Source organism: Ascaphus truei, chromosome 13 (assembly GCF_040206685.1).
Source record: "Ascaphus truei isolate aAscTru1 chromosome 13, aAscTru1.hap1, whole genome shotgun sequence".
NCBI classification, from domain to species: Eukaryota; Metazoa; Chordata; class Amphibia; order Anura; family Ascaphidae; genus Ascaphus; species Ascaphus truei.
This window is the reverse complement of record NC_134495.1, coordinates 34230698-34374555: the sequence shown is the minus strand read 5'-3', so window position 1 is coordinate 34374555 and position 143858 is coordinate 34230698. Positions and strand designations below refer to the sequence as shown.

Here is a 143858-nt window from a genome sequence, read left to right as displayed (position 1 = left end):
ATGGAACTTTTTCCTTGTCAGTTCTGTGCTGCTAATGTCAGTCATATCTACGTCTGCACTAGAACTAGGAATAAAAGACGCCCCTTGAGTATCTTTTTTCTTTTTGTCTTTACCAGCAGCGCATGCAAATTTGATATTGGATGTTTCAATTTGTTTTTCTAACTCATGTATGCGTTTATGTAAAATGTTACAATTTGAACATTGATCAGTTTTTACAACTTCAATTTTATGCGAATTCTCATCATTGAAAACCATCAAATTAAACACTTTGATCATTTTCATGACATTTCTTAATTTTTTCTTATCTTTATGCATAGTTAGTATTTTCTTATCTATTCTCTCATTTTCTATTTGCACCTGATTCCACAGAGAATTCCATAATTCAGTGTCAGTAGATGTATGAGGTAACACATTTAACATCATATTACTGTCATTTGCATATGAATTAATAAATTCCATTACTTACGTTTTGTTAAGTATTTTCTTTCACCGAAAACTTGTGCTGAAAAAACTCGAATTGTTCCCCCACAAACGTCGCAACGTTTCTTTGAAGAAATTCCACGCTATTCCATTCAGCGCATACAAATGCTCCAGACAATGCTCCCTGCACGTCCCGCAAATGTACCTTCTTCCTTGGGAAACTTGACCAGACAAAGGCAACCCCCGAACAGTCCGTCTCCCTCTAGGAGATTCGTGAAACGTGGTTCTCTGTCTCTGATCTGTTAATCAACTGTAGTCAAATCTACCAAAAACTTGACACTTCTTTTTTTCTTCGGTTCGTTTCAATTTTTTCTCAAATCTTGGATCCAGGATGTATCGACAACACCCCCTCTAATCCAAATGTGACGAAAAAACTGAATGAAGGCTGGCTCGCCAATGTTAAATGTCCTTAAATTCGCTTTTTCTGTAGATTCACATCAGTATAACAGAATTCAGCATTCTTGTCGTTTGCACACAAAAACAAAACGTTTATTTTGAAAATAATTACTTACATACAAAAATAGTAAGAATGACGATGGTGATGTTTCAAATAGATTGATATTCTTAAGAATAGTTGCACATAGTAACCTTCTTTCTGTTAATATTCTCTTCAGGTATTAACATGTCCTTTTCTCCTCTTCATGGTATTATCAATCTGGCCTGGTCTTTCTGCGTCTGGCCTATCTTCTCTCCATCCTTCCTTCCTAAACTCACTAAGCTCACTGCTGTATTTATCCATAAAGACCCACCCAGTCAGCCATTTTAACCTTTAAGATGTTATATCCCAACATGGTATTTACCCACATTACTGATGTCATATGAACTACTTCTGAACATATAAGTAGTTTCAAACTTACTGAATTGAAAAGTCTTATGCAGCATTTTTCCCAGTTAGGACTTGCAGCTGTTCAACAACTTGAGGCCACGAATTGACCTTTTGGGTCAATTCTGTCTGTCAGAATAGATCTGACCTTTCACTTAGAATACTGCACATGTAACAATAACTGAATATACAATCAGATAATATATAGATATGAAGGAAAGTCCAGACTATTATACTGTATACTTTAACATTCTGCCTTTGATAACAGATTCATTCATTACAATATAATTATTGCTAAATTGGATTTCTTACACTGCCATTTCCACCTGTGTCTCCTCCTGCCTTACTGCCATTTCCACCTGTATCTCCTCCTGCCTTACTGCCATTTCCACCTGTATCTCCTCCTGCCTTACTGCTATTTCCACCTGGATCTCCTCCTGCCTTACTGCCATTTCCACCTGTATCTCCTCCTGCCTTACTGCCATTTCCACCTGTATCTCCTCCTGCCTTACTGCCATTTCCACCTGTGTCGCCTCCTGCCTTACTGCCATTTCCACCTGTGTCTCCTCCTGCCTTACTGCCATTTCCACCTGTATCTCCTCCTGCCTTACTGCCATTTCCACCTGTGTCTCCTCCTGCCTTACTGCCATTTCCACCTCTATCTCCTCCTGCCTTACTGCCATTTCCACCTGGATGTCCTCCTGCCTTACTGCCATTTCCACCTGTATCTCCTCCTGCCTTACTGCCATTTCCACCTGTGTCTCCTCCTGCCTTACTGCCATTTCCACCTGTATCTCCTCCTGCCTTACTGCCATTTCCACCTGGATGTCCTCCTGCCTTACTGCCATTTCCACCTGTGTCTCCTCCTGCCTTACTGCCATTTCCACCTGTATCTCCTCCTGCCTTACTGCCATTTCCACCTGTATCTCCTCCTGCCTTACTGCCATTTCCACCTGTGTCTCCTCCTGCCTTACTGCCATTTCCACCTGTGTCTCCTCCTGCCTTACTGCCATTTCCACCTGTATCTCCTCCTGCCTTACTGCCATTTCCACCTGGATCTCCTCCTGCCTTACTGCCATTTCCACCTGGATCTCCTCCTGCCTTACTGCCATTTCCACCTGGATGTCCTCCTGCCTTACTGCCATTTCCACCTGTATCTCCTCCTGCCTTACTGCCATTTCCACCTGTATCTCCTCCTGCCTTACTGCCATTTCCACCTGTATCTCCTCCTGCCTTACTGCCATTTCCACCTGTATCTCCTCCTGCCTTACTGCCATTTCCACCTGTATCTCCTCCTGCCTTACTGCCATTTCCACCTGTATCTCCTCCTGCCTTACTGCCATTTCCACCTGTATCTCCTCCTGCCTTACTGCCATTTCCACCTGTATCTCCTCCTGCCTTACTGCCATTTCCACCTGTATCTCCTCCTGCCTTACTGCCATTTCCACCTGTATCTCCTCCTGCCTTACTGCCATTTCCACCTGTATCTCCTCCTGCCTTACTGCCATTTCCACCTGTATCTCCTCCTGCCTTACTGCCATTTCCACCTGTATCTCCTCCTGCCTTACTGCCATTTCCACCTGTATCTCCTCCTGCCTTACTGCCATTTCCACCTGTATCTCCTCCTGCCTTACTGCCATTTCCACCTGTGTCTCCTCCTGCCTTACTGCCATTTCCACCTGTATCTCCTCCTGCCTTACTGCCATTTCCACCTGTATCTCCTCCTGCCTTACTGCCATTTCCACCTGTATCTCCTCCTGCCTTACTGCCATTTCCACCTGTGTCTCCTCCTGCCTTACTGCCATTTCCACCTGTATCTCCTGCTGCCTTACTGCCATTTCCACCTGTATCTCCTCCTGCCTTACTGCCATTTCCACCTGTATCTCCTCCTGCCTTACTGCCATTTCCACCTGTATCTCCTCCTGCCTTACTGCTATTTCCACCTGGATCTCCTCCTGCCTTACTGCCATTTCCACCTGTATCTCCTCCTGCCTTACTGCCATTTCCACCTGTATCTCCTCCTGCCTTACTGCCATTTCCACCTGTATCTCCTCCTGCCTTACTGCCATTTCCACCTGTATCTCCTCCTGCCTTACTGCCATTTCCACCTGGGTCTCCTCCTGCCTTACTGCCATTCCCACCTGGGTCTCCTCCTGCCTTACTGCCATTTCCACCTGTATCTCCTCCTGCCTTACTGCCATTTCCACCTGTATCTCCTCCTGCCTTACTGCCATTTCCACCTGTATCTCCTCCTGCCTTACTGCCATTTCCACCTGTATCTCCTCCTGCCTTACTGCCATTTCCACCTGGATGTCCTCCTGCCTTACTGCCATTTCCACCTGTATCTCCTCCTGCCTTACTGCCATTTCCACCTGTATCTCCTCCTGCCTTACTGCCATTTCCACCTGTATCTCCTCCTGCCTTACTGCCATTTCCACCTGTATCTCCTCCTGCCTTACTGCCATTTCCACCTGTATCTCCTCCTGCCTTACTGCAATTTCCACCTGTATCTCCTCCTGCCTTACTGCCATTTCCACCTGTATCTCCTCCTGCCTTACTGCCATTTCCACCTGTATCTCCTCCTGCCTTACTGCCATTTCCACCTGTATCTCCTCCTGCCTTACTGCCATTTCCACCTGTATCTCCTCCTGCCTTACTGCCATTTCCACCTGTGTCTCCTCCTGCCTTACTGCCATTTCCACCTGTATCTCCTCCTGCCTTACTGCCATTTCCACCTGTATCTCCTCCTGCCTTACTGCCATTTCCACCTGTATCTCCTCCTGCCTTACTGCCATTTCCACCTGTATCTCCTCCTGCCTTACTGCCATTTCCACCTGTATCTCCTCCTGCCTTTCTGCCATTTCCTCCTGTATCTCCTCCTGCCTTACTGCCATTTCCACCTGGATGTCCTCCTGCCTTTCTGCCATTTCCACATGTATCTCCTCCTGCCTTACTGCCATTTCCACCTGGATGTACTCCTGCCTTACTGCCATTTCCACCTGTATCTCCTCCTGCCTTACTGCCATTTCCACCTGGATGTCCTCCTGCCTTACTGCCATTTCCACCTGTATCTCCTCCTGCCTTACTGCCATTTCCACCTGTATCTCCTCCTGCCTTTCTGCCATTTCCTCCTGTATCTCCTCCTGCCTTACTGCCATTTCCACCTGGATGTCCTCCTGCCTTTCTGCCATTTCCACATGTATCTCCTCCTGCCTTACTGCCATTTCCACCTGTATCTCCTCCTGCCTTACTGCCATTTCCACCTGTATCTCCTCCTGCCTTACTGCCATTTCCACCTGTATCTCCTCCTGCCTTACTGCCATTTCCACCTGTATCTCCTCCTGCCTTACTGCCATTTCCACCTGGATGTCCTCCTGCCTTACTGCCATTTCCACCTGTATCTCCTCCTGCCTTACTGCCATTTCCACCTGGATGTCCTCCTGCCTTACTGCCATTTCCACCTGGATGTCCTCCTGCCTTACTGCCATTTCCACCTGGATGTCCTCCTGCCTTACTGCCATTTCCACCTGTATCTCCTCCTGCCTTACTGCCATTTCCACCTGGATGTCCTCCTGCCTTACTGCCATTTCCACCTGGATCTCCTCCTGCCTTACTGCCATTTCCACCTGTATCTCCTCCTGCCTTACTGCCATTTCCACCTGTATCTCCTCCTGCCTTACTGCCATTTCCACCTGGATGTCCTCCTGCCTTACTGCCATTTCCACCTGGATCTCCTCCTGCCTTACTGCCATTTCCACCTGTATCTCCTCCTGCCTTACTGCCATTTCCACCTGTATCTCCTCCTGCCTTACTGCCATTTCCACCTGTATCTCCTCCTGCCTTACTGCCATTTCCACCTGTATCTCCTCCTGCCTTACTGCCATTTCCACCTGTATCTCCTCCTGCCTTACTGCCATTTCCACCTGTATCTCCTCCTGCCTTACTGCCATTTCCACCTGTATCTCCTCCTGCCTTACTGCCATTTCCACCTGTATCTCCTCCTGCCTTACTGCCATTTCCACCTGTATCTCCTCCTGCCTTACTGCCATTTCCACCTGTATCTCCTCCTGCCTTACTGCCATTTCCACCTGTATCTCCTCCTGCCTTACTGCCATTTCCACCTGAATGTCCTCCCACTTCCTACAAATTAACCCAGATAAGACTGAAGTTACCTACTTTCATGCTTCCTTCTCCCTCCCATCCTCCCCAATCCTCACCTTCCCCCCCCCCCCCCTCACCATGTTCCCCCCCTCACCATGTTCCCCTCCTCTTCTGCTTGGAACAGGTGGAGTCTCCTTTGATTCTTCCCTCCTCTTTGCCCAATACATCACCTTAATCACAACCATCTGTCGCTACCACCTATATAACGTAAGAGACATTTGTCCACTCATTTCTCTCTCCTGGGCCAAACTTCTCATCCTCTCCCTCGTCTTCACCCATCTCGACTATTCTAACTCCCTTCTCCTCGGTCTCCCCCTCTACTCCTCGGTACCCCTTCAACAAATCCAAACCGCTGCAGCCCATACACTCCTCAATCAAAGCTCACTACCCTGAGGAAGGTCCCTGACAGAGGACCGAAACGTTGGTTATTGTGTCCTGCGTATCTTTAAATACAATTGTTTTTTTTAACTTCTGTGTGCTGTCTCTGTCGTCGGACTGGTTCTGGTAACTATATACAGCTCAACCCCCTTATAACGCTTTGGAGTCCAAAGAATCGCACCGCGTTATAAGCGGATCGCGTTAGAAATAATGTGCAATTGTATGCATTGTACAGTAAAGTATTTACGATGTCAATAATCGTGTTGTAAAGTATTCATAAATACGAAAATTGGGAGTGTGAAAGTTGTAAAATAATATGTCAATAAACCGTAGGGTTCGCAGAATAATCAAAGTGAGTTTTATTGTAAATGCAAGTGCACAAGGAGGCAGCTTTGAAAAAATCTCCCTGACAGGTTTATGGCCTACAAGATATATTTATACCCTAATACTAGAGCTCACGCCCCCTTTTTGGGGTGGGGTGTACGTCATGACATATGCGTATAAGATAAACAAAATGAATATGAGAACATTGGTTTGTCAGCTAAAAAAAATCATTATGCAAGCTCGTATCTTTATAATATATACGCAACTTTTCAGGGTCTCCTGTGTTTATGTATTTGTTACCGGGGTACATTTGACTGTGAGACCCGTCCTCTGTATTTCTACCACTTTAAATGTGAGAAGCGACTGTAATCTTTATTCCAGTTTTCACAACGGCTTATCTCCGCCTCAAGGTTGTGAGAGAGAGAGAGAAAAATATTTATTTCAAACTCAAACTTCCATGGCTCTGTGCGACACCCTTTATTCACTCAGGGAGGAGACACGGAATATAATATTAGTATTCATCCTATACCTGTGTATACTTATATCTACTCCCACCTTACTCCCCTCTCCGACTCTGAGCTTACCAGGAGGGTTCACTTCATGAACTATATATGACACTAATATAGCATTTAGTCTCCTGCTATCACCCACACCTTGTGTTTTAATGGTTTTTATGTGTATTGATTATGCGTCGTTATGTTACACTAATTAGAATAAATTCTTTATTGTTTCGCCTATTAGGCTTTTATTGGTAATTGTTTATCCATAGAACTTGGTGCGATTACATTTGATTTCCCCTACAGCTTTTGCAAACACATATCAGGGAGCATTATACCCCTATTAACACTTTATTAGCCTGTCTGTGCAGTGTTAAAAGGGATCTGTGGGAGACTGCTCTTGTCTTCTTGTATACTCGCTATTAAGGTAGGGGGTAGCGTTAGTTTTAGGGGTTAACATTAGGGGGTTTTGGGGTCAGGGGTAAGCTTAGTCACGTGCCGTACCGGCGACGTGGCCGGCGGAGAGGCGAGTCGCGACGAAGTGCCAGCGGAACGGCTGCGGCAGTCTCCTAAACCGTGGGGAGTAATCTCACTCCTCGTGAGCGCAGTGTGTGTGGTCACACGGCAGTCCGGCAACGTCCGCCAGTGCACAGCGTGCGCGGTTCTGGAGTCCGACTCGCTTCGTCAAGAGATCTTCCCATCCATTGTTATTCGCCGGCCGAGGTACAGTAGACATCGTATTCCACTTCTTCTGGTTCCAATTTATTTCGATCTTCGCAGAGGTGTCACATTTGTAGAACATCACTTTGGTGTCGCTGAGCGTCACGCGGAGGCCACTTTCTTACTCGCTCCGGCGACTTCTCTGTTATTTTTGCCGCAAGCCCAGAAGATCTCCAGCAACAATCAATGTCCTCTGCAGGTCGGAGGCGACTCAAATATTCTCCGTTGATTTATAATTCATTTTTCTTCCCAACTCAATATCTTGAACAATTTTTTGTGTTGCAGTGACGAGCTGTGGTGACACAGTGTCTCCCTGCCGCACTCCCTTACTGATCCTGGTGACACGGTGTCTCCCTGCCGCGCTCCCTTACTGATCCTGGTGACACAGTGTCTCCCTGCCGCACTCCCTTACTGATCCTGGTGACACGGTGTCTCCCTGCCGCGCTCCCTTACTGATCCTGGTGACACGGTGTCTCCCTGCCGCACTCCCTTACTGATCCTGGTGACACCATGTCTCCCTGCCGCGCTCCCTTACTGATCCTGGTGACATGATTCTTCCTGCCGCACTCCCTTACTGATCCTGGTGACATGGTGTCTCCCTGCCGCACTCCCTTACTGATCCTGGTGACACGGTGCCTCCCTCCCGCACTCCCTTACTGATCCTGGAGACACGGTGTCTCCCTGCCGCACTCCCTTACTGATCCTGGTGACACCGTGTCTCCCTGCCGCACTCCCTTACTGATCCTGGTGACACAGTGTCTCCCTGCCGCACTCCCTTACTGATCCTGGTGACACCGTGTCTCCATGCCGCACTCCCTTACTGATCCTGGTGACACCGTGTCTCCCTGCCGCACTCCCTTACTGATCCTGGTGACACAGTGTCTCCCTGCCGCACTCCCTTACTGATCCTGGTGACACCGTGTCTCCATGCCGCACTCCCTTACTGATCCTGGTGACACAGTGTCTCCCTGCCGCACTCCCTTACTGATCCTGGTGACACGGTGTCTCCCTGCCGCACTCCCTTACTGATCCTGGTGACACAGTGTCTCCCTGCCGCACTCCCTTACTGATCCTGGTGACACGGTGTCTCCCTGCCGCGCTCCCTTACTGATCCTGGTGACACAGTGTCTCCCTGCCGCACTCCCTTACTGATCCTGGTGACACGGTGTCTCCCTGCCGCGCTCCCTTACTGATCCTGGTGACACGGTGTCTCCCTGCCGCACTCCCTTACTGATCCTGGTGACACCATGTCTCCCTGCCGCGCTCCCTTACTGATCCTGGTGACATGATTCTTCCTGCCGCACTCCCTTACTGATCCTGGTGACATGGTGTCTCCCTGCCGCACTCCCTTACTGATCCTGGTGACACGGTGCCTCCCTCCCGCACTCCCTTACTGATCCTGGTGACACGGTGTCTCCCTGCCGCACTCCCTTACTGATCCTGGTGACACCGTGTCTCCCTGCCGCACTCCCTTACTGATCCTGGTGACACAGTGTCTCCCTGCCGCACTCCCTTACTGATCCTGGTGACACCGTGTCTCCATGCCGCACTCCCTTACTGATCCTGGTGACACCGTGTCTCCCTGCCGCACTCCCTTACTGATCCTGGTGACACAGTGTCTCCCTGCCGCACTCCCTTACTGATCCTGGTGACACCGTGTCTCCATGCCGCACTCCCTTACTGATCCTGGTGACACAGTGTCTCCCTGCCGCACTCCCTTACTGATCCTGGTGACACGGTGTCTCCATGCCGCACTCCCTTACTGATCCTGGTGACACGGGGTCTCCCTGCCGCACTCCCTTACTGATCCTGGTGACACGGTGCCTCCCTCCCGCACTCCCTTACTGATCCTGGTGACACGGTGTCTCCCTGCTGCACTCCCTTACTGATCCTGGTGACACAGTGTCTCCCTGCCGCACTCCCTTACTGATCCTGGTGACATGGTGTCTCCCTGCCGCACTCCCTTACTGATCCTGGTGACACGGTGTCTCCCTGCCGCACTCCCTTACTGATCCTGGTGACACAGTATCTCCCTGCCGCACTCCCTTACTGATCCTGGTGACACCGTGTCTCCCTGCCGCACTCCCTTACTGATCCTGGTGACACAGTGTCTCCCTGCCGCACTCCCTTACTGATCCTGGTGACACGGTGTCTCCCTGCCGCACTCCCTTACTGATCCTGGTGACACGGTGTCTCCATGCCGCACTCCCTTACTGATCCTGATGACACCGTGTCTCCCTGCCGCACTCCCTTACTGATCCTGGTGACACGGTGTCTCCCTGCCGCACTCCCTTACTGATCCTGGTGACACGGTGCCTCCCTCCCGCACTCCCTTACTGATCCTGGTGACACGGTGTCTCCCTGCCGCACTCCCTTACTGATCCTGGTGACACGGTGTCTCCCTGCCGCACTCCCTTACTGATCCTGGTGACACCGTGTCTCCCTGCCGCACTCACTGATCCTGGTGACACGGTGTCTCCCTGCCGCGCTCCCTTACTGATCCTGGTGACACGGTGTCTCCCTGCCGCACTCCCTTACTGATCCTGGTGACACCGTGTCTCCCTGCCGCACTCCCTTACTGATCCTGGTGACACCGTGTCTCCCTGCCGCACTCACTGATCCTGGTGACACGGTGTCTCCCTGCCGCGCTCCCTTACTGATCCTGGTGACACGGCGTCTCCCTGCCGCACTCCCTTACTGATCCTGGTGACAAGGTGCCTCCCTGCCGCACTCCCTTACTGATCCTGGTGACACCGTGTCTCCCTGCCGCACTCCCTTACTGATCCTGATGACACCGTGTCTCCCTGCCGCACTCCCTTACTGATCCTGGTGACACGGTGCCTCCCAGCCGCACTCCCTTACTGATCCTGATGACACAGTGTCTCCCTGCCCGCACTCACTTACTGATCCTCGTGATATAGTGTCTCCCTGCCGCACTCCCTTACTGATCCTGGTGATACAGTGTCTCCCTGCCGCACTCCCTTACTGATCCTGATGACACAGTGTCTCCCTGCCGCACTCCCTTACTGATCCTGGTGACACGGTGTCTCCCTGCCGCACTCCCTTACTGATCCTGGTGACACGGTCTCCCTGCCGCACTCCCTTACTGATCCTGGTGACACGGTGTCTCCCTGCCGCACTCCCTTACTGATCCTGGTGACACGGTGTCTCCCTGCCGCACTCCCTTACTGATCCTGATGACACCGTGTCTCCCTGCCGCACTCCCTTACTGATCCTGGTGACACGGTGTCTCCCTGCCGCGCTCCCTTACTGATCCTGGTGACACGGTGTCTCCCTGCCGCGCTCCCTTACTGATCCTGGTGACACCGTGTCTCCCTGCCGCAGTCCCTCACTGATCCTGGTGACACGGTGTCTCCCTGCCGCACTCCCTTACTGATCCTGGTGACATGGTGTCTCCTTGCCGCACTCCCTTACTGATCCTGGTGAGACGGTGTCTCCCTGCTGCACTCCCTTACTGATCCTGGTGACACGGTGTCTCCCTGCCGCACTCCCTTACTGATCCTGATGACACGGTGTCTCCCTGCCGCGCTCCCTTACTGATCCTGGTGACACGGCGTCTCCCTGCCGCACTCCCTTACTGACCCTGGTAACACGGTGTCTCCCTGCCGCACTCCCTTACTGATCCTGGTAACACGGTGTCTCCCTGCCGCACTCCCTTACTGATCCTGATGACACGGTGTCTCCCTGCCGCACTCCCTTACTGATCCTGGTGATACGGTGTCTCCCTGCCGCACTCCCTTACTGATCCTGGTGACACGGTGCCTCCCTGCCGCACTCCCTTACTGATCCTGGTGACACGGTGCCTCCCTGCCGCACTCCCTTACTGATCCTGGTGACACGGTGTCTCCCTGCTGCACTCCCTTACTGATCCTGGTGACACGGTGTCTCCCTGCCGCACTCCCTTACTGATCCTGTTGACATGGCGTTTCCCTGCCGCACTCCCTTACTGATCCTGGTGACACGGTGTCTCCCTGCCGCACTCCCTTACTGATCCTGGTGACACGGTGTCTCCCTGCCGCACTCCCTTACTGATCCTGGTGACACCGTGTCTCCCTGCCGCACTCCCTTACTGATCCTGGTGACACCGTGTCTCCCTGCCGCACTCCCTTACTGATCCTGTTGACATGGCGTTTCCCTGCCGCACTCCCTTACTGATCCTGGTGACACGGTGTCTCCCTGCCGCACTCCCTTACTGATCCTGGTGACACGGTGTCTCCCTGCCGCACTCCCTTACTGATCCTGGTGACACGGTGTCTCCCTGCCGCACTCCCTTACTGATCCTGGTGACACCGTGTCTCCCTGCCGCACTCACTGATCCTGGTGACACGGTGTCTCCCTGCCGCGCTCCCTTACTGATCCTGGTGACACCGTGTCTCCCTGCCGCACTCACTGATCCTGATGACACCGTGTCTCCCTGCCGCGCTCCCTTACTGATCCTGGTGACACGGCGTCTCCCTGCCGCACTCCCTTACTGATCCTGGTGACACCGTGTCTCCCTGCCGCGCTCCCTTACTGATCCTGGTGACACAGTGTCTCCATGCCGCACTCCCTTACTGATCCTGGTGACACAGTCTCCCTGCCACACTCCCTTACTGATCCTGGTGACACGGTGTCTCCCTGCCGCACTCCCTTACTGACCCTGGTGACACCATGTCTCCCTGCCACACTCCCTTACTGATCCTTGTGACATGGTGCCTCCCTGCCGCACTCCCTTACTGATCCTGGTGACACAGTGTCTCCCTGCCGCACTCCCTTACTGATTCTGGTGACACGGTGTCTCCCTGCCGCACTCCCTTACTGACCCTGGTGACACCATGTCTCCCTGCCGCACTCCCTTACTGATCCTGATGACACCGTGTCTCCCTGTCGCACTCCCTTACTGATCCTGGTGACACCGTGTCTCCCTGCCGCACTCCCTTACTGATCCTGGTGACACCGTGTCTCCCTGCCGCACTCCCTTACTGATCCTGATGACACGGTGTCTCCCTGCTGCACTCCCTTACTGATCCTGGTGACACGGTGTCTCCCTGCTGCACTCCCTTACTGATCCTGATGACACCGTGTCTCCCTGCCGCACTCCCTTACTGATCCTGGTGACACCGTGTCTCCCTGCCGCACTCCCTTACTGATCCTGGTGACACGGTGTCTCCCTGCCGCACTCACTGATCCTGGTGACACGGTGTCTCCCTGCCGCACTCACTGATCCTGGTGACATGGCGTTTCCCTGCCGCACTCCCTTACTGATCCTGGTGACACGGTGTCTCCCTGCCGCACTCCCTTACTGATCCTGGTGACACGGTGTCTCCCTGCCGTACTCCCTTACTGATCCTGGTGACACGGTGTCTCCCTGCCGCACTCCCTTACTGATCCTGGTGACACCGTGTCTCCCTGCCGCGCTCCGTTACTGATCCTGGTGACACAGTGTCTCCCTGCCGCACTCCCTTACTGATCCTGGTGACACCGTGCCTCCCTGCCGCGCTCCCTTACTGATCCTGGTGACACCGTGCCTCCCTGCCGCGCTCCCTTACTGATCCTGGTGACACCGTGCCTCCCTGCCGCGCTCCCTTACTGATCCTGGTGACACAGTGTCTCCCTGCCGCACTCCCTTACTGATCCTGGTGACACCGTGCCTCCCTGCCGCGCTCCCTTACTGATCCTGGTGACACAGTGTCTCCCTGCCGCACTCCCTTACTGATCCTGGTGACACGGTGTCTCCCTGCCGCACTCCCTTACTGATCCTGGTGACAGTGTCTCCCTGCCGTACTCCCTTACTGATCCTGGTGACACGGTGTCTCCCTGCCGCACTCCCTTACTGATCCTGGTGACACGGTGTCTCCCTGCCGCACTCCCTTACTGATCCTGGTGACACGGTGTCTCCCTGCCGCACTCCCTTACTGATCCTGGTGACACGGTGTCTCCCTGCCGCACTCCCTTACCGATCCTGGTGACACGGTGTCTCCCTGCCGCACTCCCTTACTGACCCTGGTGACACAGTGTCTCCCTGCCGCACTCCCTTACTGATCCTGGTGACACGGTGTCTCCCTGCCGCACTCCCTTACTGATCCTGGTGACACGGCGTCTCCCTGCCGCACTCCCTTACTGATCCTGGTGACACGGTGTCTCCCTGCCGCGCTCCCTTACTGATCCTGGTGACACGGTGCCTCCCTGCCGCACTCCCTTACTGATCCTGGTGACACGGTGCCTCCCTGCCACACTCCCTTACTGATCCTGGTGACATTGTCTCTCCCTGCTGCACTCCCTTACTGATCCTGGTGACACGGTGTCTCCCTGCCGCACGCCCTTACTGATCCTGGTGACACGGTGTCTCCCTGCCGCACTCCCTTACTGATCCTGGTGACATGGAGTCTCCCTGCTGCACTCCCTTACTGATCCTGGTGACACGGTGTCTCCCTGCCGCACTCCCTTACTGATCCTGGTGACACGGTGTCTCCCTGCCGCACTCCCTTACTGATCCTGGTGACACCGTGTCTCCCTGCCGCGCTCCCTTACTGATCCTGGTGACACAGTGTCTCCCTGCCGCACTCCCTTACTGATCCTGGTGACACGGTGTCTCCCTGCCGCACTCCCTTACTGATCCTGGTGACAAGGCGTCTCCCTGCCGCACTCCCTTACTGATCCTGGTGACACAGTGTCTCCCTGCCGCACTCCCTTACTGACCCTGGTGACACGGTGTCTCCCTGCCGCACTCCCTTACTGATCCTGGTGACACGGTGTCTCCCTGCCGCGCTCCCTTACTGATCCTGGTGACACAGTGTCTCCCTGCCGCATTCCCTTACTGATCCTGGTGACATGGTGTCTCCCTGCCGCACTCCCTTACTGATCCTGATGACACGGTGTCTCCCTGCCGCACTCCCTTACTGATCCTGGTGACACGGTGTCTCCCTGCCGCGCTCCCTTACTGATCCTGGTGACATGATTCTTCCTGCCGCACTCCCTTACTGATCCTGGTGACATGGTGTCTCCCTGCCGCACTCCCTTACTGATCCTGGTGACACGGTGCCTCCCTCCCGCACTCCCTTACTGATCCTGGAGACACGGTGTCTCCCTGCCGCACTCCCTTACTGATCCTGGTGACACCGTGTCTCCCTGCCGCACTCCCTTACTGATCCTGGTGACACAGTGTCTCCCTGCCGCACTCCCTTACTGATCCTGGTGACACCGTGTCTCCATGCCGCACTCCCTTACTGATCCTGGTGACACCGTGTCTCCCTGCCGCACTCCCTTACTGATCCTGGTGACACAGTGTCTCCCTGCCACACACCCGTACTGATCCTGGTGACACGGTGTCTCCCTGCCACACACCCTTACTGATCCTGGTGACACGGTGTCTCCCTGCCGCACTCCCTTACTGATCCTGGTGACACGGTGTCTCCCTGCCACACACCCTTACTGATCCTGGTTACACGGTGTCTCCCTGCCGCACTCCCTGACTGATCCTGGTGACACGGTGTCTCCCTGCCACACACCCGTACTGATCCTGGTTACACGGTGTCTCCCTGCCGCACTCCCTGACTGATCCTGGTGACACGGGGTCTCCCGGCCGCACTCCCTTACTTATCTTTAATAGCATCTTCATGTAATCTAATGGTTCTTAATGCCTTTAAAACTTCTGAGGTATAGAGAGCATTGAATGCTTTTTTGTAATCTTTGAATCCCTGGTACAGTAGATCGTATTCATTACTTTGGAAAAAAATTATTGTGCAACATTGTGTTCTCCAGGCTGGGAAACTCCCGGGACTGCTGCAGCCGATTAGTGAGTATCTCCGTATAAACCCTGTAAGTGATTGGGAAGTAGGCTGATTGGTCTGTAGTTCTTGAGGTCTCTGTCTCCTCTCCTGGGGATGAGGATAACTGTGACATTACTCCATTGTTCTGGGATGTTCCTGTTCCACAAGCCGCATGGAAAGAGTTGTGCGAGGATTTTCTCTACTTCTCCAGCTTCTTCCCAGATTTCAGTTGTTATTCCCTCTTCCCCGGGAGCCGTCCCATTCTTTATGGATATTATTGCCTTTGCCACTTCTTCTGGAAGGACACGTGGTACATCCTTGGTGGTTTCTTCTCGCGTGTCCTCTGCTGGGTCACACCCTGTATTATCTGTGTTCCTGTACAATTTAATGTAGAAATCCTAAACTCTCTTTATGATAAGTGCACGGCCCTTTATTGTTGATCCATCGTCTTGTTTGAGTGTGATGACTTCTTCCCAATCACAAGTCGCTGCGTCGTCTTCTTTAAGCTTTTGTCTTCCATCGTCTTCCTCACATATCACAGTTACATCCTCTTACATCCTCAGTTATACGTTTGGGGATCGCACAGCTCTGTATATTCAGTTATACGTTTGGGGATCGCCTCCCACAGCTCTGTATATTCAGCTATTCGTTTGGGGATCGCACAGCTCTGTATATTCAGTTATACGTTTGGGGATCGCACAGCTCTGTATATTCAGTTATACGTTTGGGGATCGCACAGCTCTGTATATTCAGTTATACGTTTGGGGATCGCACAGCTCTGTATATTCAGTTATACGTTTGGGGATCGCACAGCTCTGTATATTCAGTTATACGTTTGGGGATCGCACAGCTCTGTATATTCAGTTATACGTTTGGGGATCGCACAGCTCTGTATATTCAGGTATACGTTTGGGGATCGCACAGCTCTGTATATTCAGGTATACGTTTGGGGATCGCACAGCTCTGTATATTCAGGTGTGTGTGTGTGTGTAATATAACGCTTCCGTGTGTTTCTCTGCTTTCAGTTCACCTCTGTAGCATTTACGGAGACATGGAGACGCACACAGCTCTGGATCTCAGGTACTGCTGGGATATTAAAGTGATGAACGAGGGGTCCCCCGGGGCTTCACCTCCTCAATTACAGCTCTGGGACTCCCCGAGACTTTGTACTTACAAGGGGAAGACAAGAAGGCCATGTCACCCAATCAGAAACTGCCATGTCACGGCTTTCTATTGGCTGCCAGAGGGAGGACTTTAGCTTTGAGTGTCATGGATCAGCTTCACGTATTGTCATATACAGTATATACACACTCACACTCTCTCTCACACTTGCAGAAGAATTCACCCCCTACCAACAATGTCACAAGTTGTTGAATTACAAATAATGTATGCACAGTTTGTATTGATTTGAACATGGTAAGTGGGTACAGAAAAGAAAAAAAGGGGGGTGGGGTAATAGGGTGACACACCCGACGACATCTGTATTGCATCTTTCAGAAATTCGGAGTGTGAATACGTTAACATATACATGTTTGGCTCAATTACACGACTATTAAAAACCCATACGCCTTCTACACATCCGTGTTTAGCATCTGTTCCTAACACTAATCGGCCCACCCACCTTACCGACGGATCCAGGGCCCGAGGTCTTGGAGAAGGCCTGTGTGTCTCACCTCTCCATCTCCATCACCTCATCTTTGTTCCGCCTTTTTCTCGAGCCAAGGGGATTCTCCACCGTGCCGCGGTTAGAATGTGGGAAACTAGTTTCCTTCTGACCGAGTTGGGTTTTCCGATTGGGCTTGGCAAGGATGACTACCAACGGATGGAGGGGGTATTGGGATTTCCACAAGTTCTCCCATTTCATTTTGGATCTTTATCCCGAATCTTTGTGTCTTGGGATAAAACCAGCAGATGTGATTTAACGATCTCCTGTGTGGACGCATTTCCTCCAACGGAGGTTTGAAGTGCCCCGGAAGATTATACTCGGCCTCCTAGGTGTTAATACCATCAAAACATTATGTTGTATATCTTTTCCTTGACAATTGAGCAGATTGATACGCAGAATTTGTTTTGATTCAAAGCTACTGGTTGCATAAGTATTCAACCCCTTCCCTAGGGGTAGCTGGCACCCCCTACAGGTCTGTATTTCCAGAAGTAGGGGGTCCTCGGAGTTGAAATAAATGGGGTTCACCTCCGGAGACCTCCCTGCTTCAATACAGTAAATAAAGCTAATGAAACATTGGTTCACTGTAATAGCGGCTCAGGAAGACAGACAGAGAGACGGCTTCTCTCCGAGACCCATCCGCGTAGCGATTACAGACGCATGGCTGGCCAGGTAACTCGGCGATGGTCCCATTCAGAAGTAAGGACCACCTCTGAGTTAATCCTTCCCGGGCAGCTTACTACTTCCTTGGTCGCGATCGACCTCAGCCCAGCCGCGCCCACGGAGGCAGGATGTCCTGCTACTTCTGTAGCTTTGCACATGAATTCTCTTTTTGTCCGCCCCCCTCCCCCCCCCCTGTGGCTTTGACTTTATGCTTCGGGCCATTGTCCTGCGGAAATGTGAATTTCCTCCCTCCGTGTCAGACTGGCTGTACTCAAACAGGTTTTGCTCAAGGATTCGCCGGTACATTGCACCATCCATTCTCCCCTCTATCCTGACGAGCTTCCCAGTCCCTGCTGAAGAGAAGCTTCCCCAGAACATGATGTTGCCATCACCATGCCTGACAGTTGGGGTGGTGGTGACTGGGTGATGTGCAGTGTTGAGCTTGCGCCACATGTAACGCTGGGAATTTAGACCAAAAAGTTACATTTTTGTCTCGTCTGACCACACAACCTTTTTCCACATGTCTTCTTGAGTAATGGCTCCTTTCTTGCCACCCGTCCATACAGCCCAGCTTTGTGTAGGGACCGTCTTAATGTTGATGTGTGAACACTGCACATCACCCAGTCGGCACCATCCCAGCTGTTTAGCATGGTGGTGGCAACATCATGTTCTGGGGACGCTTCTCTTCAGCAGCGACTGGGAAGCTGGTCAGGGTAGAGGGGAGAATGGATGGTGCAAAGTATCAGCGAATCCTTGAGGAAAACCCAGGCTCTGGGGAGGAAATTCACATTTCCGTAGGACAATGACCCAAAGCCACACGGGGGGTGGGACAAGAAGAGAATTAATGTTCTTGAGTGGCCCAGTCAAAGTCCTGACTTGAATCCAATCGAACATTTATGGTGAGACTTGAAGATTGCCGTCCATCGACGATCCCCGACAAACCTATCGGAACTGGATCAATGTTCCAGTGAAGAATGGGCAGAAATGTCCCCATCCTACTGTGCAAAGCTAGGAGAAACCTATCCAAAAAGACTCGTAGCAGTAATAACTGCAAAAGGGGCTTCTACCAAGTTCTGACTTAAGGGGCTGGATACTGCAACCAGTACATTTTCTTTGCTGACATTTAACCTTCTCATATAACAGGGCCCTACAGCTTTGTAGCTTTGAATAAAAATAGTTTGAAAAACTGTGCACACATTATCTGCAATTCAATAACGTGACATTATTGGTAGGGGGTGAATACTTCTGCAAAGGTGTGTGTGTCTAAATCTCCAATATAACTAAATATAGAAGAGCACACAGAGATATCTCTCATAGTGTATACAGGTTATACCACAGAAGGATAGAATAAAGAACACATACCATACACACACACACAAAACCCCATCATATATATAGTGATTTGTCCTCTGTGTATATCTGTATGTTCTCCATGTTGATTTATTATTTGTTTTAATATAATTCACCCCACATGTTTCAAACACTGCATCATATCTCCCATTGTAATCTTAAATTGAGTGCAAATCGGAAATTAGGGAAAATGTGTGGGTGTGTATATGTGTATGTATATCTATATACATACAGTTGTGTGAAAAAGAAAGTACACCCTCTTTGAATTCTATGGTTTTACATATCAGGACATAATAACAATCATCTGTTCCTTAGCAGGTCTTAAAATTAGGTAAATACAACCTCAGATGAACAACAACACATGACATATTACACGTGTCATGATTTATTTAACAAAAATAAAGACAAAATGGAGAAGCCATGTGTGAAAAACTAAGTATACCTTATGATTCAATAGCTTGTAGAACCACCTTTAGCAGCAATAACTTGAAGTAATCGTTTTCTGTAGGACTTTATCAGTCTCTCACATCGTTGTGGTGGAATTTTGGCCCACTCTTCTTTACAACGTTGCTTCCGTTCATTGTTGTTTGTGGGCATTTGTTGTTGTACAGCTCTCTTAAGGTCCCGCCACAGCATTTCAATCGGCTTGAGGTCTGGACTTTGACTGGGCCATTGCAACACCTTGATTCTTTTCTTTTTCAGCCATTCTGTTGTAGATTTGCTGGGGTGCTTGGGATCATTGTCCTGTTGCATGACCCAATTTCAGCCAAGATTTAGCTGTTGGACAGATGGCCTAACATTTGATTCTAGAATACTTTGGTATACAGAGGAGTTCATGGTCGACTCAATGACTGCAAGGTTCCCAGGTCCTGTGGCTGCAAAAACAAGCCCAAATCATCACCCCTCCAACACCGTGCTTGACAGTTGGTATGAGGTGTTTGTGCTGATATGCTGTGTTTGGTTTTCGCCAAACGTTGGCGCTGTGCATTATGGCCAAACATCTCCACTTTGGTCTCGTCTGTCCAAAGGACATTGTTCCAGAAGTCTTGTGGTTTGTTCAGATGCAACTTTGCATCTTAATTCCTATGGAAGCAGTAAGGGTGTACTTAGTTTTTCACACGTGGCTTCTCCATTTTGGCTTTAAATAAATCATGACACGGTGTAATATGTCATGTGTTGTTGTTCATCTGAGGTTGTATTTACCTCATTTTAAGATGTGCTAAGGAACAGATGATTGTTATTATGTCCTGATATGTAAAACCATAGAATTCAAAGAGGGCGTACTTTCTTTTTCAAACGTGTGTGTGTGTGTGTGTGTGTGTGTGTGTGTGTATCTATCTATCTATCTCCAATCCCTACAAAACACAGTTAGTAATGATTACTCTGTATCCACTTCTGCGTGTGGTAATACTGGTCTTTCTGCCCACTATAAGCAATAGGGCCTCTAACTCTCTCTCCTCCTCTCTATCCTTCCCTCTATTGCCCTCTCTCTAACTCTCCTCCACCTCCGTCCTTCCCTCTAACTCACCCCTCTCTCTTACTCTCCCCCCACCTCCGTCCATCCCTCTGACTCACCCCTCTCTTAATTTCCCCCCGTCTCCGTCCTTCCCTCTAACTCACCCCTCTCTCTAACTCTCCCTCCCCCCCCCACTTCTGTCCTCCGCTCTCTTCCCCTCTCTCCCTCCTTTTTGTCAGTCTCTCTCCCCCTCCTCCCCGCAGCCCCTCACAGCGCCGTTTTGCAGTTTTCTCTATTGCCGTTTCGTCTGACGGTCGGGAGGTGCTGGGCGGGTAAGTAAATGGGGTACACGAGGTCATGTTGGATGTATATAGGTGGGTGTGTTCGTGGGTTGGGGTATGGGTATATGTGCTGAGCGCTCCTCTCTTGCAGAGCCAACGATGGATGTGTATACGTGTGCGACCGGGAGCAGAACCGCAGGATACTGAAGGTGTGAAGACCTCCCCTATATTCTCTCCTCCCCCTCTATTCTGTCATCCTCCCACCGTTCTATCTTTCCTCCCCCCTTGTTTCCCCTCTCCTCCCCCTTGTTTCCTCTCTCCTCACCCCCCTGTTTCCTCTCTCCTCCCCCCCGTTTCCTCTCTCCTCCCCCCGTTTCCTCTCTCCTCCCTGTGAAGGTATGGGTAGCTGGGGACCTAATAAAGAGAAATCCTTGCTATTTACCCCTAAAAAACATGTAACTTGGCTGTCCTAGTAAAGTTTCATCCAACCAAATGTCATTTAATATCTGGGGGAGAACATATTTTCCTTATGTCTGTATTTATGCCTGTGTTAGCAATTCCCCCCAGCTGGATATAGTAGTTGGTATTGTGTGGTGATAGATTTAACATGCAAGAAAGTAAATTAGATACTCCACTGCTACTGTCATTTCTATTGAGAAAGACTAAGTAATTCACTCTGTTGAAGCTCTCCATAGAAATAGATCAGAACAAAGGTAGGGGCTTAGTTAATTGAATCAGTTATAAGGTCTGAGCCCCAGGCACTGTTTCTCTTGGCTGGCTGCCTTGCTCAATGTTAAAGGATAGCCACCAAGAGGTATATAAGGAACGCTGCTGATCAGTTCATCTGAAGTCCATCTCTGGTAAGGAGTGTGGAGACCATCTGAGAGACACTCTGGGAGGGAGTGTGGCGTTGGACTGTGACCAGCTGGAGGTTCATGTCAGAGTGGCTGCTGTGTGCAGCACTCTGATATCCTGAAGCAGAGAAGCGGACAGGTTAAACCCATTTGAAGTGGGTCCCTGCTCCTAGGAAAGGTAGATCTCATTCCCCAGACCCCCGTAAGTGTGTATATTTTTGTATTTTGTATTCTGGTGTGTTTCCGAGGATTTATCCAAAATAAACCTCATCTTATTTATCACTGTCTTGTTTTGCCCTGTGATTGATCCCTTAAAATATAAATGGTGTTAAAAGACCTGGTCTCCCCCCCCCCCCCTCCCCATTTTCTCTCCTCCTTTTCCTCTCCTCCATTCCTCTCCCCTCCCCCGTTTTCTCTCTCCTCCCCCCGTGTGCTCTCTCCTCCCCCCATGTGCTCTCTCCTCCCCCCCCGTGCTCTCTCCTCCTCCCCCTTATCCTGTCCTTCTCCCCCTTAGATATCGTCTCACGAAGATGATGTGAACGCAGTCTCGTTTGCTGATGAGAGCTGTCACATCCTGTTCTCTGGCGGAGACGACGCTCTGTGTAAGGTGTGGGACCGCCGCACTATGCGAGAAGATGACCCCAAACCTGTGGGTGTGTTAGCCGGACATCACGATGGGGTCACCTTCATAGACAGCAAGGTGAGTGCCCACCTTCTCTATCTCTGTCTCACATCTCTCTCTCATATCTCTATCTCTCTCTCTCTCTGTATATGTATATGTATATATATATAATGTGTATATACTGTAAATATATGTATATCTCTCTCTCTCTCTGTATTAGGGGGACGGCCGATATCTGCTTTCTAATTCCAAAGATCAGAGTATTAAGCTCTGGGATATCCGAAGACTGTCCGGGCCCGAGGGACTCGAGGCGTCCCGCAGGGCAGTGACCCAACAGAACTGGGACTATCGCTGGCAGCAAGTGCCCAAGAGAGGTGAGACCCCGCCCCCTTCTATACAGGGAGAGGGACCCCGCCCCCTTCTATACAGGGAGAGGGACCCCCGCCCCCTCTATACAGGGAGAGGGACCCCGCCCCCTTTTATACAGAGAGAGGGACCCCGCCCCCTTTTATACAGGGAGAGGGACCCCCGCCCCCTTCTATACAGGGAGAGGGACCCCCGCCCCCTTCTATACAGAGAGAGGGACCCCCGCCCCCTCTATACAGGGAGAGGGACCCCCGCCCCCTTCTATACAGGGAGAGGGACCCCCGCCCCCTTCTATACAGGGAGAGGGACCCCCGCCCCCTTATAAACAGGGAGAGGGCCCCCCCGCCCCCTTCTATACAGGGAGAGGGACCCCCGCCCCCTTCTATACAGGGAGAGGGACCCCCCGCCCCCTTTTATACAGGGAGAGGGACCCCGCCCTCTTCTATACAGGAAGAGGAACCCCCGCCCCCTTCTATACAGGGAGAGGGACCCCCGCCCCCTTCTATACAGGGAGAGGGACCCCCGCCCCCTTCTATACAGGGAGAGGGACCCCCGCCCCCTTCTATACAGGGAGAGGGACCCCCGCCCCCTTCTATACAGGGAGAGGGACCCCCGCCCCCTTCTATACAGGGAGAGGGACCCCCCGCCCCCTTCTATACAGGGAGAGGGACCCCGCCCCCTTCTATACAGGGAGAGGAACCCCCGCCCCCTTCTATACAGGGAGAGGGACCCCCGCCCCCTTCTATACAGGGAGAGGGACCCCCGCCCCCTTCTATACAGGGAGAGGGACCCCCGCCCCCTTCTATACAGGGAGAGGGACCCCCGCCCCCTTCTATACAGGGAGAGGGACCCCCGCCCCCTTCTATACAGGGAGAGGGACCCCCGCCCCCTTATATACAGGGAGAGGGACCCCCGCCCCCTTATATACAGGGAGAGGGACCCCCGCCCCCTTATATACAGGGAGAGGGACCCCCCGCCCCCCTTATATACAGGGAGAGGGACCCCCGCCCCCTTATATACAGGGAGAGGGACCCCCCGCCCCCTTCTATACAGGGAGAGGGACCCCCGCCCCCTTCTATACAGGGAGAGGGACCCCCGCCCCCTTCTATACAGGGAGAGGGACCCCCGCCCCCTTCTATACAGGGAGAGGGACCCCCCGCCCCCTTCTATACAGGGAGAGGGACCCCCCGCCCCCTTCTATACAGGGAGAGGGACCCCCGCCCCCTTATATACAGGGAGAGGGACCCCCGCCCCCTTATATACAGGGAGAGGGACCCCCGCCCCCTTATATTCAAGGAGAGGGACCCCCGCCCCCTTCTATACAGGGAGAGGGACCCCCGCCCCCTTCTATACAGGGAGAGGGACCCCCGCCCCCTTCTATACAGGGAGAGGGACCCCCGCCCCCTTCTATACAGGGAGAGGGACCCCCGCCCCCTTCTATACAGGGAGAGGGACCCCCGCCCCCTTCTATACAGGGAGAGGGACCCCCGCCCCCTTCTATACAGGGAGAGGGACCCCCGCCCCCTTATATACAGGGAGAGGGACCCCCGCCCCCTTATATACAGGGAGAGGGACCCCCGCCCCCTTATATTCAAGGAGAGGGACCCCCCGCCCCCTTCTATACAGGGAGAGGGACCCCCGCCCCCTTCTATACAGGGAGAGGGACCCCGCCCCCTTTTATACAGGGAGAGGGACCCCGCCCCCTTTTATACAGGGAGAGGGACCCCCGCCCCCTTTTATACAGGTAGAGGGACCCGCCCCCTTTTATACAGGGAGAGGGACCCCGCCCCCTTATATACAGGGAGAGGGACCCCCGCCCCTTTCTATACAGGGAGAGGGAACCCTGCCCCCTTTTATACAGGGAGAGGGAGCGACCCCCGCCCCTTTCTATACAGGGAGAGGGAACCCTGCCCCCTTTTATACAGGGAGAGGGAGCCTGCCCCCTTTTATACAGGGCTCCCCCCCCGTGTCCCTGTGCGGGCTCCCCCCCCGTGTCCCTGTGCGGGCTCCCCCCCCGTGTCCCCTGTGCGGGCTCCCCCCCCCCCCCGTGTCCCCTGTGCGGGCTCCCCCCCCCCCCGTGTCCCCTGTGCGGGCTCCCACCCCCCCCCGTGTCCCCTGTGCGGGCTCCCCCCCCCCGTGTGCCCTGTGCGGGCTCCCCCCCCGTGTCCCCTGTGCGGGCTCCCCCCCCCCCCCATGTCCCCTGTGTGGGCTCCCCCCCCCCCCCCGTGTCCCCTGTGCGGGCTCCCCCCCGTGTCCCCTGTGCGGGCTCCCCCCCCCGTGTCCCCTGTGCGGGCTCCCACCCCCCCCGTGTCCCCTGTGCGGGCTCCCCCCCCCCCATGTCCCCTGTGCGGGATCCCCCCCCCCATGTCCCTGTGCGGGATCCCCCCCCCGTGTCCCCTGTGCGGGCTCCCCCCCCCGTGTCCCCTGTGCGGGCTCCCCCCCCCCCCCGTGTCCCCTGTGCGGGCTCCCCCCCCCCCCCCGTGTCCCCTGTGCGGGCTCCCCCCCCCCCCCCCGTGTCCCTGTGCGGGCTCCCCCCCCCCGTGTCCTCTGTGCGGGCTCCCCCCCCGCGTCCCCTGTGCGGGCTCCCCCCATGTTCCGTGTGCGGGCTCCCCCCCCCCGTGTCCCTGTGCGTGCTCCCCCCGTGTCCCTGTGCGTGCTCCCCCCGTGTCCCTGTGCGGGCTCCCCCCGTGTCCCTGTGCGGGCTCCCCCCGTGTCCCTGTGCGGGCTCCCCCCGTGTCCCTGTGCGTGCTCCCCCCGTGTCCCTGTGCGGGCTCCCCCCGTGTCCCTGTGCGGGCTCCCCCCGTGTCCCTGTGCGGGCTCCCCCCGTGTCCCTGTGCGGGCTCCCCCCGTGTCCCTGTGCGGGCTCCCCCCGTGTCCCTGTGCGGGCTCCCCCCGTGCCCCTGTGCGGGCTCCCCCCGTGTCCCTGTGCGTGCTCCCCCCGTGTCCCTGTGCGTGCTCCCCCCGTGTCCCTGTGCGGGCTCCCCCCGTGTCCCTGTGCGGGCTCCCCCCGTGTCCCTTGTGCGGGCTCCCCCCGTGTCCCTGTGCGGGCTCCCCTGTGCGTGCTCCCCCCGTGTCCCCTGTGCGTGCTCCCCCCGTGTCCCCTGTGCGTGCTCCCCCCGTTCCCCTGTGCGGGCTCCCCCCGTGTCCCTGTGCGGGCTCCCCCCGTGTCCCTGTGCGGGCTCCCCCCGTGCCCCTGTGCGTGCTCCCCCCGTGTCCCCTGTGCGTGCTCCCCCCGTGCCCCTGTGCGTGCTCCCCCCGTGCCCCTGTGCGTGCTCCCCCCGTGACCCCTGTGCGTGCTCCCCCCGTGCCCCTGTGCGTGCTCCCCCCGTGTCCCCTGTGCGTGCTCCCCCCGTGTCCCTGTGCGTGCTCCCCCCGTGTCCCTGTGCGTGCTCCCCCCGTGTCTCCCTGTGCGGGCTCCCCCCGTGTCCCTGTGCGTGCTCCCCCTGTGTCCCCTGTGCGTGCTCCCCCCGTGTCCCCTGTGCGTGCTCCCCCCGTGTCCCCTGTGCGTGCTCCCCCCGTGTCTCCCTGTGCGTGCTCCCCCCGTGTCTCCCTGTGCGGGCTCCCCCCCGTGTCTCCCTGTGCGGGCTCCCCCCCGTGTCCCTGTGCGTGCTCCCCCCCGTGTCCCTGTGCGTGCTCCCCTTGTGTCCCTGTGCGTGCTCCCCCTCCGTGTCCCTGTGCGTGCTCCCCCCGTGTCCCTGTGCGTGCTCCCCCTCCGTGTCCCTGTGCGTGCTCCCCCCGTGTCCCTGTGTGGGCTCCCCCCGTGTCCCTGTGTGGGCTCCCCCCGTGTCCCTGTGCGTGCTCCCCCCGTGTCCCTGTGTGGGCTCCCCCCGTGTCCCTGTGTGGGCTCCCCCCGTGTCCCTGTGTGGGCTCCCCCCGTGTCCCTGTGCGGGCTCCCCCCGTGTCCCCTGTGCGTGCTCCCCCCGTGTCCCTGTGCGTGCTCCCCCCGTGTCTCCCTGTGCGGGCTCCCCCCCCGTGTCTCCCTGTGCGGGCTCCCCCCCGTGTCCCTGTGCGTGCTCCCCCCGTGCCCCTGTGCGTGCTCCCCCTGTGTCCCTGTGCGTGCTCCCCCCGTGTCCCTGTGTGGGCTCCCCCCATGTCCCTGTGCGTGCTCCCCCCGTGTCCCCTGTGCGTGCTCCCCCCGTGTCCCTGTGTGGGCTCCCCCCGTGTCCCTGTGTGGGCTCCCCCCGTGTCCCCTGTGCGTGCTCCCCCCGTGTCCCTGTGCGTGCTCCCCCCGTGTCCCTGTGCGTGCTCCCCCCGTGTCCCCTGTGCGTGCTCCCCCCGTGTCCCTGTGCGTGCTCCCCCCGTGTCCCTGTGCGTGCTCCCCCCGTGCCCCTGTCCGGCGCTTAAATGAAGATCTCCCGCTCTCAGCTCTCAGGAAGAAGCGGCTCCCCGGGGACACGTCCCTAATGACATATCGCGGCCACGGCGTCCTGCGCACGCTGATCCGATGTCGCTTCTCCCCGGCGTACAGCACCGGGCAGCAGTATGTGTACAGCGGCTGCTCCACCGGCAGGGTGGTGGGTGAGTACCCGCGGGGGCGCTGCAGGGGGGGTGCCGCTCCCCTCACCCCCCCCCACCCCCTTACTCTCCCCTCACACCCCCCACCCCCTGCCGCTTCCCTCACCCCCCCCTGCCGCTCCCCTCACCCCCCGCACCCCCTGCCGCTCCCCTCACCCCCCCCCTGCCGCTCCCCTCACACCCCCCACCCCCTTACTCTCCCCTCACACCCCCCACCCCCTGCCGCTCCCCTCACCCCCCCCCTGCCGCTCCCCTCACCCCCCGCACCCCCTGCCGCTCCCCTCACCCCTCCCCTCACCCCCCCCTGCCGCTCCCCTCACCCCCCCCTGCCACTCCCCTCACCCCCCGCACCCCCTGCCTCTCCCCTCACACCCCGCACCCCCTGCCTCTCCCCTCACACCCTGCCTGTCCCCTCACACCCTGCCTCTCCCCTCACACCCTGCCTCTCCCCTCACACCCTGCCTCTCCCCTCACCCCCCGCAACCCCTGCCGCTCCCCTCACCCCCCCCCTGCCGCTCCCCTCACCCCCCCCTGCCGCTTCCCTCACCCCCGCACCCCCTGCCTCTCCCCTCACACCCCGCACCCCCTGCCTCTCCCCTCACACCCCCTGCCTCTCCCCTCACACCCCGCACCCCCTGCCTCTCCCCTCACACCCGCACCCCCTGCCTCTCCCCTCACACCCCGCACCCCCTGCCTCTCCCCTCACACCCCGCACCCCCTGCCTCTCCCCTCACACCCCCTGCCTCTCCCCTCACACCCCCTGCCTCTCCCCTCACACCCCGCACCCCCTGCCTCTCCCCTCACACCCCGCACCCCCTTCCTCTCCACTCACACCCGCACCCCCTGCCTCTCCCCTCACACCCCGCACCCCCTGCCTCTCCCCTCACACCCCGCACCCCCTGCCTCTCCCCTCACACCCCGCACCCCCTGCCTCTCCCCTCACACCCCCACCCCCTGCCTCTCCCCTCACACCCCCTGCCTCTCCCCCCCCACCACACCCACCCCTGCCTCTCCCCCCCCACCACACCCACCCCTGCCTCTCCCCCCCCTCCACACCCACCCCTGCCTCACCCACCCCTGCCTCTCCCCCCCCTCCACACCCACCCCTGCCTCTCCCCCCCCTCCACACCCACCCCTGCCTCTCCCCCCCTCCACACCCACCCCTGCCTCTCCCCCCCCTCCACACCCACCCCTGCCTCTCCCCCCCCTCCACACCCACCCCTGCCTCTCCCCCCCCCCCTCCACACCCACCCCTGCCTCTCCCCCCCCCTCCACACCCACCCCTGCCTCTCCCCCCCCCTCCACACCCACCCCTGCCTCTCCCCCCCCCTCCACACCCACCCCTGCCTCTCCCCCCTCCACACCCCCGCCTCTCCCCTCACACACCCCCGCCCCTCCCCTCACACCCCCGCCCCTCCCCTCACACCCCGCCCCTCCCCTCACACCCCCCCTGCATCTCCCCCCTCCACACCCACCCCTGCCTCTCCCCCCCCTCCACACCCACCCCTGCCTCTCCCCCCCCTCCACACCCACCCCTGCCTCTCCCCCCCCTCCACACCCACCCCTGCCTCTCCCCCCCCCTCCACACCCACCCCTGCCTCTCCCCCCCCTCCACACCCACCCCTGCCTCTCCCCCCCCTCCACACCCACCCCTGCCTCTCCCCCCCCTCCACACCCACCCCTGCCTCTCCCCCCCCTCCACACCCACCCCTGCCTCTCCCCCCCCTCCACACCCACCCCTGCCTCTCCCCCCCCTCCACACCCACCCCTGCCTCTCCCCCCCCCTCCACACCCACCCCTGCCTCTCCCCCCCTCCACACCCACCCCTGCCTCTCCCCCCCTCCACACCCACCCCTGCCTCTCCCCCCCCTCCACACCCACCCCTGCCTCTCCCCCCCTCCACACCCACCCCTGCCTCTCCCCCCCTCCACACCCACCCCTGCCTCTCCCCCCCTCCACACCCACCCCTGCCTCTCCCCCCCTCCACACCCACCCCTGCCTCTCCCCCCCTCCACACCCACCCCTGCCTCTCCCCCCCCCCTCCACACCCACCCCTGCCTCTCCCCCCCCCCTCCACACCCACCCCTGCCTCTCCCCCCCCCCTCCACACCCACCCCTGCCTCTCCCCCCCCCCTCCACACCCACCCCTGCCTCTCCCCTCACACACCCCCTGCCTCTCCCCTCACACCCCGACTGCCTCTCCCCCCCTCCACACCCACCCCTGCCTCTCCCCCCCTCCACACCCACCCCTGCCTCTCCCCCCCTCCACACCCACCCCTGCCTCTCCCCCCCTCCACACCCACCCCTGCCTCTCCCCCCCTCCACACCCACCCCTGCCTCTCCCCCCCTCCACACCCACCCCTGCCTCTCCCCTTCTCCACACCCACCCCTGCCTCTCCCCCCCTCCACACCCACCCCTGCCTCTACCCCCCCGTAACATCCACCCCTCCTCACTTCTCAGTGTCGCCCTCTCTTGCTCTCCTCAGTTTACGACTTGTTAACGGGCCAGGTAGTGAAGAAACTGACCAATCACAAAGCCTGTGTGCGAGATGTGAGCTGGCACCCATGTGATAACAACCTTGTGAGCAGCTCGGTGAGTGGAGAGGAGGGAGCGAGACTGCCCGGGGGTTGGGTTGCTGTGGAGTGAGGGGGTGAGGGGGTGAGATGGGACATTGCACAGAAGCTCTAATCTCTGTCTCATTACTCTGCTTCCTTCATGTCTCTCTCCCTCCACCCTCTTTAATGTCTCTCTCCCTCCACCCTCTTTCATGTCTCTCTCCCTTCCCCCCCCTCAGTGGGACTGCAGTCTGCGCGTCTGGGAGCACCGCCAGGCTGAGTTTTACCCCGAGGACCTGCGCACACCCCCCCTGGAGTCCGAATTCAGCCCTGCCAGCTCCTCCTCTTCTTGGTAGCCCCTGGTAATTGTGAGGGGAGGAGGAGATACTGACCGCTGGCTCTTATCACAAGTGTGGGGGGAGGGACAGGACAGTGTGGGTGTGAGTGTGTGAGTGTGTATGAAGGAGAGTGTAGGATGTGTGTGTATATGAGGGTTGTGTGAGGGATGTTGTGTGTGTGTGTGTGTGTGTGTGTGTGGGTGGTGTGTGTGTATGAGGTGTAAATGGGGAGGGGGATGTCTTGGGGTGTCAGCTTGTGATCTGAGGGCAGCGTCTGAACTTGAGAGGGGGCCCTATGTTGGTGGGTGGGGTCAGTTTTCTGAGTATCTGACCTCTGACCTCTCTGCTCCTGTCTCTGTAATAAACCTGTCCCAATCTTCGTGTCGTCTGCTTTTTTGGGAAGGTGTGTGTCGGTTGCCACTGGGAGCCCAGAACTTAATACGGGTTCACGGTACTAGGCCGGACAAAGCAGTTCAATAAAGAGTATTTATTCTGACCGGAGCCGGCACACAACGCAGAAGACAATCAGCGCGTGCAGTCACCTACACAGGGAGTACAGGGGCGAGCGTAGCACAGAAGCACTTTTGATCTCCCGCTTGATTAGGCTCCCAACCTCGTTCTCCGTGATCTCCGGCACAGCCTCGTTCTCCGTGATCTCCGGCACAGCCTCGTTCTCCGTGATCTCCGGCACAGCCTCGTTCTCCGTGATCTCCGGCACAGCCTCGTTCTCCGTGATCTCCGGCACAGTCGCGTTCTCCGTGATCTCCGGCACAGCCGCGTTCTCCGTGATCTCCGGCACAGCCTCGTTCTCGGGGGTCTCCGGCACAGCCTCGTTCTCCATGATCTCCGGCACAGCCTCGTTCTCGGGGGTCTCCGGCACAGCCTCGTTCTCCATGATCTCCGGCACAGCCTCGTTCTCCGTGATCTCCGGCACAGCCTCGTTCTCCATGATCTCCGGCACAGCCTCGTTCTAGGGGGTCTCCGGCACAGCCTCGTTCTCGGGGGTCTCCGGCACAGCCTCGTTCTCGGGGGTCTCCGGCACAGCCTCGTTCTCGGGGGTCTCCGGCACAGCCTCGTTCTCGGGGGTCTCCGGCACAGCCTCGTTCTCGGGGGTCTCCGGCACAGCCTCGTTCTCGGGGGTCTCCGGCACAGCCTCGTTCTCGGGGGTCTCCGGCACAGCCTCGTTCTCCGTGATCTCCGGCACAGCCACGTTCTCCGTGATCTCCGGCACAGCCTCGTTCTCGGGGGTCTCCGGCACAGCCTCGTTCTCGGGGGTCTCCGGCACAGCCTCGTTCTCGGGGGTCTCCGGCACAGCCTCGTTCTCGGGGTTCTCCGGCACAGCCTCGTTCTCGGGGGTCTCCGGCACAGCCTCGTTCTCGGGGGTCTCCGGCACAGCCTCGTTCTCGGTGTTCTCCGGCACAGCCTCGTTCTCGGTGATCTCCGGCACAGCCTCGTTCTCGGGGGTCTCCGGCACAGCCTCGTTCTCGGGGGTCTCCGGCACAGCCTCGTTCTCGGGGGTCTCCGGCACAGCCTCGGAGCGCACCGCTTAGTTCACCCCCACGTCAGGATCAGACTGAGACCCGCAGCGCTGATCGGGTTCCCCTTATATAGAGTCCCCGCTGCCATACGGGCTGGCGACCAATCACAGCGCGGCTGCTGCATGGAAACCAATCAGGATGCGAGGCCTCGCCTGCAATGGACAATCGTGGCTGGAGGAGAATTTTAGGACTTGGAGTGAAATAAGATAGGGCCAATGGGAGCAGCGCCAACCAGCAAGAGCTCAGCTACGGCTTCCACAGCCGGCAGGATACACAGCCACCCCTCTGCTGGGCCACATGCTGCCCGGCCCAATCTCCACCCCCTCGTCACTCTCCCTTTGGCCTCTGCACCTCTTCTCCCCCTTCAGCCCCAGTGTAATAAAAATGGCGGGGAATAATAACTATTTTAATCAGATATCCAAAGGAACCGTCTGTCCACTCAAGGTTGACCCCCACAGCTGGTAGCCAAATAAGATATAAGTGCAGAGCAGGAAAAAAGACCTTTTGAAGATGCGGGGTGAGGGCCACTTGCAGACCCGCTTCCCATGTGGGGCCAGCGGCCGCAATTGCAGCAGCCCACGGATGGAGCTCACACAGCTCATGAGAGTCCGTCCCCTCTGTGTCTCCTGGTCTTGTGATACCTGAAAGGGTAATGACGCACTTCCTGCGCGAACACGATCCAGAAGTAACAAAGAAAAAATGATCGATATCAGCGCTGCTCCTTGGGATGACAGACTCACCAGGTAGGTAATAAAATCACTTTATTACATCTACATAAAACAGATACTAGAACATAACACATTTTTTTGTTATGTTCTAGTATCTGTTTTATGTCGATTTAATAAATTGATTTTATTACCTACCTGGTGAGTCTGTCATCCCAAGGAGCAGCGCTGATATCGATCATTTTTTTCTTTCTTAACTATTTTAATCAGTCTGGTGCTTCAGATGTTAATGTGGTTGCAGTTAGTCTTAAACCCAATAGCTTGTATTTTTAGGACAGGTCAAAGACCCTTCCTGTGTCTGTGCTGATCTATAAATAGGGCTTAATTGGGGGGAGGGGGCGGGGTTGGGGGCGTGTATCACTGCCCACTAAAAGTGACATATATATATATATATATATATATATATATATATATATATATATATATATACACACATGAAATTCAGTCAGCACACTGTAATTGAAGATGTAGTAATAGCAGATGCTAGTCCCATAGAGAGTAAATATGATACGAACCAATCCAAAGACCAGTAAAGAGACAGCAGACCGCTCGGGGTTAATCCAAAAGTCTATATTCACAACATGAAATACACGTAAGCCAACGTTTCGGTCCCACAGAAAGACCTTCCTCAGGGCCGTGCAACCCACAAGTGTAAGTGACCAAACATATATACCCTCACCCATAGTGCAATGCAAACAAAGGGAACCAATCACCAACAAGCAATCAGACATAATATGCAACATAGCTGTGCTCCATGCCCCCTCCCCTATTACCTGAATAACTAATTGATTCATCATGACATCAGAGTAAACACTTAAACTATTAGGAGAGAGACACCCTGAGACACTGGTCCCAGAGTCTACTGCCCGTGCGGGGGAACGTCGCGCGCCGCGCATGCGCAGTGGGCCAAAACACATTGTCTGCCGGGACGCCAGCAAGGAGAGTGCGCCGCGCATCACAGCTGTGCGCAGATGCCTCATTAACTCTCCCAGGCAACCAGAGATACCGGCAGCGCAAATCTCGCATGCGCAGTCTGTAAAACCGCCTCGGTGCACAGTAACCCACACACTGACAGCAAAAAAAAGGGGCTAAGCAGAGTAGTAAAACACAGAGCGTTGAGGTAAACCACAGGGGGACAGATAGAGGTATAGATCACAGGAGCGCATAGCATCACCATAGTATATAAGGACAAAGGAAGTGCAAAAGTGCAGAGGGAGTGATGCAACAGAGAATGAGTGACAAACATATACAAGGCATAATGTAAAACTAAGTCAAAGCAAAAAGACAACTACAGAAAGCAGCTAAGTGAAAGCTCCTCATTTAGGCCACCAGGTGTCATAGTCCTTAGTTCATAGATAAGCCTTGCTTCCTGTTTAAGCAAAGTCCTGCCCCTGTCACCCCCACGGGGGGGGGACTGGAACCTGCAGAATAGGCATACAACGAAGTGTGGCCAATGTCTGTCTTTTTTCTTTGAAATGTCTAGCCACATGTAGACACTTCAGATCTATATCAGAGGTATCACTCAGTAGGGCTTTTCTGATGCTTGAACGGTGCATGGCCATGCGTTCTTTCAGCATCCTTACAGTCTTCCCGATGTACAGCAATCCACAAGGACACTTAATAAAGTACACCACGAATTTTGACTCACAGTTCAGTTGTTGTTTGATTTTAATCGGTACGCCACTATGCGGGTGGTTGTAACTAGGGCCCAGCTGCATATAGTGGCAGTTGGTGCAGCCATGACAGCGGTACGAACCAGGTTTTTTGGCTAACCAGGTGGTGGGTGTGGCATATTTGTCTATTGGATCAGATCCAGTGAACATGTCACCAATATTAGGTCCCCGACGAAAGCAGAATAGTGGTGGCTCTCTAGCAAATGCACCAATCCTCTCGTCGTTCTCCAGGATGCACTCACTGAATCCCAATATAGCTGCATTTATGAACTTGGTGACTAAAGACACACGGAAAATTCTGAAGAATCACAAGACCAGCTTCTTTAATACATCGAGAGAGGAGAGAGCTGCCCTGAAAATGCTACGGGAGAACAAGGAGATCATAGTGAGAGCAGCAGACAAAGGTGGAGGGATTGTGGTTTTAAATTATCAATACTATAAACAGGAGATCGAGCAACAACTTGCAGTTGTACATCATTATAGACGCCTCCTGGGGGATCCGACGATAGCCTACAAGAAGGAGATTGATGGCATCATCCGATTGGGCTTGAATAATGCCTGGATCTCGGAAGAAACCAGTAAATTCCTGACTCAGGACCACCCCATGATGCCAGTATTATACACACTACCCAAAGTACACAAATCTATAGTTGCACCACCGGGCAGACCTATCATCTCGGCCCGTGGGTCGCTGTGCCACCCCCTTTCGCAATTCGTGGACTTCTATCTACAGCCACTGGTGGCTGGAATGGGTTCATACATCAAGGACACCACGGACTTCATTGAGCAGCTCAGTCATCTTTCCGTCAACACAGCAGAATGTATTCTTGCTACGCTAGATGTGTCCAGCTTGTACACCAACATTCCCCATGCAGGGGGCCTGGAAGCAGTACGCACCAAATTGGAAGAACATGGAGTCGAACAGGGTCCACCAGTTGATTTTCTCATGTTGCTCATTGAGGTCATCCTCCATAAGAACTTCTTTAAATTTGAGAAACACTACTACTTACAACTAACGGGTACGGCCATGGGCTCAAATATGGCACCGTCATATGCTAATCTATTTATGGATTTGTATGAACGGTTGCACATACTAACTGACACCACGCATGGGCGGCATATCGTCAAATACCTTCGCTATATTGACGACATCTTCATTCTGTGGACGGGCAGTGAAGATGAGCTGCTGACATTTGTTTCTGATTTAAACAAAATCCCCTCCACAATCCGTTTTACCCTTAACCGCAGCTACCAGGAAATCGCTTTTCTAGATACCATAGTGTACAAAATTGGAGGCACGCTGGCTACTAGAATTTACCGGAAGAGTACAGATAAGAACTCCCTTCTTTGTGCAGCCAGCCACCATCCTGTACCACTCAAGAGGGGTCTCCCATACTCCCAGCTCCTCCGAGTGAAAAGAATTACCACTGATCCAGAAGAATCCCAAAGGGCCCTGGCTCTAATGGCCGTACGCTTTCGGGAGAGGGGCTATTCGGCCAAGGACATCAACTTTGCCTTGCTAAAGGTTGGACAGGTTGACAGGGGTGAACTATTGACACCTTCGTCAGGTAGACCGGTGAGCAACAGGCTTAATATAGTCAGTACATTCAGTACTGCTACAAACAGCATTAAGCGTTGCATTCGGGGCAATTGGCGCATCCTGGAGAACGACGAGAGGATTGGTGCATTTGCTAGAGAGCCACCACTATTCTGCTTTCGTCGGGGACCTAATATTGGTGACATGGTCACTGGATCTGATCCAATAGACAAATATGCCACACCCACCACCTGGTTAGCCAAAAAACCTGGTTCGTACCGCTGTCATGGCTGCAACAACTGCCACTATATGCAGCTGGGCCCTAGTTACAACCACCCGCATAGTGGCGCACCGATTAAAATCAAACAACAACTGAACTGTGAGTCAAAATTCGTGGTGTACTTTATTAAGTGTCCTTGTGGATTGCTGTACATCGGGAAGACAGTAAGGATGCTGAAAGAACGCATGGCCATGCACCGTTCAAGCATCAGAAAAGCCCTACTGAGTGATGCCTCTGATATAGATCTGAAGTGTCTACCCGTGGCTAGACATTTCAAAGAAAAAAGACACACATTGGCCACACTTCGTTGTATGCCTATTCTGGGGGGGGGGGGGGGAGAACAGAGAGAGAGAGAGAGAGAGAGAGAGATAGACACATTACAAGGCATGGGACGATAGCCAGATCCTGGTCTGTCGGCCTCAAAGAAAATGAACGTTCCTGAGATACCCCCTGTGCATCTCAGGGATTGGGGTTCACACAGGTCACCATTTGGCTAGAGGACTTTATTAAATATAATAAATGACGGGCCTGACAGCAATTCATGAGTTACAAATGAATATCTGTCATCGTTGATTATACAAATCACACTGCCTGGGTAACAGGGGCCAAGGACAGATTACTGTTTCTCATGAGAAAAATAAACGTTAGGTTGTCACCGTTTATATGCAGCCTTGAAGATGGCGTCTGTATTAGGGAAATTAAGTTAGGAGTGATATATAGCATACATTACCAGCAGCAAAGAGGTGACAGCACTCAGTAATGTAACCCAAAATATTCTATTAGAAGTATAGTACAGGGGGGGTCCTTAAGTCAAAAATGTCACCAAAGTAAATGATTTAATGGACAATGGGTAGGGCTTGTGTGTGTTTCAATACAAGAAGGTCTGGGTATAAATGTTAATACGTTAGAATCGAAAATGAGAATTCGGCAGAGGTGTGGTTTGGGATAAGACACGTGAATTCTCTTCTACTCCAGTGACCTCTCTGGGACCGGACCTATGACATATGGTAAGGTACTGCCTAGGGATTTCTGTTTTATCCGTTTATTTTATACATGGACCTGGAACCCTGGCAGATATAAAATGAATATATCTTTTATTTGTATATTTGCTCGGGAAGGGGTTAATATTAACTCATTGAAAGTACCTTGTGCAGGTTAAAGGTGAGTTGGCTAGAGTAGCCGTGTATATTAACCGTGATTGCAGATCTAAGTCACGTGCTCACTTGTGTGCCGTCCGTGACCGGTGGTATATTGGGGAAGGATTGAGGGGAGATTTGAGGGACCTTTGCGAAGGTGAAAGATGGACATGTATTAAACCTTGTCCCGTATGTGGGTGATGTGCTCACAGGTGTGCCGTACGTGCCACTCCCTGTCCCGTATGCAGGTGATGTGCTCACAGGTGTGCCGTACGCGACACTCCCTGTCCCGTATGCAGGTGATGTGCTCACAGGTGTGCCGTACGTGCCACTCCCTGTCCCGTATACAGGTGATGCGCTCACAGGTGTGCCGTACGTGCCACTCCCTGTCCCGTATGCAGGTGATGCGCTCACAGGTGTGCCGTACGTGGCACTCCCTGTCCCGTATGCAGGTGATGTGCTCACAGGTGTGCCGTACGTGCCACTCCCTGTCCCGTATGCAGGTGATGTGCTCACAGGTGTGCCGTACGTGCCACTCCCTGTCCCGTATGCAGGTGATGCGCTCACAGGTGTGCCGTACGTGCCACTCCCTGTCCCGTATGCAGGTGATGTGCTCACAGGTGTGCCGTACGTGCCACAATCTCCCGTATACAGGTGATGTGCTCACAGGTGTGCCGTATGTGGCACTCCCTGTCCCGTATGCAGGTGATGTGCTCTCAGGTGTGCCGTACGTGGCACTCCCTGTCCCGTATGCAGGTGATGCGCTCACAGGTGTGCCGTACGTGACACTCCCTGTCCCGTATGCAGGTGATGCGCTCACAGGTGTGCCGTACGTGACACTCCCTCTCCTGTATGCAGGTGATGTGCTCACAGGTGTGCCGTACGTGGCACTCCATGTCCCGTATGCAGGTGACACGCTCACAGGTGTGCCGTACGTGGCACTCCCTGTCCCGTATGCAGGTGATGTGCTCACAGGTGTGCCGTACGTGGCACTCCCTGTCCCGTATGCAGGTGATGTGCTCACAGGTGTGCCGTACGTGGCACTCCCTCTCCCGTATGCAGGTGATGTGCTCACAGGTGTGCCGTACGTGGCACTCCCTGTCCCGTATGCAGGTGATGTGCTCACAGGTGTGCCGTACGTGGCACTCCCTGTCCCGTATGCAGGTGATGCGCTCACAGGTGTGCCGTGTGACACTCCCTGTCCCGTATGCAGGTGATGCGCTCACAGGTGTGCCGTACGTGGCACTCCCTGTCCCGTATACAGGTGATGCGCTCACAGGTGTGCCGTACGTGGCACTCCCTGTCCCGTATACAGGTGATGCGCTCACAGGTGTGCCGTACGTGACACTCCCTGTCCCGTATGCAGGTGATGCGCTCACAGGTGTGCCGTACGTGGCACTCCCTGTCCCGTATGCAGGTGATGTGCTCACAGGTGTGCCGTACGTGACACTCCCTGTCCCGTATGCAGGTGATGTGCTCACAGGTGTGCCGTACGTGCCACAATCTCCCGTATGCAGGTGATGTGCTCACAGGTGTGCCGTACGTGGCACTCCCTGTCCCGTATGCAGGTGATGTGCTCACAGGTGTGCCGTACGTGGCACAATCTCCCGTATGCAGGTGATGTGCTCACAGGTGTGCCGTACGGGGCACTCCCTCTCCCGTATGCAGGTGATGTGCTCACAGGTGTGCCGTACGTGGCACTCCCTGTCCCGTATGCAGGTGATGTGCTCACAGGTGTGCCGTACGTGGCACTCCCTGTCCCGTATGCAGGTGATGTGCTCACAGGTGTGCCGTACGTGGCACTCCCTGTCCCGTATGCAGGTGATGTGCTCACAGGTGTGCCGTACGTGGCACTCCCTGTCCCGTATGCAGGTGATGTGCTCACAGGTGTGCCGTACGTGACACTCCCTGTCCCGTATGCAGGTGATGTGCTCACAGGTGTGCCGTACGTGGCACTCCCTGTCCCGTATGCAGGTGATGTGCTCACAGGTGTGCCGTACGTGGCACTCCCTGTCCCGTATGCAGGTGATGTGCTCACAGGTGTGCCGTACGTGACACTCCCTGTCCCGTATGCAGGTGATGTGCTCACAGGTGTGCCGTACGTGGCACTCCCTGTCCCGTATGCAGGTGATGTGCTCACAGGTGTGCCGTACGTGGCACTCCCTGTCCCGTATGCAGGTGATGTGCTCACAGGTGTGCCGTACGTGGCACTCCCTGTCCCGTATGCAGGTGAGGTGCTCACAGGTGTGCCGTACGTGGCACTCCCTGTCCCGTATGCAGGTGATGCGCTCACAGGTGTGCCGTACGTGGCACTCCCTGTCCCGTATGCAGGTGATGCGCTCACAGGTGTGCCGTACGTGGCACTCCCTGTCCCGTATGCAGGTGATGCACTCACAGGTGTGCCGTACGCGGCACTCCCTGTCCCGTATGCAGGTGATGCGCTCACAGGTGTGCCGTACGTGGCACTCCCTGTCCCGTATGCAGGTGATGTGCTCACAGGTGTGCCGTACGTGGCACTCCCTGTCCCGTATGCAGGTGATGTGCTCACAGGTGTGCCGTACGTGGCACTCCCTGTCCCGTATGCAGGTGATGTGCTCACAGGTGTGCCGTACGTGGCACTCCCTGTCCCGTATGCAGGTGAGGTGCTCACAGGTGTGCCGTACGTGGCACTCCCTGTCCCGTATGCAGGTGATGCGCTCACAGGTGTGCCGTACGTGGCACTCCCTGTCCCGTATGCAGGTGATGCGCTCACAGGTGTGCCGTACGTGGCACTCCCTGTCCCGTATGCAGGTGATGCACTCACAGGTGTGCCGTACGCGGCACTCCCTGTCCCGTATGCAGGTGATGCGCTCACAGGTGTGCCGTACGCGGCACTCCCTGTCCCGTATGCAGGTGATGCGCTCACAGGTGTGCCGTACGCGACACTCCCTGTCCCGTATGCAGGTGATGCGCTCACAGGTGTGCCGTACGCGACACTCCCTGTCCCGTATGCAGGTGATGTGCTCACAGGTGTGCCGTACGCGGCACTCCCTGTCCCGTATGCAGGTGATGTGCTCACAGGTGTGCCGTACGCGGCACTCCCTGTCCCGTATGCAGGTGATGTGCTCACAGGTGTGCCGTACGCGACACTCCCTGTCCCGTATGCAGGTGATGCGCTCACAGGTGTGCCGTACGCGGCACTCCCTGTCCCGTATGCAGGTGATGTGCTCACAGGTGTGCCGTACGCGACACTCCCTGTCCCGTATGCAGGTGATGCGCTCACAGGTGTGCCGTACGCGACACTCCCTGTCCCGTATGCAGGTGATGTGCTCACAGGTGTGCCGTACGCGGCACTCCCTGTCCCGTATGCAGGTGATGTGCTCACAGGTGTGCCGTACGCGGCACTCCCTGTCCCGTATGCAGGTGATGTGCTCACAGGTGTGCCGTACGTGGCACTCCCTGTCCCGTATGCAGGTGAGGTGCTCACAGGTGTGCCGTACGTGACACTCCCTGTCCCGTATGCAGGTGATGCGCTCACAGGTGTGCCGTACGCGACACTCCCTGTCCCGTATGCAGGTGATGCGCTCACAGGTGTGCCGTGTGCGACTCCCAGCACTGGCGAGTTCTTCGGACAAGCGGTACAGCGGATTTCTAAGCCCCGCATGTACAGAGGCCGCGGCTTAGCTTTGTATTGTGTGCACAATCACATTGTTATACTTAGGTACAGGTTATTATACACAGGAATAAAGGATTACAGGTACAGCATACACTATTAAAAATGTATCTAAGCTGGAGAACTCAACACTACGTGAATAAGTGTGTTAAATAATCACAATACATGCAGTTCAGCACCGGGTGCTTAACAACAAGCAAATATGAATGTATAAATGTTCTTGAATTGGCCCCTAAGGGGTTAAATACAACCTTAGAGTCCAATCTGTTGCCAGAAACGGTCCAAAAAACAAAGTTCCAGGAAGGTGCCGCTCCCTCAGTTGGAAGTGCTAACCCAGCACATCAATGATAACTAAACAGGATGAGAAGAACAGAAAGCGCACACTTCTAATAACGTTTTTACTAGATTAATGAGACAAGCAAACAAATAGTGGTAATACACTCACAAACATCCGAATAAAATAAGCAATTAGCCGCAGTTCACAGATCCGCGCTGGAGATACGCAGAGTTGTCCTCATGGGGGGATACTCCGCCTGTTGCTGCAGCGCGTCCGCTGCTTGCTTCCGCCTTTCCGGTAACGGTCACACCCCTGACGAAGAGGCCACGCCTCGAAACATGTAGGGTGGTTTGCATGGTGATACTACGACCGTCGCTGTTGAGTTTCTGCAGAGCTGAAGACTGTGAGGGAGAAGGCAGAGAACGGGTCACAGTGGTTGGCCCGGGCTGGAGTGAGATCCTCCCTGCAACCGCCAGGGTTGCTGCGACGCCGTACGGAGGAGGTTACATGGTGACGCACTAGGGAGGCGTCACGAGAGATAGCAGGAACCTCCCATTACCGGAATGGCGGAAGCAAGCAGCGGACGCGCTGCAGCAACAAGCGGAGTATCCCCCCGTGAGGACAACTCTGCAAATCTCCAGCGCGGATCTGTGAACTGCGGCTAAATGCTTATTTTATTCGGATGTTTGTGAGTGTGTTACCACTATTTGTTTGTTTGTCTCATTAATCTAGTAAAAACGTTATTAGAAGTGTGCGCTTTCTGTTCTTCTCATCCTATGCAGTATGCAAGGGGCTACCGGCCATATGTGCCTGTGTGATGGGGACTTACCTGAGAGTGACAGGTGCCTGTATGACAGACTTACCTGACTGACATGCCTGTGTGACGTGGACTTACCTGACTGACATGCTTGTGTGACGGGGACTTACCTGAGAGTGACAGGTGTCCGTGTGAATACCTAATGGAAAACACAATTATTAGTAATAGTCAGCATGGATTTATGAAGGATAGATCATGCCAAACTAACCTTATTTGTTTCTTTGAGGAGGTAAGTATATTGTGACCAGATTTTGAAAATGAAAAACCGGGACATTTTTTTTTTTTTACATAACAGTTTATTTATTGTAGTACACTTATACTTTACTACCATTAGTCCTTGTTACATAGGTGTGTGTGTGTGTGTGTGTGTGTGTGTGTGTGTGTGTGTGTGTGTGTGTGTGTGTGTGTGTGTGTGTGTGTGTGTGTGTGTGTGTGTGTGTGTTTTGACCTCACTAATCGAACAAAAAAAAACCCCAGATGTGAATGATTCTGAACCCATTAACCAGTGTCAGGACGCCCCCTCTTCACAATTTCTAAAGCAGCAATCCCGCCTGGGATCTTACCTGATCCGCAGTCCCTCAAGGTACTATACTGGAGGGGAGGTGTTCCCTACCTGTCTTCCAATGTCTCCCGCATGAAACTTGAGTCAGATCTGGAAGAAAGAAGGGTAGGTTACTTCAGTGTAGGTATACGGCAGTTAAGATAAGACAGGGAGGGTGAAAGAGACAGAGAGGGAGGGTGAGAGAGACAGAGAGAGAGGGCGAGAGAGACAGAGAGAAAGAGGGCGAGAGAGAGAGAGGGCGAGAGAGACAGAGAGGGCGAGAGAGAGAGACAGAGAGAGAGAGACAGAGAGAGACAGAGAGAGAGAGGGCGAGAGAGACAGAGAGACAGAGGGCGAGAGAGAGAGAGGGCAAGAGAGACAGAGAGAGAGAGGGCGAGAGAGACAGAGAGAGACAGAGAGAGGGCGAGAGGGACAGAGAGAGAGGGCGAGAGAGAGAGGGCGAGAGAGACAGAGAGAGGGCGAGAGAGACAGAGAGAGAGGGCGAGAGAGACAGAGAGAGACAGAGAGAGAGAGGGCAAGAGAGAGACAGATGGTGAAAGGGTGAGAGACAGAGAGAGAGGGGGAGGGAGAGAGGGCGGAGAGAGAGGGAGAGAGAGACAGAGGGAGAGAGAGGGTGAGAGAGAGAGGGAGAGACGGGGAGAGATATGTTGAGAGAGACAGGGAGAAAGAGGGTGAGAGAGACAGGGAGAGAGAGGGTGAGAGAGACAGAGGGAGAGGGCAAGAGAGAGAGGGTGAGATAGAGAGAGGGTGAGGGACAAAGAGAGAAAGAGACAGAGAGAGAGGGGGGAGGGGGAGAGAGAGACAGAGAGGGTGAGAGAGACAGGGAGAGAGAGGGTGAGAGAGACAGGGAGAAAGAGGGTGAGAGAGACAGGGAGAGAGAGAGTGAGACAGGGTGAGAGGGAGAGGCAGGGTGAGAGAGGGAGAGAGAGGGTGAGAGAGTGAGAGGGAGAGAGAGACAGAGAGAAAGAGGGAGAGACAGAGAGAGAGGGTGAGAGAGACAGACAGAGAGAGTGTGAGAGACAGACAGAGAGAGGGTGAGAGAGACAGACAGAGAGAGGGTGAGAGAGACAGACAGCGAGAGGGTGAGAGAGACAGAAACAGGGTGAGAGAGACAGACAGAGAGAGGGTGAGAGACAGACGGAGGGGGAGAGGGGGAGGGAGAGAGGGGGAGGGAGAGGGGGAGACGGGGAGGAAGAGGGGGAGACGGGGAGGGAGAGAGGGGAAGACGGGGAGGGAGAGAGGGGGAGACGGGGAGGGAGAGAGGGGGAGACTGGGAGGGAGAGAGGGGGAGATGGGGAGGGAGAGAGGGGGAGACGGGGAGGGAGAGAGGGGGAGACACACACACAGGTACACACACACACACAGGTACACACACACACACACACTGGTATGTACACACACACACACACACTCGTACGTACACACACACACACACACACTGGTACACACACACACTGGTACACACACACACACACACTGGTACACACACACACAGGTACACACACATACACACACACACACACACAGGTACACACACACACACACTGGTACACACACACACTGGTACACACACACACACACACACACTGGTACACACATACACGCACACTGGTACACACACACTGGTACACACACACACACACACACTGGTACACACACACACGCACTGGTACACACACACTGGTACACACACACACTGGTACACACACTGGTACACACACACACAGACACACACTGGTACACACACACACACACACACACACACACACACACACACACACACTGGTACACACACACACACACACACACACACTGGTACACACACACACACACACACACACACACACTGGCCCACACACACACACTGGTACACACACACACACACACACTGGCCCACACACACACACTGGTACACACACACACACACACACACACACACTGGTACACACACACACACACACACACACACACACACACACTGGTACACACACACACACACACACACACACACACACACACACACACACACACACACACACACACACACACACACACACACACACACACACACACACTGGTACCCACACACTGGTACACACACACACTGGTACACACACACACTGGTACACACACACACACACACACACACACACACTGGTACACACACACAGTGGAGTACAGACAGAGGCAGCCACGAGCAGGTGGCTCCCCGCCTCCCCCTGCACCCACCCCCGCGCCCATCTCCCGCACCAAGGGGGGGGGTGGATAGGAGCGCCGGGACGCAAAGGTACAAACTGCCGCCCCCCCTCCCCCGGCGGGCAGCCACGGGTTCCCGGGGCAGAATGGGGACACACCGCGCAGCCACCACTGCCCGCCCCCGCGCCCATCTCCCGCACCAAGGGGACCGGGGGGGGGAAGGGAGCACCAGGACAGGAGGCAACGGATCAAAAACCCACCTCCTATCTCCCCGGGCGGGCCGAGGGGGGGAGACACCGCGCAGAGGAGCCAGGAGCGGGCAGAGACACACACCACGTGTGCTCTGCCACAGGAAGCGGAAGCCCCGCCCACACGCACCCTGGTCCTGACCCCCGCGGCCCGCCCCCAGGCACCCTGGTCCTAACCCCCCCGGCACCCTGGTCCTGCCTCCCCCCCCAGGCACGCTGGCCCTGCCCCCCCCACAGCACCCTTCCTTCCATCCATTCCCACATGCCGGGCCTTGGTGAAGGATGATGCCGGGGGCGGGGCTTAATGCCGGGACGCAGGGGATTAGCCAACAAGGTAGGAAACTGCCGGGGGAGGGGGGTGCGGGACTTTGTACAATGCCGGGCCGCATCCAATCAGCAAGACCCATTTTCCACGTAACACAAGCCCAACCCCTGGCATTAAAAAAAAATACCAGCCGGGCTGCTGCAGTCTCCTCCTCTGCACCGCCGCAGACTCGCGCACCGTGCCCCGCAGCTTACTCACGCACCGCCGGGGACAAAACAAAACGGGGACACATTGAGGAAAACCCGGGACATTTCCGGGACACACAGGAAACCGGGACAGCTCTCGAAAAACCGGGACTGTCCCGGCAAAAGGGGGACGGGTGGTCACCCTAGGTAAGTAGGAATTTAGACCAGGGTAATGCAGTTGATGTGGTCTACTTAGATTTTGCAAAGGCTTTTGATACGGTTTCACACAAGAGGTTGGTGTACAAAATAAAGAAAATTGGACTCAGTAATAATATAAGCACCTGGATTGAAAACTGGTTAAAGGACAGACCACAGAGGGTTGTCATAAATGGAACTTTTTCAGGTTGGGCTAAAGTCGTGAGTGGAGTACCTCAGGGATAAGTACTGGGACCCCTGCTTTTTAACTTGTTTATTAATGGCCTTGAGGTTGGGATCGAGAGCAAAGTCTCCATCTTTGCTGATGATACTAAATTGTGTAAGGTAATAGAATCAGAGCAGGATGTAATTTCTCTCCAGAAGGACTTGGAGAGACTGGAACCATGGGCAGGTAAATGGCAGATGAGGTTTAATACAAATAAATGTAAGGTTATGCATTTGGGATGCAAGAATAAAAAGGCGACTTACAAATTAAATGGAGATATATTGGGGGAATCCTTGATGGAGAAGGATTTAGGAGTGCTTGTAGACAGCAGGCTTAACAATAGTGCCCAAAGTCATGCAGTAGCTGCAAAGGCAAACAAGATCTTATCTTGCATCAAACGAGATATGGATGAAAGGGAAGTAAACATAATTATGCCCCTTTATAAAGCATTAGTAAGACCACACCTTGAATATGGAGTACAATTTTGGGCACCAATCCTAAGAAAAGACATTATGGAACTAGAGAGAGTGCAGAGAAGAGCCACCAAATGAATAAAGTGGATGGACATTGTAACTTATGAGGAGAGGCTAGCTAAATTAGATTTATTTACATTAGAAAAGAGGCGTCTAAGAGGGGATATGATAACTATATACAAATATATTCAAGGACAATACAAGGAGCTTTCAAAAGAACTATTCATCCCACGGGCAGTACAAAGGCCATCCCTTAAGGTTGGAGGAAAGGAGATTTCACCAGCAACAAAGGAAAGGGTTCTTTACAGTAAGGGCAGTTAAAATGTGGAATTCGTTACCCATGGAGGCTGTGATGGCAGATACAATTTATTTGTTCAAAAAAAGGTTGGACATCTTTTTAGAAAGGAAAGGTATACAGGAAAATACCAAATAAGTATACATGGGAAGGATGTTGATCCAGGGATTAATCCGATTGCCAATTCTTGGAGTCAGGAAGGAATTTATTTTCCTGTTATGAGATATCATTGGATGATATGACACTGGGGTTTTTGTTTGCCTTCCTCTGGATCAATAAGTAAGTATAGATATAGGATAAAGTATCTGTCGTCTAAATTTAACTATGTGACTTACCTGAGAGTGACAGATGCCTGTGTGACGGGGACTTACCTGAGAGTGACAGGTGCCTGTGTGACGGGGACTTACCTGAGAGTGACAGGTGCCTGTGTGATGGGGACTTACCTGAGAGTGACAGGTGCCTGTATGACAGACTTACCTGAGAGTGACAGGTGCCTGTATGACAGACTTACCTGAGAGTGACAGGTGCCTGTATGACAGACTTACCTGACTGACAGATGCCTGTGTGACGGGGACTTATCTGAGAGTGACAGGTGCCTGTGTGACGGGGACTTACCTGAGAGTGACAGGTGCCTGTATGACAGACTTACCTGACTGACAGATGCCTGTGTGACAAGGACTTACCTGAGAGTGACAGATGCCTGTGTGACGGGGACTTACCTGAGAGTAATAGGTGCCTGTATGACGGGGACTTACCTGACTGACAGATGCCGGTGTGACTGGGACTTACCTGATAGTGACAGGTGCCTGTGTGATGAGGACTTACCTGAGAGTGACAGATGCCTGTGTGACGGGGACTTACCTGAGTGTGACAGATGTCTGTGATGGGGACTTACCTGAGAGTGACAGAGGTGCCTGTGTGACGGGGACTTACCTGAGTGTGACAGATGTCTGTGATGGGGACTTACCTGAGTGTGACAGAGGTGCCTGCATGATGGGGACTTACCTGTGTGTGACAGAGGTACCTGTGTGATGGGACTTCCCTGAGAGTGACAGGTGCCTGTGTGACGGGGACTTACCTGAGAGTGACATGTGCCAGGGTGACGGGGACATGCCTGAGTGACAGGTGCCTGTGTGACAGGGACTTACCTGAGAGTGACAGGTGCCTGCATGATGGGGACTTACCTGAGTGTGACAGAGAGGCTTGTGTGACGTGGACTTACCTGAGTGTGACAGAGAGGCCTGTGTGACGGGGACTTACCTGAGTGTGACAGAGATGCCTGTGTGACGGGGGTCCTTGTCGGGTGAAGGACAGAGCAGCTGATGAGGGGGAGGGGAGCTGTCCTTCCTGGGGAATTGAAGGGCGGGGGGACAGCTGTTGCGGGGAAGTGTCAGTGTCACTCTCTCCTCTCAGGCCAGACTGTCTCCTCCCATCTTCCTTTACCCTCTCTCCCCTTCCTCTCACTGCTCAATCCCCTCTCCTTTCTCCTCACTCCCCCCTCCCCTGCACTCTCCCCCCCTGCCCCCGCACTCTCCCCCCTCCCCCCCCCTCTGATACCTGGGATGGGTGCTGCGGGTGCTCTGTGTCGCTGTGTGTGTGCGCTGGTGTGTGTGTGCTCGGAGCTGTGTGCCCACGTGGTGGGCAGTGTGTGTGTGAGGCGTGGGTACCACCTGTGGCTGGCAGCGCTGGTCAGTCTCACCCCACTTCTGCAGGGGGTCAGCAACCCACGGAGTATCTTCGCCAACAGCAACAACTTCTTCAATGTGTGAGTATATACCAGGGATGCACTCTGTGTATATGGGGAGGAGTGGGCACTGGGTGGGCACACTGTATATGGGGAGGAGTGGGCACTGGGTGGGCACACTTTGTATACAGGGAGGAGTGGGCACACTGTGTATGGGGAGGAGTGGGCACTGGGTGGGCACACTGTATATTTCGAGGAGTGGGCACTGGGTGAGCACGCTGTGTATAAGGGGAGGAGTGGGCACTGAGTGGGCACAGTGTATATGGGGAGAAGTGGGCACACTGTATATGGGGAGGAGTGGGCACTGAGTGGGTACACTGTATAAGGGGAGGAGTGGGCACTGGGTGAGCACACTGTATAAGGGGAGGAGTGGGCACTGAGTGAGCACACTGTATATGGGGAGGAGTGGGCACACTGTGTATATGGGGAGGAGTGGGCACACTGTGTATATGGGGAGGAGTGGGCACACTGTGTATATGGGGAGGAGTGAACACTGGGTGGGCACACTGTGTATATGGGGAGGAGTGGGCACTGGGTGGGCACACTGTATATGGGGAGGAGTGGGCACTGGGTGGGCAGACTGTATATGGGGAGAGTGGGCACTGGGTGAGCACAGTGTGTATATGGAGAGGAGTGGGCACACTGTATATGGGGAGGAGTGGGCACTGGGTGGGCAGACTGTATATGGGGAGAAGTGGGCACTGGGTGGGCACAGTGTATATGGGGAGAGTGGGCACTGGGTGGGCACACTGTATATGGGGAGGAGTGGGCACACTGTATATGGGGAGGAGTGGATACTGGGTGGGCACACTGTGTATATGGGGAGGAGTGGGCACTGGGTGGGCACACTGTATATGGGGAGGAGTGGGCACTGGGTGGGCAGACTGTATATGGGGAGAGTGGGCACTGGGTGAGCACAGTGTGTATATGGAGAGGAGTGGGCACACTGTATATGGGGAGGAGTGGGCACTGGGTGAGCACAGTGTGTATATGGAGAGGAGTGGGCACACTGTATATGGGGAGGAGTGGGCACTGGGTGAGCACACTGTATATGAGAGAAGTGGGCACACTGTGTATATGGGGAGGAGTGGGTACTGGGTGAGCCCACTTGATAAGGGGAGTGGGGACTGGGTGGGTACTACTTTGTATATGGGGAGGAGTGGGCACTGGGAGGGTACACTGTATAAGGGGAGTGGGCACTGCATTGACACACTGTATATGGGGAGTGGGCACTGGGTGAGCACAGTGTATATGGGGAAGAGTGGGCACTGGGTGAGCACAGTGTGTATGGGGAGGAGTGGGCACTGGGTGGGCACACTGTATATTTCGAGGAGTGGGCACTGGGTGAGCACGCTGTGTATAAGGGGAGGAGTGGGCACTGGGTGAGCACAGTGTGTATGGGGAGAGTGGGCACTGAGTGGGCACAGTGTATATGGGGAGAAGTGGGCACACTGTATATGGGGAGGAGTGGGCACTGAGTGGGCACACTGTATATGGGGAGGAGTGAACACTGGGTGGGCACACTGTGTATATGGGGAGGAGTGGGCACACTGTGTATATGGGGAGGAGTGGGCACACTGTGTATGGGGAGGAGTGGGCACTGGGTGAGCACAGTGTGTATGGGGAGAGTGGGCACTGGGTGGGCACACTGTATATTTCGAGGAGTGGGCACTGGGTGAGCACACTGTATATGGGGAGAAGTGGGCACACTGTATATGGGGAGGAGTGGGCACTGAGTGGGCACACTGTATATGGGGAGGAGTGAACACTGGGTGGGCACACTGTGTATATGGGGAGGAGTGGGCACACTGTGTATATGGGGAGGAGTGGGCACACTGTGTATATGGGGAGGAGTGGGCACTGAGTGGGCAGACTGTGTATATGGGGAGGAGTGGGCACACTGTATATGGGGAGGAGTGGATACTGGGTGGGCACACTGTATATGGGGAGAGGGGGCACTGGGTGGGCACACTGTGTATATGGGGAGAAGTGGGCACACTGTATATGGGGAGGAGTGGATACTGGGTGGGCACACTGTATATGGGGAGGAGTGGGCACACTGTATATGGGGAGGAGTGGATACTGGGTGGGCACACTGTATATGGGGAGGAGTGGGCACACTGTATATGGGGAGAGTGGGCACTGGGTGAGCACACTGTATAAGGGGAGTGGGCACTGCATTGACACACTGTATATGGGGAAGAGTGGGCACTGGGTGAGCACAGTGTGTATGGGGAGGAGTGGGCACTGGGTGAGCACACTGTATATGGGGAGGAGTGGGCACTGGGTGGGCACAGTGTATATGGGGAGGAGTGGGCACTGCATTGACACACTGTATATGGGGAAGAGTGGGCACTGGGTGAGCACAGTGTATATGGGGAGGAGTGGGCACTGGGTGGGCACACTGTGTATGGGGAGGAGTGGGCACTGGGTGAGCACAGTGTGTATGGGGAGAGTGGGCACTGGGTGAGCACAGTGTGTATATGGGGAGGAGTGGGCACTGGGTGGGCACACTGTGTATATGGGGAGAGTGGGCACTGGGTGAGCACAGTGTGTATGGGGAGGAGTGGGCACTGGGTGGGCACACTTTGTATACAGGGAGGAGTGGGCACTGGGTGGGCACACTGTATATGGGGAGGAGTGGGCACTGGGTGGGCACACTGTGTATGGGGAGGAGTGGGCACTGGGTGGGCACACTGTATATTTCGAGGAGTGGGCACTGGGTGAGCACGCTGTGTATAAGGGGAGGAGTGGGCACTGAGTGGGCACAGTGTATATGGGGAGAAGTGGGCACACTGTATATGGGGAAGAGTGGGCACTGGGTGAGCACAGTGTGTATGGGGAGAGTGGGCACTGGGTGAGCACAGTGTGTATGGGGAGGAGTGGGCACTGGGTGGGCACACTGTATATGGGGAGAGTGGGCACTGGGTGGGCACACTGTATATTTCGAGGAGTGGGCACTGGGTGAGCACACTGTATATGGGGAGAAGTGGGCACACTGTGTATATGGGGAGGAGTGGGCACACTGTGTATATGGGGAGGAGTGGGCACACTGTGTATATGGGGAGGAGTGGGCACTGAGTGGGCAGACTGTGTATATGGGGAGGAGTGGGCACACTGTATATGGGGAGGAGTGGATACTGGGTGGGCACACTGTGTATATGGGGAGGAGTGGGCACTGGGTGGGCACACTGTGTATATGGGGAGGAGTGGGCACTGGGTGGGCAGACTGTATATGGGGAGAAGTGGGCACTGGGTGGGCACACTGTATATGGGGAGAGGGGGCACTGGGTGGGCACACTGTGTATATGGGGAGAAGTGGGCACACTGTATATGGGGAGGAGTGGATACTGGGTGGGCACACTGTGTATATGGGGAGGAGTGAACACTGGGTGGGCACACTGTGTATATGGGGAGGAGTGGGCACTGGGTGGGCACACTGTATATGGGGAGGAGTGAACACTGGGTGGGCACACTGTGTATATGGGGAGAAGTGGGCACACTGTATATGGGGAGGAGTGGATACTGGGTGGGCACACTGTATATGGGGAGGAGTGGGCACACTGTATATGGGGAGAGTGGGCACTGGGTGAGCACACTGTATAAGGGGAGTGGGCACTGCATTGACACACTGTATATGGGGAAGAGTGGGCACTGGGTGAGCACAGTGTGTATGGGGAGGAGTGGGCACTGGGTGGGCACACTGTATATGGGGAGGAGTGGGCACTGGGTGGGCACACTGTATATGGGGAGAGTGGGCACTGGGTGAGCACAGTGTGTATGGGGAGGAGTGGGCACTGGGTGGGCACACTGTATAAGGGGAGTGGGCACTGGGTGGGCACACTGTGTATGGGGAGGAGTGGGCACTGGGTGAGCACAGTGTGTATGGGGAGGAGTGGGCACTGGGTGGGCACACTGTATATGGGGAGGAGTGGGCACTGGGTGGGCACAGTGTGTATAAGGGGAGTGGGCACTGGGTGGGCACACTGTGTATATGGGGAGGAGTGGGCACTGGGTGAGCACAGTGTGTATGGGGAGGAGTGGGCACTGGGTGAGCACAGTGTGTATGGGGAGGAGTGGGCACTGGGTGGGCACACTGTATATGGGGAGGAGTGGGCACTGGGTGGGCACACTGTATATGGGGAGGAGTGGGCACTGGGTGGGCACACTGTATATGGGGAGGAGTGGGCACTGGGTGGGCACACTGTGTATGGGGAGGAGTGGGCACTGGGTGGGCACACTGTATATGGGGAGGAGTGGGCACTGGGTGGGCACACTGTATATGGGGAGGAGTGGGCACTGGGTGGGCACACTGTGTATGGGGAGGAGTGGGCACTGGGTGGGCACACTGTATATGGGGAGGAGTGGGCACTGGGTGGGCACACTGTGTATGGGGAGGAGTGGGCACTGGGTGGGCACACTGTATATTTCGAGGAGTGGGCACTGGGTGAGCACGCTGTGTATAAGGGGAGGAGTGGGCACTGAGTGGGCACAGTGTATATGGGGAGAAGTGGGCACACTGTATATGGGGAAGAGTGGGCACTGGGTGAGCACAGTGTGTATGGGGAGAGTGGGCACTGGGTGAGCACAGTGTGTATGGGGAGGAGTGGGCACTGGGTGGGCACACTGTGTATGGGGAGGAGTGGGCACTGGGTGGGCACACTGTATATTTCGAGGAGTGGGCACTGGGTGAGCACACTGTATATGGGGAGAAGTGGGCACACTGTATATGGGGAGGAGTGGGCACTGAGTGGGCACACTGTATATGGGGAGGAGTGGGCACACTGTGTATATGGGGAGGAGTGGGCACACTGTGTATATGGGGAGGAGTGGGCACTGAGTGGGCACACTGTGTATATGGGGAGGAGTGGGCACACTGTATATGGGGAGGAGTGGATACTGGGTGGGCACACTGTATATGGGGAGGAGTGGGCACTGAGTGGGCACACTGTATATGGGGAGGAGTGAACACTGGGTGGGCACAGTGTATATGGGGAGAAGTGGGCACACTGTATATGGGGAGGAGTGGGCACTGAGTGGGCACACTGTGTATATGGGGAGGAGTGGGCACACTGTATATGGGGAGGAGTGGGCACTGAGTGGGCAGACTGTGTATATGGGGAGGAGTGGGCACACTGTATATGGGGAGGAGTGGATACTGGGTGGGCACACTGTGTATATGGGGAGGAGTGGGCACTGGGTGGGCAGACTGTATATGGGGAGAAGTGGGCACTGGGTGGGCACACTGTATATGGGGAGAGGGGGCACTGGGTGGGCACACTGTGTATATGGGGAGAAGTGGGCACACTGTATATGGGGAGGAGTGGATACTGGGTGGGCACACTGTGTATATGGGGAGGAGTGAACACTGGGTGGGCACACTGTGTATATGGGGAGGAGTGAACACTGGGTGGGCACACTGTGTATATGGGGAGGAGTGGGCACTGGGTGGGCACACTGTGTATATGGGGAGGAGTGAACACTGGGTGGGCACACTGTGTATATGGGGAGGAGTGGGCACTGGGTGGGCACACTGTATATTGGGAGGAGTGGATACTGGGTGGGCACACTGTATATGGGGAGAGTGGGCACTGGGTGGGCACACTGTATATGGGGAGAGGGGGCACTGGGTGGGCACACTGTGTATATGGGGAGAAGTGGGCACACTGTATATGGGGAGGAGTGGATACTGGGTGGGCACACTGTATATGGGGAGGAGTGGGCACACTGTATATGGGGAGAGTGGGCACTGGGTGAGCACACTGTATAAGGGGAGTGGGCACTGCATTGACACACTGTATATGGGGAAGAGTGGGCACTGGGTGAGCACAGTGTGTATGGGGAGGAGTGGGCACTGCATTGACACACTGTATATGGGGAGGAGTGGGCACTGGGTGGGCACACTGTATATGGGGAGGAGTGGGCACTGGGTGAGCACACTGTATATGGGGAGGAGTGGGCACTGGGTGGGCACAGTGTATATGGGGAGGAGTGGGCACTGCATTGACACACTGTATATGGGGAAGAGTGGGCACTGGGTGAGCACAGTGTATATGGGGAGGAGTGGGCACTGGGTGGGCACACTGTGTATGGGGAGGAGTGGGCACTGGGTGAGCACAGTGTGTATGGGGAGAGTGGGCACTGGGTGAGCACAGTGTGTATATGGGGAGGAGTGGGCACTGGGTGGGCACACTGTGTATATGGGGAGAGTGGGCACTGGGTGAGCACAGTGTGTATGGGGAGGAGTGGGCACTGGGTGGGCACACTTTGTATACAGGGAGGAGTGGGCACTGGGTGGGCACACTGTATATGGGGAGGAGTGGGCACTGGGTGGGCACACTGTGTATGGGGAGGAGTGGGCACTGGGTGGGCACACTGTATATTTCGAGGAGTGGGCACTGGGTGAGCACGCTGTGTATAAGGGGAGGAGTGGGCACTGAGTGGGCACAGTGTATATGGGGAGAAGTGGGCACACTGTATATGGGGAAGAGTGGGCACTGGGTGAGCACAGTGTGTATGGGGAGAGTGGGCACTGGGTGAGCACAGTGTGTATGGGGAGGAGTGGGCACTGGGTGGGCACACTGTATATGGGGAGAGTGGGCACTGGGTGGGCACACTGTATATTTCGAGGAGTGGGCACTGGGTGAGCACACTGTATATGGGGAGAAGTGGGCACACTGTGTATATGGGGAGGAGTGGGCACACTGTGTATATGGGGAGGAGTGGGCACACTGTGTATATGGGGAGGAGTGGGCACTGAGTGGGCAGACTGTGTATATGGGGAGGAGTGGGCACACTGTATATGGGGAGGAGTGGATACTGGGTGGGCACACTGTGTATATGGGGAGGAGTGGGCACTGGGTGGGCACACTGTGTATATGGGGAGGAGTGGGCACTGGGTGGGCAGACTGTATATGGGGAGAAGTGGGCACTGGGTGGGCACACTGTATATGGGGAGAGGGGGCACTGGGTGGGCACACTGTGTATATGGGGAGAAGTGGGCACACTGTATATGGGGAGGAGTGGATACTGGGTGGGCACACTGTGTATATGGGGAGGAGTGAACACTGGGTGGGCACACTGTGTATATGGGGAGGAGTGGGCACTGGGTGGGCACACTGTATATGGGGAGGAGTGAACACTGGGTGGGCACACTGTGTATATGGGGAGAAGTGGGCACACTGTATATGGGGAGGAGTGGATACTGGGTGGGCACACTGTATATGGGGAGGAGTGGGCACACTGTATATGGGGAGAGTGGGCACTGGGTGAGCACACTGTATAAGGGGAGTGGGCACTGCATTGACACACTGTATATGGGGAAGAGTGGGCACTGGGTGAGCACAGTGTGTATGGGGAGGAGTGGGCACTGGGTGGGCACACTGTATATGGGGAGAGTGGGCACTGGGTGAGCACAGTGTGTATGGGGAAGAGTGGGCACTGGGTGGGCACACTGTATATGGGGAGGAGTGGGCACTGGGTGGGCACACTGTATATGGGGAGAGTGGGCACTGGGTGAGCACAGTGTGTATGGGGAGGAGTGGGCACTGGGTGGGCACACTGTATAAGGGGAGTGGGCACTGGGTGGGCACACTGTGTATGGGGAGGAGTGGGCACTGGGTGAGCACAGTGTGTATGGGGAGGAGTGGGCACTGGGTGGGCACACTGTATATGGGGAGGAGTGGGCACTGGGTGGGCACAGTGTGTATAAGGGGAGTGGGCACTGGGTGGGCACACTGTGTATATGGGGAGGAGTGGGCACTGGGTGAGCACAGTGTGTATGGGGAGGAGTGGGCACTGGGTGAGCACAGTGTGTATGGGGAGGAGTGGGCACTGGGTGGGCACACTGTATATGGGGAGGAGTGGGCACTGGGTGGGCACACTGTGTATGGGGAGGAGTGGGCACTGGGTGGGCACACTGTATATGGGGAGGAGTGGGCACTGGGTGGGCACACTGTATATGGGGAGGAGTGGGCACTGGGTGGGCACACTGTGTATGGGGAGGAGTGGGCACTGGGTGGGCACACTGTATATGGGGAGGAGTGGGCACTGGGTGGGCACACTGTATATTTCGAGGAGTGGGCACTGGGTGAGCACGCTGTGTATAAGGGGAGGAGTGGGCACTGAGTGGGCACAGTGTATATGGGGAGAAGTGGGCACACTGTATATGGGGAAGAGTGGGCACTGGGTGAGCACAGTGTGTATGGGGAGAGTGGGCACTGGGTGAGCACAGTGTGTATGGGGAGGAGTGGGCACTGGGTGGGCACACTGTGTATGGGGAGGAGTGGGCACTGGGTGGGCACACTGTATATGGGGAGGAGTGGGCACTGGGTGGGCACACTGTATATTTCGAGGAGTGGGCACTGGGTGAGCACACTGTATATGGGGAGAAGTGGGCACACTGTATATGGGGAGGAGTGGGCACACTGTATATGGGGAGGAGTGGGCACACTGTGTATATGGGGAGGAGTGGGCACACTGTGTATATGGGGAGGAGTGGGCACTGAGTGGGCACACTGTGTATATGGGGAGGAGTGGGCACACTGTATATGGGGAGGAGTGGATACTGGGTGGGCACACTGTGTATATGGGGAGGAGTGGGCACTGGGTGGGCAGACTGTATATGGGGAGAAGTGGGCACACTGTATATGGGGAGGAGTGGATACTGGGTGGGCACACTGTATATGGGGAGAGTGGGCACTGGGTGGGCACACTGTATATGGGGAGAGGGGGCACTGGGTGGGCACACTGTGTATATGGGGAGAAGTGGGCACACTGTATATGGGGAGGAGTGGATACTGGGTGGGCACACTGTATATGGGGAGGAGTGGGCACTGAGTGGGCACACTGTATATGGGGAGGAGTGAACACTGGGTGGGCACAGTGTATATGGGGAGAAGTGGGCACACTGTATATGGGGAGGAGTGGGCACTGAGTGGGCACACTGTGTATATGGGGAGGAGTGGGCACACTGTATATGGGGAGGAGTGGGCACTGAGTGGGCAGACTGTGTATATGGGGAGGAGTGGGCACACTGTATATGGGGAGGAGTGGATACTGGGTGGGCACACTGTGTATATGGGGAGGAGTGGGCACTGGGTGGGCAGACTGTATATGGGGAGAAGTGGGCACTGGGTGGGCACACTGTATATGGGGAGAGGGGGCACTGGGTGGGCACACTGTGTATATGGGGAGAAGTGGGCACACTGTATATGGGGAGGAGTGGATACTGGGTGGGCACACTGTGTATATGGGGAGGAGTGAACACTGGGTGGGCACACTGTGTATATGGGGAGGAGTGAACACTGGGTGGGCACACTGTGTATATGGGGAGGAGTGGGCACTGGGTGGGCACACTGTGTATATGGGGAGGAGTGAACACTGGGTGGGCACACTGTGTATATGGGGAGGAGTGGGCACTGGGTGGGCACACTGTATATGGGGAGGAGTGGATACTGGGTGGGCACACTGTATATGGGGAGAGTGGGCACTGGGTGGGCACACTGTATATGGGGAGGAGTGGGCACACTGTATATGGGGAGAGTGGGCACTGGGTGAGCACACTGTATAAGGGGAGTGGGCACTGCATTGACACACTGTATATGGGGAAGAGTGGGCACTGGGTGAGCACAGTGTGTATGGGGAGGAGTGGGCACTGCATTGACACACTGTATATGGGGAGGAGTGGGCACTGGGTGGGCACACTGTATATGGGGAGGAGTGGGCACTGGGTGAGCACACTGTATATGGGGAGGAGTGGGCACTGGGTGGGCACACTGTGTATAAGGGGAGGAGTGGGCACTGGGTGGGTACACTGTGTATAAGGGGAGGAGTGGGCACTGGGTGGGCACACTGTATATGGGGAGGAGTGGGCACTGGGTGGGCACACTGTATATGGGGAGGAGTGGGCACTGGGTGGGCACACTGTATATGGGGAGGAGTGGGCACTGGGTGGGCACACTGTATATGGGGAGGAGTGGGCACTGGGTGGGCACACTTTGTATACAGGGAGGAGTGGGCACTGGGTGGGCACACTGTATATGGGGAGGAGTGGGCACTGGGTGGGCACACTGTGTATGGGGAGGAGTGGGCACTGGGTGGGCACACTGTATATTTCGAGGAGTGGGCACTGGGTGAGCACGCTGTGTATAAGGGGAGGAGTGGGCACTGAGTGGGCACAGTGTATATGGGGAGAAGTGGGCACACTGTATATGGGGAAGAGTGGGCACTGGGTGAGCACAGTGTGTATGGGGAGAGTGGGCACTGGGTGAGCACAGTGTGTATGGGGAGGAGTGGGCACTGGGTGGGCACACTGTATATTTCGAGGAGTGGGCACTGGGTGAGCACACTGTATATGGGGAGAAGTGGGCACACTGTATATGGGGAGGAGTGGGCACTGAGTGGGCACACTGTATATGGGGAGGAGTGAACACTGGGTGGGCACACTGTGTATATGGGGAGGAGTGGGCACACTGTGTATATGGGGAGGAGTGGGCACACTGTGTATATGGGGAGGAGTGGGCACTGAGTGGGCAGACTGTGTATATGGGGAGGAGTGGGCACACTGTATATGGGGAGGAGTGGATACTGGGTGGGCACACTGTGTATATGGGGAGGAGTGGGCACTGGGTGGGCAGACTGTATATGGGGAGAAGTGGGCACACTGTATATGGGGAGGAGTGGATACTGGGTGGGCACACTGTATATGGGGAGAGTGGGCACTGGGTGGGCACACTGTATATGGGGAGAGGGGGCACTGGGTGGGCACACTGTGTATATGGGGAGAAGTGGGCACACTGTATATGGGGAGGAGTGGATACTGGGTGGGCACACTGTATATGGGGAGGAGTGGGCACACTGTATATGGGGAGGAGTGGGCACTGAGTGGGCACACTGTATATGGGGAGGAGTGAACACTGGGTGGGCACAGTGTATATGGGGAGAAGTGGGCACACTGTATATGGGGAGGAGTGGGCACTGAGTGGGCACACTGTGTATATGGGGAGGAGTGGGCACACTGTATATGGGGAGGAGTGAACACTGGGTGGGCACAGTGTATATGGGGAGAAGTGGGCACACTGTATATGGGGAGGAGTGAACACTGGGTGGGCACACTGTGTATATGGGGAGGAGTGGGCACACTGTGTATATGGGGAGGAGTGGGCACACTGTGTATATGGGGAGGAGTGGGCACACTGTATATGGGGAGGAGTGGATACTGGGTGGGCACACTGTGTATATGGGGAGTGGGCACTGGGTGGGCACACTGTATATGGGGAGGAGTGGATACTGGGTGGGCACACTGTGTATATGGGGAGGAGTGGGCACTGGGTGGGCACACTGTATATGGGGAGAGTGGGCACTGGGTGGGCACACTGTATATGGGGAGAGGGGGCACTGGGTGGGCACACTGTGTATATGGGGAGAAGTGGATACTGGGTGGGCACACTGTGTATATGGGGAGGAGTGAACACTGGGTGGGCACACTGTGTATATGGGGAGGAGTGGGCACTGGGTGGGCACACTGTATATGGGGAGAGTGGGCACTGGGTGGGCACACTGTATATGGGGAGGAGTGGATACTGGGTGGGCACACTGTATATGGGGAGAGTGGGCACTGGGTGGGCACACTGTGTATGGGGAGGAGTGGATACTGGGTGGGCACACTGTATATGGGGAGAGTGGGCACTGGGTGGGCACACTGTATATGGGGAGAGTGGGCACTGGGTGGGCACACTGTATATGGGGAGAGGGGGCACTGGGTGGGCACACTGTGTATATGGGGAGAAGTGGGCACACTGTATATGGGGAGGAGTGGATACTGGGTGGGCACACTGTATATGGGGAGGAGTGGGCACTGGGTGGGCACACTGTATATGGGGAGGAGTGGATACTGGGTGGGCACACTGTATATGGGGAGGAGTGGATACTGGGTGGGCACACTGTATATGGGGAGAGTGGGCACTGGGTGGGCACACTGTATATGGGGAGGAGTGGGCACTGGGTGGGCAGACTGTATATGGGGAGAAGTGGGCACACTGTATATGGGGAGGAGTGGATACTGGGTGGGCACACTGTATATGGGGAGGAGTGGATACTGGGTGGGCACACTGTATATGGGGAGAGTGGGCACTGGGTGGGCACACTGTGTATATGGGGAGGAGTGGGCACTGGGTGGGCACACTGTATATGGGGAGGAGTGGATACTGGGTGGGCACACTGTATATGGGGAGAGTGGGCACTGGGTGGGCACACTGTATATGGGGAGAGTGGGCACTGGGTGGGCACACTGTGTATATGGGGAGAAGTGGGCACACTGTATATGGGGAGGAGTGGATACTGGGTGGGCACACTGTGTATGGGGAGGAGTGGGCACTGGGTGGGCACACTGTATATGAGGAGGAGTGGGCACTGGGTGGGCACACTGTGTATGGGGAGAGTGGGCACTGGGTGGGCACACTGTATATGGGGAGAGTGGGCACTGGGTGGGCACACTGTATATGGGGAGAGTGGGCACTGGGTGGGCACACTGTATATGGGGAGGAGTGGGCACTGGGTGAGCACACTGTGTATATGGAGAGGAGTGGGCACACTGTATATGGGGAGGAGTGGGCACTGGGTGAGCACAGTGTATATGGGGAGGAGTGGGCACTGGGAGGGCACACTGTATATGGGGAGGAGTGGGCACTGGGTGAGCACAGTGTGTATATGGAGAGGAATGGGCACACTGTATATGGGGAGGAGTGGGCACTGGGTGAGCACACTGTATATGAGAGAAGTGGGCACACTGTGTATAAGGGGAGGAGTGGGTACTGGGTGAGCCCACTTGATAAGGGGAGTGGGGACTGGGTGGGTACTACTTTGTATATGGGGAGGAGTGGGCACTGGGAGGGTACACTGTATAAGGGGAGTGGGCACTGCATTGACACACTGTATATGGGGAAGAGTGGGCACTGGGTGAGCACAGTGTATATGGGGAGGAGTGGGCACTGGGTGAGCACAGTGTATATGGGGAGGATTGGGCACTGGGTGAGCACAGTGTATATGGGGAGAGTGGGCACTGGGTGAGCACACTGTATAAGGGGAGGAGTGGGCACTGGGTGGGTACTACTTTGTATATGGGGAGGAGTGGGCACTGGGTGAGCACAGTGTGTATGGGGAGGAGTGGGCACTGGGTGGGCACACTGTGTATGGGGAGGAGGGGGCACTGGGTGGGTACTACTTTGTATATGGGGAGGAGTGGGCACTGGGTGAGCACAGTGTATATGGGGAGGAGTGGGCACTGGGTGAGCACACTGTATATGGGGAGGAGGGGGCACTGGGTGAGCACAGTGTATATGGGGAGGAGTGGGCACTGGGTGGGCACAGTGTATATGGGGAGGAGTGGGCACTGGGTGAGCACAGTGTATATGGGGAGAAGTGGGCACACTGTATATGGGGAGGAGTGGGCACTGAGTGGGCACAGTGTGTATGGGGAGGAGTGGGCACTGGGTGAGCACAGTGTGTATGGGGAGAGTGGGCACTGGGTGAGCACAGTGTATATGGGGAGGAGTGGGCACTGGGTGAGCACACTGTATAAGGGGAGTGGGCACTGCATTGACACACTGTATATGGGGAAGAGTGGGCACTGGGTGAGCACAGTGTGTATGGGGAGGAGTGGGCACTAGGTGGGCACACTTTGTATACAGGGAGGAGTGGGCACTGGGTGGGCACACTGTATATGGGGAGGAGTGGGCACTGGGTGGGCACACTGTATAAGGGGAGGAGTGGGCACTGAGTGGGCACAGTGTATATGGGGAGAAGTGGGCACACTGTATATGGGGAGGAGTGGGCACTGAGTGGGCACAGTGTGTATGGGGAGGAGTGGGCACTGGGTGAGCACAGTGTGTATGGGGAGAGTGGGCACTGGGTGAGCACACTGTATATGGGGAGGAGTGGGCACTGGGTGAGCACAGTGTATATGGGGAGAAGTGGGCACACTGTATATGGGGAGGAGTGGGCACTGAGTGGGCACAGTGTGTATGGGGAGGAGTGGGCACTGGGTGAGCACAGTGTGTATGGGGAGGAGTGGGCACTGGGTGGGCACACTGTATATTTCGAGGAGTGGGCACTGGGTGAGCACACTGTATATGGGGAGAAGTGGGCACACTGTATATGGGGAGGAGTGAACACTGGGTGGGCACACTGTGTATATGGGGAGGAGTGGGCACACTGTGTATATGGGGAGGAGTGGGCACTGAGTGGGCACAGTGTGTATGGGGAGAAGTGGGCACACTGTATATGGGGAGGAGTGGGCACTGAGTGGGCACAGTGTGTATGGGGAGGAGTGGGCACTGGGTGAGCACAGTGTGTATGGGGAGGAGTGGGCACTGGGTGGGCACACTGTATATTTCGAGGAGTGGGCACTGGGTGAGCACACTGTATATGGGGAGAAGTGGGCACACTGTATATGGGGAGGAGTGAACACTGGGTGGGCACACTGTGTATATGGGGAGGAGTGGGCACACTGTGTATATGGGGAGGAGTGGGCACACTGTGTATATGGGGAGGAGTGGGCACTGAGTGGGCAGACTGTGTATATGGGGAGGAGTGGGCACACTGTATATGGGGAGGAGTGGATACTGGGTGGGCACACTGTGTATATGGGGAGGAGTGGGCACTGGGTGGGCAGACTGTATATGGGGAGAAGTGGGCACACTGTATATGGGGAGGAGTGGATACTGGGTGGGCACACTGTATATGGGGAGAGTGGGCACTGGGTGGGCACACTGTATATGGGGAGAGGGGGCACTGGGTGGGCACACTGTGTATATGGGGAGAAGTGGGCACACTGTATATGGGGAGGAGTGGATACTGGGTGGGCACACTGTATATGGGGAGGAGTGGGCACTGGGTGGGCACACTGTATAAGGGGAGGAGTGGGCACTGGGTGGGCACACTGTATATGGGGAGGAGTGGGCACTGGGTGGGCACACTGTATATGGGGAGAGTGGGCACTGGGTGAGCACAGTGTGTATGGGGAGGAGTGGGCACTGGGTGGGTACACTGTGTATAAGGGGAGGAGTGGGCACTGGGTGGGCACACTGTATATGGGGAGGAGTGGGCACTGGGTGGGCACACTGTATAAGGGGAGGAGTGGGCACTGGGTGAGCACACTGTATAAGGGGAGGAGTGGGCACTGGGTGGGCACACTGTATATGGGGAGGAGTGGGCACTGGGTGGGCACACTGTATATGGGGAGGAGTGGGCACTGGGTGGGCACACTGTATATGGGGAGAGTGGGCACTGGGTGGGCACACTGTATATGGGGAGGAGTGGGCACTGGGTGGGCACACTGTATATGGGGAGAGTGGGCACTGGGTGGGCACACTGTATATGGGGAGAGTGGGCACTGGGTGGGCACAGTGTGTATGGGGAGGAGTGGGCACTGGGTGGGTACACTGTGTATAAGGGGAGGAGTGGGCACTGGGTGGGCACACTGTATAAGGGGAGGAGTGGGCACTGGGTGGGCACACTGTATATGGGGAGGAGTGGGCACTGGGTGGGCACACTGTATATGGGGAGAGTGGGCACTGGGTGGGCACACTGTATATGGGGAGGAGTGGGCACTGGGTGGGCACACTGTATATGGGGAGAGTGGGCACTGGGTGGGCACAGTGTATATGGGGAGAGTGGGCACTGGGTGGGCACACTGTATATGGGGAGAGTGGGCACTGGGTGGGCACACTGTGTATAAGGGGAGGAGTGGGCACTGGGTGGGTACACTGTGTATAAGGGGAGGAGTGGGCACTGGGTGGGCACACTGTATAAGGGGAGGAGTGGGCACTGGGTGGGCACACTGTATATGGGGAGGAGTGGGCACTGGGTGGGCACACTGTATATGGGGAGGAGTGGGCACTGGGTGGGCACACTGTATATGGGGAGAGTGGGCACTGGGTGGGCACACTGTATATGGGGAGGAGTGGGCACTGGGTGGGCACACTGTATATGGGGAGGAGTGGGCACTGGGTGGGCACACTGTATATGGGGAGAGTGGGCACTGGGTGGGCACACTGTATATGGGGAGGAGTGGGCACTGGGTGGGCACACTGTATATGGGGAGGAGTGGGCACTGGGTGAGCACACTGTATATGGGGAGTGGGCACTGGGTGGGCACACTGTATATGGGGAGAGTGGGCACTGGGTGAGCACACTGTATATGGGGAGAGTGGGCACTGGGTGGGCACACTGTATATGGGGAGGAGTGGGCACTGGGTGAGCACAGTGTGTATGGGGAGAGTGGGCACTGGGTGGGCACACTGTATATGGGGAGGAGTGGGCACTGGGTGGGCACACTGTATATGGGGAGGAGTGGGCACTGGGTGGGTACACTGTGTATAAGGGGAGGAGTGGGCACTGGGTGAGCACACTGTATATGGGGAGGAGTGGGCACTGGGTGGGTACACTGTGTATAAGGGGAGGAGTGGGCACTGGGTGAGCACAGTGTATATGGGGAGAGTGGGCACTGGGTGAGCACAGTGTGTATGGGGAGGAGTGGGCACTGGGTGGGCACACTGTATATGGGGAGGAGTGGGCACTGGGTGGGCACACTGTGTATGGGGAGGAGTGGGCACTGGGTGGGTACACTGTGTATAAGGGGAGGAGTGGGCACTGGGTGGGTACACTGTATAAGGGGAGGAGTGGGCACTGGGAGGGCACAGTGTGTATATAGGGAGGAGTGGGCACTGGGTGGGAACACTGTGTATATGGGGAGGAGTTGGCACTGCATGGACACACTATATGGAGAGGGACACTGGGTGGGCACACTGTATATATTGGCCAGGGTGGGCACTGTGTATATGGGAGGAGGGGGCACTGGGTGGGCACACTGTGTATATGAGGAGGGGTGGGCACACTATATGGGGAGGAGTGGGCACTGTGTATATGGGGAGGAATGGGCACTGGGGTGGCACACTGTATATGGGGAGGAGTGTGCACACTGTATATGGGGAGGAGTGGGCACAGTATACAGGGAGTGGGCACATGGTGGGCACACTGTATATGGGGAGAGTGGGCACTGGGTGGACACACTGTATATGGGGAGGAGTGGGCACTGGGTGAGCACAGTGTGTATGGGGAGGAGTGGGCACTGGGTGGGCACACTGTGTATATGGGGAGTGGGCACTGGGTGGGCACACTGTGTATATGGGGAGTGGGCACTGGGTGGGCACACTGTATATGGGGAGGAGTGGATACTGGGTGGGCACACTGTATATGAGGAGGAGTGGGCACACTGTGTATATGGGGAGGAGTGGACACACTGTGTATAAGGGGAGGAGTGGGCACTGGGTGGGCACACTGTATATGAGAGAAGTGGGCACACTGTGTATATGGGGAGGAGTGGACACACTGTGTATAAGGGGAGGAGTGGGCACTGGGTGAGCACACTGTGTATATGGAGAGGAGTGGGCACTGGGTGGGCACACTGTATATGGGGAGGAGTGGGCACTGGGTGAGCACAGTGTATATGGGGAGGAGTGGGCACTGGGAGGGCACACTGTATATGGGGAGGAGTGGGCACTGGGTGAGCACAGTGTGTATATGGAGAGGAATGGGCACAGTGTATATGGGGAGGAGTGGGCACTGGGTGAGCACACTGTATATGAGAGAAGTGGGCACACTGTGTATAAGGGGAGGAGTGGGTACTGGGTGAGCCCACTTGATAAGGGGAGTGGGGACTGGGTGGGTACTACTTTGTATATGGGGAGGAGTGGGCACTGGGTGGGTACACTGTATAAGGGGAGGAGTGGGCACTGGGTGGGTACACTGTATAAGGGGAGGAGTGGGCACTGGGAGGGCACAGTGTGTATACGGGAGGAGTTGGCACTGCGTGGACACACTATATGGAGAGGAGTGGGCACTGGGTGGGCACAGTGTGTATATAGGGAGGAGTGGGCACTGGGTGGGAACACTGTGTATATGGGGAGGAGTTGGCACTGCATGGACACACTATATGGAGAGGGACACTGGGTGGGCACACTGTATATATTGGCCAGGGTGGGCACTGTGTATATGGGAGGAGGGGGCACTTGGTGGGCACACTATATATGTGGAGGAGTGTGCACTGGGTGGGCACACTGTGTATATGAGGAGGGGTGGGCACACTATATGGGGAGGAGTGGGCATTGGGGTGGCACACTGTGTATGGGGAGGAGTGGGCACTGTGTATATGGGGAGGAATGGGCACTGGGGTGGCACACTGTGTATAAGGGGAGGAGTGGGCACTGGGGTGGCACACTGTGTATAAGGGGAGGAGTGGGCACTGGGGTGGCACACTGTATATGGGGAGGAATTGGTACTGGGTGAGCACAGTGTATATGGGGAGGAGTGTGCACACTGTATATGGGGAGGAGTGGGCACAGTATACAGGGAGTGGGCACATGGTGGGCACACTGTATATGGGGAGGAGTGGACACTGGGTGGGCACACTGTGTATAAAGGGAGGAGTGGGCACAGTATATATGGGGAGGAGTGGGCACTGGTTGGGCACTGTGTATATGGGGAGGAGTGGGCACACTGTGTGTACGGAGGAGTGGGCACACTTGTGTACAGGGAGGAGTGAGCACGGTATATATGGGGAGGAGTGGGCAAAGGGTGGGCACAGTGTACAGTATATGAGGAGGAGTGGGCACTATGTGTATACAGGGAGGAGCGGGCACCGTATATACAGAGCTGCTGACCTGTTGACTTGGCCTGGGTATTGTATTGTATGTCTTTATTTATAAAGCGCTATTAATGTACATAGCGCTTCACAGCAGTAATACATGTGGTAATCAAATAAATAACAGATAATATAAATAACAGGTCATGGGAATAAGTGCTTTAGACATAAAAGTACCATTAAGGAAGAGGAGTCCCTGCCCCGAGGAGCTTACAGTCTAATTGGTAGGTAGGGAGAACGTACAGAGACAGTAGGAGGGAGTTCTGGTAAGTGCGTCTGCAGGGGGCCAAGCTTTATGTATCGTGTGCCAGGATTATCCAGTGCTATTCATATGCTTCTTTGAGCAAGTGTGTCTTAAAGGTGGATAGAGTGGGTGCTAGTCGGGTATTGAGGGGAAGGGCATTCCAGAGGTGTGGGGCAGTCAGTGAGAAAGGTTTAAGGCGGGAGAGGGCTTTAGATACAAAAGGGGCAGAGAGAAGACATCATTGGGCGGATCGCAAGAGTCTGGATGGTGCATAGTGAGAAATTAGGGCTGAGATGTAAGGAGGGGCAGAAGAGTGTAAAGCTTTAAAAGGGAGGAGGAGAGTGAGTGGTACTTCCGTATGTTACCCCACACTGCTGCGTGTCTGTCTAAACCAGTGATTTCCAACCTTTTTTGTTTGGAGGAACCCTTGATGTATTTCGAAAAATCTTGGGGAGCCCATTTCTGGCCGACACATATTAGGTTCGACAGGGGTCAGTCACAACATTTCACACCTCACGAGCCACCTCTATTTCCCACCCTCTACCCATGTATTTCTCTCCCATCCATCTCACTAACTCTCCCCTCTCCCGCCTCGCATGTATTTATCCCTTATGTCTCACTCTTACTCCCTCTTTTCCTCACTCACTCCCTCCTGCCCCCCTCTCTTCTCTCACTCGCCCCTACCTTCCGTCATTTACCCCACTCTCACTCAATCCACCCTACAAAATACATACCAAAAAAAACCACCCCCAGGGGGAGGGGGAGTCTGTGGTCCATAGGAGGAACCCCTGAGACTGCTTCAAGGAGCCCCGGGGTTCCATGGAACCCTGGTTGGGAATCACTGGTCTAAACCTTGATGTTACTATGCATGGCTCTCACTCTGCTTCCTGGGTCAGAAGTCAGAGTGGTGACATCACAGCATCACATGACAGTAACCAGGAAGTACCCAATACACCACATCTCCTCCCCTTCACATAGAACATTAACAAAAATAACCAACAATAATAACAGTATTTATCTATCTATATTAACCAACTATATAAAGTTCCAAGTTAATCTTCTCCCGAGTAGGTCTCTGAAATCTCTTCTCCTCGTGGTCCCGCACTCTTTCTATCGGACCTCGTCTTCCGTTGTGTGGAGCCCTTCTTCGTCCACCACATGTGCGCAAAATGCTCATTTGGACACAAAACACTTGTCTTTTTGCAGATTTGCCTTTAGCCCATAGTCCTCTAAGCGTTGTAGGACCAGCTCGACATCGTGGCGATGCTCCTCCTCAGTGCGCCCGGTGATCAACATACCATCGAGCATGCACGGAGTATGAGATGTGCCAGCTAATATTTCCTCCATTTTACGGTGTTGGGGCAAGCCCAAAAACCATCCGGTTAAACTGAAATAGTCCTTTGTGTCTGTTGGTCGTGAGATAGTTCCTGGAATCGGGGTGAACCTCCATTTGCAGGTACGCCTGCTTGAGATCGATTCCCCGCGCCTGGGAAGCGAACGTGTCTTCATTTCTTGGAAGGAGATACTGGTTCATGATCAATTGGCTGCTCAGCGCTATTTCGGAGATCTCCACGTATGCGCTGCTCGCCATTCTTTTTCTTTACTGGCACAATTGGCGATGCCCGTTTTACCTGGGAGATGATCCCTAACGCCTCCAAACGTTTCTCCTCCAGCCTTCAGGGCGAAGGGAACTGACCTCGCTTTAAAAATGTTGGGGTCGCCCCTTCTCTAAAATTCAATTTAATGGAATCGCCCTTAACTTTGCCCAAGTCACTATTGAAAACGGTGCTACACTTATGTGGTAGGGGTTTCACCCGCGCCTTGTGCTGGTCGGTGTTTTGTTCTAGAGCGGGACAGGAGCTGACTTGAATGTCTGACATTCCAAGGGCCCGTATCCAGTCCCATCCAAATAGGGGTGTCCCCCCCCGTTCTAGGACGTATAGTGGAAGCCTTTTTGTTTTCCCTTTATACGTGACACGTACAATCACGCAGCCGAACGGCTTTAAAAGTTGCATGGAGTAAGTCTGTAGTCTGATTTTAGTGGCTTCAACTGCTTTGAGAGCTGTAACTTGCGCCAGTGGTGTAGTGATCACAGACACCCCAGGCCCAGTCTCCAGATCCATGCGCAGCGTTTTCCCTTCGCGTTTCGCCTGTACTTCCATGCTCGTTGGTTGAGGTCCGAGGTGGTATATGGAGAGGCGTTCCAATCGCTCGTCTCCGCCCGAGCTGGACGGTGAATCTCGGAGGCCCACTTTCTAAGTTTGTCTGCCTCCCGCCTTCTTTTCCTGGCGGCGTGTATGTGGTGCACGGCAAACACGCCGTAAACGTCCTTTTTTGCTGCAATTATGGCAGAGTACGCCCTTGAATCTGCCGGCTCTGGCGTCAGTAGTAGTTCCTCCACATCGGTAACACCACCCAGGGCTCTGTTATCCCGGTGCGGTTCGCGACAACGTGGATTGTCGACTATGCCCTTGGGGTTTCCGACTTGGTAATTGGTGTGTTGAAAAGTTCTTCTTTTACCGTCTCGCGCGATTGCAGCGCGTCTGCGCCTTTCATTGCCAGCTCCATTACTGCTGCCAGTCTGTAGCCCTTTGTAAGGAGAGGTTGTCTTCTGCGAACAGTTTTCTTTGTATAGGCGGACTGGTGAGGCCAGTGACAAACATGCCGCAGGGGGCTGTGGCAGGTAACCACAGAGCAGGTGCCGGCAGGTAACCACAGAGCAGGTGCCGGCAGGTAACCACAGAGCAGGTGCCGGCAGGTAACCACAGAGCAGGTGCCGGCAGGTAACCACAGAGCAGGTGCCGGCAGGTAACCACAGAGCAGGTGCCGGCAGGTAGCCACAGAGCAGGTGCCAGCAGGTAGCCGCAGAGCAGGTGCCGGCAGGTAACCGCAGAGCAGGTGCCGGCAGGTAACCACAAAGCAGGTGCCGGCAGGTAACCACAGAGCAGGTGCCGGCAGGTAACCACAGAGCAGGTGCCGGCAGGTAACCACAAAGCAGGTGCCGGTAGGTAACCACAGAGCAGGTGCCGGCAGGTAACCACAGAGCAGGTGCCGGCAGGTAACCACAAAGCAGGTGCCGGTAGGTAACCGCAGAGCAGGTGCCGGCAGGTAACCACAGAGCAGGTGCCGGCAGGTAACCACAAAGAAGGTGCCGGCAGGTAACCACAGAGCAGGTGCCAGCAGGTAGCCGCAGAGCAGGTGCCGGCAGGTAACCACAGAGCAGGTGCCGGCAGGTAACCGCAGAGCAGGTGCCGGTAGGTAACCACAAAGCAGGTGCCGGCAGGTAGCCGCAGAGCAGGTGCCGGCAGGTAACCACAGAGCAGGTGCCGGCAGGTAACCGCAGAGCAGGTGCCGGTAGGTAACCACAGAGCAGGTGCCGGCAGGTAACCACAGAGCAGGTGCCGGCCGGTAACCACAGAGCAGGTGCCGGCAGGTAACCGCAGAGCAGGTGCCGGCAGGTAACCACAAAGCAGGTGCCGGTAGGTAACCGCAGAGCAGGTGCCGGCAGGTAACCACAAAGAAGGTGCCGGCAGGTAACCGCAGAGCAGGTGCCGGCAGGTAACCACAAAGCAGGTGCCGGTAGGTAACCGCAGAGCAGGTGCCGGCAGGTAACCACAGAGCAGGTGCCGGCAGGTAGCCGCAGAGCAGGTGCCGGCAGGTAGCCGCAGAGCAGGTGCCGGCAGGTAGCCACAGAGCAGGTGCCAGCAGGTAGCCGCAGAGCAGGTGCCGGCAGGTAACCACAGAGCAGGTGCCGGCAGGTAACCACAGAGCAGGTGCCGGCAGGTAACCACAGAGCAGGTGCCGGCAGGTAACCACAGAGCAGGTGCCGGCAGGTAACCGCAGAGCAGGTGCCGGTAGGTAACCGCAGAGCAGGTGCCGGCCGGTAACCGCAGAGCAGGTGCCGGCAGGTAACCACAGAGCAGGTGCCGGCAGGTAACCACAAAGCAGGTGCCGGTAGGTAACCGCAGAGCAGGTGCCGGCAGGTAACCACAGAGCAGGTGCCGGCAGGTAACCACAAAGAAGGTGCCGGCAGGTAACCACAGAGCAGGTGCCGGCCGGTAACCACAGAGCAGGTGCCGGCAGGTAACCACAGAGCAGGTGCTGGCAGGTAACCACAAAGAAGGTGCCGGCAGGTAACCACAGAGCAGGTGCCGGCAGGTAACCGCAGAGCAGGTGCCGGCCGGTAACCACAGAGCAGGTGCCGGCAGGTAACCGCAGAGCAGGTGCCGGCCGGTAACCGCAGAGCAGGTGCCGGCCGGTAACCACAGAGCAGGTGCCGGCAGGTAACCGCAGAGCAGGTGCCGGTAGGTAACCACAGAGCAGGTGCCGGCAGGTAACCACAGAGCAGGTGCCGGCCGGTAACCACAGAGCAGGTGCCGGCCGGTAACCACAGAGCAGGTGCCGGCCGGTAACCACAGAGCAGGTGCCGGCAGGTAACCGCAGAGCAGGTGCCGGCAGGTAACCGCAGAGCAGGTGCCGGCCGGTAACCACAGAGCAGGTGCCGGCAGGTAACCGCAGAGCAGGTGCCGGCAGGTAACCACAGAGCAGGTGCCGGCAGGTAACCGCAGAGCAGGTGCCAGCCAAATTCCTTAGCGCGCCAACATAGGAAATAAAAAGCGCAGAGCGCACCAAGGGTGAAGAAATATATAATAAAAGGGAATTTAACATCCTCGCTTCGTTCTTGGCGTCTATTATAAAACCGAAATCTCTCCGCTGTCTCCGGCGGTTTAGGCTGGTAGCAATCGTTCAGTATTTCAATCAGTACGTTTAGGGGCTTGGGTGCGGGTTTATCTGTGTATATGGGGAGGAGTGGGCACTGGGTATACAGGGAGGAGTGGGCACTGGGTGGGCACATTGTGTATATGGGGAGGAGTGGGCACACTGTATATTGGGAGTGGGCACTGGGTGGGCACACTGTATATTGGGAGTGGGCACTGGGTGGGCACATTGTGTATATGGGGAGGAGTGGGCACACTGTATATTGGGAGTGGGCACTGGGTGGGCACACTGTATATGGGGAGGAGTAGGCACACTGTATATGGGGAGGAGTAGGCACACTGTGTATATGGGGAGGAGTGGGCACACTGTGTATATGGGGAGGAGTGGGCACACTGTATATATGGGGAGGAGTGGGCACACTGTGTATATGGGGAGGAGTGGGCACACTGTGTATATGGGGAGGAGTGGGCACACTGTATAATGGGAGTGGGCACTGGGTGGGCACACTATATATGGGGAGGAGATATGGGGAGGAGTATACACACTGTGTATATGGGGAGTAGTGGGCACTCTGTGTATATGGGGAGGAGTGGGCACTGGGTGGGCACACGGTGTATATGGAGAGGAGTGGGCATATTGTGTATATGGGAACGAGTGGGCCCCATACTGCCTCCCCCCCCTCAACCTAGCCTCCGAAATCCATGCCCCCATACTGCCCTCTCCCTCCCCTAAACTCGGGAGTCCATGCCCCCACTCCCTCACCCAAACTCCGGAGGCCATGCTCCCATACTGCCCCCCCTCCCCCAACCTCAGGAGGCTATGCTCCCATACTGCCCCCCCCTCATACAGCAACACTGACACCGGTGTATATACACAGTATATACACCCTAAATCCTGAGGGACCCAATATGATCCCAAAACAAACCATGGAGGCGCAGACTCTGGAATAAACGCTCCCACCCTAGTGTGGCGCCGCTCAGCTGCACCTGGGTACTTGGGTTACCCCTGGAGCTCCCCCCAGCCTCTGTACCCTGTACATGGAGGAGACGGGCAGTGAGTGGCCCCAGGAGCTCACCCTCTCCCTCCTCCCCCTGCAGGAAGTTCGTGCAGTGCTCCTGCGGTTGGACCTTGCTGTTCCTCTCTGGCTTTGTGCTGTTGGTGTCCCTGGTGTCGTCGGGTCGCCCGCAGCTCACCCTCCTGCACCTCGCCCGCCTGCTGGTGGGTGCCGCCCTGTGCTGCGGGGTGCCTCACCTCTTCCGGCTCCTGGAGGACCTGACCGGCTCCTGCCAGCAGCCCCTGCCGCCCGGCACCCTCCTCCTCCTGCGGCTGACGGATCGGCAGAGCTGCCAGGCGGAGGGGCACCGCTGGCAGGGTTACCACGTGTCACCCCAAACCTTCTCGCTCACCCTGTGCTGTCTGGAGCTTGCCGAGGAGCTGGGTGTGTTTGTGCGCTATCTGCGCCGGGGTTACCCGGCCAGCACGGCTCTGCGCCTGATCTTCCTGCTCAATGCCAGTCTGCTGTCGCTGTACAACCTGCTGCTGCTCTGCACGGCGCTGTACGCGCACAGCTACACCCAGAGCGTGGTGGGGGCCGCGGTAGGCACCCTCTGCTGGCACCTCACCTACCGGGCCTGGTACCGCCTGCCCTACTCGCCCGGGCGCCCCGGCCGTGGCATGTACCCCAACGTGGGCAGAGCCCACAGCAAGCTGGACACCGATGGCGCCGGAGATGTCGCCCTAACATAACGCCTGGAAACACCGCCCGGAGACGTCCCCTATCCCCCCCGTCACGCCCCCTGTCCCCCCCGTCACGCCCCCTGTCCCCCCCGTGTCCCAAACTGTAATAAATATCCCACGTGGTTACGCACGGCTGTCATGTGACCTCATTTGCGGATTAACGCCTTCCCTGCCAGAGGGACCCCTCCTCTCCACTCCTCTTCCTCTCTCTCAACTCCCCACCCCTCTTCCTCTCTCTCTCTACACCCCCTGTCACGATGGACGCACTTAATAACAAATTTATATTTTGTGGATCCCAATTGAGCAGAACAAGTTGAGCAAAATAAACTGAGATTTATTATTCCCTTGATAGGCAAACACACGACAACTGCAGAATACTCTTAATAATTACACTCACGGGTAGAGAAACAGGGGATAATGTCCAGAAAGATGCAAAGCACCAGAAGATTGTCCTTTAAAATGTAGTCCATTTGCAAGGGCGCAAATTGCCAGCCCAATCCTTCTGTGAAAGTGCAAAGTATTTTCTGGTTCTTTGGGGTTCGTTCTGGAATCCCCAGGACTAACGAAATCCTGAAGCAGGGCTAGTTTCCTAGTTGCGATGTTTTAAACCCCTTGCGTTCTGGAATCGTAGCCGCTGTACTTAGATCTTATCCGCTTGAAGAACTCAGGTAACAACAACAACAACACAGGAATGAGGGTTACAGGCCTCTTTAAGGACATGGACCCGTGGAGTTTTACATTAGCCTCATCCCATTGGCAAGGAATTATCTTCCTCCTATTAGAACCTGCCATGTCACGTGGGCAAATCCTACAGCCAGCCCAGGTAACTCTGAGCATGCTCAGTAAGCAGTTTGGTAGCACTGCTGAGTAAAAAGGGGCCACTCATTTCTGGGGACGCAATGTCTGGAATTTGGTCCCAAGGTGTGAAATATCCAGGATGAGTAACAGGATCTGCTACTCAGAAACATCCTGATTAAGTGACACTTTAAGACTCTGGGGTTTTTCATCCCCCAGACCCATCGGCATCTCCTCAACAGGGGGCTCATGTATGCATAACATATGTTCCTTAATGCATTACAAAGGCAGGCAGAAACAATAGCATCCTGCCTGTACATTTTAAAACTGCAACAGAAAGGCACTTCATCAAAAATATGTTTCCCTTATGACAAAGTTATATTTTTAATCTGTATGTGCTTGGGGTGTTACACTGAGGCTGCACACCAAAAATCAGGGTTCTGGCTCACTCCGTTCCTAAATTAGCAGTCTTAATGGAACGGCCCCTGTTATTCAGCACTGCAGGTAGCGACTAGCCTGCAAAAAGGGGACAACACATAGAGGGGAAAATGGTACATGGGAACAGCATATAAAATTAACCCCTTCGTCCCAATACGAAATAAGGGTAACCAGCTGAGCACACTGCCTTTATTAATGTGCTGATTACCCCCATTTTCTCCACACACCCCCCTCTCCACTTTCCTACCCTCTCCCTCCTTTCCACCCTTGCCACTCTTCATCCCTCTCTCTCCCCTACCCCCGCTCTCTCCCCTATCCCCCATCTCTCTCTTCCCTCTCTTCTCTACCCTCTCCCCCTATGTCTCCCCCTCTTTCCCCTCCTCTGTCTACCCTCTCCTCACTTCTCCCTCCCCTCTCTCTCCACCCTTCCCTCTCTTCCTCCACTCCCCCGTCCCCCTCCAATCCCCCCTCCACTCTCCTCTCCCCCCTCAACTCTCTCTCCCCCTCCACTCTCCTCTTCCCCACTATCTCTCTCTCTCCCCTCCCTCCTCACTCTACCCTCTCCCCCTTCTCACACCCCTCCCCCCTCCACTCTCTACCCTATCCCCCCTTCTCACTCCCCTACCCCCTCCACTCTCTACCCTCTAACCCCCTTCTCACTCCCTTCCCCCCTCTCCCCCTCCAATCTCCCCCTCCACTCTCCCCTCTCTTCCCACTCTCCTTCCCTCTCCCCTTCCACACTCCCCCCTCTCTCTACCCTTTTCCCTTCTCTCTACCCTCTCCTCCCTTCTCACTCCCCCTTCCCCCACCCTCTCCTTCCCCCCTCTTACTCCTTTCTCCCCTCCCCCCTCTCCACCAAATTCACACCTCTCTCCCTCCACCCCTCCCTCCTCCCCATCTCTCCGCTCCCCCATCTCTCTCCCCCTCCATCTCTCCTCCTCCCTCTCTCCGTCTCCCCCCTCTCACTCTCCCCGTCTCTCTCTCCCACTCCCCCCACCCTTTCCTTCCCCATCTTACTCCTTTCTCCTCTCCACCCCTCCCTATCTCTCCGCTCCCCCCTCCCTCTCTCTCTCCCCCTCCCTCTCTCTCCCCCTCCATCTCTCACCCTCCTCCACTCTCTCTCCCCTCCCCCTCTCTCTGTCCCCCTCTCCCAACTTTTTCTTTCCCCTCTCCCCTCTCTCCCCATCCCTCCCACTTCCCCCCCTCTCTCTTCCCCTCCCTACCCAGTCTCTCTCTCCCCTCTCCCTCCCCCTCTCTCTCCCCCCCTCTTTCTCACTCTCTCTCTCTCCCCTTCTCCCCCTCTCTCTCTCCCTCTCCTTCTCCCCCTCTCTCTCTCCCTCCTCTCTCCCCCTCTCCTTCTCTCTCACCCCTATCTCCCCCCCTTTCTCCCCCCCCCTCTCTCTCACCCCTCTCTCCCCCCCCTTTCTGTCTCTCTCTCCCCCTCTCCCCACCTCTCCCTCTCCCCCCTTTCTGTCTCTCACTCCCCCTCTCTCTCCCCTTTCTGTCTCTCTCTCCCCCTCTCTGTCTGTCCCCCTCTCTCAACTTTCTCCTTCCCCCTCTCTCTCACCCTCTCTCTCTCCCTCTCTTCCCCTCTCTCTCTCATGCTCCCCCCTCTCTCCCGCTCCCCCCTCTCTCTCCCCTCCTCTCTCTCTCTCTCCTCTCTCTCTCCCTCCTCTCTCCCCCTCTCTCCATCTCTCTCCCCCTCCCTCTACCCCTCTCTCTCTCCCTCTCCTCTCTCTCTCCCCCTCTCCTTCTCCCCCTCTCTCTCCCTCCTCTCTCCCCCCTTCCCCCCCCCCTCTCCTCTCTCCCCCTCTCCTTCTCTCTCACCCCTCTCTCCCCCCTCTCTCTCTCACCCCTCTCTCCCCCCCTTTCTGTCCCTCTCTCTCTCCCCCTCTCTCTGTCCCCCTCTCCCAACTTTCTCCTTCCCCCTCTCTCACCCTCTCCCTCTCTTCCCTATCTCTCCTCCCTCTCTCTCCCCTCCTCTCCCTCCTCTCTCTCTCCCTCCTATCTCTTACCCCTCTCTCTCACCCCTCTCTCTCCCCCTCTCCCCCTCTCTCTCCCCCTCTCCCCCATCTCTCTCTCCCTCCTCTCTCTCTCCCCCTCCCCTTTATCTCTCCCCCCCCTCTCTCCACCCTCTCCCCCCTATTTCCCCCTCCCTCTCTATTCCCCTCCCTCTCCTCTCTCCCCCTCTTTCTCCCCTCTCTCCCCCTTTCTCTCTCCCCCTCTCTCTCCCCCCCTCTCCCTCTTCCCCTCTCTGTCTCTCCCTCTCCCCCTCTCTCTCCCCCTCTCCTTTCCCTCTATCTCTCTCTCCCCCACCCCCCTATTTCCCCCTCCCTCTCTATGCCCCTCCCTCTCTCTGCCCCGCTCTCTCTCTCTCTCTCTCTCTCTCCTCACTCCCCCTCTCTCTTCCCCTCCCCGTTCCCTCTCCCCCCTCCCCCTATCTCTCCCCTCTTCTCTCTCCCCCCTTCTCTCTCTCCCCACTCTCTCTCCCCCCCTCCCCGTTCCCTCTCTCTCTCCCCCTCTATCTCTCCCCTCTCTCTCTCCCCCCTTCCCTCTCTCTCCCCCTATCTCCCCCCCTCCCACTCTCTCTCCCTCTCTCCCCCCTTCTCTCTCTCCCCCTTCTCTCTTTCCCCTCCCTCCCTCTTTCCCCCTTCCCCTCTCTTCCCCTCCCCCCCTCTCTCTCTCCCTCCCCCCTCTCTCTCTCCCTCCCCCCCTCCCTCCCCCTCCCTCCCTCTCTCCCCCTCCCCCCTCTCTCTCTCCCTCCCCCCTCTCTCTCTCCCTCCCCCCCCCTCTCTCTCTCCCTCCCCCCCCCTCTCTCTCTCCCTCCCCCCTCTCTCTCCCTCCCCCCCTCTCTCTCCCTCCCCCCTCTCTCTCCCTCCCCCCCTCTCTCTCCCTCCCCCCCCTCCTCTCTCTCCTCCCTCTCCGGGAAGTCCCCCTTCTGCACTTTCACTTTCTCTTCGTCGCCTGATCTAAAGAGAGAGACAGAGACAGACAGCAACTCAAGAGACGCAATGTAAGCAGAGACAGACGCTGTGCCAGAGAGACTGACAGGCTGTAGAGATACAGTGAGACTTTAGAGATGCAGCGTGAGGGACAGATCCAGAGTGTGAGAGAGTGACCGACACGCAGAGTGAGACAGAAGCAGACTGAGAGACAAACAGATCGAGACGCAGTGTGAGAAAGAGAGACGCAGAGAGAGACCGAGACACAGATAGAGAGAGAGAGAGACTGAGACGCATTGTGAGAAAGAGAGACGCAGAGAGAGACCGAGACACAGATAGAGAGAGAGAGAGACCGAGGCGCAATGTGAGAAAGAGAGACGCAGAGAGAGACCGAGACGCAGATAGATAGAGAGAGAGACCGAGACACAGAGAGAGAGACCGAGACGCAGAGAGAGACCGAGACGCAGAGAGAGAGTGACCGAGACGCATAGAGAGCGAGAGACCGAGACGCAGAGAGAGAGTGACGAGACGCATAGAGAGAGAGAGACCGAGACGCAGAGAGAGTGACCGAGACGCAGAGAGAGCGAGAGAGACCGAGACGCAGAGAGAGAGAGACCGAGACGCAGAGAGAGAGTTAGAGAGAGAGACCGAGACGCAGAGAGAGAAACCGAGACGCAGAGAGAGCGAGAGAGACCAAGACGCATAGCGAGAGAGAGAGACCGAGACGCAGAGAGAGAGAGAGACCGAGACGCAGAGAGAGAGAGACCGAGACGCAGAGAGAGAGATAGAGAGAGTGACCGAGACGCAGAGAGAGAGAGACCGAGACACAGAGAGAGAGAGAGAGTGACCGAGACGCAGAGAGAGCGAGAGAGACCGAGACGCAGGGAGAGAGTGACCGAGACGCATAGAGAGAGAGAGAGACCGAGACGCATAGAGAGAGAGTGACCGAGACGCAGAGAGAGAGTGACCGAGACACAGAGAGAGAGTGACCGAGACACAGAGAGAGAGTGACCGAGACGCAGAGAGAGAGTGACCGAGATGCAGAGAGAGAGTGACCGAGACGCAGAGAGAGAGAGACCGAGACGCAGAGAGAGAGTGACCGAGACGCATAGAGAGAGAGACCGAGACGCATAGAGAGAGAGACTGAGACGCATAGAGAGAGAGACCGAGACGCATAGAGAGAGAGACCGAGACGCATAGAGAGAGAGACCGAGACGCATAGAGAGAGAGACTGAGACGCATAGAGAGAGAGACCGAGACGCATAGAGAGAGAGACCGAGACGCATAGAGAGAGAGACCGAGACGCATAGAGAGAGAGACCGAGACTCATAGAGAGAGACCGAGACACAGAGTGAGAGACCGAGACGCAGAGTGAGAGAGTGACCGAGACGCAAAGAGAGAGAGAGTGACCGAGATGCAGAGAGACCGAGATGCAGAGAGAGACCGAGACGCAGAGAGCAAGAGAGACCGAGACGCAGAGAGTGAGAGAGAGAGACCGAGACACAGAGAGAGAGAGAGAGTGACCGAGATGCAGAGAGAGAGTGACTGAGACGCAGAGAGCGAGAGAGACCGAGACGCAGCGTGCGAGAGAGAGAGACCGAGACGCATAGTGCGAGAGAGAGACCGAGACGCAGCGTGCGAGAGAGAGACCGAGACGCAGAGAGAGAGACCGAGACGCAGTGAGAGAGAGAGTGACCGAGACGCAGAGAGAGAGTGACCGAGACGCAGAGTGAGAGAGAGAGACCGAGACGCAGCGTGCGAGAGAGAGACCGAGACGCAGCATGCGAGAGAGAGAGACCGAGACGCATAGTGCGAGAGAGAGACCGAGACGCAGCGTGCGAGAGAGAGACCGAGACGCAGAGTGCGAGAGAGAGAAAGACCGAGACGCATAGTGCGAGAGAGAGACCGAGACGCAGAGTGCGAGAGAGAGACCAAGACGCAGAGAGAGAGAGACCGAGACACAGAGTGCGAGAGAGAGACCGAGACGCAGCGTGGGAGAGAGAGACCGAGACGCAGCGTGCCGCAGCGTGCGAGAGGGAGACCGAGACGCATAGTGCGAGAGAGAGACCGAGATGCAGCGTGCGAGAGGGAGACCGAGACGCATAGTGCGAGAGAGAGACCGAGATGCAGAGTGCGAGAGAGAGAGACCGAGACGCAGCGTGCGAGAGAGAGACCGAGACGCAGCGTGCGAGAGAGAGACCGAGACGCATAGTGCAAGAGAGAGAGAGACCGAGACGCATAGTGCAAGAGAGAGAGAGACCGAGACGCAGAGTGCGAGAGAGAGAGAGACCGAGACGCAGAGTGCGAGAGAGAGACCGAGACGCATAGTGCGAGAGAGAGACCGAGACGCAGCGTGCAAGAGAGAGACCAAGACGCAGAGTGTGAGAGAGAGACCGAGACGCAGAGTGCGAGAGAGAGACAGAGACGCAGCGTGCTAGAGAGAGACCGAGACGCAGAGTGCGAGAGAGAGACTGAGATGCAGCGTGCGAGAGAGACCGAGACGCATAGTGCGAGAGAGAGACCGAGATGCAGCGTGCGAGAGAGAGACCGAGACGCAGCGTGCGAGAGAGAGACCGAGGCGCATAGTGCGAGAGAGAGACCGAGACGAATAGTGCGAGAGAGAGACCGAGACGCATAGTGCGAGAGAGAGACCCATGACGCAGAGTGCAAGAGAGAGCGAGATGCAGAGTGCGAGAGAGAGACCGAGACGCAGAGTGCGAGAGAGAGAGAGACCGAGACGCAGAGTGCGAGAGAGAGAGACCGAGACGCAGAGTGTGAGAGAGAGAGAGACCGAGACGCATAGTGCGAGAGAGAGACCGAGACGCAGAGTGCGAGAGAGAGAAAGACCGAGACGCATAGTGCGAGAGAGAGACCGAGACGCAGAGTGCGAGAGAGAGACCAAGACGCAGAGAGAGAGAGACCGAGACACAGAGTGCGAGAGAGAGACCGAGACGCAGCGTGGGAGAGAGAGACCGAGACGCAGCGTGCGAGAGGGAGACCGAGACGCATAGTGCGAGAGAGAGACCGAGATGCAGCGTGCGAGAGGGAGACCGAGACGCATAGTGCGAGAGAGAGACCGAGATGCAGAGTGCGAGAGAGAGAGACCGAGACGCAGCGTGCGAGAGAGAGACCGAGACGCAGCGTGCGAGAGAGAGACCGAGACGCATAGTGCGAGAGAGAGAGAGACCGAGACGCAGAGTGCGAGAGAGAGACCGAGACGCATAGTGCGAGAGAGAGACCGAGACGCAGCGTGCAAGAGAGAGACCAAGACGCAGAGTGTGAGAGAGAGACCGAGACGCAGAGTGCGAGAGAGAGACCGAGACGCAGCGTGCTAGAGAGAGACCGAGACGCAGAGTGCGAGAGAGAGACTGAGACGCAGCGTGCGAGAGAGACCGAGACGCATAGTGCGAGAGAGAGACCGAGATGCAGCGTGCGAGAGAGACCGAGACGCAGCGTGCGAGAGAGAGACCGAGGCGCATAGTGCGAGAGAGAGACCGAGACGAATAGTGCGAGAGAGAGACCTAGACGCATAGTGCGAGAGAGAGACCCATGACGCAGAGTGCAAGAGAGAGCGAGATGCAGAGTGCGAGAGAGAGACCGAGACGCAGAGTGCGAGAGAGAGAGAGACCGAGACGCAGAGTGCGAGAGAGAGAGACCGAGACGCAGAGTGTGAGAGAGAGAGAGACCGAGACGCATAGTGCGAGAGAGAGACCGAGACGCAGCGTGCGAGAGAGAGACCGAGACGCAGAGAGAGAGACCGAGACGCAGTGAGAGAGAGAGTGACCGAGACGCAGAGAGAGAGTGACCGAGACGCAGAGTGAGAGAGAGAGACCGAGACGCAGCGTGCGAGAGAGAGACCGAGACGCAGCATGCGAGAGAGAGAGACCGAGACGCATAGTGCGAGAGAGAGACCGAGACGCAGCGTGCGAGAGAGAGACCGAGACGCAGAGTGCGAGAGAGAGAAAGACCGAGACGCATAGTGCGAGAGAGAGACCGAGACGCAGAGTGCGAGAGAGAGACCAAGACGCAGAGAGAGAGAGACCGAGACACAGAGTGCGAGAGAGAGACCGAGACGCAGCGTGGGAGAGAGAGACCGAGACGCAGAGTGCGAGAGAGAGACCGAGACGCAGCGTGCGAGAGGGAGACCGAGACGCATAGTGCGAGAGAGAGACCGAGATGCAGAGTGCGAGAGAGAGAGACCGAGACGCAGCGTGCGAGAGAGAGACCGAGACGCAGCGTGCGAGAGAGAGACCGAGACGCATAGTGCAAGAGAGAGAGAGACCGAGACGCATAGTGCAAGAGAGAGAGAGACCGAGACGCAGAGTGCGAGAGAGAGAGAGACCGAGACGCAGAGTGCGAGAGAGAGACCGAGACGCATAGTGCGAGAGAGAGAGAGACCGAGACGCAGCGTGCAAGAGAGAGACCAAGACGCAGAGTGTGAGAGAGAGACCGAGACGCAGAGTGCGAGAGAGAGACAGAGACTCAGAGTGCGAGACAGAGACCGAGACGCAGAGTGCGAGAGAGAGACCGAGACGCAGCGTGCTAGAGAGAGACCGAGACGCAGAGTGCGAGAGAGAGACTGAGACGCAGCGTGCGAGAGAGACCGAGACGCATAGTGCGAGAGAGAGACCGAGATGCAGCGTGCGAGAGAGAGACCGAGACGCAGCGTGCGAGAGAGAGACCGAGGCGCATAGTGCGAGAGAGAGACCGAGACGAATAGTGCGAGAGAGAGACCGAGACGCATAGTGCGAGAGAGAGACCCAAGACGCAGAGTGCAAGAGAGCGAGATGCAGAGTGCGAGAGAGAGACCGAGACGCAGAGTGCGAGAGAGAGAGAGAGACCGAGACGCAGAGTGCGAGAGAGAGAGACCGAGACGCAGAGTTTGAGAGAGAGAGAGACCGAGACGCAGAGTGCGAGAGAGAGAGACCGAGACGCAGCGTGCGAGAGAGAGACCGAGACGCAGCGTGCGAGAGAGAGAGACCGAGACGCAGAGTGCGAGAGAGAGACCGAGACGCAGAGTGCGAGAGAGAGACCGAGACGCAGAGTGTGAGAGAGAGAGAGAGACTGAGACACAGAATGAGAGAGAGAGCGAGAGAGACCGAGACGCATAGTGCGAGAGAGAGAGAGACCGAGACGCAGAGTGCGAGAGAGAGAGAGACCGAGACGCAGAGTGCGAGAGGGAGAGAGACCGAGACGCAGAGTGCGAGAGAGAGAGAGACCGAGACGCAGAGTGCGAGAGACCGGGACGCAGAGAGTGAGTGACCGAGACGCAAGTGCGAGAGAGAGACCGAGATGCAGAGTGCGAGAGAGACCGAGATGCAGAGAGAGAGACCGAGACGCAGAGTGCGAGAGAGAGACCGAGATGCAGCGTGCGAGAGAGAGACCTAGATGCTTAGTGCGAGAGAGAGACCGAGATGCATAGTGCGAGAGAGAGAGACCGAGACGCAGAGTGCGAGAGAGAGAGAGACCGAGACGCATAGTGCGAGAGGGAGAGAGACCGAGACGCAGAGTGCGAGAGAGAGACCGAAACACAAAGAGAGAGAGAGTGACCGAGACGCATAGTGCGAGAGAGACCGAGACGCAGAGTGCGAGAGACCGAGACGCAGAGAGAGAGTGACTGAGATGCAGAGTGCGAGAGAGAGACACCGAGACGCAGAGTGCGAGAGAGACCTACACGCAGAGTGCGAGAGAGACCGACACGCAGAGTGATAGACGCAGAGTGTGCGTGTGACACTGTGTGGTGGGGGGAGGGGGGTGGCAGACAGACAGAGTGGGTGTGTGACACTGGGGGGGGACAGAGAATGTGAGTGAGGGAGGGATACAGACAGTGTGTGTGACACGGGGGGATACAGACACAGAGTGTGAGTGAGGGGTGGGGATAGACACAGAGTGTGAGTGAGGGTGGGGATAGACACAGATTGTGAGTGGGGATACAGCTGAGTGTGAGTGTGACACTGGGGGGGATACAGAGTGTGGGTGAGGGTGAGATACAGACAGTGTGAGTGTGACACTGGGGGGGATACAGACACAGAGTGTGAGTGAGGGTGGGGATAGACACAGATTGTGAGTGAGGGAGGGATACAGACAGTGTGTGTGACACTGGAGGGGGGGATACAGACACATAGTGTGAGTGGGGATACAGCTGAGTGTGAGTGTGACACTGGGGGGATACAGAGTGAGTGAGAGGGGGTGGGGATACAGGTTGGTCCCCTGATTACATGTTGGATAATTTTGCAGGATGGCAACTCTACACGTGTCATTACCCGCCGCCGAGAAGAAGGTGAGGTGTGTGTGTGTGTGTGTGTGTGTGTGTGTGTGTGTGTTTGTGTGTGTGTGTGTGTGTGTGTGTGTGTGTGTGTGTGTGTGTGTGTGTGTGTGTGTGTGTATGTATATATATATATATATATATATATATATTTTTTTAGTCACCTTTTCACCCACCATAACTTAAATAATGTGTGGTGAAGACCTACTTCATGTCTCAAGTTGCAAAGCCGGTACAACAAACCTCACACTGACCTCACACTGACCTCACACTGACCTCGCACTGACGAGACCCACAAGGTCGAAACAGTCTGTCTGTGAGTGGGTTTACTGGCTTTGCATCTCACCCCAGCCTATGTTTAAAAGCTGCGTCTAAAGCAGCATGCATTGGCTAAGGGTTGTTCATGTAATGTGAGCTTGAGACAAAAGGTAGCACTGTGTGCTCATTTGCATGTCATTTCCCAGAATCCCTTGCTGCAGTGGAAGTGCTGTGTGCTGGGCGATAATGGTGAAAGGCAGGGTTGCAGACCTGTCTAAGATATGTGAATGTGCTCACAGGTGATCTTTTTATATGATAGATATATATATGTGTGTTTGTGTGTGTTAACTATACAATTTGTATCACGACAAAATACTACGTGGGTATACGTCGCTGGGAATGTCGCTGGCGTATGAACGGAGCACGGAACAGGCAAAAGGTCACTCGCTGGCCCTGTAAAAAAGTTTCATTTATTTAAGTCTCATATATAAAACGAATGTGTCCCCCCTATCATGTTTCGCGCTCCCCCCCCCCCCCCCCCCCATGTTTGGCGCTCCCCAGCGCTTTATCAAGGTGTAACATTTCCTGAGGAGGGTCTCACAGAAGCTGAGCACCATCTCTGGTTTCTGGACTTTACTCTGAATCTCTGGCAGAGAATTAATCATTCGATCCAAAAATAACATAAAGTGACTCAAATATCCTGAGGTTGATAAAGTGAGAGATTACATAACACGCAGAGACAGACAGGATTATATAACATTACACCACGGAAAGTATCCGGATTAAATAACCGCGTGTGTGCGTGTGAGATACTGTATGCACTGGATGTGGCTAAGTGACCAGGGAGGGGAGGAAATGGAAAAGAAGAGGCAGGCGTTTACATTCTTAGGCCTCGGACATAGCGCAGGCGTGCGATGGAGCGCGTGACGTCGCGCGCGTCTGTACTTGCTGAGATCTGTGCCCTGTAGGGTTTTGCGATGGGGGGGGGGGAGGGGTGTCGGGAGGCGTGCCCGTGACATCACGTGAGCGGGTCGCTCTCGTTGGATGAACCGCGTACGTACCCTGGCCGTCGCACGGCAAAAGCCCCCGTCGGGCTCGTGCATGCGCGCTGTCTATGCCTGCGATCGTTGCCTTAACGGCATTTTGATCGCGCCGCTCCCACGGTCGCCTTTACCATGAACGCAGCCTTAGGGGTTTATTCACTAAACTTCGATAAGTGGCTTATAGCATTATAAATGCCGCTATGGTAATGAAGGGGTCAACCCCTCGTGCTACCCTACCGCAAGGCCTCAACACCCACCTTCACCCACCACCTGTATCACCAACACCACACAGGAATGGGTAAAAGTCCTTTTAACCAAAAATGGCTACTAGCCAGGGACTAGGCGACCAAATGTCCCAGTTTATTTGGGTCAGTCCCGGATTTACCGCACATGTCCGGCTGTCCCGACAATTATTTGAAAATGTCGATGGCTTCTTCTACTGTGGGGACTGATTTGAGCCCATCGTCTACATAGAAGTCTCTTTCGACGAACTTCTTAGCGCCTGTACCATACTCTTTTTCTCCTTCTTGGGCCGTCCCTCTGAGTCAGTTGACAGCCACTGCAGGTGATGGACTATTACCGAAGACATGTACTTTCATCCTATACTCTATGATTTTGTCATCAAAGTTGTTGTTACGGTACCACAAGGAACCTTAGATAGTTTCTGGTGTCTTCTCGGACCAGGAAATAGTGAAACATCTGTTGAATTCCAGCTGCTATGGCAATAGGCTCCTTCCGAAAGCGGATTTACACTCCTAGAAGACTAATCGTTAAATCTGGTCCAGGGAGGAGAACATCGTTTAAGGAGACTTCCTGGAATTGAGCATTCTCTTGTATGTTGTATAAGTCAAAGAACTCTGACCTGACTAATGATCGGGTTGCTTTAATCATCGATGATGGCGTACATCCTTGTAGTTCTTTCAGGTTGTCCCTCGGGGTGTTTTGCGACAAGACATATTATGGAGCAGGATCTCCTGTCACGTCCTTCTCCACAAACCTCGGTGCACTTGGATGCGACAGAAGGTGGTGATATTTTCTCTTCTCCCTGCTCCCCACCGTGCTTTGTCATGGGAGTAGGGGCCTTGAGTTGTTTAAATGCCTCTGGGTGTTAAGCTGCTTGTCTCTATCACATTGTGCATTTGATAGCTTCTTTACAGTCTCTGATCAGGTGACTTGAGGAAGGGCAGCATTTGAAGCAACCAAGTTCCTTGAGTAGGTTCCTGCATTCCTCTATGGGCTTCATTCAAAACCCAATACACTTGTTAAGTGGATGTGATTTCTTGTGTATTCGACATTCCCTGTTTGGGTCCCCTGTTTTCTGGCTTGTAGCAAAAGGGTAGTTAAAACCTGTATATGTTGTAGAAGACACGTCTGTCCTGTGGACTGAGATAGGTGTTTTGTATTACCGTATCTTGTTACTGGTCTTTCGTTCCTCAAGTAGCTTTTATTGGAGACAGTAGATGTGCCTATGTCGAAGCTAGGATCATTCCTTGTTCTTGCTGATTCACGAATGAAATGCTAGAAGAATGAAAAAGGAGGGAAGGCGACTTGCGTCTCCTTTTTGTATCTTGAACCTTTGTGGGGTCCATCTCTCTTGAAGGTTATGTGGCAGCTTCTCCGAGATGGGTTTCACTCCACTAGTGGTGTCTAGAAAGTTGAGACCTGGTACAAATGCCTTTGCAAACTCTAATCCCCACAGCAGAACTCCAAACTCTCACAACCTTCGATTGTCCTTGCCTGAGATTTTGGGAAAGTTTTCAAAACTCTTGAAGAGCGCGTCTTCCATTACCTCTGGGCTGCCATAGCACTCCTCTAGTCTTTGCCATACTGAGTTAAGACCTTCTTGAGGCCTGCTCACGTGTACTGACCGGAATCTCTTCACATATTCTGCAGATTCAGTAGGACCAAGGCACGTTCCCAGCGGGCGGAGTCTGGATAGACGCAGTATACCGGTGACCCGCTGTTTTGGGTACCGATGGTCTGGTGCTCCAGTGTGATCAGACCTCTCTGTCACAGCCTCTAAGTTCGCTTCTAAATTGACCTTCCTACGCACAGAGGGAGCGGCGGCGGAAGCAGCATCAGCAGCGACAGTAGCAGCGGAAGCATCAGCAGCCCTCTGCTCCTCTTCGATACGGGCTCTCTCCATTTTCATGGCTACCTCTTTCCGACTGTAAGTGGCCCTTGCACATGCAGTCACTGCACTAGCTCGCGCCCTGGTAGCGCCTGCATTTGCGCTGGATACATTAGATCGCGCTGACCTTGTTGAATGCCTGGATGCGTCGGAGCGCTGTGATGCAGTCTCCAGCAAGAGGTCCTTTGTCTGGCTCTCCGCGTCCTTAATAGCGGTCTGCACGAGGCCGTCACGTTCCAGATCAGCTGCGGTCTGCAGGTCACGTTCCAGATCAGCTGCGGTCTGCAGGTCACGTTCCAGATCAGCTGCTGTCTGCAGGTCACGTTCCAGATCAGCTGCTTTCTGCCGGTCCCGTTCTCGAAGGCGTTCTTCTGTATTCGTCCTTGTCAGGTGGGTGAGATAGTATCTGTGTATTTGTGGATATCCCTCCAGGCTTATCTCGTCAGGGTAACCATGGTATACATAGGGAGGAAACAAAGCTACATAGCGCGATCTGTCTTTCCAAAAACTTTATAAAATGAATATGAACATATAAACATATAAAATGTGCACTTACAATGTGCTAGAATTAAAATAGCATTTATCACAATCACAGTGATTCTAGGGGGTTTAATCCGATCTCACCGCCTCCTCTCTGGCTCAGGATATCAGCTGTCTGCAGCCTGGAACGCTCAGCTCCGTTTCTCCTCCGGCGCGTGTGACGTCACTGCTCAGTGGAAGGTACAGCTACGGATCCCTCACTAGACCAAAACACCACTCTACGCGTTTCGCCCAGCTCAGCAAGCTGTCAATGGCTTCGTCAGGAGTGTGACACACTCCTGACGAAGCCATTGACAGCTTGCTGAGCTGGGCGAAACGCGTAGAGTGGTGTTTTGGTCTAGTGAGGGATCCGTAGCTGTACCTTCCACTGAGCAGTGACGTCACACGCGCCGGAGGAGAAACGGAGCTGAGCGTTCCAGGCTGCAGACAGCTGATATCCTGAGCCAGAGAGGAGGCGGTGAGATCGGATTAAACCCCCTAGAATCACTGTGATTGTGATAAATGCTATTTTAATTCTAGCACATTGTAAGTGCACATTTTATATGTTTATATGTTCATATTCATTTTATAAAGTTTTTGGAAAGACAGATCGCGCTACAGTATGTAGCTTTGTTTCCTCCCTATGTATACCATGGTTACCCTGACGAGATAAGCCTGGAGGGATATCCACAAATACACAGATACTACCTGGGGTGGCAGCCCAATCTGCCAACTGCATGCTTACCACTTACATCTTGTAAGTAGATAGACCAGCAGAGCCAAGATATCGTCATTAATATTTCATCATAGTCTCAACGTCTGCACTTAAATTTGCACTGTTTTCTGTTTTTTATTTCCCTATATTTTGCTCCTCCTGGATTGTTTGAAACACATCTTTCTACTTGGAACCCTGGAAACAGGTTCTACCAGAGGGTTTGAGCAGGGTTTCTTATTATTAGAGCACTAATATTAATTATTATTGCACTTGCACGTATCACTATTATATGTATTTAAGTTGTTAGCGCCTTATATTCACTTATTCACGATATAGGTGGGTGAGATATGCCTGTGAGCAGTTGGTAACATGTATGGCATGACCTCAGTTGAGCTATAGCTTGCTTAATCCGCTAATATTTGTGACATTACACATTTCAAGTTAAGTATCACCCTGGCCGTCTCTAACTTGTTGCGGTGTGCGTCAATATTAGATTCATATTTGTCGTGAGCCTTCTGTGTAAGTGTGACTGTCCGCTTAGGCCTTGCACGCTCTTGCTTGTGTAGCAGTCTCTGTGTCTGAGTGGTCACTCTCCTGCGTGGTGTCTGGTGAGGGTCTGAGTGCTGCCATGCTGCAGGTGTATATAGGCCTTTAGCCAGTGCGTGTGGCGTGCGGTCTGTTACCTGCGTCAGCGATGGACGACTGCCTCAGATAGTGCTGGTCGGTGTCCTGCAGCGGTCAGCGTAGGGTTAGCTGTACTTACAGGTTTCTGTTGCTCTGACCTGTGTCCTGGCGGATGCCCGTAGCTTGACCCTTGGTAGCCCTAGCCGTGGGGACGTAGCGCAGGGTTGGATCTGAGGGGCCTCTACCTTACTATGTAGCTGTATAGAGTGCAGGGGCCTGAAATTGGGTCATGCAACAGGACAATGATCCCAAGCACACCAGCAAATCTACAACAGAATGGCTGAAAAAGAAAAGAATCAAGGTGTTGCAATGGCCCAGTCAAAGTCCAGACCTCAACCCGATTGAAATGCTGTGGCGGGACCTTAAGAGAGCTGTGCATAAACAAATGCCCGCAAACCTCAATGAACTGAAGCAACGTTGTAAAGAAGAGTGGGCCCAAATTTCTCCACAACAATGTGAGAGACTGATAAAGTCATACAGAAAACGATTACTTCAAGTTATTGCTGCTGAAGGTGGTTCTACAAGCTATTGAATCATAAGGTGTACTTAGTTTTTCACACATGGCTTCTCCATTCTGGCTTTATTTTTGTTAAATAAATCATGACACGGTGTAATATGTCATGTGTTGTTGTTCATCTGAGGTTGTATTTACCTCATTTTTAGACCTGCCAAGGAACAGATGATTGTTATTATGTCCTGATATGTAAAACATAGAATTCAAAGAGGGTGTACTTTCTTTTTTACACCACTGTATGTGTTATGCACAGTGTGTGTATGTGTTATGCACAGTGTGTGTATGTGTTATGCACAGTGTGTGTGTGTGTGTGTGTGTGTGTGTATGTGTTATGCACAGCGTATGTGTGTGTGTATGTGTTATGCACAGTGTGTGTGTGTATGTGTTATGCACAGTGTGTGTATGTGTTATGCACAGTGTGTGTGTGTGCATGTGTGTTATGCACAGTGTGTGTATGTATGTTACGCACTGTGTGTGCATGTGTGTTATGCACAGTGTGTGTATGTATGTTACGCACTGTGTGTGTGTGCATGTGTGTTATGCACAGTGTGTGTATGTATGTTACGCACTGTGTGTGTGTGTGTGCATGATGTGTGTTATGCACAGTGTGTGTATGTATGTTATGCACAGTGTGTGTATGTATGTTACGCACTGTGTGTGTGTGTGTGCATGTGTGTTATGCACAGTGTTTGTATGTATGTTACGCACTGTGTGTGTGTGTGTGCATGTGTGTTATGCACAGTGTGTGTATGTATGTTACGCACTGTGTGTGTGTGTTTAACCACACCCCTCACCTGCGCTCTCCTCTCACACAGGTGGAGAGATTTCGTGAGCAGTTTTGTACGGAGGTGAGAGGACATGTGTGTCACCCTGACCGTCCCTCACTGTGACCCTGTGACCCTGACCGTCCCTCACCGTGACCCTGTGACCCTGACCGTCCCTCACCGTGACCCTGACCGTCCCTCACTGTGACCCTGTGACCCTGACTTATCCCACACTGTGACCCTGACCTATCCCACACTGTGACCCTGCGACACTGACCGTCCCTCACTGTGACCCTGTGACCCTGACCGTCCCTCACCGTGACCCTGACCGTCCCTCACTGTGACCCTGACCGGCCCACACTGTGACCCTGACCGGCCCTCACTGTGACCCTGTGACCCTGACCTATCCCACACTGTGACACTGACCGTCTCACACTGTGACCCTGTGTCCCTCACAGTGACCCTGTCTCAGACTGCCCCCTCCTCAGTGCTGTCACACACTGCCCCCCCCCTCAGTGCTGTCACACACTGCCCCCCCCCAGTGCTGTCACACACTGCCCCCCCCCAGTGCTGTCACACACTGCCCACCCCTCAGTGCTGTCACACACTGCCCCCCCTCAGGGCTGTCACACTGCCACTCCCCCGCCATCAGGGCTGTCACACACTGCCCCCCCCACCTCAATGCTGTCACACACTGCCCCCCCTCAGTGCTGTCACACACTGCCCCCCCCATCAGGGCTGTCGCACACTGCCCCCCCTCTGTTCTGTCACATACTGCCCCCCCCTCAGTGCTGTCACACACTGCCCCCCCCTCAGTGCTGTCACAAACTGCCCCCCCTCAGTGCTGTCACACACTGCCCCCCCCTCAGTGCTGTCACACACTGCCCCCCCCTCAGTGCTGTCACAAACTGCCCCCCCCCCTCAGTGCGGTCACACACTGCCCCCCCCCCCCTCAGTGCTGTCACACACTGCCCCCCCCCTCAGTCCTGTCACACACTGCCCCCCCCCCTCAGTGCTGTCACACACTGCCCCCCCCCTCAGTCCTGTTACACACTGCCCCCCCCCCTCAGTGCTGTCACACACTGCCCCCCCCTCAGTCCTGTCACACACTGCCCCCCCCCTCAGCGCTGTCACACACTGCCCCCCTCAGTGCTGTCACACACTTACCCCCCCTCAGGGCTGTCACACACTGCCCCCCCCCTCAGTGCTGTCTCACACTGCCCACCCCCCCCCCTAAGGGCTGTCGCACACTGCCCCACCCCCCCTCAGTGCTGTCACACACTGCCCCCCCCCCTCAGTGCTGTCACACACTGCCCCCCCCCCCCTCAGTGCTGTCACACACTGCCCCCCCTCAGGGCTGTCGCACACTGCCCCACCCCCTCAGTGCTGTCACACACTGCCCCCCCCTCAGTGCTGTCACACACTGCCCCCCCTCAGTGCTGTCACACACACTGCCCCACCCCCCCTCAGTGCTGTCACACACTGCCCGCCCCTCAGTGCTGTCACAAACTGCCCCACCCCCTCAGTGCGGTCACACACTGCCCCCCCCCCCCCTCAGTCCTGTCACACACTGCCCCCCCCCTCAGGGCTGTCACACACTGGCGCCCCCCTCAGGGCTGTCACACACTGGCGCCCCCCTCAGGGCTGTCGCACACTGCCCCCCCCCTCCCCTCAGGGCTGTTGCACACTGCCCCCCCCTCAGTGCTGTCACACACTGCCCCCCCCTCAGTGCTGGCACACACTGCCCCCCCCTCAGGGCTGTCGCACACTGCCCCACCCCCCCTCAGTGCTGTCACACACTGCCCCCCCCTCAGTGCTGTCACACACTGCCCCCCCTCAGTCCTGTCACACACTCCTGACCCCCCCCCCCCTCAGGGCTGTCACACACTGGCGCACCCCTCAGGGCTGTCGCACACTGCCCCCCCCTCCCCTCAGGGCTATTGCACACTGCCCCCCCCCCTCAGTGCTGCCACACACTGCCCCCCCCCCTCAGTGCTGTCACACACTGCCCCCCTTAGTGCTGTCACACACACTGCCCCCCCCCTCAGTGCTGTCACACACTGCCCCCCCCTCAGTGCTGTCACTGTGTTCCCCCCTCCTCAGTGCTGTTACACACGGTCCCCCCTTAGTGCTGTTACACACTCCCCCCCCCCTCAGTGCTGTCGCACAGTGGCTCCCCTCCTCACTGCTGTGCCCCCCCCCCCCCTGTTCTCCCCCAGGCGGATCAGCTGGTCAGTGTGGGATTCCCTCAGAAGATTTCTGAGCTGGACAAGCTCCTGAAGGTAAGTGAGGGGGGTATAAGGGGGAGGGAGATGCAGATTGGGGATATAAGGGAGGGTAAGAAGGGGGGAGATGCAAGTTGGGGGTATAAGAGACTGTAATAAGGGGGAGATGCAGGTTGGGAGTATAAGAGAGGGTAAGAAGGGAGGGAGATACAGGTTGGGGGGTATAAGAGAGGGTAAGAAGGGGGGGAGATACAGGTTGGGGGTATAAGAGAGGGTAAGAAGGGGGAGATACAGGTTGGGGGTATAAGAGAGGGTAAGAAGGGGTCAGATACAGATTGGGGGTATAAGAGAGGGTAAGAAGGGGGAGAGATACAGGTTGGGGGTATAAGAGAGGGTAAGAAGGGGGGGAGATACAGGTTGGGGGGTATAAGAGAGGGTAAGAAGGGGGGGAGATACAGGTTGGGGGTATAAGAGAGGGTAAGAAGGGGGGAGGGGAGATACAGGCTGGGGGTACTTGAGGCCCCGATGATTCATGTATTTGGCCCCTCATGAAGCACAAGGTAAAGAAGCTGCTCTCTAAGGAGGAGGCAGGTAGGGATGTATTATTTGCGACTAGTAATGTATTATTTACCCCTAGTGACGTATTATTTACTCCATGTGATGTATTATTTGCCCCTAGTGACGTATTATTTGCCCCTAGTAATGTATTATTTGCCCCTAGTAATGTATTATTTGCGACTAGTGATGTATTAGTTGCCCCTAGTGATGTATTAGTTGCCCCTAGTGACGTATTATTTACTCCATGTGATGTATTATTTGCCCCTAGTGACGTATTATTTGCCCCTAGTGACGTATTATTTGCCCCTAGTGACGCATTACTTGCCCCTAGGGATGTATTATTTGCCAGCAGGATAGCCTGACACTGCCTGTAGCTGCTAGGCCTTACGTGACAGGAGGCAGGGTAGTCTGGACCAGTCCTGGCTACACCAGTGTTGTATTATTTGCCCCGCAGTCTCCGGATCTGAACATTTCTGATCTGACAACACTACGGGCAGAACTGGAAATCCCCCTCCCAGACCCGGAGAAAGAGGTGAGAGACCCCCCCCCCCCCGCAACATCGTGCCCCCCCCCCTCCAACATCCCCTGCGAAGCAAGAGAGACCCGCAGAGCAATGATTAACCCCTTCCCTGCCAGAGACCCGCAGAGCAATGATTAACCCCTTCCCTGCCAGAGACCCGCAGAGCAATGATTAACCCCTTCCCTGCCAGAGACCCGCAGAGCAATGATTAACCCCTTCCCTGCCAGAGACCAACAGAGCAATGATTAACCCCTTCCCTGCCCGCGCAGATGTGTTATGTAACCCGTTTGCTTCCCTAGACGTGATATACAGTTGCTATATGCTTTGCTGGGGAGGGTTTTTGTCATTTTTTTACCCACCATAACATAACTAAGTTTGGTAAAACCTATCCACATTGCTTCATTTTTGCAAAGTCAGTATAACCAGCCCCAAATAACGATACCCATTAAGGTCGAAACAGCTGTCTGTGGGGGGGTTTACTGGGTATGCATCTTAACCCTGGCTGTGCTCAAAGCTGTGACCATGCAGCAAGCTTAAGCTTATAGGGAACCATGTTAAAAATGGTTTTGAAGTAAAAGGTGGCACGGTGTGCTCATTTGCATGTCATTTCCCAGAATCCCTTGCTGCAGTGGAAGTGCTGTGTGCTGGGTGATAATGGTGAAAGGCAGGGTTGCAGACCAGTCTAAGACATGCAGATGAGCATACAGTAATATTTCCATTATATATATATATATATAGGCATACCCCGCTTTAAGTACACTCACTTTAAGTACACTCGCGAGTAAGTACATATCGCCCAATAGGCAAACGGCAGCTCACGCATGCGCCTGTCAGCACGTCCTGAGCAGCAATACCGGCTCCCTACCTGTACCGAAGCTGTGCGCAAGCGGGGAGACTATAGAGCCTGTTACACATGCGTTATTTACATCAGTTATGCACGTATATGACGATTGCAGTACAGTACATGCATCGATAAGTGGGAAAAAGGGAGTGCTTCACTTTAAGTACATTTTCACTTTACATACATGCTCCAGTCCCACTGCGTACGCTAATGCGGGGTATGCCTGTATACATACATACATACATACATACACACACACACACACACGTGTCACACGCCTCCCCTGTGTATACCAGGGATTTCCCGGGGTCATACAGTATAACACGCGGCTGTAAAGAATTTCAGGTTTATAGTAATGTGGTACGTCAGCCACTGTTAGGCCGCGCCTATAGTGACGGCGACACGATGGGTGACATCACCCATTGCCACCGGCGAAAGTTATGTTTCGCCGGTCGGCGGCATTGCGGGATTCCCGCAATTTGATTTGTTAAAGGGCCGTCACATGACACGACGGGCCTTGAAAAATCAAATTTTGCCGGCGGCGGGTTCTGGCGACGTCGCTCCGTCGCTTGTCGCGCGCACTATAAGCGCACGTGGCGGCGGCAATGCTTTTGTTTTCGGGCGAATTGGCATCGCCGTCGCCGGCACTATAACCGCAGCCTTAGGAGCGCGGGAGGCGGGACCCCCCCAATACCCCCTCGCACATATAGTTATACAACAACCCAACGCTCTGCTGGCAGGCGGATCTGCCTCAGCTCCCAGGGACTCCTGTGTGCTCAGCGTGCTCGCTCCGCCTCTGTTCCTCTGCACTGATTGGCTGTCAGGTCACGTGACCCTCTAGCAGCAGCAGGGACCTCTGGGAGTTGTAGTCCTGCTGCTGTGTGCACAGGAAGTAACTGGTTAATTCTTGTTTTTCCAGAAGAAAGAAAAAGACGCGAAAAAGAAGGATGATGAGGAGGAGAAAGGTGAAAAATCCCAATCACACGCCTCTGTCTCCCCCCTCACACGGCCTCTCCCCCCCTCACACACCTCTCCCCCCCCTCACACGCCTCTGTCTCCCCTCACACGCCTCTGTCTCCCCCCTCACACGCCTCTCCCCCCTCACACACCTCTCCCCCCCTCACACGCCTCTCTCCCCCCCTCACACGCCTCTCTCCCCCCTCACACGCCTGTCTCCCCTCACACGCCTCTCCCCCCCTCACACGCCTCTCCCCCCTCACACGCCTCTCTCACCCCTCACACGCCTCTCTCTCCCCCCCTCACACGCCTCTGTCTACCCTCACACGCCTCTCCCCCCCTCACACGCCTCTCTCCCCCCTCACACGCCTGTCTACCCTCACACGCCTCTCCCCCCCTCACACGCCTCTCTCCCCCTCACACACCTCTCCCCCCTCACACACCTCTCTCCCCCTCACACGCCTCTCTCCCCCCTCACACGTCTCTCTCCCCCCTCACACGCCTCTATCCCCCCTCACACGCCTCTCTCCCCGCTCACACGCCTCTGTCTCCCTTCACACGCCTCTCCCCCCTCACACGCCTCTCCCCCCCTCACACGCCTCTCTCCCCCCTCACACGCTTCTCTCTCCCCCCTTACACGCCTCTCTCTCCCCCCCTCACACGCCTCTCCCCCTCACACGCCTCTCCCCCCTCACATGCCTCTCCCCCCCTCACACGCCTCTCCCCCCCTCACACGCCTCTCTCCCCCCTCACACGCCTCTCTCCCCCCTCACACGTCTCTCCCCCCTCACACGCCTCTCCCCCCCCTCATGTGCCTCCCCCCTCACACGCCTCTCTCCCCCCCTCACACGCCTCTCTCCCCCCTCACACGCCTCTCACCCCCCTCACACGCCTCTCACCCCTCACACGACTATCCTCCCTCAGAGCCTCTCCCTCCACCTCCCCCCTCACACGCTTGTCCATCAACCCCACGCCTCTCCATCCCTCCCTCACATGCCTCTCCATCCCCCCCTTACACGCCTCTCCATCCCCCCTCACACGCCTCCATCCCCCCTCACACGCTTCCATCCCCTCACACGCCTCTTCATCCCCCCCTCACACACCTCTTCATCCCCCCTCACACGCCTCTCACCCCCTCACACGACTATCCTCCCTAAGATGCCTCTCCCTCCACCCCCCCTCACACGCCTCTCCCTCCACCCCCCCTCACGCTTCTCCATCCCCCCCACGCCTCTCCCTCCCCCCTCACACGCCTTGCCCTCCCTCCTCACACGCCTCACCCTCCCCCCTCACACGCCTCCCCCTGCCCCCTCACACGCCTCACCCTCCCCCGTCACACGCCTCGCCCTCCCCCTCACATGCGCTTCTCCCTCACCCCTCACATGCGCTTCGCCCTCACCCCTCACACGCGCCTCTCCATCCCCCCTCACACGCCTCTCCATCCCCCCCCTCACACGCCTCCCCATCCCCCACACGCCTCTTCATCCCCCCTACACACGCCTCTCCATCCCCCCCCTCACACGCCTCTCCATCCCCCCCTCACACTCCTCTCCATCCCACCCTCTCACGCCTCTCCAACTCCCCCTCACACGCCTCTCTCCCCCCCCTCACACGCCTCTCTCCCCCCCACCCCCCCTTCATCCCCAGGTCCCCCATGTGGTCCCATCGGTTGCAATGAAAAAATTGCAAACCTGCAGAAGAGAGTCAAATCTGAAATCCAGGAAGCAAAAGAAAGACTGAACATGGTGAGGGGGGGGGGGGGGGGGGGAGAGAAGGGGGTAAAGAGGGGGGGATGAGGGGGGAGAGAGGGAATGGGGGGAGGAGAGAGGGAATGGGGGGAGGAGATAGGGGGAGCAGAGGGGTTAGGGGACAAGGAAGAGAGAAAGAAGGGGAGTTCCGTGTCCCTGACACGCGTGGCTCTCCCTGTCACACACAGGTCGCCCTGTGGCTGCAGCTTCAGATTCCTCAGATTGAAGACGGGAACAATTTTGGAGTCGCGGTTCAGGTACCAATGACGTGTGTGTGTCTCTGTTCTCCGCACCCAGTACTCCGCCCTACCCCGTCCACTTTGCACCCCGACACCCCTCAACATCCCGTCTCCTCCTTCATCTATGGATTCTATGCAGACTAGCTGGCACCTTGAACATATGCCCAGGCCGGCTGCATAGAGCCTTATAGTAAACGCAAAACACCATATAAAGTACACTTTATTCCAGAATATACTTTGGGGAACCTTATATATATGGTTGGAGTACCTCAGAACCCCTATACTGGTTCTGGGTGACCAGGGCATGTACTGGGTATCCCCACTAACCTAGGGACCCCTTGACTGTTTCAGGGACACCTCACATCTCTGTTTCCCTTTCTGGTCTGTGCCTCACACTAACTAAGCCTTGAGAAAGCGTTTCCAATCGCGAAACGCGCGCGTCGGCACCCGTCACGTGCACTCGCGCCGTCAGCATTCTCGTGGCAGCATTTCAAGTATCACAGCATACAGCTGCCAGACGGCTCGCGTGCTGTTCCCTTCCAAGTGGGCAAGAGTCTAAGTGGTGACTCGGGAAGCACTGGTAAGGGGGGAGCTATCTGAATTTATATTGTATCACTGTGACATCAGCAATCATAGACTCCTAACGGTGGCAGCACATTCATGAATATGTGCATAGGCATACCAACAGCCACACCGTTTCTAGGAGTAGATTAGCTCCAGTGCAGATGTCAATTATTGACAGGAGCTCTCTGTACGTATGGAGTTTACAGCTTCTATTTAGGTCATTCATGTTAGTATATTTGCAGTTGAAGGGACTTAACAAGCCATCATTGGGCTAATCCACTAACTGTTCAGTCAGCTAGCAGCAATCTGTGTATACATCTCTGCACATTGGCAGAATACTCACCTTGCTATACCTCATTATACACTCACCTCGCTCCTATCTGTGACCTAAAAGATAGGTGAACCACACTATACAGAGGTCTTGGTGGCAATAGTATTCTAAGACAGTGGAAGCGCATTCATGAATATGCGCACAGGCATACACAAACCACACTGTCTACAGGAATCTATATACCACTGTAATTTCACTCTGTGTATTTCAGCTAGCTCCTTTACCTTGGAGCAATTTAGCTGTTGTCAGGTGATTAAGGACTTATTACCCCATACATAGTGAGGTCCTACCGGATATACTGCGCCGACTAATTTATCTGCACATCACTATTGTGAACAAAAGTACATCTTCTCACGTGAATACCTTACATCTGTCTGTTAAACAGGACAGGCTATCAGCTAGCTTTCCCCCTACACCAGTGTATACCTAATTACCACTATAAGGGATCACTGCATATCAGATCCCTGGGAACGTTTTGATCCAATAAACCTCTTACGTTTCCTTAACTTTACCAACCCGGAGTATCTTATATACTCATCAGTAGGGTTTATATATATGTGTGTCTATTGATGTATTTTAACACCCATTATTTTAATCAGTATAGCATTAAAGATTATTTTTAATATACTTATCATTGCACAATTAGGGGATATTGAGTGCTTTCAGTGGGTTCTTTCTCTCTATGTATACCTGGTCTGTGCTGAAGCAGGGGACCCCTAGTTGTGAGTCGCAAAAGCGTTTTCAAGGGGAGATATTGCCGGGACATGTGCCTACATGTATGCAGGAATAAGACCTGATTCCTGGGTACATTTTTAGGGGAATCAGCAACTCTGGGCCCTGACTAGCTAGACACAATCTGACAGCACTTTCCCCGCAACCCCCCCCCCTCCCCCCCTGAAACTCATATCACAGCAATCGCTGCTCGCTGGCACTCCTGGAAAGGCAAAAACACATCAAACCCTTTATTACCGCATCATTTCACAGTACTGTTATACAACAGTTAGGCTCAAGAGCTGACACTCCTGAACCCCAATACATGGATCAGGGGTAACCCAACGGGCTTCACCTTTATTGTGAGCCTGGTTACACCCTCACCGTCACAGTGTGACAAAGACGTGCCTGTGTGTGGGTGATATGTGACAATGACATGCGTGGTCTGATGTGTGACACTGGCATACATGTGTGTGATGTGTCACAATGAAGTGTGTGATTTGACAATGACATGCATGGGGGTAATGTGTGACAATAACATGCATGTGTGTGTGTGTGTGTGCGAGGTGTGACAATGACATGCGTCTGTGATGTGTGACAATGACGTGTGTGTGGGTGTGTGTGTGATGTGTGTCTGATGTGTGACAATGACGTGTGTGTAATGTGTGACAATGACGTGTGTGTAATGTGTGACAATGACGTGTGTGTAATGTGTGACAATGACGTGTGTGTAATGTGTGACAATGACGTGTGTGTAATGTGTGACAATAACGTTTGTCACTGTTTTGTCTCTTTTCGAACCTCAGGAAAAAGTCTTTGAACTGATGACAAATCTGAGAACCAAACTAGACGCATTACAGACCCAGATATCAAAGTGAGTGACATCCCCAGGGAGCAAGAAGGGGTTAATCATTGCTCTGCGGGTCTCTGGCAGGGAAGGGGTTAATCATTGCTCTGCGGGTCTCTGGCAGGGATGGGGTTAATCATTGTTCTGCGGGTCTCTGGCAGGGAAGCGGTTAATCATTGCTCTGCGGGTTTCTGGCAGGGAAGGGGTTAATCATTGCTCTGCAGGTCTCGCAGGGAAAGGGTTAATTATTGCTCTGCAGGTTTCTGGCAGGGAAGGGGTTAATCATTGCTCTGCAGGTCTCGCAGGGAAAGGGTTAATTAACGCTCTGCAGGTTTCTGGCAGGGAAGGGGTTAATCATTGCTCTGCAGGTCTCGCAGGGAAGGGGTTAATCATTGCTCTGCAGGTCTCTGGCAGGGAAGGGGTTAATCACTGTCCCCCCTCAGGTATCTCTCTGATAGAGGAGACGCTGTCACTAAAGCAGCAAAACAGCCTCATGTGGTGAGTGTCAAGAACTTCCCCTCACCTATCCCCCCCACCTCACCTCCCTCCCCCTCACATCGCCCCCTCACCTATCCCCCCAACGCTCCCCCCTCACCTCTCCCCCTCAACCCCTCCCACATATCTCCCACCTCACCGCCCCACTGCTCCCCCTCTCCGCTCCCCCCCTCACCTATCCCTCCACTCAACTCTCCTCCCTACCACCCCCCCTCACCTCTCCCCCCCACCACCCCCCTCTCCCCCCCACCACCCCCCCTCACCTCTCCTCCCCTCTCCCGACCCACGTTTCCCCCCCTCACCTCTTCACCTCAACCTCCCTACCTCTACCCTCTCTACCCCTCCCCTCACCTCTACCCCCCTCTACCCCTCACCTCTACCCCTCCCCCTCAACCCCCTTTCCCTCTCCCCTCCTCACCTGTCCCCTCAACCCACCTCACCTCCCCCCCACATCTACCACCCTCACCTGTCCCCTCTCCTTCCTCAACTCCCCTCACCTATCCCCCCTATCTCCTGTCTGCTTTTCACTCTCCTCTCTCTGCCTCATTCTCCCTCACACTCTCCCCCTTCGGCTGCGGCCACGCTGCCACTGACCGCGCTCATGCTTGAGAGCGATGACATCACCAGCTCCCCAAGCATGAGCGCCGGGTGTCCGCGCTATTTTGAGCGCGCTTCAAACGCTCTTTTTTTTGTCTCCCCGAGCGCCAGGCTTGGGAGAGCGTGTGTGCGCACCGCGTGAGCGGGGGCGGGACAATTTCAATTGCAGGAACTAAACTGTGGCCGGGCAGGGAGCAGGCGAAGCGCTCACTGTGCGAACCGCTAACGTGACGCGCTCGCGAGCGGCAAAATCAAATTTGCTTGCTCTAACCGCCGAGTGGGCGCAGGCGGTCGCTCACGCTGGCCACACATATTGCCGCAATGTGTTTCATCGCGGCCAGCGTGAGCGAGCGCCCGCCCACTCAGCGCCACCCTGGCCGAGGCCACACACACACACACACACACACACACACACACACACACACACACACACACACACACACAGACAGACAGACAGACAGACACACACACACACACACACACACACACACACACACACACTCTCCTCCCAATTTCTCCCACACTCGCACCGCCCTTTTCTCTCACACTTTCTCCCTTGCTCTCTCCCACTCACTCCAACACTATCTCCTCTTCACACTCTCCCCCCTCTCTCTTTGCACTTTCCTCTCCCCCTCACAATCTCTCCTCTCTCCCTCCCCCTTAATCCTCCCTTTCCCCCAACTCTTTCTTTTTATTTTTATTAGGCATTTAGGTAGATATGCAGTGACAGCATGCGATAGAGCCTAACATTTTCAAAACCACAATTTTTTTGGGGGAAAACAGGTAGACAACCGCAGTTGTCAGTAGAAGATGGGGGAGTGCCTTCAGAGAGGGAAGGCAGAGGGGAAGGGGACTGGAAGGATGAGGGGGGGGGTGGGGGACCCATCTGGCTGTTGTCCCCCCACTCTTTCTTATCCCCCTCATCCCCCTCATCCCCCTCTCTGCCTCATCATTACCCCCCCTGCATACTCTCTACCTCACTCCCCCTTCCACCATTGCACTCTCCCCATTACCCACACACCCTTCTCTCCCCCTGCCCTCCCCACACACCCTTCTCTCCCCCTTTCTCTCCCCCCTTCCCCCTTCTCTCCCCCCTTCCCCCTTCTCTCCCCTTCCCCCCCTTCTCTCCCCCCACACCCCCTTCTCTCCCCCCACACCCCCTTCTCTCCCCCCACACCCCCTTCTCTCCCCTCTCACCCTTCTTCCCCCCTCACCCCCTTCTCTCCCCCCTCACCCTTCTATCCCCCCTCACCCTTCTCTTCCCCCCTCGCCCTTCTCTTCCCCCCCTCGCCCTTCTCTTCCCCCCCTCGCCCTTCTCTTCCCCCCTTCGCCCTTCTCTTCCCCCCCTCGCCATTCTCTGCGCCCCTCGCCTTCTCTGCCCCCCCTTGTCTTCTCTGCCCCCACGCCCTTCTCTGTCCCCCCACGCCCTTCTCTGTCGCCCCACTCCCTTACTGTCCCCCCACATCCTTCTCTCCCCCCTCACCCTACTCCCCCCTCACCCTACTCTCCCCCCTCTCCCTTCTCTCCCCCTCACCCTTCTCTCCCCCTCACCCTTCTCTCCCCCTCACCCTTCTCTCCCCCCCCACCCTTCTCTCCCACCCTCTCCCTACTCTCCCCCTCTCCCTTCTCCCCCCCTCTCCCTTCTCCCCCCCTCTCCCTTCTCCCCCCCCTCTCCCTTCTCTCCCCCCTCTCCCTTCTCTCCCCCTCACCCTTCTCTCCCCCTCACCCTTCTCTCCCCCTCACCCTTCTCTCCCCCCCCACCCTTCTCTCCCGCCCTCTCCCTACTCTCCCCCTCTCCCTTCTCCCCCCCTCTCCCTTCTCCCCCCCTCTCCCTTCTCCCCCTTCTCTCCCCCCTCTCCCTTCTCTCCCCCCTCTCCCTTCTCTCCCCCCTCCCCCTTCTCTCCCCCCTCCCCCTTCTCTCCCCCCTCCCCCTTCTCTCCCCCCTCCCCCTTCTCTCCCCCCCTCACCCTTCTCTCCCCCCCATTACCCTTCTCTCCCCCCCATTACCCTTCTCTCCCCCCCATTACCCTTCTCTCCCCCCCATTACCCTTCTCTCCCCCCCATTACCCTTCTCTCCCCCCCATTACCCTTCCCTCCCCCCTCGCCCTTCCCTCCCCCCTCGCCCTTCCATCCCCCCTCGCCCTTCTCTTCCCCCCTCGCCCTTCTCTTCCCCCCTCGCCCTTCTCTTCCCCCCTCGCCCTTCTCTTCCCCCCCTCGCCCTTCTCTTCCCCCCCTCGCCCTTCTCTTCCCCCCCTCGCCCTTCTCTTCCCCCCTCGCCCTTCTCTTCCCCCCTCGCCCTTCTCTTCCCCCCTCGCCCTTCTCTTCCCCCCCTCGCCCTTTTCTTCCCCCCTCGCCCTTCTCTTCCCCCCCTCGCCCTTCTCTTCCCCCCTCGCCCTTCTCTTCCCCCCTCGCCCTTCTCTTCCCACCCTCGCCCTTCTCTTCCCCCCTCGCCCTTCTCTTCCCCCCTCGCCCTTCTCTTCCCCCCTCGCCCTTCTCTTCCCCCCTCGCCCTTCTCTTCCCCCCTCGCCCTTCTCTTCCCCCCTCGCCCTTCTCTTCCCCCCTCGCCCTTCTCTTCCCCCCTCGCCCTTCTCTTCCCCCCTCGCCCTTCTCTTCCCCCCTCGCCCTTCTCTTCCCCCCTCGCCCTTCTCTTCCCCCCCTCGCCCTTCTCTTCCCCCCCTCGCCCTTCTCTGCCCCCCCCTCGCCTTCTCTGCCCCCCTCGCCTTCTCTGCCCCCCTCGCCTTCTCTGTCCCCCCGCCCTTCTCTGTCCCCCCGCCCTTCTCTGTCCCCCCGCCCTTCTCTGTCCCCCCGCCCTTTTCTGTCCCCCCACGCCCTTCTCTGTCCCCCCACGCCCTTCTCTGTCCCCCCACGCCCTTCTCTGTCCCCCCACGCCCTTCTCTGTCCCCCCACGCCCTTCTCTGTCCCCCCACGCCCTTCTCTGTCCCCCCACGCCCTTCTCTGTCCCCCCACACCCTTCTCTGTCCCCCCTCTCCCTTCTCTCCCCCCTCACCCTACTCTCCCCCCCTCTCCCTTATCTCCCCCCTCACCCTACTCTCCCTTCTCTCCCCCCCCTCTCCCTTCTCTCCCCCTCACCCTTCTCTCCCCCCCCACCCTTCTCTCCCCCCTCACCCTTCTCTCCCCCCCTCACCCTTCTCTCCCCCCCTCACCCTTCTCTCCCCCCCATTACCCTTCTCTCCCCCCCATTACCCTTCTCTTCCCCCCCATTACCCTTCTCTCCCCCTCACCCTTCTCTCCCCCCCCTCTCCCTTCTCTCCCCCTCACCCTTCTCTCCCCCCTCTCCCTTCTCTCCCCCCTTACCCTACTCTCCCCCCCTCGCCCTTCTCTTCCCCCCCTCGCCCTTCTCTTCCCCCCCTCGCCCTTCTCTTCCCCCCTCGCCCTTCTCTTCCCCCCTCGCCCTTCTCTTCCCCCCTCGCCCTTCTCTTCCCCCCCTCGCCCTTCTCTTCCCCCCCTCGCCCTTCTCTTCCCCCCCTCGCCCTTCTCTGCCCCCCCCTCGCCCTTCTCTGCCCCCCTCGCCTTCTCTGCCCCCCTCGCCTTCTCTGTCCCCCCGCCCTTCTCTGTCCCCCCGCCCTTCTCTGTCCCCCCGCCCTTCTCTGTCCCCCCGCCCTTCTCTGTCCCCCCGCCCTTTTCTGTCCCCCCCCGCCCTTCTCTGTCCCCCCACGCCCATCTCTGTCCCCCCACGCCCTTCTCTGTCCCCCACGCCCTTCTCTGTCCCCCCACGCCCTTCTCTGTCCCCCCACGCCCTTCTCTGTCCCCCCTCACCCTACTCTCCCCCCCTCTCCCTTCTCTCCCCCCGCACCCTACTCTCCCCCCCTCTCCCTTCTCTCCCCCCTCACCCTACTCTCCCTTCTCTCCCCCCCCCTCTCCCTTCTCTCCCCCTCACCGTTCTCTCCCCCCCCACCCTTCTCTCCCCCCTCACCCTTCTCTCCCCCCCTCACCCTTCTCTCCCCCCCTCACCCTTCTCTCCCCCCCTCACCCTTCTCTCCCCCCCATTACCCTTCTCTCCCCCCCATTACCCTTCTCTCCCCCCCATTACCCTTCTCTCCCCCCCATTACCCTTCTCTCACCCTTCTCCCCCCCTCACCCTTCTATCCCCCCTTACTGTCCCCCCACATCCTTCTCTCCCCCCTCACCCTACTCCCCCCCTCACCCTACTCTCCCCCCTCACCCTACTCTCCCCCCTCACCCTTCTCTCACCCTTCTCTCCCCCTCACCCTTCTCTCCCCCTCACCCTTCTCTCCCCCCCCACCCTTCTCTCCCGCCCTCTCCCTACTCTCCCCCTCTCCCTTCTCTCCCCCCTCTCCCTTCTCTCCCCCCTCCCCCTTCTCTCCCCCCTCCCCCTTCTCTCCCCCCCTCACCCTTCTCTCCCCCCCCCATTACCCTTCTCTCCCCCCCATTACCCTTCTCTCTCCCCCCATTACCCTTCCCTCCCCCCTCACCCTTCTATCCCCCCTCGCCCTTCTCTTCCCCCCTCGCCCTTCTCTTCCCCCCTCGCCCTTCTCTTCCCTCCTCGCCCTTCTCTTCTCCCCCTCGCCCTTCTCTTCCCCCCTCACCCTTCTCTTCCCCCCTCACCCTTCTCTTCCCCCCTCACCCTTCTCTTCCCCCCTCGCCCTTCTCTTCCCCCCCTCGCCTTCTCTGCCCCCCTCGCCTTCTCTGCCCCCCCTAACCTTCTCTGCCCCCACGCCCTTCTCTGTCCCCCTACGCCCTTCTCTGTCCCCCCACGCCCTTCTCTGTCCCCCCACACCCTTTTCTCCCCCCTCACCCTTCTCTCCCCCTCACCCTTCTCTCCCCCTCACCCTTCTCTCCCCCCCACCCTTCTCTCCCCCACACCCTTCTCTCTCCCCCTCTCCCTTCTCCCCCCTCTCCCTTCTCTCCCCCCTCTCCCTTCTCTCCCCCCTCCCCCTTCTCTCCCCCCTCCCCCTTCGCTCCCCTCTACCCCCCTCTCCCTTCTCTCCCCCCCTCACCCTTCTCTCCCCCCCCTCACCCTTCTCTCCACCCCCATTACCCTTCTCTCCCCCCCATTACCCTTCTCTCCCCCCCATTACCCTTCCCTCCCCCCTCGCCCTTCCCTCCCCCCTCGCCCTTCCATCCCCCCTCGCCCTTCCATCCCCCCTCGCCCTTCTCTTCCCCCCTCGCCCTTCTCTTCCCCCCTCGCCCTTCTCTTCCCCCCTCTCCCTTCTCTTCCCCCCTCGCCCTTCTCTTCCCCCCCTCGCCCTTCTCTTCCCCCCCTCGCCCTTCTCTTCCCCCCCGCCCTTCTCTGTCCCCCGCCCTTCTCTGTCCCCCCGTCCTTCTCTGTCCCCCCGCCCTTCTCTGTCCCCCCGCCCTTCTCTGTCCCCCCGCCCTTCTCTGCCCCCCTCGCCTTCTCTGCCCCCCCTAACCTTCTCTGCCCCCACGCCCTTCTCTGTCCCCCTACGCCCTTCTCTGTCCCCCCACGCCCTTCTCTGTCCCCCCACACCCTTTTCTCCCCCTCGCCCTTCCCTCCCCCCTCGCCCTTCTCTTCCCCCCTCGCCCTTCTCTTCCCCCCTCGCCCTTCTCTTCCCCCCTCGCCCTTCTCTTCCCCCCCTCGCCCTTCTCTTCCCCCCCTCGCCCTTCTCTTCCCCCCTCGCCCTTCTCTTCCCTCCTCGCCCTTCTCTTCTCCCCCTCGCCCTTCTCTTCCCCCCTCACCCTTCTCTTCCCCCCTCGCCCTTCTCTTCCCCCCCTCGCCATTCTCTGCCCCCCTCGCCTTCTCTGCCCCCCTCGCCTTCTCTGCCCCCCCTAACCTTCTCTGCCCCCACGCCCTTCTCTGTCCCCCTACGCCCTTCTCTGTCCCCCCACGCCCTTCTCTGTCCCCCCACACCCTTTTCTCCCCCCTCACCCTTCTCTCCCCCTCACCCTTCTCTCCCCCTCACCCTTCTCTCCCCCTCACCCTTCTCTCCCCCCCACCCTTCTCTCCCCCACACCCTTCTCTCTCCCCCTCTCCCTTCTCCCCCCTCTCCCTTCTCTCCCCCCTCTCCCTTCTCTCCCCCCTCCCCCTTCTCTCCCCCCTCCCCCTTCGCTCCCCTCTACCCCCCTCTCCCTTCTCTCCCCCCCTCACCCTTCTCTCCCCCCCCTCACCCTTCTCTCCCCCCCCATTACCCTTCTCTCCCCCCCATTACCCTTCTCTCCCCCCCATTACCCTTCCCTCCCCCCTCGCCCTTCCCTCCCCCCTCGCCCTTCCATCCCCCCTCGCCCTTCTCTTCCCCCCTCGCCCTTCTCTTCCCCCTCGCCCTTCTCTTCCCCCCTCGCCCTTCTCTTCCCCCCTCGCCCTTCTCTTCCCCCCCTCGCCCTTCTCTTCCCCCCCTCGCCCTTCTCTTCCCCCCCGCCCTTCTCTGTCCCCCCGCCCTTCTCTTCCCCCCGCCCTTCTCTGTCCCCCCGTCCTTCTCTGTCCCCCCGCCCTTCTCTGTCCCCCCGCCCTTCTCTGTCCCCCCACGCCCTTCTCTGTCCCCCCACGCCCTTCTCTGTCCCCCCACGCCCTTCTCTGTCCCCCCACACCCTTCTCTGTCCCCCCTCACCCTACTCTCCCCCCCTCTCCCTTCTCTCCCCCCTTACCCTACTCTCCCCCCCTCGCCCTTCTCTTCCCCCCCTCGCCCTTCTCTTCCCCCCTCGCCCTTCTCTTCCCCCCTCGCCCTTCTCTTCCCCCCTCGCCCTTCTCTTCCCCCCTCGCCCTTCTCTTCCCCCCCTCGCCCTTCTCTGCCCCCCCTCGCCCTTCTCTGCCCCCCCTCGCCCTTCTCTGCCCCCCCTCGCCCTTCTCTGCCCCCCTCGCCTTATCTGTCCCCCCGCCCTTCTCTGTCCACCCGCCCTTCTCTGTCCCCCCGCCCTTCTCTGTCCCCCCACGCCCTTCTCTGTCCCCCCGCCCTTCTCTGTCTCCCCACGCCCTTCTCTGTCCCCCCACGCCCTTCTCTGTCCCCCCTCACCCTACTCTCCCCCCCTCTCCCTTCTCTCCCCCCTCACCCTACTCTCCCCCCCTCTCCCTTCTCTCCCCCCTCACCCTACTCTCCCTTCTCTCCCCCCCCTCTCCCTTCTCTCCCCCTCAACCTTCTCTCCCACCCCCCCCTTCTCTCCCCCCTCACCCTTCTCTCCCCCCTCACCCTTCTCTCCCCCCTCACCCTTCTCTCCCCCCCTCACCCTTCTCTCCCCCCCTCACCCTTCTCTCCCCCCCTCACCCTTCTCTCCCCCCCTCACCCTTCTCTCCCCCCCATTACCCTTCTCTCCCCCCCATTACCCTTCTCTCCCGCCCATTACCCTTCTCTCCCCCCCATTACCCTTCTCTCCCCCCCATTACCCTTCTCTCACCCTTCTCCCCCCCTCACCCTTCTCTCCCCCAATTACCCTTCTCTCCCCATCACCCTTCTCTCCCCCTCATTACCCTTCTCTCCCCCATCACCCTACTCTCCCTTCTCTCCCCCCCCTCTCCCTTCTCACCCTTCTCTCCCCCCCCACCTTTCTCTCCCCCCCCACCCTTCTCTCCCCCCCTCACCCTTCTCTCCCCCCCATTACCCTTCTCTCCCGCCCATTACCCTTCTCTCCCCCCCCATTACCCTTCTCTTCCCCCCCCCCCATTACCCTTCTCTCCCCCCCCCCATTACCCTTCTCTCACCCTTCTCCCCCCCTCACCCTTCTCTCCCCTCACCCTTCTCTCTCCCAATTACCCTTCTCTCCCCATCACCCTTTTCTCCCCCTCATTACCCTTCTCTCCCCCCCATTACCCTTCTCTCCCCCCCATTACCCTTCTCTCTCCCCCCTCACCCTTCTCTCCCCCCTATTACCCGTCTCTCCCCACCATTACCCTTCTCTCCCCCCCATTACCCTTCTCTCCCCCCCATTACCCTTCTCTCCCCCCCATTACCCTTCTCTCCCCCCCATTACCCTTCTCTCCCCCCCATTACCCTTCCCTCCCCCCTCGCCCTTCCATCCCCCCTCGCCCTTCTCTTCCCCCCTCGCCCTTCTCTTCCCCCTCGCCCTTCTCTTCCCCCCTCGCCCTTCTCTTCCCCCCTCGCCCTTCTCTTCCCCCCCTCGCCCTTCTCTTCCCCCCCTCGCCCTTCTCTTCCCCCCCTCGCCCTTCTCTTCCCCCCCGCCCTTCTCTGTCCCCCCGCCCTTCTCTGTCCCCCCGTCCTTCTGTCCCCCCGCCCTTCTCTGTCCCCCCGCCCTTCTCTGTCCCCCCGCCCTTCTCTGTCCCCCCGCCCTTCTCTGTCCCCCCGCCCTTCTCTGTCCCCCCCCCGCCCTTCTCTGTCCCCCCACGCCCTTCTCTGTCCCCCCACGCCCTTCTCTGTCCCCCCACGCCCTTCTCTGTCCCCCCACGCCCTTCTCTCCCCCCCTCTCCCTTCTCTCCCCCCTTACCCTACTCTCCCCCCCTCGCCCTTCTCTTCCCCCCCTCGCCCTTCTCTTCCCCCCTCGCCCTTCTCTTCCCCCCTCGCCCTTCTCTTCCCCCCCTCGCCCTTCTCTTCCCCCTCGCCCTTCTCTTCCCCCCCTCGCCCTTCTCTGCCCCCCCTCGCCCTTCTCTGCCCCCCCTCGCCCTTCTCTGTCCCCCCGCCCTTCTCTGTCCACCCGCCCTTCTCTGTCCCCCCGCCCTTCTCTGTCCCCCCGCCCTTCTCTGTCCCCCCGCCCTTCTCTGTCTCCCCACGCCCTTCTCTGTCCCCCCACGCCCTTCTCTGTCCCCCCACGCCCTTCTCTGTCCCCCCTCACCCTACTCTCCCCCCCTCTCCCTTCTCTCCCCCCTCACCCTACTCTCCCCCCCCTCTCCCTTCTCTCCCCCCTCACCCTACTCTCCCTTTTCTCCCCCCCCCTCTCCCTTCTCTCCCCCCCCCTCTCCCTTCTCTCCCCCTCACCCTTCTCTCCCACCCCACCCTTCTCTCCCCCCTCACCCTTCTCTCCCCCCTTACCCTTCTCTCCCCCCCTCACCCTTCTCTCCCCCCCTCACCCTTCTCTCCCCCTCACCCTTCTCTCCCCCCCTCACCCTTCTCTCCCCCCCCCTCACCCTTCTCTCCCCCCCATTACCCTTCTCTCCCCCCCATTACCCTTCTCTCCCGCCCATTACCCTTCTCTCCCCCCCATTACCCTTCTCTCCCCCTTCTCCCCCCCTCACCCTTCTCTCCCCCAATTACCCTTCTCTCCCCATCACCCTTCTCTCCCCCTCATTACCCTTCTCTCCCCCATCACCCTACTCTCCCTTCTCTCCCCCCCCTCTCCCTTCTCACCCTTCTCTCCCCCCCCCCACCCTTCTCTCCCCCCCCACCCTTCTCTCCCCCCCCACCCTTCTCTCCCCCCCTCACCCTTCTCTCCCCCCCCATTACCCTTCTCTCCCGCCCATTACCCTTCTCTCCCCCCCCCCATTACCCTTCTCTCCCCCCCCCATTACCCTTCTCTCACCCTTCTCCCCCCCTCACCCTTCTCTCCCCCTCACCCTTCTCTCTCCCAATTACCCTTCTCTCCCCATCACCCTTTTCTCCCCCTCATTACCCTTCTCTCCCCCCCATTACCCTTCTCTCCCCCCCATTACCCTTCTCTCTCCCCCCTCACCCTTCTCTCCCCCCAATTACCCGTCTCTCCCCCCCATTACCCTTCTCTCCCCCCCATTACCCTTCTCTCCCCCCCATTACCCTTCTCTCCCCCCCATTACCCTTCTCTCCCCCCCATTACCCTTCTCTCCCCCCGTCACCCTTTTCTCCCCCCGTCACCCTTTTCTCCCCCCGTCACCCTTTTCTCCCCCCGTCACCCTTTTCTCCCCCCGTCACCCTTTTCTCCCCCCGTCACCCTTTTCTCCCCCCGTCACCCTTTTCTCCCCCGTCACCCTTTTCTCCCCCCGTCACCCTTTTCTCCCCCCGTCACCCTTTTCTCCCCCCGTCACCCTTTTCTCCCCCCGTCACCCTTTTCTCCCCCCGTCACCCTTTTCTCCCCCCGTCACCCTTTTCTCCCCCCGTCACCCTTTTCTCCCCCCGTCACCCTTTTCTCCCCCCGTCACCCTTCTCGCCCCCCGTCACCCTTCTCTCCCCCCACCCTCACCCTTCCCCCTCCCCCCACCCTCACCCTTCCCCCTCCCCCCACCCTTCCCCCTCCCCCCACCCTCACCCCTCCCCCTCACCCCTCCCCCCACCCTCACCCCTCCCCCCACCCTCACCCCTCCCCCCACCCTTCCCACACCCTTCTCTCCCCATCACCATTCTCTCTCCCCCCTCACCCTTCTCCTCCCCCCTCATCCTTCTCTCTCCCCCCCTCACCCCTCACCCTTCTATCTCACCCTTCTCTCTCCCCCCCTCACCCTTCTCTCTCCCCCCTCACCCTTTCTCTCTCCCCCCTCACACTTCTCTCTCCCCCCCTCACCCTTTCTCTCTCCCCCCCTCACCCTTTCTCTCTCCCCCCCTCACACTTCTCTCCCCCTCACCCTTTCTCTCTCCCCCCTTCACCCTTTCTCTCTCCCCCCCTCATCCTTCTCTCTGCCCCCTCCCCCTTTCTCTCTCCCCCTCTCCCCCTTCTCTCTCCCCCCTCACCCTTCTCTCTCACCCCCGCACACTTCTCTCTCCCCCCCTCACCCTTTCTCTCTCCCCCCCTCACCCTTCTCTCTCCCCCCTCACCCTTTCTCTCTCCCCCTCTCCCCCTTCTCTCTCCCCCTCTCCCCCTTCTCTCTCCCCCCTCACACTTCTCTCTCCCCCCCTCACCCTTTCTCTCTCCCCCCTCACCCTTTCTCTCTCCCCCCCTCACCCTTCTCTCTCCCCCCCTCACCCTTTCTCTCTCCCCCTCACCCTTTCTCTCTCCCCCCCTCACCCTTCTCTCTCCCCCCTCACCCTTTCTCTCTCCCCCTCACCATTCTCTCTCCCCCTTCTCTCTCCCCCCTCACCCTTCTCTCTCCCCCTTCTCTCTCTCCCCCCTCACCCTTCTCTCCCCCCTCACCCTTCTCTCTCCCCCCTCACCCTTCTCTCTCCCCCCTCACCCTTCTCTCTCCCCTTCTCTCTCCCCCCCCCCTCACCCTTCTTTCTCCCTTCCCCCTCACCCTTTCTCCCCCCCTCTCCCCTCACAGGGGGATTTCCGCGCCCTGGTTCACCAGTTGGATGAGTCTCAGTATTGTGAGCTCCGCATCGCCGCCCTGGAGGTCCGCAACTTCTATGTGAGTCTCTCTACGGTCTCTCAGTAAGGGACTGTCTCTGTCCGTCTCTCAGTAAGGGGCTGTCTCTGTCCGTCTCTCAGTAAGGGGCTGTCTCTGTCCGTCTCTCAGTAAGTGGCTGTCTCTGTCCGTCTCTCAGTAAGGGGCTGTCTCTGTCCATCTCTCAGTAAGGGACTGTCTCTGTCCGTCTCTCAGTAAGGGACTGTCTCTCTATCCATCTCTCAGTAAGGGACTGTCTCTGTCCGTCTCTTAGTAAGGGGCTGTCTCTGTCCGTCTCTTAGTAAGGGGCTGTCTCTGTCCGTCTCTTAGTAGGGGCTGTCTCTGTCCATCTCTCAGTAAGGGGCTGTCTCTGTCCGTCTCTCAGTAAGGGGCTGTCTCTGTCCGTCTCTTAGTAAGGGGCTGTCTCTGTCCGTCTCTCTGTAAGGGGCTGTCTCTGTCCGTCTCTTAGTAAGGGGCTGTCTCTGTCCGTCTCTTAGTAAGGGACTGTCTCTGTCCGTCTCTCAGTAAGGCTGTCTCTGTCCGTCTCTCAGTAAGGGGCTGTCTCTGTCCGTCTCTCTGTAAGGGACTGTCTCTGTCCGTCTCTTAGTAAGGGACTGTCTCTGTCCGTCTCTCAGTAAGGACTGTCTCTCTGACAGTCTCTCAGTAAGGGACTGTCTCTCTGTCTGTTTCTCAGTAAGGGACTGTCTTTCTGACGGTCTCTCAGTAAGGGACTGTCTCTCTGACGGTCTCTCAGTAAGGGACTGTCTCTCTGTCCATCTCTCAGTAATTGTCTGTCTCTCTGACGGTCTCTCAGTAAGGGACTGTCTCTCTGACGGTCTCTCAGTAAGGGACTGTCTCTCTGTCCATCTCTCAGTAATTGTCTGTCTCTCTGACGGTCTCTCAGTAAGGGACTGTCTCTCTGTCCATCTCTCAGTAATTGTCTGTCTCTCTGACGGTCTCTCAGTAAGGGACTGTCTCTCTGTCCATCTCTCAGTAATTGTCTGTCTCTCTGTCCATCTCTCAGTAAGGACTGTCTCTCTGTCCATCTCTCAGTAAGGGGACTGTCTATATGTTTGTCTCTCACTAAGGGTCTCTCTCTCTGACTGTCTCTCAGTAAGGGGCTGTCTCTCTGACTGTCTCTCTGACTGTCTCGCAGGCCACTCTATATGATGTCATCACCAAGAATTACAGCAAGATAAAGAGACCGCGTGGAGATACCAAGGGACTCATCTACTGAGCAGAGCCTGCACTTGAACTGTGACCTTCACCCTCTGCCCTGACCTCCCCCCCCCCCCCGCCTCCCCCGGCCGCCTCCCCCCCCCCCCCCGGCCCCTGCAGGATACGGGTCTCTAATAAAAATCTGCATGATTCATATCTGTGTAATGTGTGTGGGGAGGGGGAGGGAGGTCAGGGACAGGCCAAACTCTGTCCCCCCCGCCCTGTGTCACACACAGTGTCGCCCCCGCCCTGTGTCACACACACAGTGTCACCGCTCCCCCTGTGTCATACACAGTCACTGCTCCGCCCGTTTAACACAGTGTCACCAATCCGCTGTGTCACCGCTCGCCGTCACACACACAGTGTCACCATTCCCCCCGTATCACTGCTCCCCCGTGTCACACACAGTGTCACCATTCCCCCCGTATCACCGCTCCCCCGTGTCACACACAGTGTCACCATTCCCCCCGTATCACCGCTCCCCCGTGTCACACACAGTGTCCACCATTCCCCCGTATCACCGCTCCCCCGTGTCACACACAGTATCACCAGGCCAAACTCTGTTCCCCCGTGTCACACACACAGTTTCACCGCTCCCCCTGTCATACACAGTCACTGCTCCGCCCGTTTCACACAGTGTCACCAATCCGCCGTGTCACCGCTCCCCATCACACACAGTGTCACCGCTTACCCGTGTCACACAGTGTCACCATTCCCCCCGTATCACCGCTCCCCCGTGTCACACACAGTGTCACCATTACCCCGTATCACCGCTCCCCCGTGTCACACACACACACAGTGTCACCAATCCGCCGTGTCACCGCTCCCCGTCACACACAGTGTCACCGCTTACCCGTGTCACACAGTGTCACCATTCCCCCCGTATCACCGCTCCCCCGTGTCACACACAGTGTCACCATTCCCCCGTATCACCGCTCCCCCGTGTCACACACAGTGTCACCATTCCCCCCGTATCACCGCTCCCCCGTGTCACACACAGTGTCACCATTCCCCCGTATCACCGCTCCCCCGTGTCACACACAGTGTCACCATTCCCCTGTATCACCGCTCCCCCGTGTCACACACACAGTGTCACCATTCCCCCCGTATCACCGCTCCCCCGTGTCACACACACAGTGTCACCATTCCCCCCGTATCACCGCTCCCCCGTGTCACACACAGTGTCACCATTCCCCCTGTATCACCGCTCCCCCGTGTCACACACAGTGTCACCATTCCCCCTGTATCACCGCTCCCCCGTGTCACACACAGTGTCACCATTACCCCGTATCACCGCTCCCCCGTGTCACACACACACAGTGTCACCAATCCGCCGTGTCACCGCTCCCCGTCACACACAGTGTCACCGCTTACCCGTGTCACACAGTGTCACCATTCCCCCCGTATCACCGCTCCCCCGTGTCACACACAGTGTCACCATTCCCCCCGTATCACCGCTCCCCCGTGTCACACACAGTGTCACCATTCCCCCCGTATCACCGCTCCCCCGTGTCACACACAGTGTCACCATTCCCCCTGTATCACCGCTCCCCCGTGTCACACACACAGTGTCACCATTCCCCCCGTATCACCGCTCCCCCGTGTCACACACAGTGTCACCATTCCCCCCGTATCACCGCTCCCCCGTGTCAGTGTCACCACTCCCCCGTGTCACACTCAGTGTCACCATTCCCCCCGTATCACCGCTCCCGTGTCACACACAGTGTCACCATTCCCCCGTATCATCGCTCCCCCGTGTCACACACACAGTGTCACCATTCCCCCCGTATCACCGCTCCCCCGTGTCACACACAGTGTCACCATTCCCCCCGTATCACCGGTCCCCCGTGTCACACACACACACAGTGTCACCATTCCCCCGTATCACCGCTCCCCTGTGTCACACACAGTGTCACCATTCCCCCCGTATCACCGGTCCCCCGTGTCACACACACACACAGTGTCACCATTCCCCCTGTATCACCGCTCCCTTGTCTCTCACACACAGTGCACCGCTCCCCGTCACACACAGTGTCACTGCTCCCGTGTCACACAGTGTCACCGCTCCCCGTCACACACAGTGTCACTGCTCCCGTGTCAGTGTCACCGCTCCCCGTGTCAGTGTCACCGCTCACCGTGTCACCGCTCCCCGTGTCACACACACAGTGCACCGCTCCGTGTCTCACACAAACTGTCACCACTCCCCCTGTGTCACAGTCACTGCTCCCCGTGTCTCACACAAACTGTCACCACTCCCCGTGTCACACAGTGTCACTGCTCCCGTGTCTCACACAAACTGTCACCACTCCCTGTGTCAGTGTCACCGCTCCCCGTGTCACACAGTCACCGCTCCCCGTCACACAGTGTCACCGCTTCCCGTGTTACACACCCACACACAGTGCACCTCTCCCCGTGTCTCACACACAATCACCGCTCCCCCTGGGTCACATACAGTGTCACCGCTCCCCCTGTGTCACACACAGTGTCACTGCTCCCCATGTCACACACAGTCACCGCTCCCACTGTGTCACATAAAGTGTCACCACTCCCTCTGTGTCACAGTGTCACTGCTCCCTGTGTCACACACAGTGTCACCACTCCCCCCGTGTCACTGCTTCCCACGTGTCACACACACACACACACACACAGTGTCGCTGCTTCCCACGCGACACACACACACACAGTCACTGCTTCCCACGCGACACACACAGTGTCACTGCTTCCCACGCGACACACACACACAGTCACTGCTTCCCACGCGACACACACACACAGTGTCACTGCTTCCCACGCGACACACACACACAGTGTCACTGCTTCCCACGCGACACACAGTGTCACTGCTTCCCACGCGACACACACACACACACACACACAGTGTCACTGCTTCCCACGCGACACACACACAGTGTCACTGCTTCCCACGCGACACACACACAGTGTCACTGCTTCCCACGCGACACACACACAGTGTCACTGCTTCCCACGCGACACACACACACACACAGTGTCACTGCTTCCCACGCGACACACACACACACACAGTGTCACTGCTTCCCACGCGACACACACACACACACAGTGTCACTGCTTCCCACGCGACACACACTATCACTGCTTTTCTTTGTCATATTTTATTACTTCTTTCACATCCAGTGCAGGCGAAATCCTGGGGGGGGGGGGGGGGGTCAGCACCCTCAGTGGGGTGGTGGGTTGGTGGGGGGGGGGTCAGTAAGAGGGGGGGGGGTCAGTACATGGGGCTTTTCTCTTCTCCTTTCGGGTTTGTGATTTTATCGCAATTTTTGAGAATAATGTAAAAGATTTCAACCTGAAAGTGAGAAAGGAGATAACGATTAACCCCTTCCCTGCCAGAAACCTGCCGAGCAATAATTAACCCCTTCCCTGCCAGAGACCTGCCGATCAATAATGAACCCCTTCCCTGCCAGAAACCTGCCGATCAATAATTAACCCCTTCCCTGCCAGAAACCTGCTGAGCAATAATTAACCCCTTCCCTGCCCTAGAGACCTGCCGAGCAATGATTAACCCCTTCCCTGCCCTAGAGACCTGCAGAGCAATGATTAACCCCTTCCCTGCCCTAGAGACCTGCAGAGCAATGATTAACCCCTTCCCTGCCAGAGAGCTGCAGACCAATGATTAACTCCTTCCCTGCCAGAGACCCGCAGACCAATGATTAACTCCTTCCCTGCCATACTCACATAGAAATTTCTCACTTCTATCAGCGTTAGTCTCAGATCCCCATACGCAGATTCATCCTTATCATGAACCAAGGCACGGTAATCCATCTGTGACAGGGGGGGGGGGGATAGAGAGAGGGGGGGGGGAGAGGGGAATAGAGAGAGGAGGAGGGGAATAGAGAGAGGAGAGGGGAATAGAGGGAGGAGAGAGGGGAATGAGGAGAGCGGAATAGAGGGAGATAGGGGACGGGGAGGGAGAGGAGAGAGAGGGGGGAGAGGAGAGAGGGAGGAGGGAGTGGGGGAGAGGGGAATAGAGGGAGAGAGAGGGGACAGGGTGGGAGAGGATGGAGTGGGGGAGAGGAGAGAGGGAGGGGGGAGAGGGGAATAGAGGGAGAAAGGGGACAGGGAGGGAGGGGAGAGGGAGGAGGGAGTGGGGGAGAGAGGGAGAGGGGAATAGAGAGAGAGAGGGGACGGGGAGGTAGAGGAGGGGGGAGAGAGGAGATAGGGAGGGGGGGAGAGGATAGAGGGAGGGGGGAAGAGGAGAGAGGGAGTGGGGGAGAGGAGAGAGGGAGGGGGAGAGGGGAATAGTGGGAGGAGAGAGGGGGAGAGGAGAGGGATAGGGGGAGAGGATAGAGGGATAGGGGGAGAGGAGACAGGGAGGGGAGAGAGGGAGTGGAGAGGGGAATAGAGAGAGGAGAGGGGAATAGAGGGAGAGGGGAGAGGGGAAGAGGGAGAGGAGAGAGAGGGAATAGAGAGAGGAGAGAGGGGAATAGAGGGAGAGGAGAGAGGGGAAGAGGGAGAGAGGGGAATAGAGAGAGGAGAGAGGGGAATAGAGGGAGAGAGAGGGGAGGGAGAGGAGAGGGGAGGAGAGAGTGGGAGAGAGGAGAGAGGGAGGGGGGAGAGAGGGGAATAGAGGGAGAGAGGGGACGGGGAGGGAGAGAAAATTTTAAGAACTTGCTGAGTGGCGGCCGTCTCTCTCCGGATGTCTCATTTCTTACCACATATGTCTCTTTTGAAGCTTTGGCAACAGCGTCTCCTCTCTCAGAGAAATACCTGAAACACACAGAAAAGGGGGCCCTGAGCCACGGGGGAGAATCAGGGGGCGCAGAGCCACGGGGAGAATCAGGGGCCCTGAGCCACGGGGGGAGAATCAGGGGGCCCTGAGCCACGGGGACAATCAGGGGGCCCTGAGCCACGGGGGAGAATCAGGGGGCCCTGAGCCACGGGGGAGAATCAGGGGGCCCTGAGCCACGGGGGAGAATCAGGGGGCCCTGAGCCACGGGGGAGAATCAGGGGGCCCTGAGCCACGGGGGAGAATCAGGGGGCCCTGAGCCACGGGGGAGAATCAGGGGGCGCAGAGCCACGCGGAGAATCAGGGGGCGCAGAGCCACGGGGGAGAATCAGGGGGCGCAGAGCCACAGGGGAGAATCAGGGGGCGCAGAGCCACGGGGGAGAATCAGGGGCACTGAGCCACGGGGGAGAATCGGGGGGGCGCAGAGCCACGGGGGAGAATCAGGGGGTGCAGAGCCACGGGGGAGAATCAGGGGGCGCAGAGCCACGGGGGAGAATCAGGGGGCCCTGAGCCACGGGGGAGAATCAGGGGGCCCTGAGCCACGGGGGAGAATCAGGGGGCCCTGAGCCACGGGGGAGAATCAGGGGGCCCTGAGCCACGGGGGAGAATCAGGGGGCCCTGAGCCACGGGGGAGAATCAGGGGGCGCAGAGCACGCGGAGAATCAGGGGGCGCAGAGCCACGGGGAAGAATCAGGGGGCGCAGAGCCACAGGGGAGAATCAGGGGGCGCAGAGCCACGGGGGAGAATCAGGGGGCACTGAGCCACGGGGGAGAATCAGGGGGGCGCAGAGCCACGGAAAGAATCAGGGGGTGCAGAGCCACGGGGGAGAATCAGGGGGCGCAGAGCCACGGGAAAGAATCAGGGGGCGCAGACCCACGGGTGAGAATCAGGGGGCGCTGACCCACGGGTGAGAATCAGGGGTCGCTGAGCCACGGGTGAAAATCAGGGGTCGCTGAGCCACGGGTGAAAATCGGGAGTCGCTGAGCCAGGGGTGAGAATCAGGGGTCGCTGAGCCACGGGTGAGAATCAGGGGTTGCTGAGCCATGGGTGAGAATCAGGGGGCGCAGAGCCACAGGAAAGAATCAGGGGGCGCAGAGCCACAGGGGAGAATCGGGGTGCAGAGCCACGGGAAAGAATCAGGTGTCGCTGAGCCACGGGAAAGAATCAGGGGGCGCTGAGCCACGGGAAAGAATCAGGGTGCGCAGAGCCGCCACGGGAAAGAATCAGGGGGCGCAGAGCCACGGGGGAGAATCAGGGGGCACTGAGCCACGGGAAAGAATCAGGGGGCACTGAGCCACGGGAAAGAATCAGGGGGCACTGAGCCACGGGAAAGAATCAGGGGGCGCAGAGCCACTGGGGAGAATCAGGGGGCGCAGAGCCACGGGAAAGAATCAGGGGGCACTGAGCCATGGGAAAGAATCAGGGGGGCAGAGCCACGGGAGAGAATCAGGGGGCGCAGAGCCACAGGAAAGAATCAGGGGGCGCAGAGCCACGGGGGAGAATCAGGGGTTGCTGAGCCACGGGAAAGAATCAGGGGGCGCTGAGCCACGGGGGAGAATCAGGGGGCACTGAGCCACGGGGGAGAATCAGAGCTCACTGACCCACGGGTGAGAATCAGGGGTCGCTGACCCACGGGTGAGAATCAGGGGTCGCTGAGCCATGGGTGAGAGTCAGGGGTCGCTGAGCCACGGGTGAAAATCAGGGGTCGCTGAGCCACGGGTGAAAATCGGGAGTCGCTGAGCCACGGGTGAGAATCAGGGGTTGCTGAGCCACGGGTGAGAATCAGGGGGCGCTGACCCACGGTGAGAATCAGGGGGCGCAGAGCCACAGGGGAGAATCAGGGGTCGCTGAGCCACGGGGGAGAATCAGGGGTCGCTGAGCCACAGGGGAGAATCAGGCGGCGCTGACCCACGGGGGAGAATCAGGGGTCACTAAGCCAAGGGGAGGGAGAATCAGGGACCAGTGACACAAAGGCCACGGTAATGCTGGGTAGAATCAGGGAGACGGAGACGTGGACTCGTACTTGGCAATGTTGGTCTGTGATGTGTCCAGCTTCGTTCTTACAGCGGTCACGCGTTCCACCACTTTCTCCTGAGAGACAGCGAGAGAGAGAGAGAGACAGTCAGAGAGAGAGAGAAACAATCAGAGAGAGACAGAGAGTCAGAGAGAGAGACAGTGGTAGGTATATATATATATATATATATATATATATATATATATATATATATATATATATATATATATATATATATATATATATACCTGTGTAGCGGACATGTAAAATGGCTGCAGTCATCTCTCCTGCTGACAGTAAGGCCTGGTAAGTTGTGGGCATGCCAGCAGTAATTATGGAGGTTTGCCCTCACACCCTGGTGGAGTGCCCTGGTATGGATGGGAGTGGTCACATGCTCTGACTCCATGGTTAGTGATGTCAGAGGTGTGTCAGCTTCCAGAGTATACATAAGGCACAGCACTGAGCCTAGAGTTAGTTCTGCACAGATCTACGTTCAGTTCTGCAGGAGTTCTGTCAGAGATCTGCATCCAAGTTCAAGTATTAGCCTAAGAGACTGAAAGTTATGTTATAGTAACAATAGAGGAGACTGTGTCCAGGGACCTGGCACAGGGCGTGATCCCTGCGGGGATAGGGAATCCCTAATTAAGGAGAAGATACACCTTTTAAAGGGAGGCACTGACTACAGAATGAGTGGCTAAGGATATACTGCGAGGGGCAGCTAGCCCACATCACCCCAATAAAGATGTTCTCATTCACAAACCCTCTCGTGTACATGTGTGGAGTGAATGTACAGAGAGGAGCACCACGGAGGAGTTCCTCAACAGGATCATCCCCTTGCGGACGCAGGGACCCTGATGAGGTGGAGGCGCTGCACTGGAACTAGGTGAGACTCAGCACACTACCTCAGCTGCCTGTCTGGACGGGTCCTCCCCACACACCATCATGCGGGAGACTCAGGAGTCCTGTTGCCAACAGGTGCACCACCAGACACTACCACACTGTAATGGGGACCGGTTAGACCACAGGGGCCAATGTGAGATTGGGTGGGTCAGGCCGGGTCAGAAATACCGTTACATTTGGAGGCGAGCTGCTGAGATCATATCTGTCATCAGGACAGGCTCTAGCTAGGCACACTGGGAAATAGGGAGAGAGTCTGCTGCCACTCTGTGCTGCGTAGGGACGGACCTAGGGGTGGTCAGGGGGCTGACGGGATATTGTCAGTTCGCAGGGACGACCTAGGGGCCTGAAAGGAGTGAGGGGTCTGGAGCCAGGCTATAGCTGACCGAGTCACCTTGAGGCAGTGCTAGTTGGTAGGATGCCAGAAGGGATAGCCTGTAACTTGGCCAGGAATCCTGGAGAGGGTCTGCGCTAGGCTGACCAAGAGAGGTAGACGCCCCAAGTACTGCATGGCAGAGCCAGAGTACCTAGCCCATTCCAGACACTTACCATAGGGAGCACAGACTGGGAGGAAGGAGTCACAGCAGACACTGAGAGAGTGAGCCTAGCCTGAGGTAGTGCAACATGAGTCCAGCCTAGTTCAGGTACACATGTGGTGGTGCATCTGAGCAACTCTTTATTGTACTGATGTGGAGGCTGCCCCGCAGAGCGGAGCCCCATGTACGATAATTGGTACGAGAGTGTGACAACCCAAAGAATGGAGGATCCGCGTGGTGCGGAGAACCCAAAATGGCGACCAGAGGCTGATGGGGAGGGCACCCGTGGCGTGCACCCCACTGAAGAGCAAACTGTCGCCGAGCTATCGTTAACCAGTCTGCTCTGGAGCGGAGCGAAGGCCGTGGCTGCCCCGTTTTTATCCTGTCTGGGACACCGAGGGGCCAACCTTGAAGAGTGTGAGGAAATTGTAATAATTGGGGGAGAACCCCGCGAGGAGAACAAACAAAATGACTTTTTGGGCTTAAAAGCCAACCAAAATGGCGGTTCCCGCTTGCTAGGGAAACCGCATGGGCCAGTCACAGAAAATGTGGCTGATACAGGACTTGCAAAGAGCTGGCCGGGAATGGCGCGAACAGCAGAGCCCCGCCCTGATGGGGGGCATGGCGCGAAAGCTATGGCTGCGCCTGCATGGACAGTGACTAACTCAGCCCCTGTGCTGAGTCAACCGCTTAGTCTATGGGACCCTCCACTGATTTCCACCATGGGGAGTGACTTTCAACTATGGCCTGTGGGAATGCACCCACTGGGCCCAGGGACTGATATCCAGACGGCGCCACTACCCAAGGTAGTTCCGGCCGCGGAAATGATTTGCAAGAAAGAGGGATATTTTGCACGCAAAGCTGCTGCAAGGAGAAGGCGGGAACTAGCCGCGGGAAAAGAATCCAGCTCTGAGGAGGAAACTGGCGCGAAAATACAGACCGCGCCCACCAGGACTGAGAGAGGCGCGGCCTTAATTAAGGGGCATGATATTCCCCTGTGGGACCCGCCCATAATTGCAACCCCTGAGGGTGGGTTCCAGCTATGTCAGCGGAAGGAGGAGCCGAAGCAGGAAGTGACTGGCCCAGAAGCTTCTACCGGTCAGTTGCGAGGAACCACTGACCTGGAGAGACCCACACTGAAAGTGGTCCCTACAAAAAGAATGGCCTGCCCCTCCGCTGTGGGAACTATGGTCTCCACTCAGCCCTACTCAGTACCCGGCGGGCTACTGGTAGTAAGGGTGGCTAACACCGAGACGGTGGTCGGGCTCTGCCTGCAATGCGGGCTGCCCGGAGGCACGGTCAACACGGCGGCACGTTGCCCCATTTGCGGGACACTGTACTTATGGCCTATGCCGACATTTATACCGATACAATCGGCTGACCCCCCGGGGGACCAGGCTAAGCGAACCGCCGAGTCCCCTGGCGCACTGTGGATAGGACGTGCGAGTCCCGGAGAAAGGGGACTGGAGCCGGTCAAGTCGGCTGGGTCGGCCGCAACCGCGACAGTCGGGTCACCTCCTGACCGCACCGAGAAGGGAGAATACTCGGACGAGGATCTCCGGGAACTTGCGGAGGTAACAGCGAGGCCCAGGATAGAACCGGGGAGGACGACACCCCGTGGTACTAGCAGCTGTCAGAAAGACAGGACGTCCCCCGCAGATCGGCGAGCCGAGAGACGGAGTCCCTCCGCCTCAGAACGTGGCGGCGACGGACGAGAGACGCCGGCACCCCTGCGGACGGGTAAGAGGAGTCCCTTCACTTACCTTGCCCCAGCAGACGGTGTAGGAGCGGAGAGGCCATGCCAGGCCGCAGGCGCACGTGGAGAGACTGCATCACTTCCGGTGAGGACGACGGCGGAGCTTCCGGATGTCGTCATTGAGGAAGAGATCCCGAATGGGGGTCCAACCCGCGATGACGGTGTTTCCGGTTCCGGGGAGGACATCACTTCCGGTGGCGACAGCGGAACCCCAAGGAAGAGTCGCTTCGGCGATCGGGGGAAGGTCCCCGATCACCTACAAGGCCCAGGAGTTGGAGGGGCGATCCAAGGACTGAGGAGGGTGAGATATCCTCATTGGACCAGTCTACGGACAGCCAGGAACGGGTCGTAACCCCGTGGGGTCCAATCCCTTGCCCCTCCGCCCAATCCCCCGCCCTAGCTAAAACCCCTGCCCCAATCACACGGTCCCCGGGTTCCCCGCCTAGTTTGGAATCTGTGGACATATCATCAGGGGGAGAGGGGAGACGGACTGGGGAAAGACCGCGCAGTGGCGCTACGGAGGGTGATTCTCGGGGAGGGGGAGAATTGAGAGTGGTCACGACAGCACCCGAGCCAGTGATAAGGGCCCCGGGATCGTCCAGATGGTTCCTGCCGCGATCCGCACGGTCATCGGGGATATTTTCTATAGATGATGATAGGGAGTCAGGGAGGTCAGATAGATTCAAAGAGAACCGTTGGTGGGCCCCATTATTTGAAGGGTACTCCGCCTGGATGGACCGCACTCGGTTCCTCATCCGGCGAGAGGATGTAGTGGACTACTGGTGGGCTGTGGGAGAGTTTACCCCAGAACAGAGGGACAGAGAGCTGCAGGAGCGGTGGCTGCAGATTGAGAATAGGGAAATAAAGCCCATGGGTCCCAGCATCCTATCAGACCCCGTGGACCCTGATGAGCCCCTATCATGGGTGTTGCCTGGGAGGGCAGGTAAGGCTGACCTGACTAGAATTAGTAGGGCCGAGAGAACCATAATGGCTCGGTATAAATCTTCCCACGGGTTGGAGTACCCGTATGTCCCTGAGCCTCTCATGGATGAGATAGAGGACAACCGGGATAGGTGGCTTAGGGAAGCCATAGAAATGCACCTAGTGGGGAGAGGGAGTTCCGTGATAGGAAAGAAGGCTGAGGAGCGCATAGAGCACTTAGTGCGGGTATGGGGCATTGGCCGAAACATCTATAAGCACCGGGTGACATATAGGCCTGAGAGGGGACTGCCTAGGCATTATCACGTCACGGTCATAGACATGGGCGGTAGAGAGGTCAAGAAGCCTGACCCGAATCACTATTTTTAGGAGGTACTGATACATTACGCGGGTTCGTGGCTGCTGGTCGGGGCGGGCTTGGCGGAATGTACTGTAGTCATTTTTTTGTTATACACCATGAAGATTTGTATGAAAAGTTAACCAATTATGTGTTGTATTTCAGTGCTTCCTGGAAAAGGGTATACAAATTTAGGTCCCAGCGAGGGCGATGGGATTCACCAGGGGGAGAATGTAGCGGACATGTAAAATGGCTACAGTCATCTCTCCTGCTGACAGTAAGGCCTGGTAAGTTGTGGGCATGCCAGCAGTAATTATGGAGGTTTGCCCTCACACCCTGGTGGAGTGCCCTGTGTATGGATGGGAGTGGTCACATGCTCTGACTCCATGGTTAGTGATGTCAGAGGTGTGTCAGCTTCCAGAGTATACATAAGGCACAGCACTGAGCCTAGAGTTAGTTCTGCACAGATCTACGTTCAGTTCTGCAGGAGTTCTGTCAGAGATCTGCATCCAAGTTCAAGTATTAGCCTAAGAGACTGAAAGTTATGTTATAGTAACAATAGAGGAGACTGTGTCCAGGGACCTGGCACAGGGCGTGATCCCTGCGGGGATAGGGAATCCCTAATTAAGGAGAAGATACACCTTTTAAAGGGAGGCACTGACTACAGAATGAGTGGCTAAGGATATACTGCGAGGGGCAGCTAGCCCACATCACCCCAATAAAGATGTTCTCATTCACAAACCCTCTCGTGTACATGTGTGGAGTGAATGTACAGAGAGGAGCACCACGGAGGAGTTCCTCAACAGGATCATCCCCTTGCGGACGCAGGGACCCTGATGAGGTGGAGGCGCTGCACTGGAACTAGGTGAGACTCAGCACACTACCTCAGCTGCCTGTCTGGACGGGTCCTCCCCACACACCATCATGCGGGAGACTCAGGAGTCCTGTTGCCAACAGGTGCACCACCAGACACTACCACACTGTAATGGGGACCGGTTAGACCACAGGGGCCAATGTGAGATTGGGTGGGTCAGGCCGGGTCAGAAATACCGTTACACCTGTATTTGAAGCACTCCCTTTTCCCCACTTATTGATGCATGTACTTTACGGCAATCGTCATATACGTGCATAACTTGATGTAAATAACGCATTTGTAACAGGCTCTATAGTCTCCCCGCTTGCGCACAGCTTCGGTACAGGTAGGGAGCCGGTATTGCTGATCAGGACGTGCTGACAGGCGCATGCGCGAGCTGCTGTTTGCCTATTGGGCGCTATGTCCTTACTCGCGAATGTACTTAAAGTGAGTGTCCTTAACCCGGAGTATGCCTGTATATTTATTTTATTTATAAAATATTTTACCAGGAAGTAATACATTGAGAGTTACCTCTCGTTTTCACGTATGTCCTGGGCACAGAGTAAAACAAATAATACCTGGTTACAAATACAGTTACATAAATGAACAGGGTATATACATTATATACAAGACATGGCGTGCACAGTTAAAGATAATATATATTATGGGCGTATGTAACAGTTACAGACCAAATTAAAATGTGAGACAGCCTTAGATTTGAAAGAACTTAAACTGGTGGTGGATGTGAGAGTCTCCGGTAGGCTGTTCCAGTTTTGGGGTGCACGGTAAGAATGAGGAGCGGCCGGATATTTTGTTGAGCCTTGGGACCATATATGGGCTTTCGTTTGATCTGTCACAGATATTTGGTCGGGTGAATGGTTTCTACCCATGTGAAAGACGCCACAGCTGAAGGACAGCGGGACACTTACTTTCCTGATGTGAGGAGACATCATTTCTCCAGCGGTTCCGTTCTTACCTGTCTAGCTCACCTGGAATACAGGACTCGGTGTGCGAGGACTTACTGCGGGACTTCTTTTCATGATAACAGGGAAAGGAATCACTTCGTGCGATTGGTTATTGTCTTTTCCTTGGATATTGCGTAGGCCTTTTTGGCTACGATTTTATTCTATCGCTGCTTCATTGTAACTATATATGTTTTCCTTGCCCTTTTCCTAGATACAGCCAAGTGTTTGTTATATCTTCATCATATGTTTTTCTTTGCGCCGAATGCACTGTTCTCTATGAATACCTTGGGTTAAACTTCTGATTAATCAGCATTAGGGCTGCATCTAGAAATAACCAGCTTACTTGTATTTATTTGTGCACTTGAAACAGTATCATTCATTTATATATATATAGCACTGCCCTGAGGAAGGTCCCATGTGAGGACCGAAACGTTCGTCTTGTTTGTGCTGCTGTCTACTTTGAATACAGGTTTTTTCATCTACCACTGAGTGCTGTCCTTTGTTTACTCTTGTTGAGTTGACTACCGGTTTCTATTTTATCCCTATGGGACATGCTCCGCAACTATTGTTTTGTATGTATGTATGTATGTATGTATGTATGTATGTATGTATGTATCTATCTATCTATCTATCTATCTATCTATCTATATATATATATATATATATATATATATATATATATATATATATATATATATATATATATATATATATATATCTATCTCATCCCAGCCTCTGTCTAAAGCAGCATGCATTGGCTTGAGGATTGGCTTGTGTAATACGAGCTTGAGACAAAAGGTGGCACTGTGTGCTCATTTGCATGTAATTTCCCAGAATCCCTTGCTGCAGTGGAAGCGCTGTATGCTGGGCGATAATGGGGAAAGACAGGGTTGCAGACCTGTCTAAGACATGCAAATGAACATACAGTAATATTTACAGTTGCTATATGCTATACTGTGGAGGGTTTTTGTCACTTTTTTTACCCACCATAACCTTAATATACATATATATATATATACATACATACTCGCACGCGTACACACACACACACACGTATATAGTATATATAGATTACCTGCACTGAGACCCCAAAGTCGTTCCCGTCCTCAATTCTTGGAATCAGGTGATGGATCCAGGTGATAATCTGAAGGAACCAAATGATGACATCATCGCATTTCCATCAGTGACATCATCACCCACTATCCAATCCCATCCGTGTCTTTGATATCATCGCCCAGTGACCAAATACATCCACCCCCGTCTGCAACATGAGGGGCCAGGTCTGCAGCAACAATTAGATTGTAAGCTATCTGGTACAGGGGCAGTTAGCTGGGGGCAGATGCTGAGAGCAATTAGTTGGGGGGCAGTTAGCTGGGGGCAGTTGCAGCCTCACCTGTGTACATTGCTCTCTCAGTGTCCGAATCTCGGGCTGTACAGAGCTCAGGATTCTCTGCAGTTTCTCGTTCACCTTCAGGAAACCGCAGCGAGGAGCTAGGGGGACCCCGAAAACACAGTGTGAACCCTGAGTATAAGGAAGGGGGACCCCGAAAACACAGCGTGAACCCTGAGTATAAGGAAGGGGGACCCCGAAAACACAGCGTGAACCCTGAGTATAAGGAAGGGGGACCCCGAAAACACAGCGTGAACCCTGAGTATAAGGAAGGGGGACCCCGAAAACACAGCGTGAACCCTGAGTATAAGGAAGGGGGACCCCGAAAACACAGCGTGAACCCTGAGTATAAGGAAGGGGGACCCCGAAAACACAGCGTGAACCCTGAGTATAAGGAAGGGGGACCCCGAAAACACAGCGTGAACCCTGAGTATAAGGAAGGGGGACCCCGAAAACACAGCGTGAACCCTGAGTATAAGGAAGGGGGACCCCAAAAACACAGCGTGAACCCTGAGTATAAGGAAGGGGGACCCCGAAAACACAGCGTGAACCCTGAGTATAAGAAAGGGGGACCCCGAAAACACAGCGTGAACCCTGAGTATAAGGAGAGGGACCCCGAAAACACAGCGTGAACCCTGAGTATAAGGAAGGGGGACCCCGAAAACACAGCGTGAACCCTGAGTATAAGGAAGGGGGACCCCGAAAACACAGTGTGAACCCTGAGTATAAGGAGGGGGACCCCGAAAACACAGCGTGAACCCTGAGTATAAGGAAGGGGGACCCCGAAAACACAGCGTGAACCCTGAGTATAAGGAAGGGGGACCCCGAAAACACAGCGTGAACCCTGAGTATAAGGAAGGGGGACCCCGAAAACACAGCGTGAACCCTGAGTATAAGGAAGGGGGACCCCGAAAACACAGCGTGAACCCTGAGAATAATGAAGGGGGACCCCGAAAACACAGCGTGAACCCTGAGTATAAGGAAGGGGGACCCCGAAAACACAGCGTGAACCCTGAGAATAAGGAAGGGGGACCCCGAAAACACAGCGTGAACCCTGAGTATAAGGAGAGGGACCCCGAAAACACAGCGTAAACCCTGAGTATAAGGAAGGGGGACCCCGAAAACACAGCGTGAACCCTGAGTATAAGGAGGGGGACCCCGAAAACACAGCGTGAACCCTGAGTATAAGGAGGGGGACCCCGAAAACACAGCGTGAACCCTGAGAATAAGGAAGGGGGACCCCGAAAACACAGCGTGAACCCTGAGTATAAGGAAGGGGGACCCCGAAAACACAGTGTGAACCCTGAGTATAAGGAGGGGGACCCCGAAAACACAGCGTGAACCCTGAGTATAAGGAGGGGGACCCCGAAAACACAGCGTGAACCCTGAGTATAAGGAGGGGGACCCCGAAAACACAGCGTGAACCCTGAGTATAAGGAGGGGGACCCCGAAAACACAGCGTGAACCCTGAGTATAAGGAAGGGGGACCCCGAAAACACAGCGTGAACCCTGAGTATAAGGAGGGGGACCCCGAAAACACAGCGTGAACCCTGAGTATAAGGAAGGGGGACCCCGAAAACACAGCGTGAACCCTGAGTATAAGGAAGGGGGACCCCGAAAACACAGCGTGAACCCTGAGTATAAGGAAGGGGGACCCCGAAAACACAGCGTGAACCCTGAGTATAAGGAAGGGGGACCCCGAAAACACAGCGTGAACCCTGAGTATAAGGAGGGGGACCCCGAAAACACAGTGTGAACCCTGAGTATAAGGAGGGGGACCCCGAAAACACAGCGTGAACCCTGAGTATAAGGAAGGGGGACCCCGAAAACACAGCGTGAACCCTGAGTATAAGGAGGGGGACCCCGAAAACACAGCGTGAACCCTGAGTATAAGGAAGGGGGACCCCGAAAACACAGCGTGAACCCTGAGTATAAGGAAGGGGGACCCCGAAAACACAGCGTGAACCCTGAGTATAAGGAAGGGGGACCCCGAAAACACAGCGTGAACCCTGAGTATAAGGAAGGGGGACCCCGAAAACACAGCGTGAACCCTGAGTATAAGGAAGGGGGACCCCGAAAACACAGCGTGAACCCTGAGTATAAGGAAGGGGGACCCCGAAAACACAGCGTGAACCCTGAGTATAAGGAAGGGGGACCCCGAAAACACAGCGTGAACCCTGAGTATAAGGAAGGGGGACCCCGAAAACACAGCGTGAACCCTGAGAATAAGGAAGGGGGACCCCGAAAACACAGCGTGAACCCTGAGTATAAGGAAGGGGGACCCCGAAAACACAGCGTGAACCCTGAGAATAAGGAAGGGGGACCCCGAAAACACAGCGTGAACCCTGAGTATAAGGAGAGGGACCCCGAAAACACAGCGTAAACCCTGAGTATAAGGAAGGGGGACCCCGAAAACACAGCGTGAACCCTGAGTATAAGGAGGGGGACCCCGAAAACACAGCGTGAACCCTGAGTATAAGGAGGGGGACCCCGAAAACACAGCGTGAACCCTGAGTATAAGGAAGGGGGACCCCGAAAACACAGCGTGAACCCTGAGTATAAGGAAGGGGGACCCCGAAAACACAGTGTGAACCCTGAGTATAAGGAGGGGGACCCCGAAAACACAGCGTGAACCCTGAGTATAAGGAGGGGGACCCCGAAAACACAGCGTGAACCCTGAGTATAAGGAGGGGGACCCCGAAAACACAGCGTGAACCCTGAGTATAAGGAGGGGGACCCCGAAAACACAGCGTGAACCCTGAGTATAAGGAAGGGGGACCCCGAAAACACAGCGTGAACCCTGAGTATAAGGAGGGGGACCCCGAAAACACAGCGTGAACCCTGAGTATAAGGAAGGGGGACCCCGAAAACACAGCGTGAACCCTGAGTATAAGGAAGGGGGACCCCGAAAACACAGCGTGAACCCTGAGTATAAGGAAGGGGGACCCCGAAAACACAGCGTGAACCCTGAGTATAAGGAAGGGGGACCCCGAAAACACAGCGTGAACCCTGAGTATAAGGAGGGGGACCCCGAAAACACAGTGTGAACCCTGAGTATAAGGAGGGGGACCCCGAAAACACAGCGTGAACCCTGAGTATAAGGAAGGGGGACCCCGAAAACACAGCGTGAACCCTGAGTATAAGGAGGGGGACCCCGAAAACACAGCGTGAACCCTGAGTATAAGGAAGGGGGACCCCGAAAACACAGCGTGAACCCTGAGTATAAGGAAGGGGGACCCCGAAAACACAGCGTGAACCCTGAGTATAAGGAAGGGGGACCCCGAAAACACAGCGTGAACCCTGAGTATAAGGAAGGGGGACCCTGAAAACACAGCGTGAACCCTGAGTATAAGGAAGGGGGACCCCGAAAACACAGCGTGAACCCTGAGTATAAGGAAGGGGGACCCCGAAAACACAGCGTGAACCCTGAGTATAAGGAGGGGGACCCCGAAAACACAGCGTGAACCCTGAGTATAAGGAGGGGGGACCCAGAAAACACAGCGTGAACCCTGGGTATAAGGAAGGGGGACCCCGAAAACACAGCGTGAACCCTGAGTATAAGGAGGGGGACCCCGAAAACACAGCGTGAACCCTGAGTATAAGGAAGGGGGACCCCGAAAACACAGTGTGAACCCTGAGTATAAGGAGGGGGACCCCGAAAACACAGTGTGAACCCTGAGTATAAGGAAGGGGGACCCCGAAAACACAGTGTGAACCCTGAGTATAAGGAGGGGGACCCCGAAAACACAGCGTGAACCCCGAGTATAAGGAAGGGGGACCCCGAAAACACAGCGTGAACCCTGAGTATAAGGAGGGGGACCCCGAAAACACAGCGTGAACCCTGAGTATAAGGAAGGGGGACCCCGAAAACACAGTGTGAACCCTGAGTATAAGGAGGGGGACCCCGAAAACACAGCGTGAACCCTGAGTATAAGGAAGGGGGACCCCGAAAACACAGCGTGAACCCTGAGTATAAGGAGGGGGACCCCGAAAACACAGCGTGAACCCTGAGTATAAGGAAGGAGGACCCCGAAAACACAGCGTGAACCCTGAGTATAAGGAAGGGGGACCCTGAAAACACAGCGTGAACCCTGAGTATAAGGAAGGGGGACCCCGAAAACACAGCGTGAACCCTGAGTATAAGGAAGGGGGACCCCGAAAACACAGCGTGAACCCTGAGTATAAGGAGGGGGACCCCGAAAACACAGCATGAACCCTGAGTATAAGGAGGGGGACCCCGAAAACACAGTGTGAACCCTGAGTATAAGGAGGGGGACCCCGAAAACACAGCGTGAACCCTGAGTATAAGGAAGGGGGACCCCGAAAACACAGTGTGAACCCTGAGTATAAGGAGGGGGACCCCGAAAACACAGCGTGAACCCTGCGTATAAGGAAGGGGGACCCCGAAAACACAGCGTGAACCCTGAGTATAAGGAGGGGGACCCCGAAAACACAGCGTGAACCCTGAGTATAAGGAGGGGGACCCTGAAAACACAGCGTGAACCCTGAGTATAAGGAGGGGGACCCCGAAAACACAGCGTGAACCCTGAGTATAAGGAGGGGGACCCCGAAAACACAGTGTGAACCCTGAGTATAAGGAGGGGGGAACCCAAAAACACAGCGTGAACCCTGAGTATAAGGAGGGGGGAACCCAAAAACACAGCATGAACCCTGAGTATAAGGAGGGGGGACCCGAAAACACAGCGTGAACCCTGAGTATAAGGAGGGGGACCCCGAAAACACAGCGTGAACCCTGAGTATAAGGAGGGGGACCCCGAAAACACAGCGTGAACCCTGAGTATAAGGAGGGGGGAACCCAAAAACACAGCGTGAACCCTGAGTATAAGGAGGGGGGACCCCGAAAACACAGCATGAACCCTGAATATGAGGGGGGACCCCGAAAACACAGCGTGAACCCTGAATATAAGGAGGGGGGATCCCTAAATGTGCCGGCAGCGAGGGGGCGGGGAAATGTGCCGGCAGCAAGGGGGGGAGGGGAATTGTGCCAGCAGCAGGGGGGAGGGGGGGCAGGGAGATGTGCCGGCAGCAGGGGGGGGGGGCGGATTAGATGTGCCGGCAGCAGGGGGGGGGGGGGCAAGGAGATGCGCCGGCAGGAGGGAGGGAGGGGGGCAGGGAGTTGTGCCGGCAGCAGGGGGGGGGGGGGGCGGATTAGATGTGCCGGCAGCGGGGGGGGGGGGGGGCGGGGAGATGTTCCGGCAGCGGGGGAGGGGGGGGCGGTGGAAATGTGCCGGCAGCGAGGGGAGATGCGGCAGAAGCGTGGGGAGATGTGCTGGCAGCGAGGGGAGATGTGCTGGCAGCGAGGGGAGATGTGCTGGCAGCGAGGGGAGATGCGGTAGTAGCGAGGGGAGATGTGCTGGCAGCGTGGGGAGATGCGGCAGAAGCGTGGGGAGATGTGCCGGCAGCGAGGGGAGATGCGGTAGAAGCGAGGGGAGATGTGCTGGCAGCGAGGGGAGATGTGCTGGCAGCGAGGGGAGATGCGGTAGAAGCGAGGGGAGATGTGCTGACAGCGAGGGGAGATGTGCTGGCAGCGAGGGGAGATGCGGTAGAAGCGTGGGGAGATGTGCCGGCAGCGAGGGGAGATGTGCTGGCAGCGTGGGGAGATGTGCTGGCAGCGAGGGGAGATGCGGTAGAAGCGTGGGGAGATGTGCTGGCAGCGAGGGGAGATGCGGTAGAAGCGTGGGGAGATGTGCTGGCAGCGAGGGGAGATGCGGTAGAAGCGTGGGGAGATGTGCTGGCAGCGAGGGGAGATGCGGTAGAAGCGTGGGGAGATGTGCTGGCAGCGAGGGGAGATGTGCTGGCAGCGAGGGGAGATGCGGTAGAAGCGTGGGGAGATGTGCTGGCAGCGAGGGGAGATGCGGTAGAAGCGTGGGGAGATGTGCTGGCAGCGAGGGGAGATGTGCTGGCAGCGAGGGGAGATGTGCTGGCAGCGAGGGGAGATGCGGTAGAAGCGTGGGGAGATGTGCTGGCAGCGAGGGGAGATGTGCTGGCAGCGAGGGGAGATGTGCTGGCAGCGAGGGGAGATGTGCTGGCAGCGAGGGGAGATGCGGTAGAAGCGTGGGGAGATGTGCTGGCAGCGAGGGGAGATGTGCTGGCAGCGAGGGGAGATGTGCTGGCAGCGAGGGGAGATGTGCTGGCAGCGAGGGGAGATGCGGTAGAAGCGTGGGGAGATGTGCCGGCAGCGAGGGGAGATGTGCTGGCAGCGAGGGGAGATGTGCCGGCAGCGAGGGGAGATGCGGTAGAAGCGTGGGGAGATGTGCCGGCAGCGAGGGGAGATGTGCTGGCACCGAGGGGAGATGTGCTGGCAGCGAGGGGAGATGTGCTGGCAGCGAGGGGAGATGTGCCGGCAGCGAGGGGAGATGCGGTAGAAGCGTGGGGAGATGTGCCGGCAGCGAGGGGAGATGTGCTGGCAGCGAGGGGAGATGCGGTAGAAGCGTGGGGAGATGTGCCGGCAGCGAGGGGAGATGTGCTGGCAGCGTGGGGAGATGTGCTGGCAGCGAGGGGAGATGTGCTGGCAGCGAGGGGAGATGTGCTGGCAGGGAGGGGAGATGCGGTAGAAGCGTGGGGAGATGTGCTGGCAGCGAGGGGAGATGCGGTAGAAGCGTGGGGAGATGTGCTGGCAGCGAGGGGAGATGTGCTGGCAGCGAGGGGAGATGTGCTGGCAGCGAGGGGAGATGCGGTAGAAGCGTGGGGAGATGTGCCGGCAGCTCCCCGGATACAAAAGCTAGTATATATATATATATATATCACCTTTCTTTTCTTCTTTGTCCGTTTCCATCTGGGATGAATCCTGAGGGGGAAAGTCACATGATAAATGGTCTCCTTCCTTCCCCGTGGCCTCGCCTTCCTCCCCGTGGCCTCGCCTTCCTCCCCCGTGGCCTCGTCTTCCTCCCCCGTGGCCTCGTCTTCCTCCCCCGTGGCTCCTCCTACCCCGTGGCCACTTACCTCAGGCTCTGGGGGGTCAGGGATGGGGATGTTCAGCTCAGAGTGAAGAGACTTCAGGTCCTGGACAGTGAAGAGGTCACTCTGTGGGGGGGAGGGGAGAGGGTCAGACAGCGGGGGGTCAGACAGCGGGGGGTCAGAGAGACTCAAATTACCCCCCCCCAAACAGAGACCCCCTACACGCGCACACACCCAGACCCCCCCCCACACACACGCACGCACAGACAGACTGACCCCTCCCACAAACACACCGAAGCATCTCTGTTGCAGGGTAAATGCAACTACACACGCAGGTTCTTTGGATAAGGCTTATTTATTTAGCCTTAATTTATACAGCACACAAAAACAAAAATAGCTTTTCATCAGCAAACAAAAGAAAAATTTCTTTTTCTTCAGCAGACAAAACAGTTTTTCTTTAGCAGACAGAGTAAAAATAAGGCAGCTACTCTTTTCTATGCAGGAGACAGACAGTTCATAAACCATGTACTTTGCTAACAGACCTTGTATCAAGCTGTTCTCTCTCCAGAGTTTCAGGGGATTTTCCAGCTTCAGATAGCATACAATAGACATACCTTCTATCAGTAATCTCCTCTCTCCTGAACAGCTAGGCACCATGTGTCTACAGCCTGGGGTTTTTAACACACCTTGATTAGGCAGATGGGATCCAACTAATTGTCCTGAGGTTCCCAGCTGAAGTTAACCTAGTCACTGCTGCACTGCAGAATAAACATAGGTCTGCCAGGCATATGGCTGGTGGCTTTTATTTACCCTGTCACAATCCCCCACACACACAGACTGACACCCCCCCACAAACACACACACCCAGACACCCCCCCCACACACACATACAGACTGACTCCCTCCCACAAACACACACACACACACACAGACCCCCCCCACACACACAGATCCCCCCTACACACACAGACCCCCTCCCACACACACACATACAGACAGACTCACCCCCTCCCACAAACACACCCTAGCACCCCAGACACACAGACCCCCCACAAACACACACACCCAGACCCCCCACACACACACACACATGCAGACTGACCCCCTCCCACAAACGCACCCACACACACAGACCCCCCAACACACAGATCCCCCCCACACGCACAGATTCCCCCACAAACACACCCACACACACAGATCCCCCACACATACAGACTCACCCCCTCCCACAAACACACCCAAGCACCCCAGACACACGGACCCCCCACACACAAGCACAGACACCCCCCCACAAACACACACCTAGACACCCCCCCAAACACACACATACAGACTGACCCCCTCCCACAAACACACCCACACACACAGACCCCCTCACACACAGATCCCCCCCACACACAGACCCCCCCCCCCACAAGCACAGATCCCCCCACAAACAAACACATACAGACTCACCCCCCCACAATCACACACACACACACCCCGCCACACACACACACAGACTGACTCCCTCCCACAAACACACCCACACACACAGACCCCCCACAAACACACACACATACAGACTCACCCCCCACAATCACACACACACACCGCCACACACAGACCCCCCCACAAACACAAACTCTCGTGCACACACAGACACCGCCCAACATACAGACTCCCCCCACCCTCCAACAAACACACACACACCCAGACCCCTCCCCACATACATACACAGACCCCCACACACACACATACAGACCTCCACCACACAAACACATGCACAGACCCTCTCCCCACACACACACATGCACGCACGCACGCTCACACACATAAGCCCCCAAATACACACATACAGACCCCCCCCACCCCACACACATACTCCCCCCCCCACCCCACACACAAACTCCTCACACCACACACATACCCCCCCACCCAGAACACATACAGTACCCCCCACCACAAATACACCCACACACACCCATACAGATCCCCAACCCCCACAGAGACCCTCCCAGCACACACACACACACACACACACACACACACACACACACACACACACACATATCCCAGACACACATACAGATACCCCCACAAACACACAGAGACCCTCCCACCACACACATTTACACACAGACCCCCCACACATATACACGGACCCCCCACACATACACACAGGCCCCCCTCCCCTATAGATAAATGACCTTCAGAAGGACGTCCAGAGACTGGATCTTCTCCGGGAGAAACTCATACAGGAAACTCTACACCTGCGAGACAGATACTCAGTTCTGATATACAGAGAGGGTTGTATATAAACAGTATATAGCGCTCTCTCGGTGTATACATGGTGTATATGACGCTCTCTCTGTGTATAAACGGTGTATATGACGCTCTCTCGGAATATACAGGGTGTAAATGACGCTCTCTCTGTGTATACATGGTGTATATGGTGCTCTCTCTGTGTATACAGGGTGTGTATAGCGCTCTCTCTGTGTATACAGGGTGTATATGGTGCTCCCCCTGTGTGTACATAGTGTATATGGGGCTCTCTCTGTGTATACATGGTGTATATGGTGCTCCCTCTGTGTATACATGGTGTATATGGTGCTCCCTCTGTGTATACATGGTGTATATGGTGCTCCCTCTGTGTGTACATAGTGTATATGGTGCTCCCTCTGTGTATACATGGTGTATATGGCGCTCTCTCTGTATATACATGGTGTATAGATGCTGGTTACCTCATTGAAAAGAGCGTTACGGAATCCATTCACCTGACAAGAGATAAAACAGTCAGTTTCCTGCACCCACTGCCAGGCCGGCCTCTACTGCACACGCACACACACACACACACACACACAGCCAGGCCGGCCTCTACTGCACACACACACACTGCCAGGCCGGCCTCTACTGCACACGCACACACACACACTGCCAGGCCGGCCTCTACTGCACACACACACCCACTGCCAGGCCGGCCTCTACTGCACACACACACACTGCCAGGTCGGTCTCTACTGCGCACACACACACACACACACACACACACACACACACACACACACACACACACACACACACACACACACACACACACACACACACACTGCCAGGCCGGCCTCTACTGCACACACACACACACTGCCAGGCCGGCCTCTACTGCACACACACACACACACACACTGCCAGGCCGGCCTCTACTGCACACACACACCCACTGCCAGGCCGGCCTCTACTGCACACACACACCCACTGCCAGGCCGGCCTCTACTGCACACACACACCCACTGCCAGGCCGGCCTCTACTGCACACACACACACTGCCAGGCCAGCCTCTACTGCACACACACACTGCCAGGCCGGCCTCTACTGCACGCACACACACACACACACTGCCAGGCCGGCCTATACTGCACACACACACACACACACACAGACCCACTGCCAGGCCGGCCTCTACTGCACACACACACACTGCCAGGCCGGCCTCTACTGCACACACACACCCACTGCCAGGCCGGCCTCTACTGCACACACACACTGCCAGGCCGGCCTCTACTGCACACACACACCCACTGCCAGGCCGGCCTCTACTGCACACACACACCCACTGCCAGGCCGGCCTCTACTGCACACACACACACACTGCCAGGCCGGCCTCTACTACACACACACACACACCCACTGCCAGGCCGGCCTCTACTGCACACACACACACTGCCAGGCCGGCCTCTACTGCACACACACACACTGCCAGGCCGGCCTCTACTGCACACACACACACTGCCAGGCCGGCCTCTACTGCACACACACACTGCCAGGCCAGCCTCTACTGCACACGCACACACACACACACACTGCCAGGCCGGCCTCTACTGCACACACACACCCACTGCCAGGCCGGCCTCTACTGCACACACACACACTGCCAGGTCGGTCTCTACTGCGCACACACACACACACACACACACACACACACACACACACACTGCCAGGCCGGCCTCTACTGCACACACACACACACTGCCAGGCCGGCCTCTACTGCACACACACACACACTGCCAGGCCGGCCTCTACTGCACACACACACCCACTGCCAGGCCGGCCTCTACTGCACACACACACACCCACTGCCAGGCCGGCCTCTACTGCACACACACACACACACACTGCCAGGCCAGCCTCTACTGCACACACACACACTGCCAGGCCGGCCTCTACTGCACACACACACACACCCACTGCCAGGCCGGCCTCTACTGCACACACACACACACTGCCAGGCCGGCCTCTACTGCAAACGCACACACACACACACACACACACTGCCAGGCCGGCCTCTACTGCACACACACACCCACTGCCAGGCCGGCCTCTACTGCGCACACACACACACACACACACTGCCAGGCCGGCCTCTACTGCACACACACACACACCCACTGCCAGGCCGGCCTCTACTGCACACACACACCCACTGCCAGGCCGGCCTCTACTGCACACACACACACTGCCAGGCCGGCCTCTACTGCGCACACACACACACACACACACACTGCCAGGCCGGCCTCTACTGCACACACATACACACCCACTGCCAGGCCGGCCTCTACTGCACACACACACCCACTGCCAGGCCGGCCTCTACTGCACACACACACACTGCCAGGCCGGCCTCTACTGCACACACACACACTGCCAGGCCGGCCTCTACTGCACACACACACACTGCCAGGCCGGCCTCTACTGCACACACACACACTGCCAGGCCGGCCTCTACTGCACACACACACTGCCAGGCCGGCCTCTACTGCACACACACACTGCCAGGCCGGCCTATACTGCACACACACACAGACCCACTGCCAGGCCGGCCTTTACTGCACACACACACACTGCCAGGCCGGCCTCTACTGCACACACACACCCACTGCCAGGCCGGCCTCTACTGCACACACACACACACACCGCCAGGCCGGCCTCTACTGCACACACACACCCACTGCAGGCCGGCCTCTACTGCACACACACACACTGCCAGGCCGGCCTCTACTACACACACACACACTGCCAGGCCGGCCTATACTGCACACACACACACAGACCCACTGCCAGGCCGGCCTCTACTGCACACACACACACTGCCAGGCCGGCCTCTACTGCACACACACACACACACTGCCAGGCCGGCCTCTACTGCACACACACACACACACTGCCAGGCCGGCCTCTACTGCACACACACACCCACTGCCAGGCCGGCCTCTACTGCACACACACACCCACTGCCAGCCTCTACTGCACACACACACACTGCCAGGCCGGCCTCTACTACACACACACACCCACTGCCAGGCCGGCCTCTACTGCACACACACACACTGCCAGGCCGGCCTCTACTGCACACACACACACTGCCAGGCCGGCCTCTACTGCACACACACACACTGCCAGGCCTGCCTCTACTGCACACACACACACACACTGCCAGGCCTGCCTCTACTGCACACACACACTGCCAGGCCAGCCTCTACTGCACACACACACACTGCCAGGCCGGCCTCTACTGCACACACACACACACTGCCAGGCCGGCCTCTACTGCACACACACACACTGCCAGGCCGGCATCTACTGCACACACACACACACACACACACTGCCAGGCCGGCCTCTACTGCACACACACACACACTGCCAGGCCGGCCTCTACTGCACACACACACACACACACACACACACACACACACACACACACACACTGCCAGGCCGGCCTCTACTGCACACACACTGCCAGGCCGGCCTCTACTGCACACACACACACTGCCAGGCCGGCCTCTACTGCACACACACACACTGCCAGGCCGGCCTCTACTGCACACACACACACTGCCAGGCCGGCCTCTACTGCACACACACACACACACACACTGCCAGGCCGGCCTCTACTGCACACACATACACTGCCAGGCCGGCCTCTACTGCACACACACACACACACACACAGATACATGCACACAGAGACATACACACACACACACACACACACTTACCTTTTCCTGGTTGTCTGGGGTAATTTTGAGTGTTCTCACTTTAGACATAATGGGAGTCACAGAGCTGTCTCTTGTAATTTCTCTCTCTCTCTCTCTCACAGTCTCTCTCTCCCTCACAGTCTCTCTCTCTCTCTCAGTCTCTCTCTCTCACACACTCTCTCTGTGTCTCACTCTCACTCCGTGTCTCACTCTCTGTGTCTCTCTCTCTGTGTCTCTCTCTCTGTGTCTCTCTCTCTGTCTCTGTGTCTCTCTCTCTGTGTCTCTCTCTCTGTGTCTCTCTCTCTCTCACAGTCTCTCTCTCTCTCTCTCTCTCTCTCACAGCCTCTCTCTTTCTCTCACAGTCTCTCTCTTTCTCTCACAGTCTCTCTCTCTCAGAGTCTCTCTCTCTCTGTGTGTGTCTCTCTCTCACTCTCTCAGTTTGTTCCTTTCGGTTTCTCTTTGGATTTCTGACGTGTGCTAAAAGGAGGAGTGTGTGTGTCTGTGTGTGTGTGTGTCTGTGTGTGTCTATGTCTGTGTGAATGTGTATAGGTCTAGTGTGTGTGTGTGTGTGTGTGTGTGTGTGTGTGTGTGTGTGTGACAGGGGAATTCCGGGCGGTATGAAGGCGTGTAATAGACAGGCACATGATGATTTCTGGGAATGTTTTACTGTGTTCCTGTAACTGGTAATCCGTCCGGATATGTTACATTGCATTAGAGCGTCAGCTCCTGGGCCCGCGTTACATTTATAGGGGGTCACTAGAGCGTCAGCTCCTGGGCCCGCGTTACCTTTATAGGGGGGTCACTAGAGCGTCAGCTCCTGGGCCCGCGTTACCTTTATAAGGGGGTCACTAGAGCGTCAGCTCCTGGGCCCGCGTTACCTTTATAAGGGGGTCACTAGAGCGTCAGCTCCTGGGCCCGCGTTACCTTTATAAGGGGGTCACTAGAGCGTCAGCTCCTGGGCTCGCGTTACCTTTATAAGGGGGTCACTAGAGCGTCAGCTCCTGGGCCCGCGTTACCTTTATAAGGGGGTCACTAGAGCGTCAGCTCCTGGGCCCGCGTTACCTTTATAAGGGGGTCACTAGAGCGTCAGCTCCTGGGCTCGCGGTACCTTTATAGGGGGGTCACTAGAGCGTCAGCTCCTGGGCCCGCGTTACCTTTATAAGGGGGTCACTAGAGCGTCAGCTCCTGGGCCCGCGTTACCTTTATAGGGAAATCACTAGAGTGTCAGCTCCTGGGCCCGCGTTTCCTTTATAGGGGGGTCACTAGAGTGTCAGCTCCTGGGCCCGCGTTTCCTTTATAGGGGGGTCACTAGAGTGTCAGCTCCTGGGCCCGCGTTTCCTTTATAGGGGGGTCACTAGAGCGTCAGCTCCTGGGCCCGCGTTACCTTTATAGGGAGGTCACTAGAGCGTCAGCTCCTGGGCCCGCGTTACCTTTATAAGGGGGTCACTAGAGCGTCAGCTCCTGGGCCCGCGTTACCTTTATAGGGGGGTCACTAGAGTGTCAGCTCCTGGGCCCGCGGTGACGGGGATCACTAGAGTGTCAGTTCCTGGGCCCGCGGTGACGGGGATCACTAGAGTGTCAGCTCCTGGGCCCGCGGTGACGGGGATCACTAGAGTGTCAGCTCCTGGGCCCGCGGTGACGGGGGTCACTAGAGTGTCAGCTCCTGGGCCCGCTGTGACGGGGGTCACTAGAGTGTCAGCTCCTGGGCCCGCGGTGACGGGGATCACTAGAGTGTCAGCTCCTGGGCCCGCGGTGACGGGGATCACTAGAGTGTCAGCTCCTGGGCCCGCGGTGACGGGGATCACTAGAGTGTCAGCTCCTGGGCCCGCTGTGACGGGGATCACTAGAGTGTCAGCTCCTGGGCCCGCGGTGACGGGGGTCACTAGAGTGTCAGCTCCTGGGCCGCTGTGACGGGGATCACTAGAGTGTCAGCTCCTGGGCCCGCGGTGACGGGGATCACTAGAGTGTCAGCTCCTGGGCCCGCGGTGACGGGGGTCACTAGAGTGTCAGCTCCTGGGCCGCTGTGACGGGGATCACTAGAGTGTCAGCTCCTGGGCCCGCGGTGACGGGGATCACTAGAGTGTCAGCTCCTGGGCCGCTGTGACGGGGGTCACTAGACTGTCAGCTCCTGGGCCCGCTGTGACGGGGATCACTAGAGTGTCAGCTCCTGGGCCCGCTGTGACGGGGATCACTAGAGTGTCAGCTCCTGGGCCGCGGTGACGGGGGTCACTAGAGTGTCAGCTCCTGGGCCCGCTGTGACGGGGGTCACTAGAGTGTCAGCTCATGGGCCCGCTGTGACGGGGGTCACTAGAGTGTCAGCTCCTGGGCCGCTGTGACGGGGATCACTAGAGTGTCAGCTCCTGGGCCCGCGGTGACGGGGATCACTAGAGTGTCAGCTCCTGGACCCGCGGTGACGGGGGTCACTAGAGTGTCAGCTCCTGGGCCGCTGTGACGGGGATCACTAGAGTGTCAGCTCCTGGGCCGCTGTGACGGGGGTATTAGAGTGTCAGCTCCTGGGCCGCTGTGACGGGGATCACTAGAGTGTCAGCTCCTGGGCCCGCGGTGACGGGGATCACTAGAGTGTCAGCTCCTGGGCCCGCGGTGACGGGGATCACTAGAGTGTCAGCTCCTGGGCCCGCGGTGACGGGGATCACTAGAGTGTCAGCTCCTGGGCCGCTGTGACGGGGGTTATTAGAGTGTCAGCTCCTGGGCCGCTGTGACGGGGATCACTAGAGTGTCAGCTCCTGGGCCGCTGTGACGGGGATCACTAGAGTGTCAGCTCCTGGGCCCGCTGTGACGGGGGTCACTAGAGTGTCAGCTCCTGGGCCCGCGGTGACGGGGATCACTAGAGTGTCAGCTCCTGGGCCCGCTGTGACGGGGGTCACTAGAGTGTCAGCTCCTGGGCCCGCTGTGACGGGGATCACTAGAGTGTCAGCTCCTGGGCCGCTGTGACGGGGGTCACTAGAGTGTCAGCTCCTGGGCCGCTGTGACGGGGGTCACTAGAGTGTCAGCTCCTGGGCCCGCGGTGACGGGGATCACTAGAGTGTCAGCTCCTGGGCCCGCTGTGACGGGGGTCACTAGAGTGTCAGCTCCTGGGCCGCTGTGACGGGGGTCACTAGAGTGTCAGCTCCTGGGCCCGCTGTGACGGGGATCACTAGAGTGTCAGCTCCTGGGCCCGCTGTGACGGGGGTTATTAGAGTGTCAG

The 143858-nt window shown here is 56.5% G+C and overlaps 4 protein-coding genes across 4 annotated transcripts in view; 3 read left to right on the top strand and 1 right to left on the bottom strand.

Moving 5' to 3' along the window:
• Positions 1-30195, top strand: part of DCAF11 (DDB1 and CUL4 associated factor 11) — a 58452-nt gene extending 28257 nt beyond the window's left edge. The window contains exons 7-14 of the mRNA XM_075567996.1: positions 16178-16232; positions 20548-20616; positions 20717-20774; positions 21934-22119; positions 22262-22415; positions 26773-26925; positions 29409-29515; positions 29718-30195. Coding sequence (XP_075424111.1) covers positions 16178-16232; positions 20548-20616; positions 20717-20774; positions 21934-22119; positions 22262-22415; positions 26773-26925; positions 29409-29515; positions 29718-29834 — 899 coding nt within the window. The 3' untranslated portion in view covers positions 29835-30195. The remainder of the gene's footprint in view (positions 1-16177; positions 16233-20547; positions 20617-20716; positions 20775-21933; positions 22120-22261; positions 22416-26772; positions 26926-29408; positions 29516-29717) is intronic.
• A 17317-nt stretch (positions 30196-47512) lies between these two features.
• FITM1 (fat storage inducing transmembrane protein 1) lies at positions 47513-73370 on the top strand. Its single transcript, XM_075569045.1, has 2 exons — positions 47513-47861; positions 72601-73370. The coding sequence occupies exons 1-2, from the start codon at positions 47659-47661 to the stop codon at positions 73247-73249; spliced, it is 852 nt and encodes a 283-aa protein (XP_075425160.1). The 5' UTR covers positions 47513-47658; the 3' UTR covers positions 73250-73370.
• A 4001-nt stretch (positions 73371-77371) lies between these two features.
• Positions 77372-113420, top strand: PSME1 (proteasome activator subunit 1). The gene is made up of 12 exons (XM_075569046.1): positions 77372-77486; positions 83653-83695; positions 90360-90392; positions 92528-92590; positions 93546-93623; positions 95372-95417; positions 97057-97154; positions 97346-97414; positions 99809-99876; positions 100293-100347; positions 111986-112072; positions 113205-113420. Coding segments are annotated over exons 1-12 (723 nt in total). The 5' UTR covers positions 77372-77484; the 3' UTR covers positions 113286-113420.
• A 2978-nt stretch (positions 113421-116398) lies between these two features.
• PSME2 (proteasome activator subunit 2) lies at positions 116399-141229 on the bottom strand. The gene is given in 11 exon segments (XM_075569044.1): positions 116399-116594; positions 116984-117070; positions 117961-118015; positions 120058-120125; positions 127407-127475; positions 127725-127822; positions 134490-134529; positions 134685-134765; positions 136829-136891; positions 137363-137395; positions 140675-141229. Coding segments are annotated over 11 exon segments (723 nt in total). The 5' UTR covers positions 140723-141229; the 3' UTR covers positions 116399-116513.
• Positions 141230-143858: the final 2629 nt, after the last annotated feature.

Coding starts and splice junctions, on each gene's coding strand:
- FITM1 (XM_075569045.1), top strand. CDS start 47,659: ATGGGTGCTGCGGGTGCTCTGTGTCGCTGTGTGTGTGCGCTGGTGTGT. Junction 47,862..72,600: donor AGCAACAACTTCTTCAATGT/GTGAGTATATAC, acceptor CTCCCCCTGCAG/GAAGTTCGTGCAGTGCTCCT.
- PSME1 (XM_075569046.1), top strand. Junction 83,696..90,359: donor TACCCGCCGCCGAGAAGAAG/GTGAGGTGTGTG, acceptor CCTCTCACACAG/GTGGAGAGATTTCGTGAGCA. Junction 95,418..97,056: donor GGATGATGAGGAGGAGAAAG/GTGAAAAATCCC, acceptor CTTCATCCCCAG/GTCCCCCATGTGGTCCCATC.